At 38.6% G+C, this 144,179-nt stretch overlaps 3 protein-coding genes across 3 annotated transcripts in view; all 3 read right to left on the reverse strand.

The window, feature by feature from the left end:
* Positions 1 to 25,706: 25,706 nt before the first annotated feature.
* On the reverse strand, positions 25,707 to 33,196 carry LOC149004913 (uncharacterized). The gene has a single exon (XM_089169144.1). The coding sequence runs from the start codon at positions 33,078 to 33,080 to the stop codon at positions 31,242 to 31,244; it is 1,839 nt and encodes a 612-aa protein (XP_089025270.1). The 5' UTR covers positions 33,081 to 33,196; the 3' UTR covers positions 25,707 to 31,241.
* Positions 33,197 to 42,398: 9,202 nt separating this feature from the next.
* LOC149004914 (uncharacterized) lies at positions 42,399 to 107,221 on the reverse strand. The gene is made up of 22 exons (XM_089169134.1): positions 106,259 to 107,221; positions 104,813 to 104,927; positions 103,890 to 103,990; positions 96,848 to 96,939; positions 95,243 to 95,378; positions 95,050 to 95,118; positions 94,783 to 94,884; positions 93,659 to 93,757; positions 79,608 to 79,718; positions 78,930 to 79,136; positions 78,538 to 78,648; positions 78,033 to 78,128; positions 74,362 to 74,418; positions 73,134 to 73,280; positions 72,975 to 73,034; positions 72,738 to 72,842; positions 72,392 to 72,553; positions 72,207 to 72,280; positions 67,865 to 67,988; positions 58,398 to 58,489; positions 43,487 to 43,607; positions 42,399 to 43,381 (listed from the first exon to the last, which is right to left on the reverse strand). Exons 1-22 carry the CDS (start codon positions 106,955 to 106,957, stop codon positions 43,229 to 43,231), a joined length of 3,033 nt encoding a protein of 1,010 aa, XP_089025260.1. The 5' UTR covers positions 106,958 to 107,221; the 3' UTR covers positions 42,399 to 43,228.
* Positions 107,222 to 143,092: 35,871 nt separating this feature from the next.
* The window catches only part of LOC149004915 (putative transcription factor GLK1), a 3,278-nt gene continuing 2,191 nt past the window's right edge, over positions 143,093 to 144,179 (reverse strand). Inside the window, exon 6 of the mRNA XM_089169451.1 lies at positions 143,093 to 143,632. Within this exon, the coding sequence (XP_089025577.1) occupies positions 143,483 to 143,632 (150 nt within the window). The 3' untranslated portion in view covers positions 143,093 to 143,482. The remainder of the gene's footprint in view (positions 143,633 to 144,179) is intronic.

Below are 144,179 nucleotides of genomic sequence, written 5' to 3' on the forward strand. Positions count from 1 at the left end.
AAATAACATTTCTTATGGCCTCCAGTTCAATAGTAGTAGCCAACTAACCCTTTCCAAACTTTGACTTTATAGCAATGAAGGTGCTTCCAGGGTCCCAAATCAAGCAACCTTGACCACCTGAGAAAGAAGTAGGATGCCAAGTAGCATTTGTAAACAATCTATAATGAGAAGAAATTACTTGTATGGTAGTAGCCTGAGATGACTGAGGTATCTCTGATTGGACTGAAGTTGCACTACCATGCTGAAATTGAATGTCATCCAAAAGTTTTGAAAGCTGCTGTATAGACTTATAAAAAGAAGGGGTGGTACCCTTGAAAAGTGTTGAGATTATATCTTTCCAGATAATCCAACATAATGAATTCCAAATGGATTGAACCAACTCTAGATTACCTAAGCTGTTGTAAGGTAATGTAAAATCCATCCATTGTAGGATATAATTACATGTGAAAAGATTTACATCTACTCTTAATGGGGAAGCCTAGGTTCTCTCATCTAAGGCAAAACTCTTTTACTTTATAGTCTTACTCATATTATTGTATAATTGGTTGTTTGTTATTTTTTACTTTACTCCAATGATGAATGAATCTTATTATCCTCTAGAATATCAGGGTCATTCTCAGTGGCGGACCCAGGATGAAATAGTGGGGGGGGCCGAAGAATGAAAGCCAGTAACCTTCCTATTGGGGTCCCACCGCTAATTTATTTTATTAAATTAAAGAATAGACCCACATATATTTTGTGGGGCCCACACATATTTGAAAAAAATGATAAATTATTGATAATGATATATATTTTTTCAACAAAATATAGGTAAAATTAAAGCAACAATATAAAAAAAATATACACATGACTTCAACCTTAAAAAGTTAAATGCAAACCAAAATTTTCATTGATAGGAGATGTAAACAAAAAAAAAAAAAAATTTAAGTAAGAGATGCAAATCAATGGTAGTTAGTTACCTACTAACTATAGACATTTTATTCACAATACAAAATCAAATAACAAAAATTGCAGAAGAAATAAAGAAACATAGAATATAAAATCAAATTAAAAAGAATAACAAAAGAAAAGAGAAAAAAGAAACAATGAATAAATTGAGAAAGAGAAAGAGACTTAATTGTGGAGTAGATTTTTTCCGAATTTTCTTAAGCCACGCTTATAGAAGGGGAAGAGAATAAATAGGAAAAAAAGAGGATAGAGGAGAGGAGATAAGAGAATAAATAGGGATTGAAGAGTTAGTTTTTAATTAGAAATAACATTTTGATTTTTGAATACCTAATAAGATTTTTTTCAAAAATTTCCTTTAACCACGTTTATAGAAGACGGGGGGAAGGGGGGGGGGGGGGGGGGGTGAGGGGGATAAATAGGGAAAAAGAGGGGGGGGGGGGGGGATAAATAGGGATTGATGGATTAGGAATGACATTTATACCCATCATTTTACCTTTAAAAATTGTTCACAATATTGGGGGGGGGGCAAATAGTGACATTTCACATTTGGGAAGAGAAAAAACCGGAAAAATTAAAGGAATTAGGGGAATATGGATAAAATTTTAAAAAATCCGGGGGGAGGGGCCATGGCCCCCTCCGGCCCCTTCATAAGTCCGCCCCTGGTCATTCTAGGGATTGGAAAACAATTAAAAAAAATTCTGGAGGTAGAAAGACAATAAATTAAATCAATAACTTTTGAATTCTCAATTTAATATAGACATAAGATTGATAAGCTAGACTTCCTATTGAAATTCAAAGTGAATGGGATTTAATGTTCACTAAGTTGACATTTGGAGCCCTCATGATCCTCTATTTTGAGATGTAAATATGTCAAAAGAAAAACTATTTGGAAAGCCCTAAAAATTCTAAAGGAATGGCTTCTCTTTTGAAACAATCAAAGTTGGTAATGGTTTTGTTATTACAGCTAATGGCACCTACATTATGGACACCAAGCTTGTAATCTCATGGCTGCTTCAGTCCAAGGCCCATGGAAATAATGTCGAACTAAGAGTGGAACTGTGATATAATAATCTCATGTCTACAAGGTAGTTTGCAAGAGTCATGATTGAAAGAGGAGGGGAACAATCGTTTGCACGTAGGAAGGAAGAGTGAAGAAAAGGAAAATATACGATTAAGCAAAACCCTAAAAGAAACTACTTACGGACGGTACATGATGCGTCTGGAGAGAAGTTGCAACGAGAATTTGAGGTAACAGGTAGAGCTACTAACAACGAGAGCCAATCTTCACATCTATAAGGTCAACCCAAACAAGAACAAAAGAAAAGGCTACATTATTAACATTGTAAAACTATTTTTGGAGGGATCAAATAAGAGAATTTGTAGACATGAAAGAAACTTACAGTTTAGCAATTTCATCTCAATATTCAAACCTTGCTTAGATCAAATAAGATGAAAATTCAAATTCAGTATGACTGCTAAAACTTGTATTAAGGCAACAAAAAGCTTAAAACGCAGGAATAAAATGAGATCTATCGATATTAACACTATAGAACTACTTTTTGGAGATATTAAATAAGAGGATTTGTTGACATGAAAGAAAATTACAGTCTTGCAATTCTATCTCAATATTCAAACATGAAGAATTAGATTTCTAACCTGTCTCCAGAAGGTGGCTACTTGGATCTACAGTCCAATGACTCTTCATTTTGTCTTATTTTGATCCACTGTTGTATGTTACAAGCTTTTTGATCAACACGGAACTAATAATGGGAATATTGAAAATGGAATGAAACAGTTGTGAAGGATTAACCTCGTTATCATCCAACATGAAAGTGCATGAGAGTAAAGCTTGCGTGGTGGTCTATGGGTTGAGAATGAAAGAGATGGGGTGCTGATGGTTGAGGAAAAGTCAGCGGTAAAGTTGTGGTTTGGCAGTTGGGGGAATTGTTTAAAGATTTTGGTGAAAAATTTACTAGAAATGAGTGGACAATTTTGCCTAAAAGAATACTTAGAATTTGTAGTTTCAAATAATTATATGAGAAGTCTTTGTAAAAAAGAGATAGGACAACTTTGTGCAATGAAAGATTTACCACCCATGAAAGTATGTACTTTTATATAATAGTATGATTATTGTGAATGGGAAAAAGCACAATATGGACTAATGGAAGAATTTATCAAAAAGTGAATGGAAAATTTTAACCTAAAAAGACAAATAAGATATATAGTTTTAAATAATTATATATAAAGTCTTTATTAGAAAAAAATAGGATAATTTTGTCCGATAAAAGATTTGTCATGAATGAAAGTACGTACTTTTATATAATAGTATGATTATATATATATACATACACAAGAGCATCATATCCAGTTGATCTCTGGTGCCTTCCTATTTAAATTGGCTTTAGAGACACCAACATGATTGGCAATGCATATGGTACATTCTTTTTCTTCCTTCCCCCTTTTTGTATATTGGCATGTATGTTTTCAATACAAGAAGAGCTCATGCAATTCTAGCGCTGATTTTGGATAATTTTACTTAGAATAACTCTAAGGACACGTTTCATATGTTATAGGCTTTTTATGCCATGGTTCAAGGTGTCATGGGACTCTTTAAAGGGCCCAAAGTAGGGGTAAATAGGTGTTACACAAAGTCAAGTTAGGCTTAATTAGTTAGTTTTATTTCATATTTTAAAGTTTGAACTAATTCAATGTTGGTTCAAATTGTGTAAAGATTTATTGGGTCAACGTAAATTAGGGTTCAATTTGACCCAAAAAAAAAAACAAAAAATTATGGTTCGATTTAGATTGTGAGGTCCTTGACACTCTTTTAATATCCACTAGGAAAATAGTGGGGTGATATTCTCACTCTAATTCCTCTCATTTTACCTACCTTCTCCTCTTGCTTAATGAGAGCACTAAGCCCTTAGGTGCATAAAATAAAGAGAGCTAGAAAGAGGGGACCTCCTGTCAAAATTCTCAAGTGGGACGAGTGAAAATTCTTTACTTACCTCTTAGTGATGAGGTTATAGGTTTAATTCTTCTTGATTGTATATATATGTAATACTTCCCACATCTGAAAATAAAGCTATCCGTTCCCCCCAAAAAAATATTGTTACTCACTTCTCCCCTTGCTCGATTAAAAAAATAATCTTTATTTACAACCAACCCCAAGGGGTTCCCAAAAAAAAAAAAAAGGAAAAATGCCAAGAAACTGGCTTAGTTGACGAACGCCAACACCTCATAATTGAGAGATCAAGAGTTCAAATCTCATTAGGGCTTCGCCCCTATGTATGAATTATCCCTTATGTATTTTTTGGTAAGAAAAGAAAACTTCTATTAAGGATTAATAACAAATACAAAGATCTGCTAACGGAAACCACTTTTGGGTCCGGGACGTATAGTGCTACATACTTTGTAGGCTAGATTCATAGGCCAAATAAATATATAGTCATTAGTAAAGAGACTTACAGTAATTTTTTTGGCATTTGCTATAATAAGGCTATCAAAAAAATGCATTAAAGGTAGAGGCCAAGGCTTGCTCTGAGGGCAAGGAAGAAGATCAAGAACTTCTTGCACATTGCACAAGATTTCCACAACCCGGCCATGAGAAGGTAGGACCTAAACTAATCCCTTACGGATGCACGAAAGAAAGTTCTCCAAAAAATGTTCAAAACCTGTGGTCATGATTTGGAAAGTTTCCCCACAAAAAAGAGTGAAAATTTATCCAGTCTGATTCAACAATGAATTAATTATGAATCTTGTACACACTAGGATAGAGGAAGAAATCATTATAAGATCACTAGAAGAGCAACAAACACATTGTTTCATGTCAGCGTAAGTATGACATGGTCTCCCTTCCCCTATATATAGAAGCTTCTCCCCCGCCGCCCCCCCCCCCACCCAAAAAAAAAAAAAAAAACCTAAAGGTTTTGGTTTTGTCACATGGTTAGCAGCACACAAGAGGTTGCAAACGAAAAATCAAATGTTGAAGTGTGGCATCATCATTGATCTAGTGTGTAGCTTTTGTGGAGTGTAGGCAATTCCAGTGATCATCTATTTTTTTCATGTACTTTTGCAGTAGAAGTGTGATGGGAAATTGCTTGGGTCATGCGCATTAAATGCACATGACCGTCAAGCCGAGATTTCGGCCTTCAGATCCGAAATCTCGGAATCTCGACCATTGAATTTTGACAATCGAGATTGAAATTTTGATCCGACGGTCCGAAATGTGTGGCTTGATGGTCCTGCACATTTAATGCACAGGACCCTAGCAAGACCCAGTGCGATGTTCCCTTACGTGTGTCAATGGCTATAGAAGGGGCCCTTTGAAAACATGGGAGCTATCATGGGTTGTGAACATTTTGTTGGCAAGACCATTATAAACCAAGACTAGATGTTTTAGTTTTGTAGAGGTGGTGTACAACTTTTGGCAGAAGAATAATTGTTAGGATTTTTTATTAAAATCTATATTAAGTTTCAAAATTAGTTTTTATATTTTTATATTTTAATTATTTTGTTAGTGTGTGGGATCCATGAGGTAAGGGTGGTAATGACTAATGAGACACCCATGGGTAAAGGAGGTATTTCATGACCTTGGTTATGAGGCTCTTTATAACATTGATATGAGAATTTTAAAGGTCTTGATCATGGCAATGAGATGGGCATACTTGTAGGGTGCATCAATTGCTTTAAAGACAACACTCAAGGTATGACTCAACTTTGTTCATTGGTGGTTCATTCGATAGCAACATCAAGCTCTCAAGATTGGATAAGGATCTTTATTTTTCACCTGTATTGCAATTCCATTTTTATGTTTTTTTAGAATTTGTAATACAATTACCCAACAATAATTCTCAATATTCATAGCAAAGAGTACAAAAGCTTTAGCTGTGGTGATGCGGGTAATTAGTGACACGAGATCCCAGTTCAAGGAGAACCTGGAAACTATACCAAATAATTCTCGCAACCAACTATTTTTCGTGTGGTGGTAGATATTAGTAAGGTTTACTCAAGTAGAGGTGAAGATGTTTCCATGGCCTAAACCGCCTAATAGGTGAACAACCATTAATTGCGATGGGAGGCATAGCAGCAAACCGGTGGTCGTCGATGCTCGTAAAAGGTAGTGACAATATATTGCGTGTGGAGCTGCGGGCAATTGATGCTAAATTGAGGAAAGCGAGGGTGTTACACTTTACACAGGTACAACTACACTCGGATTCAAAACCTAATTTTGCTTGGGTCATGTGCATTCAAGCCGAGATTTTGGACCATCAGATCCAAAATCTTGGTCGAAGATCCAAAATCTCGGCCGAAATTGAATCTCAACCGTTGAATTTCAAGGGTGAGATCTAAATTTCGACCTAAATTTTGATTTGACGGCCAACTTGAAGGTCTTGCACATTAACCCAAGCAAAGTCCTTCAAAACCTGCTATCTGAATGATTAAGTGGGGGGGGGGGGAGGGGGTAAATCAAGTACTACATTGGTACATGATAGATTTGGTGTAAAAAATTAGAGTGTCGGCTACAAGTTCATTGGTTCTTGAAAGATTACCAATACCAGTTGGGCGAAAGATGAATAGTGTTCAACATATTTGAATAGCTGGCCAAGATTTGACGCTAGTAGCGAAAAGAGCTCCCATTCTAAAGAGTCAGACACCACTAATACTTGCTGGTTGAATTTGAATAGCTAGAGCATTTTTTTTTTTTTTTTTTGATAGTAGAAAAACCTTTTATAAAGGCTAAGCAAAACAGTTACAACATACATGCACGTGGCAGTTTGTATCTACTACATTAGCTATCAAAGAAAATGTTTTCTAGAGGGTTAGGGATTTAAACATAATAAGATGGGTCTAATACAATTTTTGAGATCGATGAACAGAGGTATAAGGTTTAAGGGCCAGTTAAAATTCTTCATTCCAGGGTATAGATTGTTCAGTATCTCTTCATTGCACCAAATTTCCTGTGGTGTAATTTGTTGTGATCTGCAAATCTGATGCCTTCTAGGATTCCATGGATTATAGCCCGTTCCCTTGTCCCCTTGTTGATGAAACTTTTATTTAGGTATTTTATTTTCCCATTCCATATGACCCCAACACTCCAAGATGCTCTATCTAGCCCTGGTTTATGAAGCCCTGAACACATTAATATAGGTAAGTGGATCTCCTTTAAGTTTTCACATATACAAATGTTGATATTTTCACAAAACAAATCTGGAATCGTTTAGTGTCATCCAGGCTAAAGAGGCACTGATGATTTAAGTTGAAGTTCCCCCACCCATCTAGCAATGGCATTGAGTGCCATTTCTAGGTTTGGCCTCTTTTCCAAGAAGAAGGGCCTCATTTCTTTCCTTCCATACAAAATAACAAGTCATGCTAAATATTAACATTGTCCATTTTTTTGTTGCATTATCCATCCCCCAATCAAGAATCATGGTTTCACATAGATCGAGAATGGAGTCTGAATGAGTTGTGAAATTTTTCCGTTCGAGGCCCAAAAGTCTTGCTGCCCATATTCATTTGGTCCATTCACAAGAGATAAACAAATGCCAGTGTGTTTCATTGGCTTGGTGATAGAATCTGCAGAGTGGTAGGAGTTCTTTTATGGCGATAAGGTTGTGGCAAGGGGCAATCCTTTATTCAGTAATCTCCAAAAAAAAAAATTGAACTTGGGTTGTATAAGAAGTTTCCATAAGAATTTCCACCACCTTGTATTCCCCAAAAAAATTGAGATTGGATTCATTTTCCGAACCGCTTCTCCCACCCTTTTTGTCGTGAAGATTCCATTAAGTGAAACCAACGAAATCCACGAATTCTGTTCAGATGTCAGCAGTGTGTTAGGACGTAAAGCAAAATTGTGATAATACTCACTGTTTCTGTATGGCAAAGAATTGACTACATCTTCTATTGTCTAGTAAATCGGCTATGGTCCAACGACGGGTCTCCTACCAAATGATTTGTGGATCTTGTTGTCCATGCTCGAACCAGAATGAGGTGTTTTTCCCAATTCGCACTTGTCTCATAACCAACTGCTGGAGAGTTGACAGAATTGCACAAATGCTATTCCACATCCATGACCCCCCCCTTTTTTTTTTTCATTTTTGGATCAAAGAGAGATACCTTTGGAAAATATTTCGCCTTCACGACCTGGGCCCAAATGGAATCTTCTTCCTCCAATATCCTCCACCCTTGTTTAAGTAGAAGTGCTTTATTGATGTTGGCTATCCTTTTGAATCCAAGCCCTCCTTTTTCCTTTGGTCTGCAACATATGTCCTATGAAATCAACATCAGATTTTTTTCTTCTTGTAGGATTTCCTAACCAAAACCGTTGGCACAGAGAGTCAATTTGAGAACATAGGCTGTATGGGAATTTGAAACATTGCATGTGGTAGGTGGATTGTGGTTGAAGAACATATTTGATTAGAACTTCCCTTCCTGCGAAAGAGAGATTAGATGCTTTCGACAAGGAAAGCATTCTATCAAGAATGAACTGGAGGTTCTTTACTTTGGATCTTCCATGGAATAAGTTTGTACCAAGGTACACTGCATCTTTTTTCATTTTCCCATTCCAATGATTGTGAGGAGCACTCTTTTCTTTTCCACCAGTACATTTCTACTTAAATATGCTCCGCTCCTTTGTAAGTTGATTTCTTGTCCTGTAATATCAGAAAATAGTTCCATAGTAGCCTTGAGTGCAAGTAGATCTTCCTTTTTCGTCCTGCAGAAAAGGAAAATATCATCTACAAAAAAAAAGGTGAGAAATTTCTAGAGCTCTTCTAACCACCTTAATTCCTTGGAACAGATTCAATCTTCTGTACTCTATTAGTAATCTTGAGAAAATTTACATAATGATTAAGAACAGATAAGGGGTGAGGGGGCATCCTTGACGTAACCCTCTAGATGCTAAAAAGTAGTGATATGGGGTTCTGTTGAGCTTGATTGAAAAGGAGGTTGAGCTAATAAGGGATTGGATCATTATATCCAACATGAGTCAAATCCTTAGAAAGACAATAGCTTTGTTATCACTCCCCATTCCGTTTTTGTCATAAGCCTTGGACATATCCAGTTTGAGTGCCACGAAACCATTTTTTGCTTTTATTTTCTCCATGAAATGGAAAATTTCTTGTGCTACCATGATATTGTCCATAATTTGGGGACTCGGAACAAAAGCAGCTTGGCACTGGGATATGACATTGGACAGGAATGATCTTAGCCTTCGTGCCAATAGTTTTGGAATAATTTTGTAAGATACATTACAAAGGTTGATCGGGCGGAAATCAGAAACGACCGAGGGTTGGTCTTTCTTGGGTATAAAGTAGAAAAGGGTATGGTTTATGCCAGGAGATAGTACGGGATTATCAAAGAAATCCGTAACAAAATTAATTACCTCTTCCTTAATCAAGTCCCAATGCTGCTGGAAGAAGTAGGCATTGAAACCATCCATACCTGGAGCTTTATGAGGTCTTAGTGAGAAAACAATTTGTTTGATTTCATCGGGCTGTGGGGTAGAAGACATTCCAGCAAGGTTGTTTGAATCAGAAATAGGTGGGAACAGGCTTTCAACAAAGTCGGGATCAAGCAGATTTGATGAGGAAAACAAGTCTTGCATGAAAGTAGTGAACCCTTTCGCAATTTCATGTGGCTGGGTGACAGATACTCCATCAATGTCATGAAAATCAACTTTGTTCTTGTGTATGTTGATTTTAGAAGAAAGATGGTAAAATCTGGTATTTCTATCTTCATTAGAAATATAGAGGCTTCTGGATTTCTGGAACCATAAATGTTCTTCAGCATTCAAAGCCCACATGATATTTTTTGTTTTTTCTTGGATCTTCTCAACATCAGGATTAGCCGGAGAGTGGTGAGCCTCAATTTCGGTAGCATAATTATGTAATATGTTATCAATGTTTCCGAACACTTCCCGATCCCGACTTTGTAGAATTCTTGAAAGATTTGCCAATTTAGTTTCCAGATTGGCTTGTCCTGCTCCAGCCTAGGCATGGCTAACTGTTTTACGGAATTTTGGGTGGAAATTCCAAGCATTTTGAAAGTGAAACAGTTTCCGCCCTCGAAAAGATTTTTATTTTTTATTTTATTTTTATCTTGATTATGATTGGATTATGATCTGATCCAATACTTGGTAGTTTACAAAGTTGGGCATGGGGGCACCATTCATTCCATATCGGACACGCGAAATACAAATTCAATATTTCTTTTACTAGGCTAGGAGGTTTCTGTTTGTTTGTCCAAGTGAAGTATTCCCCGAGGACAATCATTTCTTTGAGAGAGAAGGACGAGATAATATCCTTCAGAAAAGGTAAAGCAGGAGAAGGTTTGAACAAATTCCCAATTTGTAAGCTTGGTTGATGACTTCATTGAAATCATCAAAGACAATGATTGGTTTATCCAAAACCCCGATCTGAGAGTGAACCATCTGCCAAAATTGGACTCGTTCGGCACAGGTCGAAGGGGCATAAAGACAAACAGCATACCAGGATAAAGATTGGGTGAAACATTATAGAATAAAACACCCCTTATCGGCAAAAATTAGGGAGGCTGATAGCGGGTTGGAAATGAGAACACATGTCCCCCCCTTGAGCCCCTTCACCCCTTCACTATTGTTAGAACACAGGAAGTCATATCCTTTGAATATTTTTTTATGGGTCTCCAAGAAAGTAATGTGATTAGAACATTTGGTTTCACACAGGAAGACAATATTGGGGTTGTATTTCTTAAGGTTTTTATAAATACATTGTTGAGTGAATTTTCCATCCATTCCCCTAACATTCCAAGACATTATATTCACTGTGACAACAAATAGCCCCTTCCCTAACCATTAACACCAATAAGGAAATAAATCTAAAAGAGATTAACCCCAACAAGAAACAATTCCCACAAGAAACAGGTTGAGCATATATAAGAGTAATGAAACAAAGAGAAAAAGATTCCAATCACACGAATCAAAATAGATAAAATCACAGATAGTTCACTGCCTATAATTTAGACAACCGAATTAGGCAGAAAAACGATTCCGAGGCAAAAAAACCGAATTTTCCTACTCCAACTATGAAGAATAGCAAGTAATGATATACAGAAAACCAAACAGTAATCAAAGAAAAAAGCATATTGATGGTAGGGAAAAACCGAGGGGTCTTGGAGATCTGGAGCTGCCATTCCATCGTGAGCATTGTGGCCTTGAGTCATTGATTGAGTTATCTCTTGAGCAATAATGTTGCCATATTTAAAATGGAGACCACTCACAAACCTGTTTAGGATAGTGATAGGTTCAGAACAATTCATGAGGATTGCTTCCAAATTGCACAGGAGGATATCAATAGGATCCAAGACAGGGAAGGGCTTCAAGCGAATAGGTGTCGGCTCCGAGACTCTTCTACGCTTGACATGGGAAGACTTGTCCTGCTCATTATCCCCACTTTTCATATCAACCGCTAGATCTGCCGCTCCCTTTCTAGCCCCTCGAATCACCTTATCTTTATGCTTACAGTAAGTGATAGATTTAAAGATCACAGTATTTGCCCTAATAGATTGAATCACTTATTTCCCACCCAACTCCATCTTCTTCACGATTTTTTGCACTTTAGGTTGATTAAGCAGATCCACTTGAGAAGATTCATCAAAATTTTCCCTGGTTCCATCAAATAGACGGCTAAGATTAGGAATTAATTCAGCATTTTTTTCCTTAAAGTTAGCTGCAGCAGTGAGCTCACATGGTTGGACATCAATAGGATTTACTTCCATTTGTTTCGAAATTTCTCTTTCACCTTGAAGATTGGTTTCATAGATTGCTTGCTTTCCCTTGACCAGTTCAATGTGTTTGCGATGGATAGAGAAGATGTTGAATCCATGGTTTGGACCAGATTGTTGCACATTTGAGACTACCCCTGCTCATTACCACCCACAGGAATATTGTACAGCTCCCCTAAGCTTCGTGTAGAATGAAGCCTTGCAACACCAGCAAGGAGAGGTTTGGTCCTCAACCCAGGATATGGCCTAGCCTCAACCGAAGGAGGATTGGCTTCATCAGTACCTCTTCCACTTCCATCTTCCAGTAGATACTCACTGGACTTGCAGTACCTAGTTTAATGAGTTATATTACCACACTTAGAACACAACACTCTCACTTCATAAAACACTTGTAATTCCAGAAGATCATCTTGAGCATTTCTTATTGAGATTGTTGGAATAACCCTTTCGTTGATGTTGAACACCACCTTGACTCTAGCAGCATCAACAGATAGCCTAGCAACATACGGTTGCATTTGAATGTCAATGACCTTACCAATGGCAGCAGCAGCTTTCCTGATCCTTTCATAGTTGTAGCAGTCAAAGCTAATATCCTTCAGTTGAATCCACAGGGCAATGGGGGGGGGGGAGGTGAGTGTTTCTTCTTCCTTTAGGCATAGGCTCCAAGGTAAGGTGGAGAAGGTAATGCTCCAGCCAACAAGGAGAGAGGGATAAAACCCCATTCCTCATGTCTTCAGACAAAAACAATGCCTGAAATGTGTCTCTTCCCCCGCTTGAAACCTCAAAAGCTCCAAGAGGAGTCTATGCCTTTGCAAGCTTTTGGCAAGTGATGGTTATAGGCTCGCATGGGTAACCAATGGCATACCCGAAAAGAGAGTGATTCAAAGGTCTACTTGTGAAATCCCCTGAATCTCTAACCCTTTAACCCATGGTTGTGAAGACCGCAAACCCGAAACTCAAGTCGACGATAATTGTGGGCCATTTGAGTTGAGTCCGAAGGTTCAAAAGTGGACCCCAATGCTTGTGGATGACCCTTGAGATGACTCAACAACTCTCCTAGAGTTTAAGAGAAGAGGGAAAATTAATCACGATGGTATAAAAAGGGTGATTTTGGAACGTCCATAGATTGGCGATGGAGAATCTGATTGACGTGAATAAGGTATCAAATCGAAGATTGTGACCTTTCCAACAAGCCAAAAATCACCGGAATCGGACCTTGGTTGGCCCCTCAACTAGGACTGGTTGAACGGCCGGTAGACCGCCCCCCGTCCAGTTCGGCGCAGAATCGGGTTTTTCATGTTTAATCGGGTTTTTCATGTTTAAAACCCTATTTTGAGTTATTATTCTCTCATACTCGCATTTTAGAAGGCTAGTACGAGGCTGAGGCTAAAGGAGGAGGAGAAACCAAGGGAGATGAAGGTTTCTAACCATTCGAAAGCTTGCCGACACCCGAATCATTGCAGAATCATTAGAAAATGTAAGAATCCTCAAACCCTCTTCTTTGAGCTTGGTTTTATGAGGTGTTCTCCGCAATAAATGATGTATTTGAGTAGTTGTTGCATGTTAGGCCTAATGAATTCTTGCAAATAATTTTATTATGTTTCTCTTTAATTTGTGAGTGGTTTGTGCGAATCGTTGCAAACGATTTTACTTTTGATTCTCAGAGGCTCCCGCGGGCACTTGCGAGAGCCAAATTTGGGCTTTTTATCCATAACGAATATGATCAAATTGAAGGTACCCTTAGGACCCTATTTTTTCCAATTAGACATTCCCAAAGTTTCGTTTCGATTCGACTTCGAATCGATGGCAAAATATTGATTTTCGCCGAAACTAGATTGAGAACGATGGGTTCGAACCTAGTTGGAAAATTAGGCTTTTGTTGGGAGATTTTGGGAACTCTTTTAAAATTCAATTGATTTCTAATTTATGTCTATTGATCTTCTTACATGATTAGGTTTATTTTGATTATAATCACCAATTCGTAAATGTGACTTTGTGGAACTTTGGAAAGCTTATGCTAACTAGAAAGGTGAGGAATATACTTAACCTTATCTTGCATGTTTAATTATGTTAATTAAATTTTATTATTGATATCTTGCCTTACTTTTGTATTTATTTTCTTGTGATTATGTGTGGGACTTTGCACGAATGAAAGGTAAGAAAGTATGTTTGCTTCCATTTTTAATATTCTTTGAATGATAATATGAGAATGTGTGTGGGATTGGTTTTGAGACTTATATTCTCTTATATCTATTTACCAACTAGGGTTGTGGGTTCACCCATTGCCCTAGTGACTTTATGTGATTGCCTAGATTTTGATTGAGGAATGGGGAATGCCCTTTTGGCGTTTCTGTCATTGGACACTAGTGAATGTGGTATGAGACGTATTCCTATGGTGCCCTTAGCGCTTTCTCTGATTTCTAATTGACATACCTAGGGCATGTCTAGAAATGTTTGGCTAGGTGACCTCATGAGTACTACTACCCTTCTGACAGGGGTATTGAAGCCGGTTAACCCGTAATGTTAGTGGCTGGGTCCTGAGTGTCAAGCAGGTCCACTATCATTATAGAGAGGTATAGTTGCATATAATAGATAAGGGTTCTTAGGCACTCAAGACTGGTAACCAACCCGTGAGAGGACATGGAGAGCATCATGTCCATTATATGTGGATGACCGCTGGGTTAAGGATTAGGGGTCCAATAGATGCCTCCCATTGAGGATTCCATTCATAGGTGGGAAGGTATCGAACCAAAAGGCACTAGGCATGAGAGGAGATATCCGGACCATATGTAGTAAGAGACTGTATGACTTTGCACTGGGCTAGGATTATCCTTGACAAGCGCCAAATTTCATACCAAACGATGATGTGAGAGAGTGATGACTTATAACCCAATCATGGCTTGACAGGACTTTACCCAACAACTGCGGAGAACCCAATAGATGTCTCTTGTTGAGGGAGAGTGACTGAGACCGCCTAAAGGAGATTGGTGTACAAACTTAATGCGTGTCTACCATAAAATCTCATGATAGAGTTAGAAGCATATTATCATAATCATTCATATATCATATCATTATCATTAATTACATTATCGATACTCAAGCTATATGTGTGATGTGGAATCTTGTGTACGAATGCATGATATCATGTGGAATCTTGTAAACAAATGCATGATATGATATTGAGTTGACCTCACTGAGTTTTTTTGAACTCGTTCCGTTTTATATGTCTGTTTCTATTAGAATATATTGCAGGTTATGAGGACTCCTTCCAACTGGAGGATTCGTCGCCAACAGACTTTCTTGAAGGAGTGACTGAAGAAGATGTAGATTCGCATAGAGCTTCATGCCCGTGCAATGACTGTTCTTATGGGGTTCGATTGCATTAGGGCCTGTTTGGTTAAATGAGTCTGGAGATTTAAAAAATCTATAGATTTCAAATCTATGGAGTCATAATTCTTAAAATTAACTGTTTGGTTAACCTGAATCTGTGGAATGAAATCTATGGATTCATCCTAAAAAACTGTTTGGTTACCTGAATCTGTGGAATGAAATCTGTGGATTCATCTTGAAAAACTGTTTGGTTATCCTGAATCTGTAATTGAAATTTGTAGATTCATTCCAAAAAACTATTTGGTTATCTGAATCCATAGATTCCAAAACATTGACTATAAAAATTGATTTTTTTTCTTATCCTAAAAAATTTCTTTTTAAGTTCATTTTTGATCATCATCAATTTGTTGGGTGCCTATTGTTATTGTTATGTTTCTTTTTGGGAATGCCTCGTATGTATTATTATTGACTTATCATCATTACCTTGTCACAGGTCAGAGCAAGACCATGCCAGTGTGAATTTCCTCAGTAATGTGATTCTCAGAAGTCAGAGGAGTGAGATTTTGTGGAACTAGTTCTCATCAAGCCACAGATATATGTTGGACTGAACTCCATATATGATGACCCTTCAACTTGACATCCTTGTCACCTGTCTGTTTCATCATGGAACATGTTGCCTGTAGCTCGTCACTAATCTGGCATGGATCGATCAATAGACGGTAAGAAATGGGACAAGTGAAGGATGATTGAAGTTCTTGCTAGAGAAAATGAGGAAACTTATTTGCATGATGTTGTTGCTTCAAAACATGTGCCTACACCTCCTAGTGTCAAAACTTAATTTTTTGGTATGAAATGGGTACTTCTATTCTCGTTCTACTGCTCTGGTGGAAAGTGAGGCGATAGATTCAATTATAACTCAAGGTAGAATTAATTTTTTTGGATTGGAAAACAAAACTTACGCCAGGAACTTCTTGCCAAATTTTGTTGGCCTTCTTATGGTATTGGAGCAGATCCATAAAACTTGCTTCCTTAGGCTTCAGAACAAAAAAGTTTTCACTGAATCCCTCGTTGCAATTGCAAGCCATGGAGCAAGAGAGAGAGAAAAAGGCAGAGTAAGAGGAAGAAGAGATTGGTTCAGGCTTCAAAGTCTAAAACTCTACACACCCTATGAAGCAAAATGTATTGTACCTACAAAGCAAAATGTATTGTACCTATATGACTTAACAAACTATGAGCATATCCATAAACAGATCAACAAAGCAAAATGGGGGTAAATATAACAAATTCTGGTTAAGTTCAAGAATGTCAGCCCCTTCCCACTTCTAATGAAATTACTTTCAAGAAGTTGATATATAACATTACCTACCTTGAATCAAGAGCCGACAAAACAAAAATATAAACATCAAAAGTAAACTTGTCAAGTAGAAAATAACAAAAGACAGAACTGTGTTGTTCAACTAAACAGATTTTGAGGTAAGCTAGATCCATTGCCACCAAGAACACGGTCTTCAAGCATTATGAGCTTCTCTTCATCGTTGTAATCCAAAAACTCCTGTGCATCGGTCTTGTTGTTCAGTAAATACCTTTTTGCAGCCATTCTCTGACGGACATCAAGGCCAGGGAGCACCTCAAGTGCTAGTGTGAGCATTTTCGAGATGTCTGAGAGATATTCTATGTCAACAAACTTGTCAAACGCATTAGCAAGCTGCTTCAAAGGACTTGCTACCTTGTCAGCCGGAGTCTTGTCCTTCTTCTTCTTCTTGCTTGAAGACTCTAAGAGAGCATCTGATGCTGCTAGTACAACTTGCAGACCTTTGATCAGAAGGGGTTGGTTGAGAAGTTAAATCATCATCAGCCCCTAATGTCATATCCACCAAGTTTATATCCTCCATGTGTGCATCAGCTGGGTGTGTTGCATCATGACCCCCCCACCCCCCCCCCCCCCCCCCCCCGGGGGGCCCCCCCCCCCCCCCCCCCCCCCCCCTTTTCCCCCAAATAATAAAACCCCCCCCCCCCCCCCCCCCCCCCCCCCCCCCCCCCCCCCCCCCCCCCCCCCCCCCCCCCCCCCCCCCCCCCCCCCCCCCCCCCCCCCCCCCCCCCCGGCGCCCCCCCCGGTTTCCCAACACCCCCCCCCCCCCCCCCCCCCCCCCCCCCCACGGGCCCCCCCCCCCCCTCCTCCCCCCCCCCCATTCTTCATCCCCTTTAAATCCCCCCCCCCCCCCCCCCCCCCCCCCCCCCCCCCTCCCCCCCCCCCCCCCCCCCCCCCCTCCCCCCCCCCCCCCCCCCCCCCCCCCCCCCCCCCCCCCCCCGGGGCCCCCCCCGCCGGTTTTGTCTTCCAATATTTAAGACAAATACAGATAATCATGAGCAAGAATATTCAATAACCGAATTAAATGAATTACAGAAGCCCAAAATGCTCCAATAACAAAGGAAAGAAAATAAAGAATAATGAATAAATCAAAAATGAGGGTAGCGGAATAAAAGTATTTAAATCAGTTTCTTTCCAGTTTGTTTCTCTAAGTCAATGAACTTAGATTCCAGTTTAATAAGGTGAGGGGTTCTCCAATTCTTCTCCGATCTCAGTCTGCGAACCGCCCGACCACCTTTCGCCTCTGACCATCAACCGGTGCGATAAGGCACTCCATGCACCCGCAGGAACTCCCGCACATGCTATTTCCATCTCCCACTGGCGGTGCCACATCTTCTTCAAACGGAATGGTTCCTTCATAGGGAACCACCCCATCTTCAGATACAAATCCTTCTTCTGTATAGGCTAAAAACATACAAAGAATAAAGGAATGAGTTCTAAAGAACTCAAGAAGAAACAATCATATATCTCATCCATCATCCAAAAATGCCATGATACAACAATAATATGAATGAATGCAAAACATGAATGATGCTATGATTTCTAACTATGCAAGTCTCTAATAGCCGACATGCTTTAAGATAAACACCAGCCCTCCTCTCGGGTAAGTCTCATCACTCGATCCGGCAAGGACTGGTTACCTCTGTAGGGATCCAGGGAAAAAGGGAAAAGTCCACACTTGGCTCACAAACCATGGTTAGGGGTTAAGTCCACACTCTCTCACCACGACCATTGGTAATGAGTACTGGCGCATGTCTGGGTTTCTAATCCAATGCAAGGTCATAATGGTTACATGTCTACATGAAGTCCAGATACATCCCCTATGGCACCGACCAACTCGGTTCAGTATCCTTCGCAACCTAGGAGTAAGAATCCTCACGGACTGGCTACCTCTGTTGGACTCTACTCCTTAACCCTATGGTCATCCACATATCATTGGGGCGTATGCTCTCATGATTCCTCCCGACACCCGGTCCGGTCCTTGGACATCCATGAGCCCAACCCTAACATATGCAACCCTACCATTTCATGACCAACAGTGGACCACCAAGTCACATCACTGTCATCACGGGTCACTCGGTTTCAATTCCCCTACCGAAAGGGTAGTAGCATGTGGGGTATCTAGCCATGCAATCTAGACTCATCCTAACAATGTCATCAATTAATCATTATAGTGCTGAAGGCATCAGCAGGCATGTGTCCCATTCCACAGCCTCCTGATAACATCAGCCAAGATATCCCAAAAGGAACACCCCAACTATCATAATCATATACCAACTACCACCATCTCATAACAATCACAAACCATAAAGTAAATATGAAATCAAGTAAACAGCAGTAGTATAACATAATTATATATGAAACTACAGCAAGTTATATTGGTACAAATTAAGAATAACAATTAATAAATCAACATGCTGAAGTATACATAAATAGATAAGATAGACTGTCCTTACTTGCATATAACTGAAACGTCTATAAAATGGAATCCAGTAACTATTAGTAGACTTTTCTTTTAAACAGTAATCACCTAAACACAGGGTTATTAGAATATATAAGTCACATAAACCAATTTGAATCAGAACCGAAATCTATTTGGTCACTGTTTACCAGCCGGTCGCTTAGGTTAAGCGACCGCCACTAGTGACCGCCCCAAAAACAGTGAGTTTCAATCCGAAACTCAGGCTTCTGATTACTCGATTTCAATCCGGTTTTTGAGTAATCTCATCCTAAGTCTCGAATTAAACACTCCCTAAGCCAAAAGGGTAAGAGAAAACAATCCACTATCATCAGTAGATTACCCCTAACCCTCTCCTTGATTGGATTTACCATCTCACGGAAGTAGGGTTCCGTTTACGGTTATTCCATCTCAAGTAGATTAAAAAAGAGGTAAAGAATATCCAAGGGGTAATCACAGTGACGAGGGAAAAAGGGTAAAACCAAACTAACGGAGAAAAGAGAGTAGAGAACGAAGGGTTAGTTCAATACCTCACACCAGAAAGCCAGAGAAGAAGAGAACTGATCTTCCAAGCCACTGTCAGTACTCCAGAGACTCTTTCGGATCTTCCCCGCAGCCGTCTAAACTCCCAAATAAGAAATAACGAATAAAGTAATCGTTAATGAGACGGAGGTTGCCTTTTATAGAAGTCTGGGGGCAAAATAGGGCAAAATCCCCGAAAACAGACCGGGCGGTCGCTTGGGCCGGTCGCTTAGGTTAAGCGACCGCCACTAGTAACCGCCCCCATGTAATTTGCCATACAAGGGTGCTTTTACTAGGGGGTTGATACCCAAGGCCAACCTAGCCCTAAATAAGAGATGGGGGAGATCTTACCTTCATTCCGGACATCTCTGAACGACACCTGACTTCCAGAATTTCCCACTCCAGCCAAGGCAGGCTTTTCAGATAAAGGATTAATATCCATGGGTCCTGGGTATGGATCATGGGCTTCAATCCGGATACTCCACAAGTTCACCCGACTAGACCTTCGGGTTCTCGGACCTGGAATACGGATCTCAGGTTAGAAATACGGGGGGTATTACATGATTAGGTCCATCAGAGCTTTAATTCTCAACCTCCACACCCAGTAGTGGTTTTTTATTTGGTGAGCATTGTTTATCATGTTTGCAATTTCAGCAAAGTGGGCTGACCTAAGGCCGTTATCCCCACCTTTGCCGCACCTATGATGGGTCTCGAGAGTCTCCAAAAAATAGTTGGACTGAAGCCTTGACCACCTGGCATTATCCTTCTTTCTAGCTTGTGACTCTTGAACTTGTGATTCTGCCATCTAATTCCAAGAATAGATAATAAACCAAAGGATTACATTCTATAAACTAAATTGTTTGAGATCAATCATCAATGCAACTCATTACAAATTATCAAGGAAAAACTCATCAAGATTTTGAGGGGAGATAATGCTTATCTCAAATTGATAAAATAAATAAATAATGTGGGGAGGGCACATGGCTTAGGTTTATCCAGACTTTGGGCTTAGGCTTAGCCAATAAGACCATACCATGTGGGCTGATACTAGCCCTGCATGACAACCACCAGCTCAATAATGAATCTACAACAGTGTATCTCTTTAATAAGCTCTTCTGGAATCTCTTTGGATGGCACGGACAGTAGCACTTAGATAGGATGGGTTATTGATTCTGGTAAGGGGTAATGTTGTTGCCCCTGCATGAGTCTCCTAAGGCATACACTCAAGCAGCGAGATGCTGGAATGCAGCCATGTTTTTTTTGTAGCACCTCCATCAGGTCTCTTATAGTTGGTCTGCCATCACTAACTGTATTAAAGATCAGTCCACAACATGCACAACCATGTATCTTTTATGGCTAACTGTATTAAAGATCAGTCCACAACATGCACAACCATGTATCTAGGTGCAATATATTTATACCCTCAACAGCTAACAAAATATCAGAGTACATTAAAATACCAAAAGCTTTGATCCTATTTAAACAACTACTTTGAGAAAACATTCCCATCATAATTCCAATGTTCAGGTCTCCCTATAATCATCTCAGCATGGGTTATACAAACAACAACTTCATAGAAAGGGCCAATTGTGACATGAAAGCACTTATACCATTAGTCCCCCTTTGAAAGCCACAGATTGAGTCCTTTCTAAACCTACCCCAGAAGATTCTACTTCTAAATTGTAATTAAAAAAGAATTAACTACACATACAATCCTTTGATAACTGGGATGCAAGGGAATGGTTCATATCAGCAAAGTCAAGTGCTAGTATCAACAATAATAGTCATGACAGCAACAGCAACACAAAATTTAAGAGAATTTAAGAGAAGACCATAAAACCCATTTCATATACAATAAAAGAAAAAACAAATTCTATGTTGCAACACCACATTGATGGAATTGATTTCAAAATTGATGTATAAGACATGAATTCACTCCTAAAAAGTGCATTAACAAATATACGTCCATTTCATGTAGAGTTTGAAGAAACATTAAATAACTACAGTTGAAGAGCATCAAAAGAAACATCAATAAGGGAACTAAGCCATGCATGATTTGGCTTTTACATTCTTCAATAAGATACATCATTTAAGAAAGTTCGTTCAAATTAACTCCTCCATCCCAGGCATCCCACATTGTTTGTGCGAGGTCATCACGAAAATGTTCTGCATTAAAGGCAACATCATCATGAACTTGATGATTTTCTTCATCAGATTCTTCATCACTCTCTAGATCCTCACTTGAGCTTGAATCTTCATCATCATCATCATCATCAGATACACCATTTCCAACCCATTGAATTTCTTCTTCGAAAGTGTTTTCAGTAAGAATAAAATTATGCAGAAGAGCACAAGCTAAGGCAATCCTCACTTGTGTTTTGAAGGGGTATTCTGCTTGGACTCTCAAAATCTTGAAACGCCTCTTCAACATACCGAAAGTACGCTCAATGACATTTCGTATAGAAGAATGTCTCAAGTTAAACAGTTCTTTTGGATTTTTGGGTGATTCATGACAATTCCTCCACTCTTTCAAATGGTATCGAGTACATCGATACGGTCTTAAGAAGCCCCTTCTATTAGGGAAACCAGCATCAACTAGAAAGAATTTCTCTTCAGGTACCATTAATTGACTTTCTCCATTCCTATGTATGGCATCATCAAAAACTCTTGAGTCCGAGGCTGAACCTTCCCAACCAGCCAAGATATAAGTATACTTGTGATCATGATCGCACGCAGCCAAGATATTTTGAGTAATGTTTCCCTTCCTATCCCAAAACCTTTTTTGTTCGTCCACCCCTACCATTGCAGGCACAAGGGATCCATCTATGGCACCAATGCAATTCTTGAAGAACGGATAATGTTTAGCTTGGTACTCCCTCGTGCATGGAGGCTTTAACAGTATTGGATACAATTTTATTATTGCATTCAAAGCAAAATTAAAGTGTCGACTCACAGTCTCACTGGAATGACTAAATTGATGACCAACGTCACGATTCGCATGGTTTAGCCCAAGTACTCTCAAAAACATCACCATTTGTTCCTCCAAACTCACATTCTTACTATCAAACATAAGACCCCTATCCCTCACTAATTTGCACAACCCGAAGAATGCCTTTCTACTCAACCTAATTTGCTCTCGGCAAATGCGATTAGATACCCCCCCCAACAAATCCTCTTTTTTCTGGTGGCCCAAAACGCCCCCCCCCCCCAAAGGGCGCACTATAGGGAACACAAACTTTTAAATTTTTCCATTGCTAGGGCAACACCAATAATCACAAATATCACGGCTTTTCTCCGCCTCTGTCTCCTTAACTCCTCTCTCTGTCTCCTAAGCTGTTCATCATCGTTCTCGCAATCCATTTCAATAGTGGTCTACAATTAATTTCAATCAATTAGAATTATGTAGTATTTATATCATAATCCCACAAAGTTGTAATCATATAGTAAAAATGATAAGGCGAGACATTTATTACAAATAAGACAAGATAATATATGGCATATACTGATTTGGTGGAAATTTTTTTGCAAACCAAACATCTTGAATTGGACAACGTTTTCTAGAAGATTGCAAACCAAACAAAAAAGGAAACAGTAGATTCTTTTGCATATTTTCTGTTAGATTTGGGTTTATTTGGCTTTCCTTTTTGGGACAGCTTTAGACGTTAGCAGATTGGTTATTACTTTTTGGAATGTATTTAAAATTAGTGGGAGAGATTCCATTACTTATGAGAATAGGCTTGTACTCATCAATGAACAAAGCATTCATGAGGTGTGAGACGCTGCTGCAGAAGATGCAATACAAGTCTTACTACAAGTCTACGGTCTGGTTCAGCAAAGCCTCTCCTATCGTTCTCTTTTTCTTGAATTCACAGATTCTGGTCTTCTAGGATTTGTTACAAAAATAAAGGAGATATATCAATAATTTTAAGTCAAAATAAAATCTGTAAAAAAGAATATTGGGAGATTTTGTAGGAGAATGAAGCTGAGTAGAATCATAAGGGCAGTGATTGGAAGTGGAGTATCATGGTCACTACATATCAAGATTGAAAAGTATGTGATCATGCAATGGTCGCTACAGGTCATGAACGACTAGGGACAAATAGAGTGTTGCCAAATTCTTGGGTGCAACCCTTTCAACCAAGGGTAAAATTGGACAGTGTTACAGTTCATACTTGGCCTGCTGGGGGACTTTTTTTTTTTTTTTTTGGGGGGGGGGGGGGTGGGGGATGCTTTTTAGGAGATATTGTGGGCCCATCAAGTAGAGAAACATTCCACCCGTAGTGCTGCCATAGTTTAGTTTCTAGCTTTAAGTTTAGAGGGTATTTTTATTTTATTGCAAGAGAATCTTAGGTAGTTTTTAATTTCAGTTGATATAAATTGAGATATGAAGAAACAGACACTAGTTCATACTTGACACTAGTTCATGATTCATGCAAACAGTGTCACAGGCTCACAGCACACATTGACCTTGTGGATTGGGATGCTTTTTAGAAGGCTTTGTGGACCCATTGAGTGGCGAGAGAATCTATCTAATGCTGTGGTACTTAGTTTCTACCTTCAGTTTTGGACGGTATATTAACATCTATTTTGTTTTCTAAAGTAAGCTGGTTGGTAGCAAGGAATTTCTATTTTTATTGTTTCTATTTTGGGCTCAACCCTTGAGTCTATATTCTATGCCCCTAGAGGCCTCCACACAATTTAATGAATGAAGTTAAGTTGCTTTTTGCAATGCATGCATTGTCCTGAGAGAGATTGAGAAGGGTGAGATGCCAAGGCAGGGATAGCCAAGTGTCATTTCAACAGAGATAGCTGTGGGTGAGAGACCAAGGCTGAGATAGCCAAACCCTCCTTTGTCTATCTTTTATTTTCTTTTATTTTCCAATCATTATGCATGTGCTTCGTTTACTGCAAGTCTGAATACATTCAATCAATCCTACTGCAGAGTGGTTCTTACTTGAACTGACTTCTACATTACTTATTCAATAGTACAGTAATCTAGAACCTTTTTCTATTTTAATCATATTTCATATTTGGTTGGATGTGCATGTTTCCAGAGAAGTTCAGCAAGAATTTACCAAAAAAACACAAAGGAGACAAACCAGCAAATGAAATTCACAGGGAAAAGGATAAGAAGTAGAAGTAGTAGCAGTAAGAGCATCTGCTAGAGAAAAAGTGGATTGCAGCAACCTCTGCTGCACTGCTGTAGAAGAAGAAGAGGAAGGGGTCATGCCTGCTCTAGTGTTGTTCAATGTCGATGACTTCATCTCTCCTCTGCAATTGCTGATTTCATATGAATCCATCTCTCCTTAAAGGTTAAATCATGTCTTTTTTGTTGTCTTAACTCTCTTAGTTTTATATGGGAGTGTTTGAATGACACCTTGAGAAAGGAAATAAAAAGTACAGCAAAAATAAAAAGGAAAACCAACTGATCTCAAAAGGGAATCTAGATTCAGCAGATTACTTGTTCAAAACCTCCATAAAGAACTCATCTACGATGCATTCATGTCAAAAAAATAAATAAATAAAAGAACTCAAATCACCAGAGAAAAAATAATAAGAGTAATAACAACAACCATTGAGCATAAAACACAACACAAAGCTCATTGAAATCTAGTGAGAAACAAAAATCATTGAAGAAAAGCGGAAACAATCTGCAGCAATCAAAACGAGAAACAAAAAGGGTTGAAATCTAGTGAGAAGAAGATGCAAGTAATGACCTAGTATTCCTCAATCAAAACCGAAGCAGAACTGATAGGAGAAGAAGATGAAGAAGAACGATCTAGCAGAAGAAGTAGAAGAAGATTACCTTTTTCACCGCAGAGTGGCCGTAGATGGGAACCGAAGCAGAACTGCAGAAGTGAAAACCAGCAGAACTGATAGTAGAAGAAGATGAAGAACGACTAGCAGAAGAAGATCTACCTTTTTTTTTACTGTAGATGGGAACCGAACCAGAACAGCAGAACTGAAAACCTTTGGGATTCCTCAGTCGAAATGAACCTCCCACGTCGTTCCGTCGAAGTCGGAGATTTCCGTCAAGTAAATTTGGTGAATGCACAAATTCCTCTTTCTTTTATAGTCAAGGTGAAAAAGGGTGAAATCTACAGATTTCACCCCACACCCAAAAATCTACAGACTCACGATTATAGGCTAAAAACGTGAATCTCAAGATTTCGTGAATCTGCCCATTTCAAGTAACCAAACGGTTATTAATCTTCCATTTACGAATCTAGAGATTTGAGAAACCAAACAGGCCCTTAGGGAATCATTTTAGTTTAAATTATGTAGCAACAAACTATTCTTCTTTTAAACTCTGATGTCCATTTTGATTAACTTTAGATAATGGATGCTTGTAACATTTTGATAATCCAAATTTGATAACTTATTATTTGAACTTGATTTATTCTTGTCCTTTTACTTATGCTATATCATGTGTTGTATGGAATTGTCACTGAACCCTGGTCTTGCGGTGTATCACCCCCACGGATATTCGAGTATGACCGGATCCAGTTGGGTGAGGTGTGACATTGCTTCTTTGAGATGATTTAGCAATGGCAGCAAAGTGAATACTTGAAGGATGCAATGCCTTCCAAGTATTCGATTTTGAAGTTCTTTCCGTAAGTTTAGAGGATGATCTATTCTGCTCCTGTTGAGACGAGGGAGCTTGGTAGTGCAACTTGCTGGTATAATGTGGGGAGAGGCAGTCCATGTGTCTTCCCATACTCCATGCAGCAAACTCCAGAACAAGCAAAGAGCTTGGCAGACAGAAATGTAAGATTAGAGCTACAAAAGGAAAAAACCAGAAAAATCCAGAACAGATTCGACAAAGGGGCAGGTAATTTAAACAAGGGGAATGTAGAGTAAAGAGCCATTAAACTGTCAGGGGAAGTTGTTGGCATCAGATCTCCATCGTACTGGCCATAATGCCCATTTTAAAAGCTTCAAGTTCTGTTCGAGTAGGCTGTAAAGAGGCAAAGGAGATCAGGGATTTTCGGCTCCATCAAAAATTAAATGAACTACGCTCAGAAGATATGCTGGGTAGGCCTCACTCAAGATGACAGCTCCAAATCGTTGCCCCTAAGGTAAAGGATTTACTCATGGCTGCCGGCAAGCACACGAGCAGCAGGGGAGAAGAGGAAAGGGGAAGAAGGGAAGAAGAGGATAACTGCGTGAACTCTGTTTTCATTCTCTCAGTTTTTCATTCACTGGCCATTCATTAGCTAGAGCATGTTGGACCCCAAAATAAAGCGCAAGAGCTAATAAGTGCAGCTGATCACGCACAGTAGAGACCCCCATGCGCTCGTTACTACCTTAGCTTTACGTATCAAGTGGACAAGCTTCAAGGGCTCAATTTCCTGGCCTTCAAACTTAAAAAGTTCTTTCTTGCCTGCCAAATGAAATAATAGGTCATTGTGATCACTAGAAAAATCCAAATAAATCATGCTTCTTCCAATGGTGCAAATTGCAGATCGGAATACATAGATCAACAGAACTGAACTGAAGCCATTGGAAGTGTACCCTAAAAAAGAGATGCCACAATAGATTCGTTAGATTCAGTACATAATACAATTCGGATTTACATCAGACCATTACTTTATAATCACCTACTGAAATACCATTATTAAGAAGTCTCCAAAAAAAAGAAACTACTACCTGGGAATCCCTTTCATATGCCAATAGAAAGACCACAATTTTTTATCTAGGCTACAATCGCATGAGGGGAACTAGGCATTTAGCCATTATTGTAGTAGAGAATTTACCTTGTTTTGATGGTGAAAAACACCATGAATCAGAGCCTTGATATAAAGGTACCTCCGCAATTTCCTGAGCATAATGAATTGGCACACACCAACCATCTATTATCAGTCAGAAAATCAGCAAACTTTGTATGAGTTAGCATCAGGGAAAGATGTAATAAGACATGGTAAAAAGGTTCCCCTAACCCAAGGGTCAGTCCAAAAGAAACTCTGCTGACTAGAGCCAATTTTACCTTTGCAGCACAGGTAAAAGAGGAGCCACTAAGGAGATAACCATTCCAAATTCTGGAGCACCTTTTCTTCTACACTTAGGGTCAAAGAAAGATGAATTTGGAAAGCATTTCCCCTTAATGATTCTAGCCCAAAGCTATTAGGTTAAAAAATTAGTCTCTAAGCTTGCCTACCCAAGAATGAATCATTAATGAGTACTTGATTTCCTAAAACCAAAGCCTCTATGAGCACAGGTAGACAAACGTTATCCCAACTGATTAAAGAAGGGTTAGAGGACTTACTCGAGTTTGCATTCCAGAACTTATTAATGATGGCATCAAGTTTAGAACTCACCTGTTTCTACAGTATAGCTGCTAGTGCAGACTTCCCCAATAGTTTCCTTCCTGTAAAACTAAGAGTGTTGATATTCAAATGGTGTACTTTAAAAAGCCACCCAGCCAATCAAAAATTGGAAACCTCAAACTCTGGAAGAGGAAGATAAAAGATTAGTACTCAGATACTTATTGGATAGAGCCATTATGGGAATAGCAAATTTATTAGAAATAGAAGTTTTAGCTTCATCTGAAACATTGTTGCTAAACCACAGACCACGTTTTTGTTAATTGATCGCGTCCTGAAAAGTCTGAGAATAGGCAAGGGAAACTCTAATAGAGACTACATCCTCTTCCAATACTTGGCAGAAGATGAAAACATCACTTGCAAAAAACAGATGAGTAACTTCCAGAGCTCTACAGGCAACAAAAATACCTTTAAAGGCTTTAAGCTCATGGTAGGCACCTAGCAGTGTTGATAAAACTTTCATTGCACAGAAAAAGAGGCAAGGACTTCGAGGGTAGCCTTGCTTGAGGCCCCTGGAGGGGGAGAAATACCCAAAAGAAGACCCTTTTAGCTTGACTGGAAAAGAAGAGGATGACATAAGGATCAGAATAAGACTAGTCCAGGAATCATTGACCCCCAAGAGATGGAAGGTTGACAAGCAAAATTTTCATTCTAGCCTATTATAGGCTTTGAAGAGATCAATCTATAGCCAGAAACCCAAGTGGAAAATCTCATGGGCAATTGAAATGTTATCCACTATTTGTCTTCCAGGGATAAAGGCTCTCAAAAATCTTTACTCACCCATACCTTGTGATGATTCAGATCTGACCCTACATATATTCATGTGGGGAAATCCTTGCTCATTTTGCACATCCAAAAAAAAAATTCCTTACTCGTTTCTCTTGTCTTGATCAAATAGTTTAAACCACACCTCAAAGAGCTGGCTCGCTTATAAATATCAATGTCTCATAGTATGGGATAAAGAAGGTTAAGAGAAAAACTATTAATTTCAAGCAAAAGTCAAAGACCACCAAATAAACTTCTGAACCTCTCTTGGGCTGTGGCAAATGATGAGTGCCTCGAAGATGAAGGTTTTGAGTTATCTTCTGTTTCTGATTTGTTAACAGATGATAGTTAAACAAATCTGAATGAAGCAAATTACCTGCCAGAGTAGCTTCAATAAAGGATGAAGAAAAAAAGACTAACAAGTGGAGACTGAGGCTTACAAGGAAAGTGGTCTCCTCTATGCATGAGTGATACATAAATAGCCTGTCATTTACCTCAGCTGGAGGGGGGATGAAAGCTATATGAAATTCCTAAACCAAACAAGTGTATCAGAACATTAGCATGCAATAGAAAATGATCTAACAGAAACTCAAGCCGGGACTGGCTTAAGAGCAAGATAGCAAGCTCAAAAATAACAAGAAGTACCAACATACACAAAGCCAGGCAAAACCTGAACACCAAAAAGATAAATTTACTGTTTGGAAATACTGATGCTTCCCACAACTTCTACTCCAACAAAGTCCCATTCTAACAGCAATAGAGAAGAGTTACTAACAGCTACTCAAGTAACTCTTTCTAACTCAACCACTGGAGAAACTAAAACAACCTAAGTGAAGATTGCACACCAAAACCAAAGTACAAACACATACAAGAGAAATATTCCACCTTGGCACCAAATAGAGGACCCAACCTATTGGTCCTCTTTTCTACCATCTAAACTTAAGATCTGAGGCAAATACTTGCAAATGGAAACAGAGTCTGAAATACAGTATGGATGCAACTCTGCAAGTCAATATGTAATTAAATGCTTTACACTTCATATTTTGAAATCAAATATCCTGTAAGTTTTAAGCTTAAGCATCTTCTTTGGTCCCTATGCCAACTCTACTAGAAATACAGTATGGATGCAACTCTGCAAGTCAATATGTAATTAAATGCTTTACACTTCATATTTTGAAATCAAATATCCAGTAAGTTTTAAGCTTAAGCATCTTCTTTGGTCCCTATGCCAACTCTACTAGAAAATCAACCATCCATAATTTCTCACTGCTCTGGTCCAAAAAGAAAACGTGTTAGGTGCGCCTGAGCTCCTTTGTTGAATGATAGGTCCAATTTAAATGCAAACTGTTTTCAACTTATAAGTTTTTATTGTCATAGAGGTTCTCCATTAACTGCACCACAATTAACTTCAACAGTTCCGAAAAATTAAGGCAAGGCTGTGAAATATAGCAAAAACTCAACTAAAATAACAATGCAAAAAATAAGAACAGCAGACAGCTATGATGATAGCAGCTTACAAGGTGCTAAAACTGATGCCTAAATAAATACAAACACCAACATGGCTCATGCATGACTGCTACTACTAAAAGAAAAGTCTAGAAGGGTTACAGTTGCCCCAGAGATGCTAGGAACTAACAACAAACATTCACTGGATATGCATTTCCATTAAAGTTTAGGATAGACAACTACCAGAACATTCCAATAATTTTGTAATTCATGTAGGTCATAGATGATTCCTTCAGTAGACCTCGAGTGTTAATAACTTTGCATTTCTACTCATAACAAAGTGCTGGCAAACAAATCATGGCAGATTAATCATTTTGACTTGCACATTAAGTGAGATGATAAAACAACCATTAAGAGGCAGATGACTTGATAAGCCAAAATATACACATAGTTCGTTGCATCTAACTAATGGAAACGAGAAATTTTATGATTACAAAATGTAAAGGAAACCAGACAAGAGGCAGCAACAAGAGTTAACCCAGAGTCCACCAAAACCTCAACTACACTCTAGACTCTGCTATTAGGACCTTAGCAGCTAGGCTACGAATCCCTTATGCTTGTCACATACAAGGAATACAAATTTACTTAAGAGGAGTTGGAAATCACAGTAATAAACATACCTTTCTGTCCATATGATCAGCTTACTAAGTTTTCTATCCAAGGTAAACCTGAAAAACCGAGAAATTAAAAAACATAAAGACCCCGTGTGGGAGTGTGTTAGACCACTCAAATTTCTGCACCCGCCTTATCCAGAGCTCCATTCCATATAGACTGCTTGCATGGAAAAGAAAGATAAACAGATTCAAAAGTACTTTCTCGTGAGAATAGGCACCCCAAGTACCATAAGTGTATAGGGGACCTTTAGAAGTCCTTTGGTCTGAATTTGAAGGGCGTTTACAAAATATCAAACAAGACAGGGCACCAACTTGTCAAAGTATATATTCATCTCATATGAGCAATTTAATGGAATAACTGAAAGAAGAAAAAGATTGAAAGGTTGAAAACTCATCCAATCAGCAGATATTTTAGTTGGCTGCTCTTCTATGTGAGACCCATGTCATGGTGCATTAATGTCCCCCTGTGTCATCAAATTACCCCATAAAACTACCTTAGGGAAGAAAAATAATAAAACAGAAGCATATCTCTTGATCTCAAAGAAATTCAAATTGGAAAGTTACACATAAAGACCCTCTCCATAAGTTCAAAGAATGATATGAAAAACTGATCGTGAATCTGCAACAAACAACCCAGAAATGATCTATGCAGCAGCAACAACTTCACTTGCTTGCAGTTCCTCCTCTACTAAATCCTTTGTCGCTTTTATGAGACCCCTAGTGATACCACTAAGAAACAAGCCATTATGTTTCATTTCTTCTAAGAGCTTCTCTGATGTCCTCCAGTCCAAGGATTTGAGGCAAAGAGACTGGATCAACTTATTATACTCATCAACATTCGGCTGGACACCAAATTCATTCATTTCACTCAGCAGTTTCAGAGCCTTATCGAATTCCTCAAGTTTGCAATACCCACGAATTAGTATATGGTACGTAACAGGGGTCAACTTGGAATGCTTCTTTTTCGCTTCTGATAGAATTCTACACGCTTCCTCCATTTGACCACCCTGTGCATAACCTCTCATAATCACGTTGTAAGTGTACACATCAGGTCTTAGCCCCCTACTCTTCATCACTTCCAACAGTTTCATGGCCTCCTCCATTTCCCCGGCTTTAGAAAGAACAGTAAGGACCAAATTGAACGCTGGATTACCAGGAGGTGGGCCTTCTTCGATCATCTTAAATAGCAAGTCCTTTGCAGCTTTCACATCTTTCCTCCTACATAGACCACGAACAACAGAGGAAAAAGGCTTGATTGCATACATCTGCCTTTCTTTTGAAAAATCATTAAGCATTTCAGCTGCTAACTGGACAGTTTCATCCTCTCTACATAGGGAATTAATTAGAAAAGTAACAGAAGATTGAGGTGGGTACTTGTTCTTCTCCTTTGCCATCAAATAAACCAAATGTGCATCTTTAGCCCTACTTCCTTTGCAGAACCAACATATGAACTTACCAAGCTTTTCAGAATCAGGCAGTTTTCCAGTGTTGAGCATCTCCTCACAGACAGACCACGCCCAATCGTAGAATGACCGGCAACAGAGTGCGTCAATTGTAAAATAGTAAGAATCTGCATCAGGATCACAACCAAATTCTGCGAACTTGTTAAAAACTTCCAGCGCAGCCTTTGCCTTGCCCAACTTCCGGAATAGATGGATCAACTCATTAAGAATATCAGTGCTCAATATAGCTTTCTCCTTCTCTCCAATTTCCTTGACCAAATCCCATAAAGCATACGCATCTCTCTTCCTTACACTAGCACTGACCACCCGAACAAGGGTATCAACAACCATAGTACTGGTAGAAAATTCAGATCTTCTCCAGGCCCATTCGAAAAAACCAATTAAATTCTCACCTCCTATTTGTGGCGTCTGGAGTACCCTCATAAAAAACTCGTCTGTCACCGTTAAATCCATCTTCTCCAAGCTTGACTCCAAAGGCTCCTCCAGAGTACTTTGAAGAATAGAAACAACATTCTCGACTTGTTCCAGATTAATCTCTGGTATTCCATCCCCGTTTTCTTCTAAAGATTCCTCTGAGACAAAACCACTCATTTGATCATCGCCGGCTGGACTTTCACTTCGAACAAACTCTTTATCAGTAACATCTTCGAAGACTTCCGAAGAAGCATCTGATTTACGAGAAACAAAACTAGCCTTGTCCGCAAATAGGACTGAAGAAGACTTTGAGTCTTGCGAAACAAAACCAGCTTGTCCATCAAGAACACCGTCTCTGTAAGTCGATGAAGACTCATTTAATGGATCATGACTTTGCTCATGAGAATCAGGACTACCAGATGATGGATCAAGAGAGAAAAATCTGGGGCTTTGACAAAGGGGTTTGGGTTTGGAGATCCAATGTGAGAAATGTGGAGATGGATATCGAATTCCAGTTGGGTTTTTCAATGGTACCACGTTGTGAAGCGAAGGAACTAAACGGCTTGAATAGCTGATGAGAAGAGAACGAGTTTTGAATCTCCACATCCCTCTCGGTCTCAATGGTTCTGATGGAAAGTCTGAACGTTCGGATGCGAGGGTTTTGGAGCCAAGACGAAGAAATGAACGTGAGAATGCAGAAAGAGTCCGGGTCAGGAAAATGCCGAGTGAACCCAAAGAACCTGACAGACCCACCATACGGCTCAGAATCCGAGCCGACTCAAGATAGGCGTTTTGAGTCTTCTAACCATGGTTTGAAGTGTCGTTGATATATCGCCATGTCGGATCCGACACGAGGTCAACAATTAGTCAACAATATATTCATGGTCCAGTTCCCATCCCTTCTCGACCAGACGAAGGAGAGATGAATACTATATGGTAGCGGTGGGTAAGGGCTTGACTTGACCGTGTGTTCTCTCCTGGTTGGGTCAGAGGCGAAGACTAGCAAAGTTCATCATTCAGTGCAATGGTGGGGTGTTCATAGAAAAGAAGGCGTCACCAACGAGTGGCAGATTTGGATGGAATCTCGCTTGGATGCGGGGGAGATCCATAGATCTGGATAGAGTCTCGCGCATAGAGGAAGAGTATGCGCACGCCGATATGTCACCAATGTCACCAATTTGTCGCCAATGTTCCCAATATGTCACTTCTCTCTCCTATTTCTTGCATTTTCACCCTATTTTTCTATGATCTTCGACATTTACAAGTACATCTTGCTTCATTATTGCCAACTATTACATTGTTTGTGTCAATCATTCATGTAAATCTGTGAGTTTTCCAGACTTCCAGTTTCACCCGCATATAGTTGGACATGTATAGATGAAGAACACTAGTTTAGTTGATGTTTTGGATCAAAATAGCATTCCTAGTATATTTATTGGCCTCAAGTTAGGTTATACAACAAGATTCAGACTAAAATGACCCCAAATATCCCTCGAAACTAGGGGTCGATTTTCATCGACACCCCTCCAAATGTCGCCCAACATATCGTGATATGTCAGTTGCTAGCCACTGACACGGCGACACCAAGTGATTTTTCGAATCTTGCTTGTAACACATCAGAAACTGTTAGCATCAAGAGGCATCAAGTTCCTCAACCTCAGGTGATTTTAAGAGATGTTTTAACACTACATAACGACTATTTTATTTTATTATTTTTATTTTTTTTATTTTTTTTGTGTCTGAGGTTTATTCGGGCTAGCTTGCGTGCACCTCAATTACATCTTCAAAGGGAGCTTTATCATCTGCAAGGGTCGAATTCATGACCTCTCTATTGAAAAGTATGGATCCCACTACTCTACCAACCCTGCATTGACCATAATGACTTTTTATCATATTGGGCAATACATTTTGGTATAAAAAATCCATTATGTGCCTATAAAAGAAAAGAAAGACTTATCAATATATATTGTATCGATTTGATGGTATCTAATATAGATGATATCATATCATACCATATCATCTTTGGATGCTTTGAACCATACCAGTCCACACCTAATTAAGGTGCAAACAAATCAAACTTGAATAATTTTTACTCTTGAATATCCCCTTCTATCACCATTTTAGGAGGGAGGTGTCCTTCTCCCCTTATCATATGCCCCAGGTTGGGATTAACATGTTCATTGGTGTGAGCCTGTGAGGGTGTGAGGGGAGGCTTGGATGGAGTCATAGACTCATAGTCAATGGCAAGCATATTGATCTGTTGAGTTGAAACTTGGGACTGGACATTCACTCCTACAAGTGATTCGCATCGATGATGAGGGAAATCTAGGAGAGATATGTCATGTCCAGAAATCCCTAAATCTATTGTTTTCTTTTCCTAGGGCCAATAAAGATATCTTAGAATCAGTCTCAAGGTTTGCAGGAAGGTCGAAATTTTCAACGGGAATTGAAAGCCATATCATATGCACCATGAAAAATCTCATCCTTAAAGAGATTGGAATTCAAGGGTCTCTTCCTTGGAAGTTTTACCTTATAGGGAAATTTGGTTTTAGATTTTCGAACCCATCTGAGCTGCCACATGATAATTACAATAAAGTATGCTAATGGCTGAACTGTTAATCATGCCAGCCACTAGCAAGGCTACTCCTGTCATGAATTCTAAACAAGTTACATAGCTTATCGCTTGTTAAACATATAAAACCTATATGTAGTGGGATGTAGGAATAAGAAAGAAAAGAAATGATTTGTTGGAAAAATTTTAAATGTGAATTCCAATTTTATTGTATCTCACATTTTTTCATAAAATTCCACATATTTAATAAAATTTAAAAAAAAAAAAAAAAGTGAAAAAATAACATGCCATTATCAGTAGATAAATTTTTTTAATCTTCCATAAATTAAAAGTACTTGTCTACCCACTTTTCAGCCTCCATTGAACCAAACAAGTCATTCTTTGAGATTTCATGAAAAATTTAGTTTTTTTCAAACTCTTTCGCACTCGTTATTCCCAATCCCACTTCATATTCAACAAACAAAACAATGCTTTCGTGAAACCCCATGATATCTGTTAATATTAGTGGGTGAGTCCCACTACAATTTGTGCCATAGGTGGCGGCAAGGTGGTTATATAGTCTAAGATGACTACTTCTCTATTTAATTGAGTCTAAAGAAAACTCTAATATTCCCTCCCTAAGATGAGTCTAAGGAAAACCCTAATTAAGGAATTAAGATTAAGGGAAAACATTATAAATAGAACAATGGAAAACCAAACAAAAACACATGATTTAAAATACTCTCACATTCACTACAAATTCTCCAAGCTAATCCTGAACCTCCATCATTGTGGTTCGCCGATTTGGAAGCGTGGAAATAACCTATAGAGTTCACGAGCTCAAAGAAGGGAAAGGGAACACAAAGAGGCACCTGCAGTGTCTAGATCCATTGCAGAAAATCACTAAGGTTATGGATTTAAAACTTTTCTTTTCATTGATCTAGTTTAACATTGGTATCCGAGCCAGGTTGGGGTTAGGGTCGCTAACAACGGCTAGTTTTATGGGTATTGGTTGATAGGATCAATTGACATTAATGAGTGTCAGATTCAATCCTTAACCAATTGCTTGACCTCTACCCAATCTATGGTATAAAATTGGATGAGTAGTTTTATTTTATTTTCTTTATGTAGTGTTTTTTTTTTTTTTTTAAGATTAAAAAAAAAAAAGACGCCTCCCTATGTTCGGCGTTGGATTATAAAAAATAAAAAAATAACAAAATAAGTTCTTGGACCTTCACGTGAACATGAAAAAAAAAAAAGGAAGACAAAACAGGAGACACGTTCCTCTTTGATTAGTTTTAAAGACTCTCTGGAGTGAGGTTTGAGCCATCATCTTGTGTTTATTAACCACAAACTCAAATCAGTGGAGTTCTACTAATACTATATTTTGTTTTTTAATTAAAAAGTTATTAGCTTGGAGTTATTTATGATTGCATATTTCTATGTTTTGCATAAAATTTTGTTTTTGTGTAATTTTTGTAATCATTAGCTTTACTGACATGTTAGTTATATTGTTTTAACTTTCTTTGCTATGATGATTATGCAAAAATATATTAGCAATGAAACATTCCCATGGTAGTTTAAACCTTTGATTCGCTCCATTTGGTGGATGCAGAATCAATCTCTTCCACAATAGACCATAATTTTTTTTTAATTTATTTATGGAAGAAATCCTGTTTGGTGTTACCATAATGATACATTTTATGTATGTACGCTAGAGTTAGTATTTGAGAGTGATGCAATGTGTGGTATACCCTAGTAATGTTGTAGTAGGATTTTTTGAGATGTAATTTTAATTATTTTTTGGAAGCCATGTAATAGGGTTGCCACCATACTGCACATCACAATCTTTTACTGATTTGATGTGTCATTAGAAGTACCAAACTTTGGGTTCCTCTGGTGGGACCTATGCGTACCCGTATGTATGGCACAATTATATGATAGGAGATGCCCATTCCTCCAATGTATACTTATTGGAATAATTTAAATTATTTATTCTCAATACATTTTTTGTGGGGTTTAACATCGAACAATGTTAGATGATTGACACCACAGTATGGATTAAGGATAATTAATTTGGAAAAGTTCCAATAAGTGGTGAAAAAAATATACTATGCCTTTTTTTCGCATTCTGGATGTAGTCTAGATGACCTTTAAAAATGTGATTGCTGACCTTCTCATGGGTGAGAAACTTCTCGGTCATGAGAACTTAGAGAAGTGGCAACGGAAAGTCCAGTACTATCTTAATGACAAAGATAGCATTAAGCATCTTACCATGGAAATGACTGTACCGACCAATCCTCCCTTGGGAAAAGAAACTACCCAATCTCATAGAGATAAAGATTTGTATGATGCTTGGGTTAAGAAAGACCGAAGTGCGCGGTTTTTCATTTTAAGTGCCATGCAAGATGACCTACAAGGGGAATATGAGGTTTTCCCTACAGCTAAGTCCATGTGGGACGAGCTGAAGCGTGCTTTTGGTGGTACATCCACAACTAGACTACGAGGTATGATCATTAAGTTTGAGATGTACTGAATGGACCCCAATCATAAAATGATTGAGCACATTAGAATTGTCAAGGAAATGGTTCGCAAATTAAAAGATGCTGGACATGACCTTTCTAATGAGCAACAGATCCATGCCTTGATTAGGACCTTACCTGATTCTTGGGCACCAATGAAACAAGTACTTTCTCATCTTGAAAGCATCAAGACATATGCTGATTTAGCTCAACACCTTGAGATGGAAGTAGAGCGCCTAGAGGTGACTTGCACAACTGCTCTTATTGCTCAAGCAAGTACACGTAAGGGCAAATGGCCCAAACGTAAAGGACTTAAAAGAGGTAATTAGGAGGGTACCAGGAACTTGGCACCTAGGGAGGGAATGGTTAAACAGAAACGTGGAAAGCGTGGGGGTAAGAAAGACATGTCCAAAATAATGTGCTACAACTGCCAAAAGAAGGGACACTTTGCTCGTGATTGCACTGAGTCAAAGAAGGTATCATCTTTATCTTTTCCTTGTACCTTTGTGAGTACACATGTTTTGGTTGCCTTAACACAATCAGATTGGATTGTTAATATAGGAGCAACCAGGAAAGTCACACGGGAAAGAGGCCATTTTATAAATTATCTCAAAGTGTCATCGGGAGTGCATAGAATTTACATGGGAAATGGCGCCAACATTGATGTTCAAGGCTTTGGATCAGTCCAACTTAGCTTACGAACGGGCCGCACGTTGATCCTCCATGATGTACTCTATGCACTAGACATAATGCATAATTTAGTTTCGCTCTCAGCACTTTTAAGTTTCGGATATTCTTTCAATTTTTCCAATAGTGCTTTGGATTTATTATTTGAAGGGGCCATGTGGGGCCACTACATTCTTGACAATGGATTTTTTAAAAAAATTAGATTTGATTCCGATTATCTCTAATTCTTCTTCTTTAATTGTTGATAGAAATATAGAATCTGTAAAATGACATTCTAAATTAGGTCACATTGAGAAGGACAGGATGTCACGGTTAGCTAGAGTCGGCCTTTTAGGCTCACTCGCTAAAGTAGATCTGCCCATATGTGAACCTTGTCTGGCTGGAAAGGCTCATCAGAAGCCTTTTGGAAATGCACCCAGATCAACTCAACCATTAGAGTTAGTACACTCTGACATCTGTAGACCCATGAATGTTAAGGCAAGACATGGAGCCTCCAATTCTCTCACTTTCATAGATGATCATTTGCGATATGGTTACGTTTATTTGATCGCTCATCGTCATGAAGTATTAGATTGTTTCAAATGCTTTGTGACAGAGGTTGAGAATCAATTAGGTAGAAATTTAAAAATTCTGCGAACTGATCGTGGACATGAATATTTATCTGAACAATTTAAAGAATTGTGTGAAGAAAAAGGAATTGTGAGACAATTAACTATTCCTAACACTCCGCAACAAAATGGTGTAGTAGAAAGAAGGAATAGAACTCTTATTGGACATGGTTAGGTCCATGATGGCGCAAGCAAACCTCCCAATTAGTTTTTGGGGAGATGCACTTCAAACTGCAGCCTATATCCTGAATATAGTACCATCTCAGTCAATACCATCTACACCCTATGAGCTATGAAAAGGTACAAAGCCTGCTCTAGGACATTTAGGACCATAGGGTTGTGCTAGGTATGTTCACACCTCTTCCCATAAGTACGAGAAGTTAGGCCCTAGAGCTAAGAAATGCATTTTTGTGAGGTATCCTAATAGATCAGGGATACGTCATGTACGGTGAACACCCTAGTGGAGATATGACTGAGATTGAGTCACGAGATGTCGAGTTTCTAGAAGCTGATTACCCTAGTTTATTTGATGCGCATAGAGATCTTGACCTCTATGAGATAGAGGATGATCACAACATACCAAATCCTTTTGGCGAGGGTGGGGAAAGAACACATCCTTTAGTCGCTAGAGAAGATATTGGTCATAGTGCACCAAGTGGGAGCACGAATGCAGATTGCGAACATAGTGGAAGTGTACCTAGTGGGGACACAACACCCATAAAGGATTGTGATCTCAATGCACATAGAAGCACAAGAGGACATATTCCCCGTCATCGATTTGAGATTGAAGGGGACGCCCTTTTTTGTGCCTTAGCTGATGAGGAGGAGCCTGTATCCCTAAAGGAAGCGCTATCATCACATGCTAAGGACAAATGGTTGGTTGCTATAGAAGATGAGTTGAGTTCTATGGAAAAGAACCAACTCTGGGAGTTAGTTGATCCTCCACCTAATTACAAAAATATTGGGAACAAATGGGTTCTAAAGGTTAAGCGTAAGGCTGATGGATCAATTGACAAATATAAGGCACAACTTGTGGCGAAAGGCTACACCCAAAGAGAGGGTGTGTACTATAATGAGACATTCTCCCCTGTGTTGAGGATAGCATCCATTTGTCTTATTTTGTCTATTGTGGCAAGACTAGATCTTGAGCTCTTTCAAATGAACGTTAAAACGACATTTCTCAACGAAGAACTGAACGAAAAGATCTATATGGATCAACCAGTGGGTTTTGAGTTCAAGGGACATAAGTGCAAAGTTTCCCGCCTTAAACATTCCATATATGGCCTCAAACAAGCGTCCAGACAATGGTATTTTAGATTTCATCATGCCGTAACTTCTAATGGCTTTGATTTGATTGAAGAAGATCATTGTGTGTATATAAAATGGTCCAAGAAAAGATTCTTAGTTCTCTCTTTATATGTCGATGATATCCTTTTAGCAGGGAATGACATTGACATGATAGTCGCCACTAAAGAGTGGTTGTCATTCACATTTGAGATGAAGGACATGGGCGAAGCCAACTTTGTGTTAGGCATCAAGATAATGAACAATCACTCAAAGAACTTTCTAGGTTTGTCTCAACAAACTTACTTAGAGAAAGTCCTTGAACGATTCCACATGCAAAATTCTAAGCCCATTGACACACCAATGGACAAAACGTGCAGACTAAGCCCAGATAAATGCCCTAAGAATGAAGAAGAGAAAAATCAAATGTCAAGAGTACCCTATGCTTTTGTGGTTGATAGTCTGATGTATGCGATGATATGCATGCGCCCAGATATCTGCTATGCTGTTGGGATGGTCAGTCGTTACCAAAGTAACCCAGGACTTACTCATTGGCAGGCAATAAAAAGGATTTTTCGTTACCTTCGTGGGACGACAAATCTGGTGCTCACATATAGTGGTTCAGATTTGAGGTTGAGAGGTTACCTAGATGCTGACTGGGGTAGTGATCAGGACGAGTGAAAGTCTACCTCAGGTTATGTTTTTGTCCTTGGAGGTGGAGCTGTTACTTGGAGCAGCAAGAAGCAAACTTGCATTGCTTTGTCCATGATGTAGGCTGAGTATGTTGCATGCTCAGCTACTATTCAAGAGGCAGTTTGGCTTAGAAGACTTTTGAGAAGTCGCAGCCTATTCTCACATGGCAGATGATGTGACGCAGTGAGTTAGTATATTTTATGAAGATGTCATCAGGCATGGAATTGACCCACTCACACGGATAATTCACCTTGGCGCTTGTAGATAACGAACACGATAAGCCTAAGGGTTTGTAAGGATTTAGAGGGCTTTCAAACCAATGTCAGGCGCCTTAGTTGGAACTAAGATGAGACCTTCGTGGTCGAACATAGAATCATCACATTTCTGTGTTGCCTGGATTGTAGCTGAATGTGAATCTTTTATAATTGGTCAATGTGATTAATTGTAGAAGAATCAGGTTAGGCGCTTTAGGTAGTGGCTGAACCAAGATTCGTATGGCGTATTTTTTTCTTTTGTGACATGCCCATATCAGTGGGAGTTACGCCATAGCATGCATGTTTGTTACATGTGCTGAAGTCGACCGATGATGAGAGTGATTGAATGGATCCCTGCTTCATCACTGTGTGAGCCATCAGAATCACACAATGTTGATCCTACTTGTACCCTTTACTTTAGACTATGCCACGAAGAGGACACCCAATGATGCTACTTTAGCTTGTTCCTTAAGATCATAGATGATGCGGTTTGCAGGGCAAGACTGGGAAAGCAGTTGGGGATAATCCAAATGGCATGAGAGCTATGAGAAAACTTTTCATTCTATACCCATCAGTGATGTGACTCATTGCCCGGGCGACTTGTCATTTGACAAAGTCATGAGTGCATCATATGAGGATAGTTCACATTGCTCACTATGAGGGATCGAGAATGTGGAATTGGGTATAATTGAATTGTTTAGGGTATAATGAGATAATTTTGATGTGCTATGTTGGTTAGATGGAGATTTGATATAGCACTCCTACCCTAGATAAATCTCTTAGATCGCACGTTCCATTTCTGCATTGAAAGTATTAGAGTTGATGAGAGCATTTGGATAACTCCGCCAACTTGTGGCGAGTGGGAGATGTTAATATTAGTGGGTGGGTTCCACTATAATTTGCGCCATAGGTGGCCTATGGCGCAAGATGGTTATACAGCCTAAAATGACTACTCCTCTATTTAATTGGTTATACAGCCTAAAATGAATCTAAGGAAAACCCTAATTAAAGAATTAGGGTTGAGGACAATACATTATAAATAGATTGATGAAAAACCAAACAAAAGCACATGATTTAGAATACTCTCCCATGCTCTACGAATTCTCCAAGCTAATCCTGAACCTCCATCATTGTGGTTCGCCGATTTGAAAGCGTGGAAATAATCTATAGAGTTCACAAGCTCAAAGAAGGAAAATGGAACGCAAAGAGGCACTTCCAGTGTCTAGATGTATTGCAGAAATCACTAAGGTAAATGATCTAAAACTCTTCATTTCATTGATTTAGTTTAACATTACCTTTGCACAATGGTGCCACTTAATAATACGGTGCTGCAACAGATGTTCTAACCTTGTTGTGTCATATCTAGGAAGGCCCACTACGGATTACCTATGCCTTCAAATTTAACTCACTTCTCCACTAGATGACCCAAACGTTTCAACCATTGTGAATGAAATTTGGGTGTAACATTGATCGATGAACACAACTGATATTGGTACAAGAATAAATTAATGCCAAAAAGCCTAAGACTGGACAATTGAAGCATGCAAAATGAGTAAATGGTGCACGGCCACCTCGTGGCAATGTATAAGGCAACCCCTAATGAAGTGAAACGTCTCACGTTACAGCAGAAATTTTGCACTATTGGATTTTTCTTCCTGCCCTGAGGTGTTTGGTCCAGTTTGTGGAAATCCGCCGCCATTCAGAAACCTCCCTACTGAGTGTGAAATGTTCTTGGCTTTGGTTACAAATTTGAAATGAACATATGACGAAGATAAGTTATCCTTGCAAGGGAATAAATCAACCTTGATGACTGTCGAATCAACACTGAATTACAACTGGTTTCCATACCTGCTCAAGAATGGGTAGCATGACTAATATGTGCTGCTACAAGAAGTCCAACGTCACGAACGCTAACACCTATTCTTGTTCTTGTTTTTGTTTTTGGTTTTCTGTTTTTCCCAGACTGGTAGCAGTAGCTGTGAAATTTTATTGCAAAACAAATTACCAGAGTTAATGCAGCATTAAGGTACAAATGACGGGCCAAAGCCACCTACAAAGGAGATAAGTGATAGGACGTGGCCTGACTATATTGATTCTTGATGAGAAGGTAAGCTTTATTTCCACTATAACTGTTCCTACAAATATGTACATTGGATCAGAAGGGACAGATGCATGGTTCAATTCCCCAAGTTTTCTCTGCGTACTCAGCAATTGTTCGATCACTACTGAATTTCCCAGAGCCTGCAGTGGCAAGAATGCTCATCTGAGTCCATTTCTTTTCATCAACAAATGCCTTGTCCGCAGCAGCCTAAAGTTGACCACCGTTAGAATTCAAATCCTAACTAATTCAGAGTAAAAGAATAAATCACAGGTTTTTTTTTTTGGGAAACTTTCTAAAAGGAGAGAAGAATACCTGTGCCTCAAGATAGCTCTCAAAATCATCTCCCAGAAGATAAAAATCACCGCCACTCTCCACAGTGTCACATAGTGATCTGAAGTAATCCTTGAAGCCAAAATACCCTTCACGAACCATCCTGTAAGTATTTTCACTAATGTAAGTTGAGCATAACACTGAAGAATGAAGCAGTATTCAATGGCTATTGCATGAAGAGCATCAAAAAGGAACCAGGTCCACAGGTCACAGGACGTGCAGCACTATAGGAAGGGGTTTTACACTTGAAAGGCACAAAATGCAAAAAATAAACCAAATTTCAAGAATTTGATGTACAGAGGACCAGAAGTGACGCAACTGTTACCTATCACGTGATATCTTTATAGTTGTCTTGAGAAGCATGGCAGAGGTGAGAAAAGGACTGAGATCCACTATTCAGGGATCATGTAGGCATAAAATAAGTTTGTTAGGTCAAAGTCAACCATATCTGTAATTTGTTCATTTTCAATTGCTATGCTAATATTTATCGAGCTGCCAAATAACTAAAGATTTTTGAAGTTTTGGCATGCCACATGTAGAGTGGTACCTACTCCCAAGGAAAATTGACAGTAGATAAAACTTAACTGAAGCTTACATGGAGAAATTTACAGCAAATGATATGGTTGACAAACTGGAGAAAGCACAAAATAAACTTACAGACATGGTGGGAGATCTCGCGAGATATCTCGTTTTTTTAGCTTGGCGAGACGAGATGGAGGGCGAGAGCAGCGAGTTGGGATATCTTGCTCGAGATCTCGCCATATCTTGCTATATCTCGCCATATCTCGCCTTGGATCTCGCACTCTCAATTTTTACCTTTTTTTTTGTGGATTTTGGCTGAATTTTCACTTGCAACTACTCTTAGCACATCTACAACAAGGAAGATCAATCATTCTCTACTTATCTTATGAATTTATGATTTAATGACTTATATAGAACTTTTAATAGTTGTATAATTATTTTATTCTTGAAAATTGAGATTGAACATTTAAGTTAGTTGATGCATTTGATTTACTTGCTTTTCATTTATATGCCTTAAAGGTTCTATATTACATGTTGTATAACATTGCATTCCCTAATCTTACTACATTTCGGTTTCACACTATGGGTAGACTTAGAAATCATACATAGGGTTGTTTCTAACAAATCCAAGGCCACCAACGTGTTCAAAAGGCCTTAAATAAGCTAAATACCAAGTTTCAACCAAATTGGGACCCTAAAACCCACCGAGATGGGCCACCGAGTTGATGCCAAAAAGATGTATATCTCGACCGAGATCTCACCGAGATGGTCGAGATCTCTCTTTTTCAAGGTGGCGAGATCTCTCTCGAGAGCGAGATCTTCTACCATGCTTACAGAAAGTCTTGTGATTATTGGGAGGGAAGGAGCCTCTATCGTCTATATACTACATGAAAAAAAGAATCAAAATTTGAGGATATGGAAGATGAAACAGCTAAAGACAACAGATGGGAAAACCAGAGTTACCAATCAAACTGACTTTAGAGTAGGGGTCTCATTATGCTTGGAAAACAATCAGAGCGAAAACAGGCCATCATCCGGTATTCAATTATTGCATTTAATTAGCTACCCCACATTCAAAAAACTGTTTTCATACTTGCAGCTCAAGCTTTTACCCTCAGACCAAGTAACAGCCTCTAGAATGATAATCAAGCCACTGTTGAGTCGGACTCACCTCCTTCCAATCATATTTTCCTTTTAGTATGGGAAAGGGAAAAAAATAAAGGCAAAAAGGGCCGATAACTTAACTAGTAACTTGGGACTTGCCAAATAACTGTGGTCAGAATTCAGGAATGAGGGAAGAAAGGATTAGATCCCATTAGATTCAAGAGGGACCATTCACAAGAGGAGGTTAGGGACAATGTGTTTAAACTAGAACTGCCATTAGCTTCTCTTCTATATGGACCAGCTGGGATGGAAAAAGGCCTTCATCTTGGTTGAGTGGAGATCAACAACCTCATCTAATCGATAGCCAGTGTTAACCAAAACCCATCATACCAAAGAGAGTCTGAAGATGAAAGACAATGCTCTCTCTAAAGAGTGGGATAGAAAATGTTTTTGTCAAAGAAGCCTAGTGAAAGTGTGAGGGAGGGAGGGAAGAACAGGTTCATCAAGAGCAGAGTATTACTGTTGTCCCATACAGTTGCAGTACATTAACCTTGATATCCTGTTGGTTGACCAATGTTTTATTAACAAGGTCATTTTTGTGATTTAAACTTGATCAGCATGCAAATTTAATATCAAAATTTTTACCAATAAAAGTTTAATATCAACATCAAACGAGGATCCACCAAAAGTTGGCTTTCTTGGAGACTGAGTCAACAGATTTGTTGAGAATGCGCAGAATCCAAGGCTGTTTCTCTCTCCATTCGGCTTTGCAGAAATTTTGCACTTAGCAGAAAATTTTCTCTCCATTCAGCTGCTGTTTGTAGAATTTTGCTGCTTCTAGTTCTGGGACATTGGTTTGAACCTCTACTCTATTGATTGATCTACCAACTTCAAGACAATCACCACAGGGTCTAGAAGCTTCACAACAACTTTTAGATATGCCCAGAATGTATCACTGGATATGGTAGCCCATGCTGCTCTCCCTACTAGTGAATCTGACTGGCCCAACCGAACCACTCTTCTATGCAAACATCGCACGTAGTTGGGTTTTTTTCTTCTCAAAACTTTTCAAGGTAATCCAATTTGCAGCAAATTTTGTGACCCCAGGCCTCACCAAGTCACCACCACATATCCTCCTCAACATATCCAATGCATATCTATGGTTATATACAAATGTGGTCACATGTCGAGCCTGTTGAACAACTTTCTTCACAAATTTGATTTGCCCCATGTCTTTTAGCATCAAATCAATACAATGTGCCGCACAAGGAGTCCAGAAGATCCTATAGGTGGAATTCTCCATCAACTTCATCCCAACCTACTTGAAATTGGAGCCATTATCAGTCATAATCTACACCACGTGCTCGACTCCAACCTCTTTCACCACACTCTTCAGCAATCCATATATGTATTTTGCATCCTTCTTGTAACTGGATGCATCAACAGACTTGAGGAACACCGTCCTCCCATCACAATTCAGCATAAAATTTATGATAGACTATCTAATGAGACCAGTCCAATCATCACACATCACTATCATCCCATAGTGCGTCCACATCAGCTTAAGACCATCAATGTAGGTCTTCAAGTCTTCCTTATGCCGTGGGAGATATACATTATATATCTCATACGAGGTTGGCCTAACCACCCCATGTCTAGCACCATTGATCTCATGCAACATCGCCTTATAATAAGGCCCTTGTGCAACATTTGCAAGAACACTGTGATGTATTGCGCCACTTAAAAAGGGCATCCCCACCTTCTCCTTCACATTACCCCACATATGCTTTAATTTCTTTTTTTTTTGTCTCTGCGGCCTCGCAAACAAGTCAGGATCAATGCATAGTATCTGCACATCGGGATTTATGGCAATAGGTCTAAAAGCAGCAGATGTAGCACTACGTCGAGGTTGTGTGACCCATGGTAAAGGAGCTGACTCTCTGACATCTAGCTCCTCCTCATACTGGAGCTGCCTCTGCTTGCCCTCTCAAAATCCAGATCTCTAGATGACCCTGCACCCATGTCCCTTTGTGTTCTCCTGATCTCATCTAGTCTATGAGACTCCCCACTCATCTTGAGTACTCTCTCCATCTCTGCCTCTGGGAATGATGCATCATTTGGATCCACATTTTGCTTTCTCACCTCCTCTAAGCATATTGTCTGGAACTCATCCCTCTTTGCCTTCTTAAGTGCCCTCTTCTCTTGCCCTCTTGTCACATATTTTGCCATTGCTACTTTAACGTCATAAGGGACATTGGGGCATCCAACCACACTACAGTCCCCTCCCGCTAGATGGATCTTTAGTCGAGTGGCCCCACCTGATCCAATCTTTTTCAAACAATATTTACCCTTTGACTTCTTCCTGTCATCCGTCAGAGGCCTACCATGCTACCAAGCTATGTTTGACATCTTGTTTTTGACTCTCTGACTCAAAAGTTTGTGCCTAATACATACATAACAATCATCGTTAAGATACAAACCCAACACTTTAATTTTAGCTTAAAGACACTAAACACACATTACTTGTAAACTAAGGTATTCATATACATTTAAAAATTTTTCCTAATTAAAAATAATTTTTTTATAATTAAAATATTTTTAAAATAATTATTAAATACAAGAAAAATTGGAAAACATAGTAAAACACTTCAAAAATCAGATTAATCAATTACACATGTAAATCTACCTATTAGAGACAACACATAATAATTTCAAGTCAATCCAATATGCTTCGAGCATGACACAAATAAAAAAAAAATCTAATTTTTTAGGTATTTTTTAAAATCAGACAAATAAAAAATAGTAGAACACTGCAAAGATCAAATCCTACAACAACCACTTGTAAATTTACCTACTAGAGACCATGGAAATTTTTTTCAAAACATTCCAACACCATTTGACCATAAGAGAAAGGAAAAAATAAAAAAATAGGGGAAAATTAGGTTACCTTACAACAAAGCTTGAAAACAGTGAAATAATCTACCAAGAAGGGCCGAAATCAACAAAGGAGTGCTTAAACGTGCTCGAAATGATCCAAAACCATGAAAAAAATGTCAAAATCAGTGGAAAAAATGAGGTCGAAACCTCTTGGTTTGCATGGGTTTCCAAGAAGATGATTTTTTATAAAACTGAACCATATGGTTCAGCCGGTTTGATTAAGTTTCGAGTCGGTTTCGACTAACTGTTGAAATTTCTACAGTTTAGACCCATGGTCCAACCGATTCGAATCTAATTTCGACCCAATGTCGAAATTTCGGTGGTTTTGATCGAAACTTGGGATTTTTTTCGCAGGTTTTTCGTTTCAACCTTCCCAAAATGCAAAATTTCGACTGAAATTTTACAGGTTCCGACCGAATTTTGTTCTTTAGGGTATACTATATGTGCCATATAAAGTTGTATTAAAAAAATGTGCTCCAATCGTTTTGGTCGCCGAATTGCAGCCTAGGTGCTTAAGTGATGTTCAAACTGCTTTGGTTGCCTTGATCACCATGCTTGGAATCCTGGATCTTTCATCAAATAAAAACCAATGCTGATAAAAGTGAAATGAATAAAACTACTCAGCTTATCCCAACTAAATGATGCGGGTGCATGGATCCTTGCCCATGCATTAGCTTTGTTCGAGATCACCTGATACAAGGTATAAACCGTGTATGACTTTTCTCACCCCTTCTCCTAAGGTCACTTAGGGGTTGTATGGTAATGATTCTGGCATAGTTATTTTATGCCATTTGCCCATTTTGGCACAGAAATGACAAAAAACTTGTATCGGTAAACCGGTCTGAAATTTATGTGCCGGTTTAGTGAAAGTGTGCCAAACCGAGCATTTGGCACACAAATTCGTTGTTGTCGAGAAGCAATTCTGTGTGAAATTGCGGGGCACAAGTGAGGCTCGTGACGGTGCTTAGGGTTATCGATGTAATTTTGTCGATAACCCTAAGCTATGCTCACCTCTCTCGCCTCTTTGCTCAACTAACTTGATGTCGTCTCTGGCCGCTCGGCTCGTCTCTCTCTGGTCTCTCGTCGATTCTCTCTGGTCTCGCTCAACTGTCTCCACTCTGCTAAAGATCTTTGCAAACGACTCTCTGCTAAAGTCTCATTTTTTGGTTTCGGAAAGACAAATCTTCAGTACAACCGAAGGAAGAAAAGCTCCAGTGTGATTGCACTCTTGTTCGCCACTTCAGTCGGACTCTACTCTCCGTCGACATTCCACAAATCCCACTGGCCACCGGTACCTTCTTCTTCTTCTTTTGTGGTATCCCACTCAGGTTCTTTTCATCTTCGTAATTTGAGTTTATTATTTACACAATGTAGTCCTAAGTGTTTTTTCCCTAACAATTTTTGAGCAATTGGAAACTAGGGTTTTAATGATTCTGGCTGGTGGTATTTTTCCCTAACAATTTTTTAGCAATTGGAACCTCTTCTTTTGCTTCTTTGTTCTTCTGGCTCGATTGTGGATTGCATGTTTGTCCCTTTTTTTTTTTTTTTTTTTTTTTTTTTTTTAAAATTCTTTGTTCTTCTTCTCTACCAGCACACGGTGTCTATGGAGTCCTACAAAAACTTGGCAGAAATGGTTTCGCAGTTTTCTTTTGTCTCTAGTTTTACAACCTAAATGGTCATAAAATCCCTAAATTTTGGGTGAGAAACGTGATGACATGAAATTGAACGAAAAACAACATGCAACAAAATTGAATATAGCAACCATTAGTTTTCACACTTGTAGTCTTGTATCCAGAATCATTTAACCGTAGGTAGCAAACCATTTGTAATTTCTGCTTCCATCTTTAAATATCTAGTGTTTCCAAATGAACAAATGGAAATGTGTAAAGGAATTGTTCTATACTTTCCCAATTTGTGTCTATTTTTTATGAGTTTTGGAAATCAAGACACAAAATCGCGTCTTCTGTTGATGGAAAATGGAATTTGTGTCCGTTCTTTTTATGAGTTTTCACACTTGTAGTCTTGTATTTTCTTGCTTCCATCTTTGTTGGATTCTGCTACTGCTGGCTTGTTGGATTCTAGGACATAATTCCTCACTTTAATTGTGTTTATGGTTAAATGCTAGTGGTTGGTTCCTGGTTTCTTGTGATGGTTGATTGTTAATGGCTTTTATTGATGGATGATGGTGAGCTGATAATATTAAAAAAAAAAAAAAAAAAACAGAATGACATGGTCTTGTGAAAGGTTATCATTTATTGGAAAGTAATGAATCATAGTATTGCTGCTCTGCATAATAATTGACCTCTGCCATCCCATGAAGTCCCTTCGTTCTTTCTCTAGGAGTTTAGTTTGTTTAGGTGAATGTAGTTGTATAAACATCTTGCACAACCCATGGGTAATCCTATTAAACCTCATCTGATTTCTGTTCAGGTACATAAATATGGTTTCAAAGACCTAGATTCTATTATGAGAATGCACATCAAACCTAAGTCTTCCATCTGTGATCTTAAACTCCTGAAACCACTATTTATATATAGTATATCTGTCATCATCTTCTCCATCTCAACTCTTTAGCTTCCAAAATACAAAATAAAGCTAGAAGTAACCTCAACAAGTAACTACATACTGCTGGAGTGAAACCAAATTTGGACCCTGTTCATCTGAGTGCAAATGGCCCACAACATAAGTTCATCAGATTAGATGATTATGATCAACAAATAATGTTAATTGCTGTGGTTGATACAGTAACAGGTTTTACGTTTCTTCAGATTTAGGAAAAAGGGTGAAAATCAACTTAAGAGCGGAGGAGATCGGGATGAATAGGATGAGACTAGTGGTTTTATTTAGGATACAAGCGATCTCTTCATGAACATGCCTGAGGTGTCAAATCCTTTGCTGAAACCATGGCAACTTCCATGCCAATCACAGCCAATAATGGCTTCTGCTGATCATATTTTAGTTACATAGTCAGTTTTTGTTTCCTTTTTCATGCTTTGTCAAGGGGTGGATCTTGTTGGTTGGCAGGTTTCCAGTATTGCCTATGTGATTTTTGTGAGTTTTATAGATATTGTAGCTAGCAGCCCCACTCTCCCCCTCCCCTGGGCAACGATTTTGAACTACTAAATATGGTATGGACATTCCTCCTTTTTGTCATATATTCTTTTTGCCTGCAATCAGATTTCAAGTAAGCATCTTGTGCAGCATTTTTCTACTGTTGGTTATCTGATTCAATTTCATGCTATGACTGAAATTTGTTGCTGTTCTGGGTAATAGTTTGACCTAAGTTAGTGACTGTTATTGCATATTTGGCTGATCATATGACTTATCATATATAAAACTTATAATCTTATATGGACTGATGTTGAATTTCAATATGCTTAGGATTTTTGATAAATTTATTGCACTTGAACTTATAGAGACACGTGTACATGTGTGATCATGTGAAATGTATTCTCAAACACAATATTCAAAAGTTTAAATATTTCTAATGTCATTCAAATTGTCTTTGCCCATTGGATCATTATGCCCATTTGTATCAGGATGTCAACATCAAATGTCAATGATGTCAGAAGTTTTTATTTGAAGTTCAACAATACAAATTGCAATTGTGGGAACCTAGCTGCAGTCAAAATTTCAACATCAATCCGACATCCTAATAGGTTATATCAAGCATGTGCATCATTTCTGAGGGGATGTAGTTTTTTTCAATGGTGTGAACCAATAGGAGAAGTGCCGACACCCACTCCTTAGATGACCCACTAGTTAGGGAACTGTTGAAGTCCCAAAAAAGGGGAATGAAATGCATAGAGAGCATAGAGAAGGATGTAATGTTAATTAAACATTTAGTGATAGGAGTAGTTGTATTATGTGGTGTATTTTTTTTTCTTATTTGGTTCACTTGCAGTGTAGTATTTTGTTATGTTGTTATGGACTATTAACTAATATTACGATTGCTCTTATGTAATTTTTTAAAATGTTAGAATCATTGTCAGCACCTTTACTAGTTGTAATATGATTAGTATTACATATATTGTTAACTAGTATGACAAATCATCATTATTTGTATGAATTTGTAGTTTCAAAAATGTTAACGTCAAACACTCAAACTGCCAATTGGAGCCAACAAAATACCCAACTTTCTATTGAAATAATGGTTGAGGAGACTAAGGCAGGTAATAGAACAACATCCACGTTCAACAAGGTAGGGTGGAAAAATATTCTTGAGAAATTTAGAAGTAGGTCAAACATCAATTATGAAATGAAGCAACTGACAAACAAGTTCAATAAGTTAAGGCAACAGTATGCTAGTTTCAAGAAATTGCTGGAAACTACAGGATTTGGGTGGAATGCTAACACCAAAACTACCACTGGTGATGATGAGTCATTATGGGAAATGCACATCAAGATAATTTCGGCTATGTTTATATTATATTTATTAAAATTTAGACATTTTATGGTATTAATTTTTTTTAATAATAAAATATGAACCATATGCTTATGTACAATGACTTGCAATGTTTATGACAGGACAATCCAGGTTGGGCTAAGTTTAAGAAGCATGGCCTTCCTTAGTGGGAAGACTTGTGTAAAATCTTTGGAGGTACTTATGCTACCAGTGAGGAAACGATTACTCCTGACACTGCACTGCAGCCTTCAGTGGACTTGAGCATGGATAATGATGAGTTTGTGGGTGATGCTAGCTCAGATGAAGATAACCTGAATATGTTTTCTAATGTCATTCCTGAGATGTCACCTACCCATCAACTTCGTTCACCCAGTAGACCGGTCCCTCTTACTGAAAGACATGACAAGACTCCAAATGCAAAGAGAATGAAGAGGAAGAGAAAGAGCACATGCCCAGGATTCTCCAATTCTAGTGCAAATCAGTCATTCTCATAAATGTGTTTGGCAAAGCGGGACAAGTACCTAGCTCAGAGTACACAAGCAACGTCCACTGATAGTAATGACTTCAACATTGCTAAGACCTTTAGTGTTCTGATGTCAATGAATTTGGATCCCGACACATTAGGCAATGCAATCTTACATGTTAAGTTGGATCCAGGTTTCAGAGAAACGATAATATGTGCCCCCCCTGAAATTAGACATCTTACACTAAAGCGGTTGCTTCAGCCTACCCAACCACCCCAGTGATCTTACTCAAAGTTGAACCATTTGTGTTTGCATGATGTTTTCTATATTTGTTTTTTGAGGATAATATTATATGCAATTGGTCTGTATTATGTTTGGATATATATTACTAGTTCTGTTTTTTTTTTTTTTCTTTTTTGATATGGATTGTATGGATGATAAGTATTTTGAAATATGGTATGGACCTTCCTACTTTAAATTTGCAATGTATGCACGTGTTTGCTTTTAAATAGGGTACCGAGTATAAACCTTTGGATTTGCATATTATGCATTATGTGTGCTTTTTAATAGATTATGCATTATGAAGATTTAGTTGTGCTTTCTATTTGAACATGGTTTGTATGATTATTTTTAGTGACTATAATCATAATATTGATACATTTAGTGATTCAGATGAAGAGAGTCTTATCGAGTTTTTAGGTTTGGAAATGCTGCTGAAGGATTAAACACAAGTGACCCGTGTCCCTGAGCCAATAAGAGATAATAAACTCATGGGACCGGAACGTGCTAGAGAAATATTAGAAGGACACGTAAATCGTGTCTTTGAGAGATTAAAGATGGAATCACATGTGTTTTATAACTTAGAGATTAAAATACAGCATCGAGGATGGTTAGATGATACTAGGTATATTCGTGTTGATGAGCAACTTGGTATATTTATGTGTTTACTTGGTCGAGACTTAAAATATAGAGATGTGGCCGGAGATTTCCAATGTTCGCCTGAGACAATCATAAGAGTATTCAAGAAAGTGTTAAATGCTTTTGTGATGTTAAGCAAAGAAAACATAAGGCCTCCTAACCTTGATGCAATTCCGGCGGAGATACTCACAAATCCAAAACACTTTCCTTACTTTAAGGTATGATACAAGCTTTCATTATTGGAATACAATCTCCCACATGTATATTTTATGCTCCTCACCGACTTCTATTAATGGGTTTGATAATGTTCATTGTACTAGGATTGTATTGGTGCAATCGATGGCACCCATGTGCATGCAATGGTATCGGCTGAAAAACAAGTACCATATCGTGGAAGGAAAGGAATCACCACACAAAATGTCATGTGTGCATGTTCCTTTGACATGAAATTCATGTTTGTCTATTCTAGCTGGGAAGGTTCTTCAAATGATTGTAGAGCTTTTAGACAAGCGATTACAGACCCTGTTATAAATCTTCCTCATCCTCCTCCAGATAAATTTAATACAACTACTTCATCGATATTTTTTTAACCCTTCATCAGATCTAAACTTATGGGACTAACTTTTATTATCTTAAATGTTGTAAGTAAGTATTATGTGGTTGACACCAAATACCCGACTATAACTGGATTCATGACACCATTTAAGGGTAATCGGTATCATTTGCGAGATTTCAGGGGGAGAGGTCGAGGGCCTAGGACTACTATTGAACTTTTCAACCACAAGCACTCTTCGGTAAGGAATGTTATAGAAATGTCTTTTGGATGCTTAAAGAGCAGGTTCCCAATTTTGAGTAAAATGCGTCACGGGTTCACATTACATACTCAAGCCAAAATTGTCATTGCTTGTTGTGCTATTCATAACTTCATCAGCGATAAGCAAATTGCCGACAAAAAGTTTGAACTTTTCAAAGACCCGCATTGGATACCTGAAGAAGTAATATCGGACCCTTATATTCCCCCTGAAAACACCCAAGCAGAAGCAAGACAAATGGAAGAGCAAAGGAAGACAATTGCAAATGAATTGGCAGCAAGAGCGAGACTCCCACTAATCACTTGAAAACATATAGTCTCACTTGATTTTATGTGAGCACCAGTGTATGAATTGAACCGGCATATTTACATATTTTTAATTATTTTATATTTATCTTTTTAAACATTTTATTAAAAAAATGTGCCCATTTTGGCACAGAAGTTGTACATACCATACAAGATTCTGTGCCAAGATGGGCCAGAGAAATGTGTCCATTTGTGTCCAACCATACAAGATTTCAGTACAGATTTTGTGCCAAATTTGCCCACTTCAGCACAGAAGCATAAAAAGTGAATTCTATACTAAATTGGGAATTTTGGCACAAAATCATTGCCATACAACCCCTTAGAGTGTGTTTTGTAATGGGCTAGAGAACTGTTTTTGGCATTCTATTGTTCTCACAGAGCACATGCGCTTGGTAAATCCGGTTGTTCTATCATTCTTAAGAAACAAACCGATTCAACTTCCATGCTTGAGAAGGCTTTTTATACAACAATTTTAACATGTTTCGTTGTTCCCAAAATCAAAAAGCAACTCCCATTGGAAATGAAAACGGGTTATACCTAATTTAAATTTCCTTCACACGTGATTCAACTCCTCACTTTCACCATTAAAAAACAAAAAAAAAATTAAAGGTGTTAAAGAAGGGATAATTACTTATGCCCCACCCCCCCCCCCCAAAGAAAAAATTTTAAATAAATAAATAAATAAAGAGTTTACTAGCAGAAAATTCGTGATTGCCCACTTAAGTGGGGCTAAATTGCACAACGCCCACCTTCATCAACTAGGTAAATTGAAAGTTACCCACCTTAACCGTCAAAGCTTTGACTGTTGAGGTTGGTAACATCAAATGACTCTCATATACCCCTATCATACGAAATGAACAAATTGCCCCTCAGTCACGTAAGTGACCCATCCCTAATGGGTAACTTCAAATGACTCATATACCCTTGTTATATGAAATGACCAAATTGCCCTTCGGTCACTTAAGTGACCCATCCCTAGGTGGGTCTCCCTTCACCCATCTTCTTCCCGTACCCCACCAGCAACCACCACCCCTCCCCTGCCGGCGACAAGCACCCCACCTTCCTTTGTCGGCAATGAGCCCATTCTCTCTCTTCCAAAAATTTAAGGAAAAACATATTAACGTCGGTTTGCTTACCTGCAGAAAATGCGAAGACAAAGAGAAATAAGAAGAAGCCATTAGTGGTAAGAACCCACATGCTCTGATTCTGGAAGCAGAAGGAACAGAGCATGAGAAAGATGAAGAAGTAAAACTGGTGTTTATTTCTCTTGGAAACTGGAACAGAGGGAAAATGAGGAGAAAGTTGTGGAAGAGTTCTTAGGGTTTCTCTGGAATTAGTTCCGTCTCATCGTTGATTGAACATAGCATTAAAAATGCCAAATCTTGGTTGGATTTCAGTTGAATTGGAGGCAAACTTCACAATGAATTGGGACGTGAAGTCTCTGAGAAAGAAACGAGGGGGGGGGGGGCTGCAATTGGGACCTGACTTCCCAGCATAAGACCAAACATGATTTTGCAGCACCCATATCTCTAAGCAGAACCTGCAATCAGGGCTGAAAATTCAAAAAATGTTGAACAAATGAAACCAAATTGAAACCCTAAGTGGTCCTGACTCACAAGTTTTGCATTGATATTGTTATTTCTGATGGTTGCCATTAGAATTACTGAACAGAGGAGAACAGAGGATCTAATTGTAGTTGCAAATGCAGAGCAAATTTGAAGCATTTACTGGTATGCAAGAAAATGGAAATTCAGCTGCTCCATGAATTTGCTTTCCAACAGTCCTTCGCATTCTCTTGCTAGCAAGATACTGGTAAGTTCCTTTCTTCTTCTATTTACAGTTAGGGTTCCATCAAATGAAACTCTCCATTTCTGTTCAACTATATTGGTTTCAGCCTTTTTTTTTTTTGCTTGGGTTTCTTTTACTCTTCCGTTCCAGAGAGGAATATAGAGAGACTAAACTAGAACTGCCAGATTAAAGTTTCCTCTCCTCTCTCTGTCTCTCTGTGCATCAACCAATGTGCCTTAGATGGGTTCAGATCCTCAAATCTCAGGGTATTGAAAGAGTAAAGCTTTACGACACTGATCCAGCCGTGCTTAAAGCCCTTTCTTGGGGGGGGGGGGGGGGGGAGTGAGTGAGAGAGAGAGAGAGAAGATGGGCTGATCGCCGGTGGGGGAAGGTGGGGTGTTTGTCACTGTCAGGTGTGATGGTGGTTGATTGCAATGTGGGGTTTCCGGTAGGGTATGGGAAAAAGATGGGTGAAGGGAGGGTCACTTAAGTGACTGAGGGGCAATTTGGTCATTTCATTTAACAGGGGTATTTGAGTCATTTGAGGTTACCCACCTTAATGGGGTAACTTGCAATTTACCAAGTTGATGAAGGTGGGCGCCGTGCAATTTAGCCCACTTAAGTGGAACAAAAAAAAAAAAAAAAAAACTAAAACTATAGCTTATTTACTAACTCTTCCCTTGTAGTTTTTGAAATTACTAATCTACCTTAGAGTTTGTTTGAAATTATTGATGCCCCCTACGATTAAGCTCCATTAGTTAATTGATGACACGGGCTTCTTGGCATTTTTCAAAAACCCCCAAAATAACCCTAAGGTTTATTACTATTTATTTATTTCATTGGAATCCAACTCTTTGAAATCAAAATTACAAGAATATATGGGCAAAATTTTGGTATTTCATGCGGTTTTCCCAAATGAGGCTAATTTTGTCTTATTGCTTCTTAATTCTAATAAAGGCCAAACTGGACTTTACACATCCAACCTTCACAACCTTTTAACACCACTAGAAGTGAGGGGGAAATAGTAATTTCATAAAAAACAGGGATCTATTAATAATTAAGCTGCAGTACAAGGGGTCTTTAGTAATTATCTTCTTTTTTTTGGGATTTCATATTTTAAATATTAAAGTATGATTTAGTGTATTAGATTTCAAACTTTTTTGCATTTATTTCATATATGTATCAATGGCATATTTAGTAACTAAATTAGTCTTCCATCATTTTTACACTTTTTACCACACCACCATACATATCTTTAATAATGTCCAAATATTACTTGAAGATTTTCCTTCTCTTGTACTTGACACATTATCTCCCTTGGAGGGAGAACTCTTGTTACAGGCTCTCTCTATGTCAAGAAAAAACATAGGGAGATCCTTCTTGCAATCTCTAAACCTTCTCATAACTCTTCTAAAAAGGCAAATACCTTACGTTGTGCATCTTTCTAGCTTAAAACCAATTGGTTGTTCAAAATATCTGTTTCCTATCTCAAGTGGGTGGTTTTCAAAAACCCTTTCCCACAATTTCATAGTAGGGCTCATTAGGTTTACAACTCTAAAAGTGAGCATGGTGAACCTTATAATCTATGTATACAGATGTACATACTGAAAGCCTTAAGAATCAAATTCAGTTATGTACCTGACAACACGTGCAAACTGAAGAGACGGTTTACGAGAAGATCCATTGTCACGTAAAGCTGACACTTCATGTACTTTACCACCAAATATAAACTACAGATAATATCAAAAAAAAAAATATTAATCATTAGGATGCTGCAGAAAACATTGTTGGCATTCCACTTAGCAATTCACTACTTTGAATCCAGATTAAATATACACTTTGCAAACAATAAAGGGGTTGAACTGTAGATAATCATTACCTGTGTAAATATAAATCAAGATAATAATATAAAATGAGAATGCCAATCTAGCTGGGAAAAGTAGTAATAGCATGGAACAAATTCATGTGACAAAGCAAGAAGCCAAGGTTCCAGCTGAAAATGGCCTACCTATAGGAAGAGTGTGTTTTTAATGTAGGTTCAACTAAGTTCAGTTTGGGGATGCAGGTCATCAGTTGGAACATTCTGGTAAGGTGAAGTCTCAGCGAATTCCCACTACTATCCGATTCAAGCAACTCTGCTCCATGAGAAGAATGCCGAGAATCAAGAACTCCCGATGATGATGGCCTCCCTTGAACCCTCTGACCCCCCCTGATCCCTCCAAGGATCCGCTGTCCCCCTCCTTCATCCCTGATCCATCCCCTTCCACCTCTCCCACTAAGCCCTGGACTTCCCTCTTCACCTCCTCAACCTCTAGATAGCCCTATTGCTCATTGCCCTGCCTTTGCTACTAAGGAGGGCATCCTTCTTTGACAATCTGCCATTGTTGGGCAATTTCTTGGCCCTCCTGCCCTTGCTGGTATCGTTAAAACCTCTCTATCCAAACAATGGAAAGCTTTTGAATCTCTAGACTCCTTTGTTCTCGACATTGGCTTCTTTCTCTTCAATTTCCATTCCTCTGAATGCAAAGCCCGTGCTCTTGAGGGTTCCCCTTGGTTCGTCAGAAAATCCCCTATTTTCCTCCGGCCATGGTACCCTTCAATGCCCCTCCACAAGGTAGACTTCAGCATAATTCCCCTGTGGATAAATCTCCCCGGTCTCCCTCTCGAATTCTAGAACATTGACTGCCTCAGTCGCATTGGGTCCGCCATCAGAATACCTCTACGCACTGACCAAAAAACTTTGAACTTCAAAAGATTATCCTATGCGTGCATCTATGTCGAAGTGTTTGCTGCTCACCCTCTCTCATCCTCCATCTCCATAGTTGATGATAATGGTCTCAACTATAGCCAACCCATTGTCTATGACTGGGTTCCTTCCAAATGCATCTCTTGTCGAAGATTTGGCCACAAGACTAACTCCTGCTCTTCCGCTACCCTGAATCCTCCATCGACATCATTTGTCAAAGAATTTATGCCGATTCCTGATAGCCTCATCATCAACAACTTAGAAAAATGCTCTATTAAAGATTCTCGCATTGTTGTTGCCGCTGACCCTGAAGAGGCTCTCGCCACCAAAGCTACTCAAACCGAAGTTGACATTGCTTCTGCTGTCCTTTTAGAGGCTGCCACCACCGCCACTGCAATCGTCGTTGTTCATGGCCAAGCAAGCACCGCTGCTGTTCAAGACCTGGATGAAGCCATTTTCGCTGCTACTAAACCCTCCTCCCCCTTTTGGTTGTAGCGAAATCAACTCTGCTCCAACTACAAAAATATTTCACGTTAAGCCCTCTAAAATTCCAGCCCCTTCATCCTCATCTTTAGCTCCCCAAATTACCACCATCATCGCTCAATCTGCTCCTTCTTCATCAACAGTAGGGCCGTCTGACTCTCACTCACCACCGGCAGCCAACACCTACTGGAGATGCAAAACTAGGTTAAAGCCTGCTCAACTAGTGACAACTCCTTGCACAACTCCCCTGGTCGAAGCCTTTGCTTCTTCCACATATGTCGATGGTCCTCCTTCCATATCCGATCCCTTCTGGAGTCATCTCTTCTCTCCCTTGCTCCTCGAGTTGCGCCTTTTCTCTCCCATGAAACCTTAATTGCTGCAACCTCGGTCACTCCATCTTTGCCTCTTCACCCTTCCATTTCGGTATATGATCCATCAAAGACTGTTTCCCCTGAGACCTTTAATACCCCTTCTCTCTCCTCCCACGAACCTAACTTGCCCATTCTGCCCTCCCCTAAGTGCTCCATATCGGGCCCCATGGCCCATGGGCCTAATACTTTTAAACCTTGCTCCGCTCATAACTTGCCCACCTCCCCTATTCGAACCTGTTGGCCCACTCCTCTAACTATGGTCGCACTGCCTATTCTCAGGCTTGTGACTTAAACCCTACTGAGCTCGATTCAGATCCTCCTTCCTTCCCCCCCCCCTTCGCATGTCCTCGATCGTGCTGAGTGTAGGAGTAATCGTCCTTCTAAAGGGCACAACCCATTCGGAGACGACTTCTTGGTTGATCTCAAGTCCTCCAAGAAAAAGAAGAACAAGAAAAAAAATCCACAAAATAGTCTCATTGGCCCTGTTCGGCCCATCTTTCTTGGGGCCCTTGCCCATATTGCATTATCGGTGCTCTTTAAGCTTTGCTTTATTTCTCTTGTGTTGTTAGTGGGTCTTTGTTTTTTAATACAATTATTTATTCATCCAAAAAAAAGTTTAGTTTGGGCATGTCTTGTTTTTTGCAGGTTCACATGATTATAAGTTTGTAACTGGCTAACTGGTCAATATTTTTGGTTGGGACAGGTTTCAAGTCAATTACATTTACAAGGGAAATTGTGTTGGGTTAAGGTTTTGGGTTCCCTACGTGTCCTTAGGTGAAAAAGATTTGTTACAAACAAAGGGGAACACTTTTAAGGTAGAGAGTGGTGTATCGAGGTTTTCTTAGAATGCATTTGGTAATGTTTCCGTTTTGAGAGACCAATTCTTATGCAAAACCATTTTTTAATGTTTTTGTGCTAAAAGACCGTTTTTTGCTTGGAAATGAGCGTTTGATAAATCTATTCTGAAAATATTTTTAGAACACTATTAGAATAAGTTGGTGTTTGATAAAATAGTTCTAAGGTTTCAATCTGAACCAATTTTATCACTTCCGTTTATGTTCTTTAGTAAAAACATCTTTTTGATGTTCGTAAAAAGGCGTTCTTTAGAACACTTTTTTGACCGGTCCATTCTTAAAGAACATAAGAACAAATCGTTTTAACAAACGCCTCTAACTCGTTCTTCCGTTCCCAAAGAACAGAAGAACGCCAAAAATGTTTTTTAAGAACGTTACCAAATGCGCCCTTAGGGAACAACAACAAAATTCTAGGTCCCTCCAGTGGATATAGGCAACCTTACTGAACCAAATTAAAATCCTCACACTGTGTGCTATTGTTTGCTTGGGTTCTTCCTCATGGTCGTGCTTTCACACCCAACATAAAGCACCTTCCATACTACCATCTCTACACCCCCCTTTTCTCTCCTTTTTGTCACTTCGTGTGTGTGGTGGGTGGGTCCGTAACTTTTTTGCCACACAACAAACCACAACGTCCCCCTTTTCTTTGTTGTGTCATTGTGTGAGTGGGTGGGCAGGTGTTGTTCCCACTAAACATAGTCTTGGTGCCTTTTTATACTATCCTGCCGGGGGGGGGGTCTGAATCAATTCCTAACTTTTGTGACACACCAAATTATAGACTTAGTTGCAATCTCACTAGAAATCACACGAATGTGGCTGGGTCTACCAAGATTGCAAACCCACTCTTCAAGACAAGGATTAATCTTCCACAAGTTAATCAACGAGCATGATATCGTTGTTCACCTCCTTGTGGGTTGCTCCACGGAGCAACATCACTCGGGTCGTTATGCTCTACTCTTCTCATCTTGTGTGTCCCGCATCTCTTATACTATCATTTTAATGCGGTTGGTTGTTCCAGTCCCCTGATTATTTATATTGTATATTTGACCCTTATCCATACCAGTCGATCGCATTCCATCCGTCGCTCTTATTGCGGATTGATTGAACCGATGACGGAATCGGTGATTTCTTGAACTGGAGGTATTAATAATTGGGTCCCCGAATGGGCCTCGTGTAGGAAATCGGAATGGGCCCATAAGGCGAGCCTATTTAATTAAGGATATATATATATATATATATATATATATATATTGAGAGAGAGAGAGATATTTAATATTATATATATTATGTAAGTAATAAAAAACACAAGAGGAGGTGGCATTTTCCTAATGTGGAAGTGAGAATTGTGATAAGTATCTTTCATTTAAAGTTATATAAGGGGTGATGTGTCACTTATTAATCAAGTCAATATATAAGAACAAAGGAGAGAAAAGGGTTGATGGGGTGTTGGCAAAACAGCCCCTGGCTTCAAAGAGAAAAGAAAGAGAAAGAGAGAGAAAAGATGAGGTATCTTGGTATTGTTAATTGATCATCTATGAAATGATAATTTACAATAAAATAATATTTTTTCCAAATATAAATAAGGGGGGTGAGACACTTTGTGAAGAGGAAAGCCCATAGGCAAAGAGAGAGAAAATAGAGAGAGAGAGAGAGAGAGAGAGAGAGAGAGAGAGAGGAAGCCTTGTTTGATTTCCTTGCATATTCTAGAATAACCAAAAATCACTCGGTTTCAAAGAAAGGATTCTGTCAAGGGAAGACAATTGAGTATTATAATCCAACTCAAGCTATAATCTCGAGAATTTATGTGCATTTTTCAGTCACACAATATTATTTGATTGTGCGCCTAATTGATTTGCACACTATGCCTCTGACTGATTCACATATTATGCTCCTAATTGATTCACACACTATGCTTCTGATTGATCCGCATATTGCGCAACTGATTTATTTGCTCATTATGCTTCTAATTGATTTGCATACTATGTGCCTAAATTATTAGCACACTATAATGCTGATTGATTTGCACACTATGCACCTGATTTATTAGCACAATATGCCTATAATTGATTCGTATATTTTGCGCCTAATTGATTTGCACATTGTGCCTCTTATTGATCTCCGTACTGTGTTATGCCTCTAATTGATTTGCATACTATGCACCTAATTGATTCGCATATTGTGCCCACGATTTATTTGCATACTATGTGTCTGATCTAGTTCGCATACTATGTGCCTAATTGATTCACATACTACACACCCGATTGATTCTTCACATACCTTGTGCATGTTGATTTGCATATCTGCTTGTGTTCTAGGATTTGGCTATGATTTGACAATCCTATGGATTTAATTATGCAATCATTAGTATTCTTACATTTAAAAAATTAAATATAAAGCTTAATAATGCAAGACTGAATTGGAATAAAAGACACCATGCTGATGAGCACAACCCTTGTGGCTAGAGTAAAGTGAAAAGATTAAGTTTATGCCAATGATGGCTAGCTACGAGGTGTACATGGCATTGTGCCTAGAGAATGAAGCCACTTCGGTGGTGAGGATAAAAGCCACTTTGGTGGTGAAGAGACAAAAAACCCTTCAGTGGTCAAGAGAAATTTGCATCCTTTGGCTTTGCCTAGGCTTAAGATTATAATGCTAGAAAACAAAGGTGAAAATATGTGAAAGGATTTTAAAAAGAGATATGATACTTCTCCATAATATATATTTTCTACAAAAACTTATGTTGCAAATATCTTTCATAAAATGTATTCTAAGAAAAGGAAATGTTTTGCTTTACACATGTACATGATAACTTTCATTCTTATATTATTTCATGTTTGTAACATGGTTGTGTTATAATATTCATTAGGCTAGTTCAACTCATTTTCCCCTATACTATAAACATATAGGCAGACTCAAGACAAGGGTAAGGATATTATAGTCCAGGGAAATGATTAAGAGCTCAAGTTCCTGTTAGAGTCCGGTAGTTTAACTCATCTCAGTTCGAGGTTGCATTTTGAGGTTTTGTATAAGATAGTACAGATGTTCTGTTTAGATGATACTATAAAATTGAAGACTATAGTTTGTATTATTAAACTGTAATAGTTGCCATCAAATAATATGAAGTTGTACTTGCCCTTACTTTTAATACAAAAGTTTTTGTTGTTGCATAGCAAAAATGGTCTCCATTATTGTCCAAGATGAGGAAAAGAGAAATAACTACCATATCTCCCAATAGGGTTTAAGTGTCATGGGCCCCACAAGGCTCTAGTAAATGGGGGTGTGACAATATGTCACCCTTATGCCCAAGATATCCCTTACCCTATTTCAACCTACACCCCAATAAGGCTATGACTTCAACCCACAACTACAACAAGCCTTGGCCTTCCCAACAATAAAAATAAAATTGAAAACTACCCAACCAATCAACTCCAAAGTTAATTTGAATATGATCAAGAACAAAAATGATGACCTATAATAGAAAGGATTTATAAACGTGCTTACCTCCTCAGAAATAACTCCTCGCATCTGGTGAAGTGCAATCAAATACATGAACACATCACCACTAATGTGCCACTGTTAACTCTCATCGCTAATAAGCTTTGACAATGCACTGAAATGGTCCCCTCTTCTCATACGTACTCTATTGGTATATTCGGGTTCTCTAAAAAACTTCTCCGAAAAAGGAAAACTCACACAATACTATTGCAATATCATGATACTACAATGACTTACAACAACAAGAAGAAGCCTTATCCCAACTAAATGGGGTTGGACACATGGATCCTTGCCTTCCAATCACCTCTATTTGAGGACATATAAGATATAGGCCCCAGCCATGGATATTCCCACCACTTCTCCTAAGGTTATTTTAGGTCAGCCACTACCTTCTTTTAGTTCCTTCAATTTGGACTAAACTACATTGGGCAAATTACATATAGAACCCCTGGATTTGCAATCAATTACATCTACTACCCCTAAAAGAAAATCAATTACAAATACCCACTTAGTGTTAAATATTAAAGTTAAATAATGATATTCACTAAACAGATATTTGAAATACCAAGTTTACCCTTTATTATATAAATATTTTTTACAATACCATATTTGCCCTCATCCATCTATTCTATTTTCTCTCTCTTCTCTTGACCTCTCCTTCCTCAACTTAACAGCCCTTGCCCCTCCCTTTCTCCTTGAGTCTTCCTCACTCTCCCCCTTCCTTGTCCCATCCTCCTTCGCTCCCCCAATCCACCTCTGCTCCTGGAATCTTTAGACGTTAGTGAGTCACGGTCACCTCTGAGGTGGAGTTATGGGACAAGATGAAATCAACGTCGGAGACGAATTCAATAACCAATGTAAACAACTTCGACATTAGGCGAGAATCCAGTTTTGACCTACAACACAAGTGCGATTTGGTCCCATTCAAAGGACCATCTTATGCTCTCTGAATTACGCTGAAGTTCCGATGGGAGCAGATTTGCACAATAATCCCCTTTCCTGCAAATAGAGGAGACTTCATCTAAATCTCCACAATCACTGCAATCCTCATCATCATAATTGCCATCAAAATCAAAGATTATCCCAATTCATTCTTCTAACGTTATTAGGGAAAATCCACCGAGAAGAGACCCAAATTAACAATGCAAGAAACAAACGGAGATTGATTCGGGGTTGAGGTGATCGCAATTGGAGGAAAGAATTTGATAGAGCTCCTCCGGGAGATGCTTTATTGTGATCTGCATGAGGTTCTGAGCGTGGCCGAGCTTAGTAGAGGAGTTATGAGAGGCATAGAAATGTATAGCTTGCGATCTGCTTGAGGTTCTGAACCCTAACCAACATGTCTGAACCTCATTGATTAATCTCTTAAGCAGAGGTGGTCTGGGGGAGTGAAGGAGGATGGGATAGGGATGGCAGAGAATGGGGAAGACTTAGAGAGCAAGGGAGGGGTTGGGGCTGTTGTAGTCGAGGAAGGAGAGGTCCAGAGAAGAGAGAGAATAGAATAGATGGATGACGGTAAATATGGTCTTGTAAAAACTATTTGTATAATAAAGGGTAAACTTGGTATTTCAGATATATTTTTAGTAGTAATATCATTATTAAAATTTAATATTTAACACTAAGGGGTATTTGTAATTAATTTTCTTTTAGAGGTAGTAGATGTAATTGATTATAGATCCAGGGGGTCTATATGTAATTTGCCCAACCATACCTTTATATGGGGGCATTTAAAGCTCTCCATTGAATGAATGCCACCTCAAATGAGACTCTCCTAGCTTATCATTTACTAGAGCTACTGTGATGTACAAGATTGGTGCCCATAGGGCAAGGCAGAAATTGGGCCCAAATCAGGCCCCATAGGGTGGGTGAACCCTATAAGGGGAAAAAGGTCATTTTGCCACTCCCTTCAGAGCTTCAAATGGCTCAGGAAGATCCAAAATAGTTTAGGAGCCACATCTACCTTTTTTATTTATTTATTTGAGTAAGTGGTTGAGTCCTGGTCTGATTAGGAATCTTATTTTCAGGTTAGATTCCTACTTAAAGTAAGTAGCTTTAATTGAGTAATTTTATTTATTAATGAAATCTCTAAACAAGGACCTTTTCCAGTTAAGTCCAACTGTAATAGGGAATCTTATCCTAAATAGAATTCCCTGTTAAGTCAAAGTGGATTTCTCATTTGAGTCCAAGTATGATTCCCTTTGTTGTAAGACAATAAATAGAGGTACCCCCTTGTTAGAATGAATAAAGGATGGATTTGAAGGAAAGCTCGAGTGGAGCCGTAGGTTCCCAAGGAGGGTAGCCACGGCTGATATTGTTTACTGTTTTCTGCAATTTCAAGTTATTCAGCCCTAGTCTCATCTACAGGCAATCGCTAAGAAGCATTCAAAAGCCTGCTGCACCTTTAACCAGCAATCTTTTTCAACATTCTCTTCAACAGGCATCAAGTAAGAGAACCCCCCATCCCCACCCCCATCTCCTATCCCTCCTCCATCTCTCCCAACATCCCTTTCAGCCTTGTGGCACCATAGGAGACCTATCCTCACGCAAAATTCACCAGCACCCTATTTCCCCCTTGAAATCCCATTCCCTCTTGGATACAGCTCCATCCCACCCCAACTGACCTTCGATAGAATTTGCAAACTATATTCTATGTAGTAAAAATTCTATTACACGTATCATTTCTAAATAAAAATCCAATTCTCAAAATTCTGAGTGTAACGGCAGACACTTCATAAAACCAAGCACCAATTGTAATCTACAGCTATTGGTACAAGGATCTTGGATGGAATTCTCAATGGTATGATGTCATGTCAGTCCTGATGACTGCTAGAATGACAGGATTTCCAATCAGAGTAGTTATCAATATACAGGCTGATACTAGACCCATTCTCTTAGACCCTTCATGTCTCTTTCAGGATTACCGTATCCAGTCACATTTGCCAGTTGAATTCTACTTGAAGTTTTCAGTTCCAGAATAATGGCAAACATCAATGGCAGATATAATCAAGTTTCAACTCCTACGCAATAGCTTTGTACTCCCAAGGCATGCGGAAAGGGAACACACATTATAATAAAAAAACAATTCATTCAGAGAATGAACAAACAATATTCCAACCAGAGCTTTATCCTTAGAAAACCCATTAAGATGGAACTCACCATGTTCTCTTTTCCTATTTCATCAATGATTTCAACAGTTGATCCATCAGCAGTAGCTAAAAGCAAACATCCATTCATTAAAAATTTCATGCTACCAGTCCCTGATGCCTCGTGACCAGCAGTGCTGCATCAGAATTATGAATGTTTAGAATCAACAAGAGGCCAAATGGAAAGTTAACAGAAGACATACTATGATATTCTTTTCTGAACTGTATGGTGTCTCACTTCAGCTAAAAACATATAAAAGACAATCATAGAATCAAAGTAACAAACATATTTAATCCAATTATTGAATATAGTCATACTTGGATATAGTGTTAGTTCTGTCGAAGTATACGCAAAAACAATGAGCTGTTTAACTGTTCACGTGAAAAGTAATATGAACAGCATTATGCTAGGGGTGCTTGTCTCCTATGTTTAGATATGCTACTGTAGTTTCTATTCTAGTGTGGGAGTCTTGCTACACAAAGTTTTGAGAGTTTCTACAGAGCTTCTAGAAAGCATAGTGTCTATTATGTTAGTTACTAATTTCAGAACTTTCTTTATTCAGTACTTCCTATATTGCACAGATTTTAGGAGTTAAAAGACTAGAAGTTTCTATCCATAAGTTGTACTCTTTATTTCCTTTTTTAAAGGGCAAGATGGCTTGATTCTAAAGTTGTAATCTAGACTATTGAAATCTATAAATAAGAGGCTGCGATTCTAGGAGTTTCAAGTTAGAATCGCAAGCTTATGTGATTCTTATCAATTCTTTTTCTTTCTTCTTCTCTTCTCTTCTCTTCTTCTTTTTTTCTTCTTCTCAGCTCTTCTTGTTATTGCACTGTTTTGGTTGATTAAAGTTTATTTTCTAACATGGTATCTAAGCAGGTTTAATCAGCATTTGTTTCTCATTGTGATTGCCGGTTTGAGAGTCGTTTAGGTTTCCAGTTTGAAGAACTGAATACTAGTTCGATGAAGATGACAAACTATTCATTAAATTGGGGTTCCCATGGAGATTTAACATTCAAATAATAATAATAATAATAATAATAATAATAAAAATAAATAAAAAAATCAGTAGTTCATTTTTCTATTTTCTGACCTTCCATTGGAGATTTTGCTTGGATTGGAAGTACCGGTTCTCTACGCTTTATCTGCGTACTGAGTTTTCTGCAATTTGTTGTCTTTCATTCCGTGAGGAAGAAGATGAAGTTTTGGTTAGTTTTTGGTCCAATTTTTGGACAGTTTTAGTTCAAATCTGGGTTCACTTCTTGGTTCAGTTTTGGGATCACTTTTGGTCCAATTCCTGGTTAGTTTTTATTCTGTTTCCTGATTTCACTTCCCTGTTATGTTTTTTATTCTTAATTCTGGTTTCTAGTTTTGTTCCATAATTCCCAGACTTGCTTTATTTTGTGTTTCCATATTTAATTAGGATTAGTTCCCACTTTGTTTCCTAAATTTAGGCTTCCAACTCTGTTCTCCATTTATAATCCAGTTCCTTTCATGCCCATCGCTTCTTTATTTACATCTAGCGTCTTGAAAAATCTGATTTATTACAGAATTGCCATTGGACTTATATTTATGAGGTCCCTTGGTGTATGCTTTTTGCAGATGATATTGTGTTGATTGATGAGACCCAAGTGGGATTAATACCAAATTAGAATCATGGATTGGAATCAAAGCTTTAAACTTAGGTTTATTTCAATTTTACCTATTATTTTAATCTACCTAGGTTAATCATAAGTAGGGTGATAGATGGTTTCCCAAAGAATTAAATAGGGTTGTTTCCGGTCTTTGTGATCTTCCATTAAAGCTTAAGAAATTTTATGGACTAAGGGCCTATTTGGTTACATGAAACTCGGGCAGATGTATCTAAGATGGATGGGCAACTGGATTAGACGTCATATTGAGAGATTTATATAGCCCATTTGGACCTTGTGTGAATCCATATTGAAGGAACTAGAAGAGCTAGGGGTAGCCTAAGATAACCTGGAGAAGTGGTGAGAAAGGATCTGTAGAGCTTCGCCCTTGTTACCCAGGGCCCCGAGCGGGGGACCGATTGGAGGGCAAGAATCCATGTAGCCGCCCCATTTAGTTGGGAAAAGGCTTATTGTTGTTGTTGTTGTTGTTGTTGTTGTATTAGTAACCCCTAACCCCTTGAAAAATTCAGGTTTATTACAATTTTACCATTATTTTAATCTACCATGGGGAGAGTTTGAAAGTTGTTTCTTGGATTCGCTGAGATTTGTAGATTTATGGGTATGAGGTGAAATCCTGGCCGTTAGGGAGACCTAGAACCGATAGATCTAAATCGTGGTTTGTAGTGTTGTGGGTATGAGGTGAAATCCAGAGACTTCATCCCTACTATAAAAGCATTAAAAATTTGAACCGACTCCATAAATGTTTTTTTAGGATGAATCTACAGATTTCATTCCAAAGATTCACGCTAACCAAACAATTAATTTTATGAACCCATGACCCCATAGATTTGAAATCTCTAGATTTTTGAAATCTTCAGACTCAACTAGTGACCAAACAGGCCCTAAAAGAATGAAGATTATATCTACCATAAAGGTCCCATTGGAAATTTTTGCTTGAAATCTTTTTTATACTGGATATTGGTTGTCATTAGTTGTTCACGTGGAATGCTACACATGAGGGGGAGAATGGTGCCTTATTCTATATCTACTCAATGTGTGCTAAAGAATATTATTTATGAAGATCTTCAAGATGGTATTCTACAACAATACCACTACCTACCTACCATTACTTACCTTTGCCTACCTACTATTACCTACCTAATTGTGGTCCGTAGTAACCTATATTACCTTTTACCTATTTGGTCCGTAGTAACCCACACTACCTTACCTCCTTGGTCCATAGTAACTCATAATTACTTTACATATTTGATCTGCAATAACCTATATTGTCTTTTACTTACCTACTTGGTCCGTAGTAACCCATTCTACCTTACATATTTGGTCTATAGTAACCTAGTCTTTTACCTACCTACTTGGTCCACAGTAATCAATATGCCTTTTACCTACCCACACTTTACCTACTACATGCTTTTACCTATACTTTACCAACTATTTGCCTTCTTAGAGCTACAATTTTGAAGATTTACCTACCCATACTTTACCAACTATTTGCCTTCTTGGAGCTTTAATTTTGAAGATTTAGTGTGGAATCCTATGATGCTGCTTACTTACGGATTTTATTTGTCTTCAATGTTGTCGATCGTTCTCATTATTGGTGGTTGTTCGACATGAAGAGTAAAAGTTTTTTTTTCATGATGTTGATGATCTCCCAATTGAAGTTCTCTCAGTGTTTATCGACATCTGCTATTGTTACACGATTCAAGATTAGTGCTACTTTTCAAGTTTATTCTTATTGTGCAAGCCGAAGTTTTCTTTGAGTACACTCTAGCTTAAAGGGGAGTGTTGAAGAACACGCAGGAACAATGACTTGTTTTATTGTTCATGTGAAATAGTAACATGAACAGTATTATGCTAGTGGTGCTAGTTTTCTATGTTTGGATATGCTACTATACTTTCTATTCTAGTGTAAAAGTCTTGCTACACAAGTATTGAGAGTTTCTAGAAATCATAGTTTCTATTTTTTGTTAGTCACTAATTTCAGAACTTTCCTTTTTCAATAGTTTCTATATTGCACAAATTTTAGGAATTAGAAGACTAGAAAATTCTTTCCATAAGTTTTACTCTTTATTTCCTGTTTTAGAGGGCAAGATGGCTTGATTCTCAAGTTGTAATCTAGACTATTGATATCTATAAATAAGATGCTGCGATTCTAGGAGTTTCAAGCTAGAATCGCAAGCTTACGTGATTCCTATCAATTCTTCTTCTTTCTTCCTCTCTTCTCTTCTTTTTATCTTCTTCTCAGTTCTTCTTGTTATTGCACTGTTTTGGTTGATTAAAGTTTATTTTCTAACAAGTTCAACGAGACAACCTAAGACATTGATTCATTGAATATATGAATGAGACAAATGAGAAGCTAAAACTACACATGTAGGACCTTGACTTAAACCAAAACATGAATGTCCAAGGTCCCTCTGCCATCCACTAAGGCTTTTAAATTGATTCACTTCATTATCTTGATAAACCACCATTGAAGACGGGTGCAGAGGAAACTAAGTGTGTACTGATTCTAACATATGGCACACCAACAGTTATGTTTGTCTCCAATCTTGGTGGACATATTTATTGATGCACATGTCTGAGGGGAATATCTTAGCTTACAGCATATATAACAGAATGAATCAAGGAAAAGGAAGAACTTTGAGAGTGAAGCAAAATTCACAACACCTATATAATTTCAGTTTGGATAATATTGTTTTACACACCTTATGTGCTGAGACAGGTCACTCCCAGGTATTACCAGTTCAGCCACAGAAACATTGTAATCAGGAATAAAAACCTGAAAACAAGGAAAAAGGGGGGGGGGGGGGAGGAGGAAAGTATATACCATCAGATTGTCCATAAGATATGAAACTAATTCACAGCACCTTCACAGCACCACTCATCTCACCAGTTTCAGGAGATCTCCAACATCTTGATCATTATTAATTTTTTCTGCAACAGCATGACACAGTTTGATTATCTTCTTCGCTATTTCATACCCAGGAGCAGCTTTTCCTCCAATAATGCAGACACGTGGTACAACCTTCCACCTATCACTCTTCTGCATGTTCTGCAAGAGTAAGACGGAAGTCAAGGCACAGGAGAAAAAAAAAACATATCACTTTCTAGGGAGCTGCAATCTATGAAGATAATAAAAATGTGGAAAAAGAGAAGACAATCCTGAATGTTTGATTATATATTTATTCAGTTCAACACAGTAAGGTGCTTGATAAATAGAAATTGACACTGCTAACCTTTATACAGTCATACCGATGGATAATGCCAAGTAAATTAAGCAGTTGTCTTTTGTACTCATGTATTCGCTTGATTTGTACGTCAAACATCGCATCAACACTAACCTGGAAACAAAGGTGAAACAATGGCAATCAGACCAATGTGGAACATCCAATATTTTCTACACCAATTTATTTGATAAAAAAAATGACCGGTAAGGCACTAATACTCAAAACCCAGAGAATTTTAATGTGAACCTTTACACCACTCATAATTTCAAGGAACTCAGCAAGTCTCATTTTGTTTATCCGTCTGATCTGAAACATGCATTTTCATTAGATTCAAACTAATCAACAGAAGAAGTGGATATATTCTATGATTCCAGAACTGCATGTGCATTAAAGCAGAAGGATTACCAGTTTCCATTCCTGTTGAAGATCAGCGTTAGATGCATGTTCTCGTAGTCCCATTAAGAGATCTACATTACGAATCCAAGATTCTGTTCCAAGCCATTTTGAGATAAGGCCGCATAAACTAGGATTGCTCACCGCAATCCAGCGACGCTGATCAATAAAATATTTGATAAGTTATAGGCGTTTAGCAAGTAAACCTAATCAAAGCTTACATATGGCCAAAATTAGATAACAAAACACCAACACTAATGTCAAAAGAAATGCTAACCAATCTCAGCACAACACTGAAACCAAGTCCACAGAGGACGATTTTAGATTGCAATCTTCTTATGTATTATCCTAGACCAGGTCCATGCAAAGCACACCCACATTCTAAACAAGCCAATCAAATTGCTACCTATTCTAACAGAGCTGACAGTGTAACTCATAATAATTGCACCATATTTCGGTGCATCAAGGCTACACCAAAGCTTCTCATGATGGACAAATCTATTACCAACTTTCATCGCTTTTCATTATGTGTTGCCTTCGAGGAAAGCATCAGGATCAACCTCCAACTCTCCAACACCAATACAGACACAACCCAAAATTGTAGCTGGATGAGCTCCAAAGGTAAACCAAGCTTTCAAAAATATGCAGTACTAAATCCTTCATCACTCTACACCCCAAAAAAAAAAAAGAAAAAAAATCCTTAACATCATGTAAAGCCACTGGCAGTAGATGACCAATGACATTGCCATTATTTTCGTGTTGGAAAATAATAATTAAAAGGCTTGCAAGTAATACAAGAATACACTTTGTTCATCTGTACTTACATATGAATAAATAAAACCAGCCAATAGGCACTTGACACCAAGGTGTCCTATTTCCACCCTAGACAACAACCTTGGGAGCAAGGCAGGAAAACTGAATCAGTTTTCCCAATTTCTATGATTTAGGTTATTAATAGTACTCAAGCCTAGAGTGAATGACATACTCAGCATTTGGTATGCAACTACAAATGACATTAAAAGGTCAGTTAAGAATTAGCAGCCATCAACTCGTAGCATGCTTTCAAACGAGTACTGGCAGGACCAGATAAATTTTCTATATGGTAAGAGGAATATGAAGTATCTCCAATTATAATTGACTTGCACCCAGTTGAGCAGTCACTGTAGCAGTAGCAACCATCAAAAAGGAAAAAAGACTTTATATGCTAAGAGCAGCATTCAGCTTGAGAAGTGATAACTACCTGCGTAACTCCATTTGTCTTGTATTGAAACTTCTGGGGCCACAACTCATAAAAATCCTGTAAAAATGTTTTGCAGAGGTCAAACAACTCCAATGAAATTTGCATATATAAAAGATAAACCCCATCTCCTACCATGTGAAAAACCAAAAAAATAAAAAAATTAGACATAGCCGTAAGAATCATCAGCTGTTTGGTATACTCAAGAATATGAGTATACTGTATAACAAACAAGAAATTTATCAGATAAATAGCAGGAGTGCCTCTAGACACTAATGGGTGCCAGAAGATGATGTTTCTCAATTCATATGGAAGTCTATGGTCTGGACAAGATGTCAGTTACCAGATAAATAGCAGGAGTGCTTCTAGCCAATAATGGGTTTCAGAAGACAATGTGTCTCAATTCATATGGAAGTCTATGGTCTGGGGCCTCTGGGCAAGATGTTAGTTATTGTAGATGCGTTTAAACTATGAATGTGATTGACAAATAACACTAGAGATAATCTAATCTAGATATTTCGCTGAAGAAACTGGACCAGCTTTATTCCAACTAAGTGGGGGAGAACATATCTGCAAATAAAATACATTGCTGAAGAGACACGTTGAGAAGGGGGAAATTTATGAATTATATCCAAACAAGTAAAGAGTGAAAGTAGGCATACACTTCATGTATGGCAATGAAATAAATCCTAGGAAGAGAATGGTGAACTCAACAAAGGCACAAATTGCATCCAATAGTCTCAAGCAGGGGCAGGAAACATTAACATGGTACATTAAGGAAATAAGACTTGTCCTCTTTGGATATACCTTAACCCCAAAATCAAGAATATAGGCTATTAATTTCTTCTTCTTCTTCTCCTTCCTTATTTTTTAAGGATATATAGTTTCTAAATGGTAGAAAGTATCTTTGGGCAATGTACTTGGGAGTTGTGATAACAATTCTCCCCTCTTTCTGTCCAAAACATGGTGCGGAACCCACATTCTCTAAAATTAATAGTTTTTCTTGCATGGATCGGCATGGTATGTGCCAGCCCCCCCGCAGCTGCCCTGCCAAAAGGCTGCCCAAAAACCACTCTTCCATGCCCTTCCTCAAAATTCACCCCTATGTAACCCCCCCCCCCCCCCCCCCCCCCCCCCCCCCCCCCCCCCCCCCCCCCCCCCCCCCCCTTCCATGTGGCATGATGCCAGGGTCCTAAAACTACCGGCCCTCAAAATTCACCTTGTCCTCAAGGTGGAGGAAAATAAGAAATTTGGTCTTCACATGTTTATTGCACAGTCAAGCTGGTTCAGTGTCATTCAGTGCAGTCCACCTGCAGGCCCAATTCCAAAGACGCAACTGATATCCAAATTTTTATGCCTTTATACCATGATGACTATGGATCTCACTGAAATGAGAAGATGCTGCCTGATTGAATGTGATAACCATCTGGCTGCTTGACTGCTTCGGTTTCACTCAAGAAACTCAGACCATGTAATAGCAAATGTACACCTGAGCATGCCCACCAAGTTATCAAGGCACCATACAGCTGAGACGGGACCTGGGGAGCCACCACAGTCTGCAAATACTTCGCTATTTTACCACTAGAGTCAGCAATAGAAGGCACATCAACCAAGCAGCGAACCTCCCAGCTGCAAATGGGATGAAACAAAATGGGAGAAAGATTTAACTCATGCGCGATCTGCCCATCTACATAAGCTCGAAAAGGGATTTTACCATCAGCCTCACAAGGTCCTAGAGAATCAGGAAGGCCAAAGTTTGCAGCCATTGAGTCATCATTCAATCAATCAACCCTTTGCAAAATCGCTACGAGAAAAAATGTATCAGGGAATCCCCTATGGCTCCTTCTCGCCGATCTACAAGTCCCTTCCCACACAACTCACTTCCAATAAGTACACGGACATGGCACCCAGGAAAGAAAAGAATTTCATAAGATACTTCAGCCCAAGTCCTAGTATCGAGGGGTACCACAATAGCTTTCTGGGAAACAAAATACCTAGAGAAATCGCCCATCGCCGTCACCATGGTGGGAGGTCTCGCGAGATCTTGCCGAGATCTTACGACTCATTTTTTCACCTTGGCAAGATGAGATGGAGGTCGAGATCTACGAGTTGGGATATCTCGCTCCATATCTCGCCATATCTCGCCATATCTCGCCCTGGATCTCGCTAGAACTCTCAATTTTTGCCTTTTTTTTGTGGATTTTGGCTGAATTCTCACTTGCAACTACTCTTTGCACATCTACAACAAGGAAGATCAATCATTCTCTACTTGTCTTATGAATTTATGATTTAATGACTTATATAGAACTTCTAATGGTTGTATAATTATTTTATTCTTGAAAATTGAGATTGGGATACTCATATGGATGGAATTTTGATAACATTTAAGTTAGTTGATGCATTTGATATACTTGCTTTTCATTTATATGCTTTAAAGGTTCTATATTACATGTTGTATAACATTGCATTCCCTAATCCTACTACATTTCGGTTTCACACTATGGGTAGACTTAGAAATCATACATAGGGTTGTTTCTAACAAATCCAAGGCCACCAACGTGTTCAAAAGGCCTTAAATAAGCTAAATACCAAGTTTCAACCCAATTAAGACCCTAAAACCCACCGAGTTGACGCCAACAAATTGTATATCTCGATCGAGATCTCACCAAGATGGTCAAGATCTCTCTTTTTCAAGGTGGCGAGATCTCTCGAGAGAGCAAGATCTTCTACCATGGCCGTCACTAATCCCTCCTCCAGGGTTTTCTTCAACCGTGAGTTGGGTCTCCGTTGCCGTCCTACTTGTGGTGACCACCCTCGCCTCCGCCATCAGTTTCTGGAACCTCCATTTCATGGATCCAGTAACCCTCCCCGTTGCAGTTGGGTTTCCTGCATGAGGGCTCGAGGTAGGAGACGACGGTCCGATCAGTTTTGGGTTTGGATGGACCGTGATCTTTGGGTTGGTTCTTGGTCCATTTGAACTAGGTGGGCCTTGGTGAATAAAAAGGATGGGCTAGGCCCATCGTATTTTAAAATCCCTAACGCCTCTCCTTCCAAATGTTGGAGCACTACCCCAACCTACGGTCATCGTCGATCTGGTTTTCTCACCAGAGCAGCAAAACTACAGGAAGCAATTTCTGCACATCGCCTTCACCAGAAAACATGAATAATTCGATCTCCATCTCAATGACAAAGATTTAGTTACTAATATGAAAGAACAAACTCAATAACAAATAAACCGGGTTACAATGGTGCCAGTCACCCCCACAGCATGCAATGCTGCCCCTCAGCCAAAAGGCTGCCCAAAAACCACTCATAAACAATTCCATACCCTTTCCTCACACCTTTCCCCTATTTATAACCCCCCAACCAATATTGGCCCTCCCTCTCCCCTCCATGTGGCATGTTCCTAGGGCCCTAACAGCAGTGAGTTGTAAACTTGTAATTCTACTCATCATTCCTTCTATTTTCATTCATTGATCAGCTCAAAGCACATTCCTTCAAGAATCTCAACTGAATTTGAAAGGGTAAAATCGGCAAAGGATAATGTTTTGAAGATTAAGCTTCTTCAAGAAGAATCTAGAGCGAAAAACCTTGATCCAACAGATAAGGAAGGAGAAGGGGAAAAAAGAAAAAGAAGGAAAACCAGAATTAGAACCATGAGCTTAGAATATTACCTTGAAAACCCTTGTTTTCAATAGTTCCAGGTGAATCCGTGATACACCATTAACAGTATGAGAACAAACAATTGAGAGGTTTGCCATCCGAATATTCTGTAAATTATCATACGAAGTACAAGTTAGTTAAAATAAGCCCTAACAGAGGACAAAAGACATATCTCCTTAATAATGAGTCTAAAGATAGAGGCTTTTAACATTGACACAGGAAATGGGAAGGGGAAACTCAACAAGGAAGTGGGGAAAATACAGAATGATAAAAAAAAAATGAAGGTGATAATATACCTGCAACCACTTACTGCGAACATGAGAGATGATTACAACAAAACATATAACTAAATGTTCTGATAACAAAGCAGTTTTGATACTGTATGATATTATCAGCACTTTTACAACCCCAAAAAGAGTTTCAGCTACACATATTTCTTGAAAGTTTAGTTCTATATCAGAGAACATCAGAGTATGGTACAATTTAAGATAAAAAGAAGGATGTTTTGTTGAGTACCTTCACAGCACCTTCCTCCTCAACAATAGACATTCGAGAGAGTCTAACGTAATCAAGACCGATCTTCTTTTTCAACTCCTCCATGAAATTAAAGTTTATCTGATATATGATCTGAAAGGACAAAGTTTTAAGAGATTACTAAAACGCAACATGGAAATGAAAGCATTTTACCAAACTAAGTACATCAGGGACAAATCCATTTTAGCCAAAAGCTTCTAACAGGCAAAAACAACAGAATAAAAATCATGACATTTGAACCTTTGTACTACTCTAAAAGTTATAAAAATAAAGAACTAAAAAGGAACAGCTGCAACAACTCATTGAGTCTCGCTCATCTCAGACTGCTAGGGGTTGTGTGCAAATAAAGTCGCAATGCCATTCTAAAATGCAACCTGCAAATGTCGAGGAAGAAGACTGCCCAGTAGGTCCACAGGAATCTTCTCTAGTGCTTCAGGTTGTATGGTATGAGTTGTGAAAGAAAATATTTTGCATGTAATGTCCCAAGCTCTGTCCCAGCTCACATGTTCTTCATCAACAAGCACCCTCATGACCTCAGCAATTGCAAGTGATGGATGAGTATCACTTAGCTGCAGAGCTACCTGAGAAGAGATGACATGGAACAGTATCGATCAAGGGGAAAAAATAGAGTAACAAATTTGTTCTGTGGACCAGAAATGTTTTCCCATCTAACGGTCCAATAACATATCATGGACCATAATACATAATGGGACCCTACCATTAGTTGTCCAACCGTGAAGCAGAAAACAATGGATTAAAGCATAGGAATCTTCTGTCATCACAGTAAAATGAAGCATTAACCCCAAAAAGGTTTACATGACTATTTTATGCTTAATGTACTCATCTTTCAGCTTACATAACCGCTACAAGAACAGGCAACGTTATTAACTTCTTTTAATTTGGGATACAAGGCATTGCACACACTGCAGACACCAATACTAAGCAGCACAGAAGCTAAAAAAGAAATGTAAAAATGGTGGGATAGGATGGGTAACTGCTAGGCATCCTGAGCATCCCAGCCATTTCTTTCAAACATTAGGAATAGGAATAACCTTATCAGGAAGTGTCTCAAAATCACTGTGCAATTCTTTAAATCGCCGTATGATGTCCTGCAATGATGCTGAGACAAAGAAATAGTGTTGTTTCAACCGCAGTTCCTTCCCCTAAAAGACAGCAGCTCAAAATCAGGGTTTAAAAAGAAAAATCTATACCAATAACAGATATCTACAAAGGGAAAAAAATATGTACGACAACCACCCAATACCCACCCAAAAAGGAGAAAAAAGGGGGAACACACACACAAACACACAAAAAGAGAGAGAGAGAGAAGAAATAGTAGAAATAAACTCCTCTACACAGTGCAGAAAACTAATAGAAAGAGAAATGACACAATGCAAGGATTCACTTGGTTTGGCAAGGTGCGTATGTCCACAAAAAAAAAATATGAGATGAGAGAACGTTTCACTAACAATAAAGAAAGCACACACACTCTCTCCTCTTACTTCTTTGTGGTCACAAAGAAATCCCAGTAACCATTATAACCACAACACTACCAATTTATAAGGAAATGGAGAGATGAAATTTCTCAAATAACCTCCATGTAAACCCTAAAAATTTTACCCAGGGCTACTCCCAGTATGGCCAGTAGGCATATCACAATGACAATGGCCAAGCTAAATTCAATAAATTTCATTCCAATTATTTTGATGAATTACATCTTTATCGATACTTAAAGACTTTGTATCTGAAATCAAACCTAATAAAACTCAGCTGATGAAGTAGGGTATAGATATTTGAAACAATGACTATTTGGCCACAGCCTCTTTATATATAATAACGAGAGTACCATTCAGGAAAAGGTACAAGAACAGAAATACCCTCAGCAAAAAAAATTACCTTTGAACCCACATTACAATACTCCCCAGAATTTTGTGAACAGATCACAAACATGCCTGACCTCCCACCATAGAACTAAAACTCTAACCAGTAATTCGTCTAGTAGGAATATCAACTAATTGATCACCATGAGTAAATAAAAGGGACATAGATGACACCTTGATCTAACTTCTCCTGATGAATTGGTGGTCAGTCTCAACATGATTGGTTTGATCATGTTGAACCCAGTAATTCATGGTTTACGGACTCGTGAGATCTCGCTTGAAAAACTGAGATGGTATTACATGCGAGACCTGTAACTGCTGATGAAAAGCAGTCAAAGTGTCTATATTGTGAAGAAGCGCTAAATTCTAGGGTACAATGAGGTTGAAGCAATACTTGGCTAGGGGAGACTAACAAGCAAGCTGCTATTGTTGCAAGTAGACAGTCTTAGCACTTTGAAAATGTAAGGCAATAAAAACCAGCAAGAGAAGCAAGTAGATCTGATTCAGCTGCACCTACATTTGAGCAAGGAGATGAGAGAAGGATAAAGACTAGACATGGGGTTGGTCTAACATATGAGAGTACCATCCCCAGATCCAACACTTTCAACAAGTCCCACCCACCTTCAGGGAACAAGATTACTTGTTGACACTATCGATTATGGTAGAATGGCTTGAATAGATCAGTGTAATCTCCAGCCCTCTATTTATAATAAAGTGGAAAGAACACCATTGCATAAATACCCTTACTTGGGTAACAAGAAATAGAAGATTATATTAACAAAAACTCTAATGAAATTTAACTCCTAGTAGAACTCAACCAACACTACTACTAACCAACGATCCCTCAAATTTTTGGTAGTAAAGAAGATCAAGCAAGGGATGCCATCAGCAAATTCATGTTTTGTGATAACATCCCCGAATGTAGCCCAGAGGACATATTAAATATCATCAGGTTATGCTTGATGCAGCTACTACAAGGAATAGTCCAAGAAGCAAGGATCCACAACATAGGAGTTGATGAATCGTTTCTCGCCCAAGCAGGAGTTGGAGAAGTACCTTGACACACTAAAGCCATGGCAGGAGACATATGGAGTGACCGTTTGGATGATGGGTGGATAGGATCCTACTAGACAGCCCAGTAAAAACTTCACAGTATACTACAATGGTAAGAGAGTTTTCTCAAAGTCATTAGGTGCATCCAAGGAGGTAAAGGATGCAGATTTTCTGTATAAGAAGTTGAGATAGGTGGTGCTGGAGGCAAGGTTCGAAAACATATTTTGTTTCAGTGATTCAACCAAGTAGAGGCATCAAAATTTAAAAATTTCGACCTAAATTTCGGGGAAACCAGGAACAAGATTGTACTAGGTCTCAGTCGATGGTTTTGGTGGGTTTTAAAGCTGATTTTGACCTGGTTTTTGTGGACAGCCTATTTTAAGGCCAATAAGCACATTCAAAGGTTATTTTTAAACTAAAACATAACACAATTTGATGTTCTTGATTTGCACATGCTCAGTTGTTTGCAGACAAAACTAAATGTTGTATCTTCATAGATCTAAATATTGTTGAAGTATACATTGTGTTGTGACTAAACTATCCCAGTCCCGGTTCAAGCCGGTTCTCTCCGGTCCAATGACAAATGCGATTGGGTTCAATTGTTTAAACAAAGTAATCGATGGGTCCGCTCAAGATTCATGAAGAAAGGCTAATCATGGCCATTCAAACATAAGCTACAATCCGACGGTCACAATTGAAAACACTACAGGCGGGAAAAACCTATATAAAAAGGAAACAAAGGACTCTTCAAGGGTAAGTCTCTCAGATCAATTCGAACATTGGATTCTTTCTTGATTTTACTCCATTAGAACACCTCAGAAGCTCCTTCGAGCTCTGAAGAACTGTCTTCATAAATCTAACTAAACCGTCGGAGACGTGATGCCGATCAAGACGATCGGCTCCGTTTCTAACCGATTTTTCATTTTCCAATGAACGAGAGACTAGCAAAGGAATCAAACGAAGATCGATCCAGATCTGAAGAGCTTGGTGTGAAGATTGCGGTTCAAAGCTATTGGCAAATTTAGCATCAACATTTTGGCGCCGTCTATGGGAAAATCAGCTTGAACAAGTTCAGAACAAAGGTCATGGCTCAATCACCTGAGCGAGAGGAGATATTACCAGTTGAAATGGCAGAAGCAAGCCAAAGGGAGCCGAGGAGAGTAAATCCGAAACGAAGAACAAGAGAAACGGTTCCAACAATGCGTTCCAACAATGCAGACTCGGCAAAAAAAAAAGAATGATGGAAGATCGCTCACCTCATCCTGCTGAGATTTTTGAAAGACAGGAGAAACAACTCTCAGATACGCTGGTTGCTTCTCATTTGGAACTGGATCCAAATCAAATCACTGAACGATTTGAAAGTATGCAACATCAAATACTTGAAACGCAAAATCTGATGAGGTCGTTCATCAAGCAAGTCGAATTCAACCAGAAGGAAGAGTTCTGATCTCACCAGCTAGAAGATCTCGAACTCTTTCTCGAGCTGAGGCGATTTCTGTACCGAATCCTCAAACCCAGAGGTCAAGAGAAAGCCAATGGAGATCAATTCTCAGGGAGGGATCATGAGAATGTGCAGATCCAAATTACATTCCTCTGAATCCAGAAGATCAAGGATCATCTAAGGATGATCGATTAAGCCACATTCAAAGTAAAAAGAGTAAAACTCTTGGAAGTTGGAGAGATAAGAGAGAAGCAAGGAGATCGGAAGTTAGCAGATCTGAAGTTCATGGATCTGAAATCAGTAAAAGATTTCGCATCCTGGACGATCAAATTCAACGATTGACAAACAAAGACGGTGGAGAAAAAGTTATTACAAATAATAGTTCAAATTACAAAAGGCTGGGGAGATGTTGATGAGTAAGAAGAATAGCAGGATCCATCTCTTCTAGATGCCTACTGCTGCACATTCTATTGACTTAATCTGGAAGGACATCGGGGAGAGGAAGGCCGTGGCTAGTAAGTCCAAAGACCAAGGCAAGTGATCACATTTGTATACAACCATGGGTATGCCTTTCAACTTTTGAGGACAAAGTGTGGTGGTAATCTAGCAAGGTATGGTCTCATTAGATTTTCCAGAAATTATGATCAATTGAAGAGCCTTATCCAAAGTAGTGGGTCTGAGGTTGATGTTTTGATGTAAACCAATATTCTTAGGTTAACTCCAAGATCATCTCTCAGGGAACCAGCTGTCTTGTAGGAGATTCCTTGGAGGAATTAGGGTTTCAAGCAGCTAAACAATACCCTAGAAGGATTTGGCCAGGCTTAGAAACAATACTTTGTAGGCTTTGAAGCTTGTAAGTTGTAACCTTGCTGTAATATCAGTTTCAAGTATGGAATAAGTCTTGGCTTAGGTCTTAAGGGTTTCAAGGCTGAATAGGAGGATCTTGAAGTTTTGGCTGCTGTTGGACCTTAATTCCAGAAGACCAGAACTGAATATAGGATTTACGGCTAAGGGCATGTTGCTGTACAGTTTCAGTTGGGCTTGGAAATGGGGCTGTTATGGCTACTTATAATTTCAGGGTTACGTCTGAAAGGGTTAGGTCAGTCCTAGTTGGTTTAGGATAAATTTGAAGAGTCCTAAAAGGTTTGGGGTTCTTGGATTGGACTGGGGTTTGGATCATGGAGAAGGGGCAGGGAAGCTAATCCTAAAAGGGGAAGGCAATTGGAGATTTGGAGTTCAGGCTGGAGAGATATAGGAATTCTAATTCAATAAGGGTTAAGGTTTCAAAGGTTGAAGAAGATGAAATGCAGAAAATTCTAAAACTTAATGGAGGATGGCTTATTGGAGATTCTAGGAGTAGGACTAGGGTCTAGGGAAGGGTGTGGTCCAACTAAGAGTGAAAGGAGGGGCTAATGATTAGGTTGATGGACTTTCAAGGGGAGGGGGTGGACTGCTGTTCCTGGAATGGAGGGGGAGGCCTGCATATGGACTAAGGAAGAAGGGGAAGGGTTGGGAAGGGGCTGTGGTGGGTGTTTACTACTTGGGGATTGAAAGGTGCTGCTGGAACTGAAGAACACTTGCTGCAATTGAAGAAGGCAATCTAATTCCACCATGGCATTCCAGTCAGTATTGTATTAGATAGAGACTCCAGACCTACCTCTGAATTCTTGCAAAAGTTTTCAAACGACCATGGGAACAAAGCTCAATTTAAGTACAACCTTTCATTCACAGACAGATGAACAAACAGAAAGGACAATCCAACTACTGCGTGACATGCTCAATGCTTGTGCCATTAATATGAAAGGTAACTGGGATGAGCATATATCACTAGTTGAGTTCACATACAATAACAATTACCAAAGTACCATTGGTATAGCACCATTTGAAGCACTATTTGGGAAAAAGTGTAAAATGCCATTTTATTGGGATGAAGTAGGTGAGAAAAGAACACTTGGGCCAGAGCTTATACGCAAAACTTGTGAAAAGGTAGATTTGATCAGAGAGAGAATTAAGGCAGCTCAATCTAGACAAAAAAGTTATGCGAACAATCGGAGAAAAGAATTGGAATTTGAAAAAGGAGATAAAGTATTCCTTAGGATTTCGCCTATCAAAGGAATAATGAGATTCGGGAAGAAAGGTAAACTAAGCTCGAGATATATTGGATTGTAAGAGATGCTTGCTAGAATAGGACCAATATCTTACAAGCTAACGTTATCTCCGTCCTTGGCATCAACCAATGATGTTTTCCATGTGTCAATGCTTCAAAAGTACATTTCTGATCCAACACATGTTTTAACACAAAAGTACTTCAACTAGCCACTGACTTAACCTGTTCTGAGACCAACTCGGACATTAGCTTGAAAGATCCATAACTCTAGAATCCTACGATTTCTTACATAAAGGTGCAATGGAGTAAACATTCCAACAAGGAAGCATCTTGGGAAGATGAAGCAAAAATAAGAGAAAAATATCCAAGTCTCTCCGAGTTGTCAAGTACGTCAAATTTTGAGCATGAAATACCTTTTCTTTTTCTTTTTTTTTCTTTTTTTTTGGGCGGGGGGAGGGGGGGGCACACCAAAATCCCAGTCTAATTTGAACATTTGACTTTTAGCTAACAAACCAATAAATCTCGAGTCAACATCACTAAATCGGTGAATGAAACCTTGGATAACCTGAATGGGAAAGTCATTCCAAAGACGTAAAATTTAATTATTTAAAACTCAGATATTGATTTTCTTATATAAATTAAAATAATAGAATAATGATTCCGAGCCCGATACCGACAATGATACCCCATCGGAATCATAGAAGGATGTCGACCCCTTAAACTACCCCAAAACATAATTGATTATCCAATATGTAATAAAGATAACCTCGAACTTCGTATGTTTGGCCGAACCCCAGTAACACCTGCAAATCCCATACCAAGTGGGATCACGCTAAACCAAAAACAAGGAAAGGACCAGCACAATGTTTGCACCCAAAAGTACCAATAGCTGGACCCTTGGGAGGGACCCATGTAACAAATTAAGAGGACCAGTGTGTATATATATATATATATATATATTGTATGACAATTACATAATGTAATAGATAAATCTATAGTAGTGGGATGTAATGATGATGGTAAGGAGAGGGTGGGATGAAAGTGAGACACCTTACCCCCCCCCCCAAAAAAAAAAAAACACCTTCCATCTCACCATAAGGCCCCACGTAAGAGAAAATGTGTAAGGTAAAGAAGAAGGATGGGGGTGAGTAAACTAATTTAAACATAATCCATCCATCATACATTCATTTCATACCCATCATCATCAAGATGGTGATGAATGTCGGAATGTCAAGTGCACTTTCCATAGTCACAATATTCATCATACACTACCACTAAAGTGGATCATCACACATCCATAGCATCCCTCACTCAATCTCCATAGGTATGTCTTAATATTATCATTATACACATGCTCACAAATCCGTAATATATCCATAATATCATTTCAGTCACACATATAAATGCAATTAATTCAAATTAATACACCATGCTACGCATGCCCTACTCGTATCAATTTTACTCACAATATATGCATGCACACATGACCAAAGGAAATAATGCACAGGATGATGCAAGAGATTCCTACATTCCCACTCACCGATTATTCGTTGTTTCATAATTCTTGCACGAATCCCCTCTGCCTGAGAGTGATTCTGGATCAAATCAGTACCTAGTTTGTGCAGTTTTCACACGTAGCGGAATCTTACACTCAGGTTAATCCTTCAGTCGTTAGGATTTTCCTCAACTTTGTGTTTCGGCAAGGTCTGGTCCTGTTTTATGCCTTTCTACTTAAGTTCTACATACAAAGCTACATCAAAATAGTATTGGCAGAGGTATTTGGTAGAGTATGTTAAGAGGCCTACAAGTGTAGGGTCCGTGTGTATGGTCGATTCAGCAGAATCTCACTCTTAGAGTCTACACTCCTTACTGCTTAAGGCTTTTGACCTGAAGCTTCTGAGGCTCTCTTCTGCAGATTACTGCTATATGATTTAGCTCGTGTAGCCTCTCTTCTACCATAATTTCAGCACTCTCTTTAGGATGAGTTCCATAAGTTATTCTACTTTTCTTTCTTTATACTAGCATATATAATTCCTATATAGATGTTAATTTATCAGCATAATCTCACATGCTTGTGGTTTGGTATCTGAATCATAAACAAGAAAATGGATTAGAATCCTTACCTGGTTTTTGAAATCTCCTTTAGACATTCTCTCTCTTCTCTTCTTTCTCTTCTCAACAAATTCAATTTCGTTCCAAAACTCTCTCTCTCTCTCTCTCTATTTATAGTGCTAGTTGTTTACCATTGTTTATTGAATTTTTGCTAATATTACGTTTATAATTAAATCTCACATAATATTACTTATTTTAGATTTCATCATTAGTGTATGTATATCAAAAATTAGATTACTCACCATCGTCCTTCTTTACCTTAAACATCGGCCTTATGGTGCGATGGTAGGTGGTAGGGGGTGAGGTGTCTTACCTCCATCCCGCCCCCGCCTTCTTACCATAATTACATCCCACTATATATATACTGCATTAGTAGTAATTACTTATATGTACATATTTTATACAAATATATATATAATTGTCACTCATCTTATTCACAATACATAACCATTGTGAACTTCCCAATGGTCCAACTACTGGAAACTTTGGATTCAGAAAATTGTACTAGTCATTTCCCCATTTAGGTTTAGCCTATCCCACCGAGTATCGGATCTGCAAGTGTTACTGGGGTTCGGCCAATCATATGAATTTGGAAGTTACCTTTATTTGGTCCAATTTTAATAAGTCATTGTTGCCTTAAAAATGAGATCCTAAAAGGACTCAAAATTGAAAAACCAATTAAAACTCTAATTGGCTAACCAATTCTAACTCAACTACTAATTAACTAGGACTTTTAACTCCTACAAGGAACCTTCATAACTTACTCCAGAGGACTTCAATTAAAATTCTAAGAATATATGTTTGTTCCTAGCAAGGATGAGGACAACTCTACTAGACTCCATCACAAACTTGGAATCCAACATAAACAAGGACTCTTTAATAACTTGCAAATATGGACTCGAATTAAAAAATATATCCAAAATTACCAAAATACCCCTGGTTCAAATTAATGGTCCTAGGGTTTGAGGAAGCAACCCTAGGCCCTGTGGAACCTCTGGAAACAATTTAAAACATGTTTGTTACAAAGACTGGGTTGGGTGGCTAGGATCGTACATAATTGAAGGGAAAGCAGCCCAACAAATCATTGTAAGTTGTAAACAATCCAAGATCTATAACCAACAATGGTAGAGAGAAGAAGAAATGGAGATTGAAGAGAGAATAATTGGAGAGCAAGACTAGTCAATAGAATGTTTTCTATCGTACGAGCAAACAAATATTTGTAATAAACTGATAAAATAGAATTACAAAAGGAATTATGGCAAAAATATAACTCTTAACTCTTACCTAGCTAAGCCTAAAGATTAATAGGAAATTCACTTAGATTAGGACCCTAATAATTAGAGACCTAAACCAATACAGAAGCAATGATAGGGGGACTCCCCCTATCATGTTACATCATGTTATCTCTCATTGTCTCCAGCACTCCCCCTTAAGCTTGAGTATACAAGAAGAAAGCTCCCTCTTGGACAAATAAGATCAATCTTGAATGGTAGCACCAATCTTGAACCATGTAGAAATCAGACACTAACAAGCTCAAAGCAACAGTCCAATCAGCTGTCATAAATCCATGTCTTCCCAAGAAAGGCATCAAGAACCAGCAAAAACATCAAACACCCTTCCTAATGAAGGTCACAAAATGTAACATCCAACGGCAACAGAAAAGTTGATGTGACCACAATTCTTATTTCTGACTGAAACCCTAAGTGGGGCCCACTTGATAGCCAAGAAAACCTCCCTAGGCTGGCCAAACCCCCTAGGAGGGGTATTTTGGGCATTTACATCCCTATTTTATTGTTAGAATTAATTCCAAATTTAGTCCTAGAGTCCAATTTGGTTAATGCTTCTTAACTTGAATTAGTTGTTCAATTAGTAGTTTGTAGTTGTCTTAAGGAGTGTTTTTCAAGTGAATTTCCTTAGAAAGAGTTTTTAAGTAATTTAATCTTTTAATTTCAGCATGTGTCTTTAGGTATTTAGATTCTATTTCAAAGGCCAAGAAAATGTGGTGGGATCATAATCTATAAAGGAATCCCACTTAGAATCTAGTTCTTTTAGTAGCCTATTCTTTCTTTGTAATTCTTCAAGTCTGATTCTTGAATACAATTCTGAGTCTAAGTTAAGGATCATGGTTCCTCATTGACGGGGCCATGGTTGAGTAACAGGTTGTTCAACACCTCTATCATCAATCTGTTTCTTCATCCACACTCCAGCACTTACAAGCATTCAAGCGATCTTCTTCAAGAGTTCCAGCAGTAAACAATAAGTCCAGCAGCCCCCATCCTCTCTCACTTGCAGCCTTCCCCCACCCCTTCCTTAACAACCCTAGGAGACCCCCCACCCCACCCCATTGCAACCTCTCCCAGCCTCTTCCCCCCCCCTCCCCCCCCCGGACAGCAGCCTAAACACCCTCCCTACCCCTGCAATATCACCCAGCCCCTCCCCCACTTCTCCCCTAGCACCTGCAAGCTCCCCAAACCCTTCCACTTCCCTGCAGCATCACCAAACCTCACCCCCTGCAACTCTCTATTCCCCAGCCCCTAAACCTTCTTCTTCCCCCTATAGGATCTCACAAACCCTAGGCCTCGGTCCTACTGTTAGTTTCTTAAATAAACCCTATTTCCCTAGGTCTGAAAAGTTCCTGCACTTCATTTTCTTCATCAAAATTTTCTGCATTTCATCTTCAACCTCTAGATCAATAGCCTAGTTCATCCTAGACTCTCTCTAAACTCTAAAACCATTACAACAAGGTCTGAAAATACAAAACAGCAAGTACAGTCCCTCTGATAAGCCCCTCATATCTCATGTGTATCTCGCAAGCACAAGAAGAAAGCTGGATTTGGCGAACATCATCTAGGGAAGGCAATCAGATATGGTCCTGAGAAGGAGGTTGCTAAATAGAGAAAGCAATCAGATCTGGTCCTAAGAAGGAGGTTGCTGAATAGAGAATGATTTGCAGAATATTGCAGAACATTTACTACTGAATAAGAGGGATTTGGGGACAGACAGAATATTGTGAATAATTTGCAGAATATTAAAGAATATTTACTACTAAATAAGAGAGATTGGGGACAGGCTGAATATTGCAGAATATTTACTACTGAATTTTGGGGAGATTAGGGTTGATTAGGGGTTATAAATAGGGGTAAGATGTGAGTAGTAGTTAAGGATTAATTTATGTGAGTGTTTGGGCAGCCGTAGGCTGAAGGGGCAGCAATGTGCTGTGGGGGTGACTGGCACCATTGTAACCAGTTTATCATTGTTCTTCGTTATTTTATCAATTAAATAATATTAGTTTTGTATTCGATTCGTGGGTTCTTATCAAATTGGTATCGGAACAATGACGATTCCAGCGGGAATAGATGGACACCGGATTGTCCATGTTTTCCGGCAAAGGCAATGTGCAAGAATGGCTTATGGCTTCTTGAAGTGTTGTTATTCTATTGGGAACACCAAATTGAGGAGGAGAGAAGGTTGAGTGTGGTTCTCCAACATTTGGAAGGAGATGTGCTAGATTGGTTGTATGATAGATCTTGGTCGGAATTTATTTTGTTGAGTTTCCAAGAAGCCATTAAAATAGATTTTGGTTATAGCAGAGAATCAAAATGAATTTTGAGTTCGCACAATCCTGAAATAGCGATCAACGTTAGTGAAGACAACCATGCCATGCAATCATAGGGAAGAGGAAGCGGATCGACGAAGGCGAAAATTGTAGATGAAGCCGTGATTAATTTCAAACCTGTTCAGGCTTGCACCGATAATCGAAACAATGGCATGGAAGTTTTATTTGAGTTTTCCACTAAAGAGAGAGAAGAGAAGAAACATAGGAGGGGGCCACAAAGGCTTTTCCGGATAGAAAGTAAGGTGGATTGGGAAGCAAGAATTCCGGCAAAACCACCATGGCTGATAGTGGTAGCGATGGAAGGGGACTCGTCAACACCGTCGAGATGACACAACTTGAATTCTGGCAAAATTCTGGTGCGACGTGGGTGCGATTGCCGAATAAATTCTTTCTTGATTTTCACCTTAAGGACAAGGTGAGATTGTTGGAGGGGAGTATTGATAAGCCCCTCATATCTCGTGTGTATCTCGTAAGCAAAAGAAGAAAGCTGGATTTGGCAAACAGCATCTAGGGAAGGCAATCAGATATGGTCCTGAGAAGGAGGTTGCTGAATAAAGAATGATTTGCAGAATATTTACTATTAAATAAGAGGGATTTGGGGACAGGCAGAATATTGTGAATGATTTGCAAAATATTACAAAATATTTACTACTTAATAAGAGAGATTGGGGAAATGTTGAATATTGCAGAATATTTACTACTGAATTTTGGGGAGATTAGGGTTGATTAGGGGTTATAAATAGGGGTAAGATGTGAGTAGTAGTTAAGGATTAATTTACGTGAGTGTTTGGGCAGCCATAGGCCATAGTTGTCACGGCAACGAGGCGATACGAGGCAGTTTAGGCTAGTTGAGGCGATTAGTCGACGAGGTGCCGTCCGAGGCGCTTTTAAGGTGGTTGAGGCATTCTAAGTGAAGTTTTTAGTGTACATCTCATTCACTCTAATCCATTATAAATCTATCATATCTTATATAATAAAAAGATTAATATTACCCTACCTCAAATCATCCAACATACTACAAACCACACATAGTAGGTCCTAAATAAAAAGTCACAGGAAGAAGTCGCCTGTCACTGGCCACTGCTTGCCGGAGTGTCATCGCGGGAATCGAAGAGAAGAAGAGAGGAAAAGAGAAAGAGATTAGGATTAGAGTGAGAGTGTGAGACTCGAGTCAAGAACTTATTTTCTTTCGATTTTGTTTGTTTTTATTTTTTTATTTTGATCCCATGTAGCATCATTATAAATATGCATATAGGTTCAAACAATAGATACTTCACAATCGGAATCTAATAAGTAATTCAATATATGCCTTCAATTTGACATCTTTCATGTGATTTACAAAAGAAGAAAGAAAAAAAGCTATATGCCTAAAATAAGGCGACGTCGATTTGAGGCGCTCCGAAGGCACCTGGACGCCGAGGCGACGATTAGGCAATGCCTTAACAACTATCTTGGTAGGTGAGGGGCAGCAATGTGCTATGGGGGTGACTGGCACCATTGTAACCAGTTTATCATTGTTCTTCGTTATTTTATCAATTAAATAATATCAGTTTTACATTCGATTCGTGGGTTCTTATCACCCTCTCCCACCTAACCAAAACACCCAAACCCTAGTTTAAAACTAAAACTTTTTTTGTTAAATTTCAGATCTGGAATTAGCATTACAGCAGGGCCTCAATTGCTTCAACCCACCCCACATATCCATTAAAATTAGTTTTCTTTGCTGGAAGATTCTGAGCAGCCTTTAGTCTTACAGAAAATTCACCAAAACCCTAACCCTAAAACTGGGTCTACATCAAAAGTCCTCCAAATGTAGCACCTAAAGGGTACAAAGAAGTCCAGCAAAATTCAACACCTAACAACTACATAAAAGTCCATAAAGTTGCAGCTCCAACGCCTGCACAAAAAAATCTCATTAAAGTGCAATCCCTATGGCTACACAAAAAATTTCATAAAAGTATAGCCCTAGTGACTATACAAAAGCCTATCCCAAGGAAAGCATTCCGAGTCCATAAAAGCCAAAGGTTCTTGTAGTAGAACACTTTCGATCTCCTCCTCAGGTGTATCATACACATGATCAAAAGCAACCAACAATCACCTCAGACAATGAACATCCCAACAAATTTCGTAACAAAAGAGCCCATAAATTAAAGGTTGATATATCTTGAATCATCTTCACGGACAAATAAAATCCCTAACTCATGTAGTCTATGGTCCACCAAAATAAGATAATGATAAATTAGTAATTAATCTACCAATTGCCAACTCAATCCTCCAAGCAAACATACCAAATAATATAAATCATGGCTTACAAACCCACTTTGATAATTGTTGGACTTAGAAACTTGGCAAATTGGCTAAACTTAAAGAAATAATGGTGATATTATAATAAACCAGTTTTTTTTTTCAAAGAGTTGTTGATAATAAAGGAAAATAATGGCAAATCTATAGGTATCACAAAACTGAAATGGGAACAGCAAGAACATAATTAGGAGAAGACCCAAAAAAGAAACAAAACGACAACCAAAGGGTAAATTTGGAAGGAAAAACTCTTAAAGGCAAACATGTAAATAACGTGAGTGGTATGGATAATTAAAGATGGGGTCCCACACATTAAATACCAAATAAGTAAATGCTGAAAAAGAGGAAGAATGAGTCAAATCAGGTAAAGTGGCTATCAAAAGACCAAAAATGGAGAACATCAAGGAAAATAACAATTATTTTGGTAAACAAAACAAGGAGAAAATCAAGGAAAGTAACACGAGAGTCTTTTATTTCCTTGAGAGTCACGCAAAGGAAAGTCAAACACCACCAACCTAAAAATGAATTAAAGTGGGGGAATAAAAGAAAGTGCAGGGTTATTTGAAAGGAAAATAAGCCAAAAATAATAGTACCTGATAAGAACGATCATCAGGATATAAAACACAACTAATTGTCTCAGCCTTCTGTCTGTTGACAACAGCATTGATATAATCTCCAGTATTATAAGATTCCTGCCAAAGGAACTAATTAGCGGCATACTTTTCGAAGTAAGGTATGATGTTAAATTAGTCAGAATGCATTTAATGTTACATTCAGTGGTCACATTAGTTCTATTAAACCTCACCGGAAATGAAATGCAATATTTTTTGGGTGAGAAAGGCCATTTATAATCAAGTCTTAAAATGTTACCTTGATTTATTTATTTTAAAAAAAAAAAATTCATGTATGGCATAATGCTGAACCCAACAGTTAACATTATTGGTTCAAAATGAACAGAATAGTTGAAAATCAAGTTCAGTAGCATGCAGTCCATTTAGTGCAGCCATCCTCATCATGGTTCTAACCACGCACAGGCATGAAAAAAAAATACATACTGGAAGATGGAATCCAGGTTCTGACAAATTCATTTCTCTGAGTAAGACCAGGTTAGATTTGAGTTTGGCATTTCAGACGTGACATGGTCTCCCTGATTAGAGATATCATATAACACCATAAGTTATAATCTTTACAGTTCGCTTCAAAACTTGATTAGAAAAATTATTTGGAAGTTGGAACTTAATTATAATAATAAGTGGAGAATTTAATGTGTATTGAGTATGCAGGTTTAAAATCAATCCCCACTAGCAAGGTTTAAAGTATCAGTATCATCATATCAGTCGGGTGATTTTAAAGATGTATTGTCTCATATCAAGTAGTGTATCATACTGGCCAATACATTTTAGGTGCAATCCAGTACGAACTCTTTAAGAGAGGGGGCAGACATATCGATGTATATCGCATCGCTATGCATCCAATATGGATACGCATCTGCTAGTATCGTGTTGCCTCCTGGGGTACTTCAAACCTTGCCCGCCAGCACTGACTACTGGTATGCACATCCCAGATTAAACTGGTTTAAGTACAAATAAAGTTATTGACCAAGACCTAGGCAGGCTAGCATTGTAACTTCTGTATGCCTTCCAATGATTCACAGTGAATTACATTTGAGGAATGAAGAACGGTTGAAGACAAGAAATGAAATTAGTTCTAAACTTACCATATCGTACAGCCCACTTGGTTTAGCAGCCCATAGGCGAAGATTAATTGTATTCCTCGTTCCATAACCAGGTATTGGGTTGTCATAAGCAACGGCCTCAACCTAAAATTGGAGACCAAGCATACCCCAAAATGAGATCACATTAATTTGCAGGCCACAGTTTTACACAGTTAGTATCTGTAACTGTAAAGGGTACTCAAGATTTACTTGGGATACAACTGCTAGTGGAAAAAGAACAAGTGACAAAATTTCTTTGGCTTGACTTACCGTTTCACCAGGGACCCAAACTATAGATTTATGTCCATTCATACTCTCCTCCTCAACAGTTCCATAGAACTAATCCAAAAAGGAAAATAGTTTTAAGCTCTTTAGAAGATTAGAAAACTACCATATAACCAAACAACACATAAAACACCTAAACAAGTTCAAACAAATAGAAGGATTACACATAAGTACAAACCTTCACTGGGTATGAAACATGAAGACGCTCTATTTCCCAAGGATTCCCGAAGTTCAACCAGTAATCAGGTTGTTCATGTTGAAAGCCATCCAATATAACCTGACGGAACAACCCATACTGATATCGAAGTCCATAGCTGAGAAATGAAAAATTAGTGCTACTAAGTTTGAGAAGTATCTAAAGCTGAAAACATACACATTCATTGACACTGAAATGACAAATCTCATTAAAAGATTGTGAAACTCTTAAATTGTCAGTATCCATCATATGAATCCTGAAAGCAGTCTAATAGAATAATCAGCTGCTCCTCAGTTGTAATGCAGAATTTATTATTTTCACACATGCTTTTTGCGTAACTCTCTCCAAGGTTTAAAGTGTCGGCCAAGACGAGACAAGATGGGCTGATACATCTTGGTATAGCAAGCAATTGAGACAATACATAACGATACATCTCTACAATTTTATATTCCATATTGTATCTTTTGTATCTCATTGTATCAACTGACACAGTGCAATATGGTATGATCATACACTGATACAGGCATTTTCTTTAATAATAAATTTTATTTAAAATTTCAAACAATATCATGTTGCATGCATGTATCGATCAAAATACATATGTCAGTGCAATATGGTATGATCATACACTGATACAGGCATTTTCTTTAATAATAAATTTTATTTAGAAATTCAAACAATATCATGTTGCATGCATGTATCGATCAAAATACATGTCGATATGTATCAAACAATTTCAAAATGAAAAATTGAAAAAATTCCAGAATATGACAATACATATCAATTATGATCACACGTATAGGCATGTATCAGCATGTATTTGACATGTACAACATGTATTGGCATACATCGACCATAATTTAAAATTTCAGTTGTTTCGTTATGTTTCCAATAGAACTCCACAGAGAGGTATAGCTAGAGGCACTACTTGACAGAGTTAATATCATTAGTACGGTAACTTCTGAATCTAATGTTGAAGCCCCCAGAAGAGAGCCCTAGCAAGACCTTTATGTCAAACCCAGCCCTGCAACCAGAACCTGGCAGTAGAATTTTTTTTGCCAATGTTGGAGCTGCTACACCCATACCAGGTAAGCTTTTATCTAGACATCTGAAACCCTGGCAAAGTACCCTAGGGCAACCTGTAAATATTAGTTTCATGCCAATAAAGTCTCTCACTTGATGAGAGAGAACTATACAACTTCTGCAGTGAACTGTACTTTATACTCAAAGACAGTTGTGGTGCATTTAGGTGATTCCAAACTGCCTCAGCAGCTCTATACTGATATGATAACCCCTGCTTACTTTGAACATATAGGAACCCCTTAGTCAGGCCCCAATATAGAGCTGCAAAAACTTTACTTATCAGAATAAGAACTCTGCTCTGATTTGTAAACTACTGTGGTTAGAGCAAGAAAAGAGAGTGAGTTTAGAAGTCATTGCCTATCACTCCTCATACACTACTAACTTATATGAGAAACATCAGTTATTCAAACACTAACATCACTTAATCTAAGCCTTAGAGGCAATCAGAAAATTAACATTGGTCATAACATGATTAATGTATTTCTATAACAAACGAAGGCATACCCCCAAGCAGGAAAGTCCAGAGTTGCCAAAGAGTCCATCTGACATGCAGAAAGGCGAGCAAGGCCACCATTACCAAGGGCAGCATCTCCTTCCTGGAAGCATCAAGAGAAAAAGAACCTCACCTGGTGTTAAGCAATATTAGACAAAATAAATAAATAACTTCTTTGAGAAGTTATCCGGAGGGGAGACACAAAGAAAAGAATAATATGGTAATTTTTCTCATTTAATATTCCAGAAAGAAAAACTAATAATATGAACGAAGTGTTGTCCTAAGCTTAACCAGCAGGAAGGAAGGTCAAATCAATAGCTAAAAGAAATTTCTTCTCAAAAAGTGCCACTGACAAACACCAAACTCAACCACTCATTTACAGGCTGCCAAGAGCTAAAAAAAATAGATCAATCTGAGCATCATTGGATGGGAAACCTCATTGGCCAGATATGGTAACATACCCAGTCTGGAGTCTGGACACATTCCAACACTTCAAACAGAAAAAGCAACTAACCATGACATACAAAAGTACATGGTTAGTAATAAACCTATATCCACAATGCAATACGCATGTTGGGTTTTGTATTTGCACAATAAACACCAATTGGCGGTAGGGGTATTTGATTCTTTAAGGGGGTGGGAATTAGATGAGGGTTTCGGGAGATCTAGGGTTTAGGTTTTGAGAAGAAGGTGAGGGAAACTCAGGTTTACAAACCTGGGAATACCCTGCTACTGCAAGAGAGACGAGAGGAAAAAGAAGAAAAACACAAAAGAGGGAGGCTGTAATAAGGGAAAATGGATGGGCAATGGGAGGGGATTTAGGGAATAGGAATTGGGAGGTAGGATGGAGCTGCCACTGGGTTTGGGAAGGGGAAGGGATGGGGCTGTGATGAGGTGAATTAGGGTTTTAGGATTTGTGTTTTTTTTTTTTTGGGGGGGTGGGGGGGGGGGGTGGGGGGTGGGGGGAGTGTTGAGGCAAGGGGAGCGGAAAGAAGGGCCGCTAGAGAGAAGAACAAAGGAGAATGTAGGGGCTGGGGTTGGGGTTGGGGTTTAATTGTACTTACTGGCAGAAGAGAATAGGAGTTGAAGAACTTGACAACTCACAGAAATTTTTGACACAGCAGCAGCCACAGGTTTCTCTCAGGAAAAGCCACGACTCCCTCTTGTCACCTTCAATTCTCAAATTTTCATTAATCAAGTTTGTCCTCCTTATAGGCTGGGGGCTATATTTATGGCCTTACAATAACAGACTCAACATTAGAACATGACTCAAACTAGGACTTTACTTGAACCCAAATTGGAAAGCAAACAAACTGAGACAATTAGCTAAATAAAAGTGCAAATACACAAGGACTTCTAAAAGAAGGAATCCCTTTTAAGATAGGACTCCAACTTAGAAACTCAAACAAAGAGGGACTTCTACTTTACTTGGGACTCCCCCTATACTAAGGACTTTCACATATCTCATACTACGATAGTTCAAATTACAAAACAAGAGTAGAACTAGACTCTTGCAGAAATTGAAACACATCTAAAGGAATCCCTCTCTGATTGGGACTCCCAACTTGACTGGAACTCTTCCATAACTAATCAAAGACTAACTCCAACATCAAAATAAGAGTAGGACTAGAATTCTAATAGAATACTAGTTCTACTTAAGCCAAGACTTTTTTTTTTTTTTTTTTTTTTTGGGGGGGGGGGGGGGGGGTTGCTGCAGGGGGAGTGGAGCTGTGAGAGTCATATGATTCCACATGTTATGGTATTTACAAGACTTCCTCTTTTTCAGCTCCCAGGGGTATGCGATGTCCGGGCAGGAGTCGCATTCCTCCTTTGATAGTTACTTGTAGAAGAGAGAAAGGGGTTGATGTTGAAAACTTGTAGAAATTTTAGACACAACAGCAGCTGCAGGTTTCCCTCCTTAGGAGAACCTGCGACTCCCTCTTGTCACCTCCAATTCTCCAACATTTATTAATCAAGTTTGTCCTCTTTACAAGCTAGGGGTTGTATATATAGCCCTACATGAATGGACTCATAACAGGACTCAACATTAGAAGGTGACTCAAACTAGGAGTTCTACTTGGACTCAAGCAAACAAACTACGAATCTTAGCTAAATAAAAGTGCAAAAACATAAGGACTTCTAAAAGGAATCCCTCTTAAGAAAGGACTCCAAATTAGAAACCCAAACAAAGAGGGCCTTCTAATTTACTTCAGATTCCCACTCTTCTAAGGACTCTCACATATCTCAAATTACAAAACAAGGGTAGGACTAGACTCTTTTTTGAAATTGCAATACAACTAAGGGGACACCACACTAATTGGGACTCTTTCATAATTACTTAAAGACTAACTCATATATCAAAATAAGAGTAGGACTAGAATCCTAATAGAATTCTGGTCCTACTTAAATCAAGTTGGGTTGGACCAAGTGCACCCAAAATGAACAAAATGCCGCTATGCTGGTCAAATTTCCCGGAGTTGCTGGCACAGCTGCAGGGTACTGGTGACCTCCCTGGGCCTTCTTTAGGTGGTCCCAAACCCAATTCACATCAGCCAATTAGATGTGAGTGGTTAGGGTTGTAGCCCTTAAAAGGACCTAAGCACAATTGTAGGAGCAGTTATTGAACTAAGCAATTCCCAAAGAAATGTTGTATCACATTGCTATAACCCAGTTGAGCCACCCCCTTAGCCAAGGGCTGGTTCCGTCACATGCCCTACATCTGAGCGATTTATTCCAAAGACGGAACCCTTTCAGAGCTTCAAATCGAAAAGTGCAGCTATCTGATCTCCAGAACAGTACAAGTACACTCAAGAGAAGCCAATAGAGTGTTACCTAAGCTAAATGAATGACTTGCTCCATGCCATGTCCAAGATGGCTTTTGGGTCTCCATGGGAAATGGGTTCAATTTGGCTTGGTCCTCTTCTGCCTTCCCTGCTACAAAGTTTATTGCTCCTCTACCGCTACATGACCCGGTCAAGGCGAATCCAATGATCTTGTTTCCACTTGAAAACATCTTTCCATATCATTAGAAGGGCACACATAGGATACATGACTGATTGTTGATTTGTTCATACCCGGAAGAAGTTTGAGCTGGTCCAAGGGACAACTTTTTGCTGCTGGATGAAGGTCTTACATTGGCTGAGAAGAAAGAAAAGTCCAATCTGTTTTCTAGGACTGGAGGTCGGGAGATAAGAGTTCGCCCTCCCACCGAACTACATAAGTATTGCTTATCGGAACTTGAAAGAGTGTAAGTTTTGCAAGATGGGTCTATCTTACTCTAGGTACATATACAACAACAACAACAATAAGCCTTGTCCCAACTAAATGGGGTCGGCTACATGGATTCTTGCCCTCCAATCAGTTCTGTTCGAGGCCATGCTAGATACAAGCCTAAGCTATACATATCCTTTCTCACCACTTCTCCTAAGGTTATCTTAGGTTACCCCTAGCCCTTCTGTTCCTTCAATATGGATTATTCCTTCTCCGTCGAGCATTTTAGGTCTCCGTTGCGTTGCCCCTCACCTTTCTCTGCTTATCCTTTGGGAGCAACTCCCCCCAACTCTATTGATTGTTTCTTATCTTATCCATCCTAGTTTTGCCACTCATCCATCTTAGCATCCTCATTTCTGCTCGGTTTATCTATATGATTCTTTTTACCCCCTCGCCGTACTCATGCTGGTCGACACGGTCCTATTTTTCCTTGCTTTAATGGAATACGCCGATCACATAAGACCCCGGCGCACCTCTCCACTTCATCCATCCTATTTTAATTCTTTGGGAAACCTCATCTTTCAAATCACCTCTTTTACTTATGATTGAACCTAGGTACCTAAAACAATCACTCGAGAAATCTCTTTATCGTCAAGTATCACCACCTCATCATCTCGGCGATCATGACTAAAGTTACAAACTAAATATTCTGTCTTCGATCTACTAAGTTTAAAGCCTTTTGATTCCAAAGCTAATCTCCATGATTCTAATTTGGTATTAATCCCCACTTGGGTCTCATCAATCAACACAATATCATCCGCGCATACATCGGGGACCTCATCTTGAATGTCTTTGGTTAATTCATCCATTACCGTGCAAATAGATATGGGCTTAAGTTGACCCTTGATGTAGCCCACTGTTATCGGATTCATTACTTTGTCCCCCCACTGTTCTAACACTAGTCACCGAACCATCATACATATCCTTAACTATATCTATATATTTACTTGCAACACTTCTTTTCTCTAGTACTTGCCAAATTAACGCTCTGGGACTCTATCATGCTTTTTCTAGGTCAATATACCATATGAAGATCTTTCCTACATTCTCTATACCTTTCCATAAGTCTCCTAATTGTAAATAGCCTCCGTTGTAGATCTTCCCGGCATAACCCTTGGTTCTCCGTTCGTAGTTAAGTGTCTCACGGGTTTCAATTATTCTCTCTCATATTTCATCGTATGGCTCATCAATTTATGCCCCTATAGTTATTACAACTTTGAATATCTCCTTTATTTTTGTAAATTCGAACCACAACACTTCTCCTCCAATCATCTGGAATTTTCCCCGTGCTCATAATCTTATTAAACAACTTAGTCAACCAAACTAGTCCATGGGTTCCTAAGTTCTTCCATACTTCAATTGGGATTTCATCAGGACCTTGTGTCTTGCCGAGTTTCATCCTCCTTAAAGCTTCTTTTACTCGGACATCGAAATTCTACGTATATAAGTTCGGACCTTGGTGACTAGGTGAAAAGTGTAATCGTCCGAAACATAAGTGCTTGAAGAATGCTCATTTAGTAAACTAGAGAAATAGGCTTCCCATCTTTTCTTAATATCCTCTTCACAAACTAATACTTTACCATCTCCATTTTTAATACATCTAACATGGTCAAGATCTCTACTCTTCCTATCCCTCATCTTAGCTATCTTATAAATAGATTTTTCCCCTTCCTTTGTGCCCAATTTATTATACAACTCTTCATATTTTCTTTCCCTTGCTTTTCCTGCAATTTTCTTAGCTTCATTTCTATCCAACCTATACCTATGAAGATCCTCAACATCTTTAGTTCTTTGCCATGCCTTAAAACTAGCTTTTTTTATTCCTAATGGCAACTTGAACCTCACTATCCCACCACCACGTCTCTCATAAGAATGAGTCTTTCCTTTTGATTCACCTAGAACATCTTTAGCCACCTTCTTAATACACATAGCCATCTCATTCCACATTGCATTGGTATCCCCTTTAAAATCCCATTTTCCTTGTTTGACTACTTCATTAATGAAGGATTTAGAGTACTCTCCTTTCAAATTCCACCATCTCATTCTGGGATTGTTTACCTTGGACCTTTTATGTGTTCTTGGGACTAAGCACATATCCAAGACCACAAGTTTATGTTGTGCGGTTAGCTTTCCCCGGTATCACCTTGCAATCCTTGCACAACAATCTATCAGTCCTTCTAGTTAGGAAGAAATCTATTTGGCTTCTATGCTGTCCACTTTTGAAAATAATTAAATGTTCATCTCTCTTTTTGAAGTAAGTATTTAATATAGATAGATCAAAAGCAGTAGCAAAATCCAAAATTGAAATCCCCTCCTCATTCCTTTCTCCAAAACCATATCCTCCATGAACACTCTCATATCCTCTTTGATCTTTTCCAATATGTCCATTTAAATCACCTCCTATGATAATCTTTTCTCCTTGACGAATTCCTTGCATTAATCCATCCATACTTTCCCAAAATTCTAGCTTTAGACTTTCATCTAATCCTACTTGAGGTGCATATGCACAAATTATATTTATGCATTCTTTCTCCATTACTAGCTTGATAGCAATAATCCTATCACCCACTCTTTTAACATCCACCACATCATTTTTTAAATCTTTATCCACTATTATACCCACTCTAGGTATATATATATATATATATATATATATATATATATATATATATATATATATATATATATATATATATAAAATATGACCATTATAGTTTTTCCTCTAATTTGTTCAGCATGTTTGTTAACTATAAATGTTGCACTAGAATGTTGATAATTTGATTTTCTTATCAACTTATATTTTATAAGTTCTTCCATATGCATTTTAAATTCATCACTATCTTTAAAAGTATATTTAGCTTATGCTATGTCTACTCTATATTCTGGGTTTATTATTTCTAATTTACACAAGGATTTATCTATTTTCCAATGTTTTAATAGATTTTCATTACTTGGTATGTCTATTTTTTCTAAATTGCTTATAACTTGTTGAATATCTTTATTATTTTCTATGTTATAATATAAAGTTTCTCTTCAACCATGTAAAGCCACATAATTGTCCTTAACCATTGATCCAAGGTACAACAAGATCCATACTAATACCAAGCATATGAAATATTGGGTAAACTAGGCTAGGCTAGTATAAAACCAGGCTAACATATAACACAAGTTATAAAATATAGTGTCGCTTTAACTTGAACATGCTAATGGTAATAAGCATGTCAAGCAAAAACCCTACCTATAAAATATGGGTTAATTTTTTTAACCAAACCAATGTGAAAAACAGTAGTTTCATACCACGTGGAATGCCACATGGCGGTTCTAGAAGAAATTCCAAATCTACGGTCATCAACAGATCACACGCTTTCCACAACTCCATGCATAGAAGATGCCACAAGGAAAAAATCTTTGCAAATAGTTGATGTGGCATCTCAAGGACAACTTTGTAAATATTAGTAAAGGACTAAAGGCAATATTGTAATATAAACTCTTTTCAAATGAGATAAGAGTCCAACTAACTAATATAACAACTTTTTTTTTTGGGGGGGGGGGGTGTGCTTGGATATGTGTGTGTGTTTATGCGAGAGAGAGAGAGAGAGAGAGAGAAACAAAGACAGAGAAAACATAGGGAGAGGGGGTTGGTGGGTGGATCCAATTAGCTAGTAGAATGTGTTGTGCAGGTGCCACCCCTTAGACTTACTTCATTATGTCTATCATATAATGCAGTTAAAACTCAACATCCAAAAGAATATTTTCCTTCCAAGGTCAAAAGTTTTTCCAAACCTGTTCAGCCAAGACTTCAAAATCAAAACCAAGTTGCTTTAGAGCATCTGCACACTGGTCCTTGATCCCTAGATTTATTATGCTATTTGATAAAGAACGACCTAAAAGAACAAGAGTAATAAACTTCAGCAAATTGTATGTCCAAAACTAAAGGATACCAACAAAGATTGCATATTTAATCTAAATTATTACAGAACTAAACTAAAGTCAAAGAATAGTACCAACACTGACTCTTATATACCAGGATAGAGTCTGTTTTTCTGTTTTTTTAAAATTGCTATTAATATTTCTTTTCTTTTCTTTCCTTGTTCCAACCAAATAACAATAATTGATTTATTTTTCCTTTTCTTTTAGACATCCAAACACAGCCTAGATATAATAATAAGGGAAAGGGTTTTCCATGCTGCCAATGTGGGCGAAGTACAACACCACACCAATCATAGTGAGAGAAATGCTTTCATCAATAACAGGGTCCAAATGGTCAGGCAGGAAAGAGAGGGTCATACAGCTCCCACATGGTCAGGATGTGCCAAGACATGAGAAAGGATACTCAAACTGTCAGTTTGGGGATCTTTTTCCAAATAATAAATAAAGTGAAACAGGGGAAAACTACTAAATTCCCAACTTAGCTGACAAATAAATGTTGTTTTCTACCTTTAACTTAAATTTTGGTTTATTGAAGTGGCTGATTACAACAAAAACCAGTTTAAAATGGCAAAACACATCTGTAACCCAACCCAAGGTTTATATCCACTAAGTAGGCCTACTTCAGTGATTTATCTGCATCAGGTTATAGGGAATGAAAATGTTCAGCAACCTGTAAGAAGTAAATAACCTTAGAAGCTATCAATAAAAACAGTCACCTGCTACCAAGTATCAAAAGATAAAAAGTTGAAAATTCACAATTAACGTTATAACAATACCCATGAGAAACTCAAGAGAAAGAAAGTACAGGCGCTTTGGGTCTTTCCTTTTGAAGTAAGATTGAGTATCATGCCAACGCTGAATCAGCCGGTCTCTCACAGTGTGTGATAATGCCTACAAACACCACCATATCAAGGCCAACTTTAAGGCAAGGAGAAAACAGCAATAAAAACCAAAGAAATAAAGTGGGTATGGATATTTTTGGCATTACCGTCCTGATAGATCATGTCCACAGCTTGCATAAAAGAAATGATAAATATTCAGTCATTGGCCAGGGTAACAATAATAGTTTGGTTAGGTCACCTATAAAACTGTTGAAATATTCAATACATATGACCACAATTCCAGTACATAATATATTTGTAGCATTTTGATATACCCCTTTCTCAAGAACTAGACTATTTATTGTTTGATTCACCCAGAATTTTTAATTCACCCCAAAAAAAATATATTTATTGTTTGCATGTAAAGTTAACAATTTCAGCTTACCAAGAAGAAGCTTTACCTTTTTATACCACAAAATTACTCTTTTTTAGAAGAACAATTTTGTCCCCCCAACACTTTTCAGTGTTGGTTTGACAAAAAATTTAAATGGTACCAACAACATGTCACCATAGGGTGAGCATACTGCCTGGCGCTGGGGTGTGGAAGAACATAATGACTTCATTTCACTTCATTTATCTGATCCCTTTCAGAATGGGTAATTTTTAAAAGCTCAGGATTTGGGAGGATGGTTGGACTGTGATGAGCCTCATGCAGTCACCTTCTAAACAATTTCTGGTGCTGGATTTGAAAAAGAAATGCCCTGGTTCAGTAGTAGATAGAGATCAATGACAGAGTAATCAATTGATAATGTTATTTCCACCCAAAGATTTCCCCAGGACAAAGTTTTCCAACTTGGCTACTTTATTTGAATAAACTTGTTACCCGATACCTGATCTTAGAAGTTTTGTAGTAGAGAGATTGGGATCAGCATATCCACCCCTTTCTACATTGTGATTTTATTTTTCCTTATCAATCTGGAAATATGAAGTCGTTATATCTGAACAGAATCGTCTTCCCCAACCCCACTCCCTCTTCCCTCTCTCTTCCCCCCCCCCCCTCAAAAGAAAATAATAAAATAAAAAACCAAAAAAAAAAAGGCTGAAAAACGCTTGACAAAACGACATGCAGTGGAACACCCAAAGCTTTGACGCCGTGAAGATCATAGACTTTCTTGGGGGTACATAGAAAGAGACGAACATATGCACTTTGCATAATGAAATCAAGAAATAACCGTACATGATTGCAACTATTAAAATATCTTCAAGCATATTAAGATGTTTCACAGGGGTTCTCGGCATTTTGATCAAAGATACATTGTTAGCTCGAATTAATAACATCAAGAAGCCGATTCTAAGTTTTAAATAAGATACTAGGAATAGATTCACTAGTCACTGCATTACCTGGTAAGCCTCGAAATCGTCAAAACTAAACCGGGACCTCGCCACAGTATACTCAACATGATCTAGAATATCCTTCTGAAGGCTATATGAATCATTCTTCAAGTATCCATCCATCAACCCAAACAGCTTTTCTGCCTTGGCCTTCCTCTCCCCAAGTTCAGGTACATATCCCGCTTTTCGCACGACAATCCCTCTAGAAGAAGGCATCGACGAACCCGGCAACACCACTCCATCACTACTTTCAACAGCTTCCAACAAAGCCTTCTCAATACGGTCTAAGCTCTCAGGGTCCTCGATCTTCTTCCCATGGGAATCAGTCAAGAAGAACTTCTTGACAAAGAACTCACTCTCGAATTCAACAGTGGCTTTCTCAATCCGTAAACCAAGGACCTTGAGAACCCTAGTGATAACTTGAAGAAGACCGATTCTATTGCGAGCTCTGATCTCGAAGAGTGTTGAGTCAGAGGAGGAGTCGTTGTCGATGCTTATGATTGAAGTTGAAGTCTCCGAGATTGTTCCCTCCGTGGCTCGAAGAGGCTTGGTTTGAAGAGAGGAATAACGGAGCACCCATAAAGAAGAAGATAGTGGCTTGGATAGACTTGAAACTGTAGAAACCAAAGAAAGGGGACAAAGAGCAGAAGAGGAGATTTTCAAGTGAAATGAACTGAAAATGTGAAGAGAAGACGAGATCGCAGCCATCAAAGACAAAGCTGAGTTGCAGAGAAGATTGTGAATTTTTTTCTGGATGATTCGAAATAGGAAATGGAAGCTGAGTTTTCACGGCTTGGAGCTCAAGACCGTAAGAGTGACTTTGCGACTACTGATCACCACTGCTATTGAAACAGGAAGGGCCGACGGTCCAACTGCTCGAATAACGAAAAGGATATTTGTTTGAAATGACTGAATTGTTGAAAAATATTCCAGAAGCACACTTGATTCATTTCAGCAATTGAAGGAGAATTTGGTATTTTCCGTCTCTACCCTGTCACGATCTTCGGATCTTGCAGGGAAGACACACTAGTCGGGCACAAGCGAATCAACCAAGACGGATCAGGTACCCAGCTTACCCGCCGCACAGACTACGTAAGCCGACAAGAACGAGATTTTGGTTCCCCGTCACGTACGTGGAGATAGGTAAACAAGGGAGAACGACATCTCGTCTTTGCAACCAAAAACAAAAAGATAAAGACACATCTATCTTTCTGATTTGATCCCCGAATATTCTCAACTCAAGATCATTGTGTTTTGTCTGTTTAACCTGTTTCTATCGCAGGGACTTTTCTGTTGCAGCTTTTGTGGGAAATAGAATTATTTTCAATCAAGACTTGTTGCAGAACCATGCTGCCATTTTTATTAGATTAATCAATCTTAATTTTTAAAATCACTTGGGTTCCTTAATCTCTAGGGATGACGAATCGAAAAAGCTTAGATCCTGTGCATTAAATGCACACTAAAGTTGCTATAAAACATTTGCACTCCAAATTCCCAAATGTTAATCGCAGGGTTTTTTTCTTTACCGTGGAGGTTTTTTTTCGGTATCCCAATCCATTCTAGATTTAGCTGTTTTTTTTGCATGTCTTGAATGCAAGGTTTCAATAAAGGTTATTTTATCTCACTAGACTCCGATCAACCCATCTTGTGTGTTTTGTGGAAACTGTATCAAATCAATCTGGTATGTTTCCTTGTCATGTGATTGGATTAAACATATATGGGGATGAGCCTTTGGGATTGAGAATTATGTTTCTCTCCCATAGTTCCCTTATCCATCTGTGTCAGTCTCTTCTATCCTGTAAGTCATTTGATAAGCCCTCTCTTCAATGATGGTCTAAGTCGTTAACTTGTAAACTTGCTACTTTATTTGGATTATGCATAACAATGTGAAATTTTATTACCAAAAAAAAATGTGAAGTTTAGCAGGAAGAATCCTGCCTCAATATGGGTCATACAATGTGTGAACAAATGGCTCCTTGATCCGAATATCCCCCTAGCACTAGAGTGGACCTTGATACCCTGCATGGTTCATTTTATATGATGTCTAAACAATGTATTTGCTTTGTTTTTTTTCTTATTTAGTTTATATTCATTCTACTATTTTGATGTGTGCATGATTTCACAACTGGACATTGAAAAAGATTTGGTTGGATCTATATGATTTTTTGGATGAGGATCTTCCTATCATTAGCTATGGGTAAATAGGTTTTGAATATTTTTTGGAGGTCGAGATTCTGCATCTGGTACGTACTAGATCATGCACAACTTCTCTCTTGCCATTTTAATTAATATTTTACCAAAATAGAAAAGCGTTCAACAGATATGATGCAACAGGCAAGGTGTTCTTGATCTTCTCCCCACCTTGACCGAATTTTAGTGCCCCTCAATCTAATCACTAACATTTTGGACATTTTAGATGAATTTGGGAATGAGCAAGTATCCCAAGACTGATGAAAAAAGAATGTAGAAAATCCATTCGGGCTAGAGTTGACAAAGCTTTGCTGCTAAACATAGCTTCTTGAATTTCTATAGGAGTTATAGGCAGGAATTAAATATTCAAAATCTGATGCCGGGAGTCTTCCTGATATCACTTGAAGGTAATTCCGTAAGGCAAGGCATAGAAGATGCTGAATAGATAGATTTAAAATGGTCCACAAAAGCATTATGTAGCTGAGTTTGATCTGAAATGAAGAGCCCTTCATCATTAATACATGTTAGCCATATTGTAGATATAATCAGGGAGATAAAGAATTAAGAGAAGAATTGGAAAGACATGTAAACAAAACCTGAACCGAAAGGAGAGGAATAAAGGAAAAACCATCGAGGCACGTCAAACGCTTTCCTAAAACAAATTAATCCTTTCCGGAGTGTGTTTGAGGATTCAACGCACTTGTCTCTCGGATACATGACGACACGGTCCTAGCCATACCCGACTTGTATGTGCCTTCCTTCTTCCCGTAACTTCAATCATAAACTTCTCAAACATTGATACTCCAAATTTAGAAACTTTAGCACTCTTTGCCATTCTTAATCAAGAATAAAAACCAAAGCCTTCTCTTCATCCGGGGTCCTTTTGTGGTTTTGTGCTTTGTCTTTTCCTGGTTTCCTTGGGTGCCCCTCCCTCCTTTTGCTCTTGTCGCCCCGTTTGTCCCTCCCTCTTTCTGCTGCTTGGGTCGTTTTGCTACCATCTTGGGTTTGGCCCTTTGTCCTTTTTTCTGCCTTTTTTCCAACTCCTTTGTGATTTTCATTCACTCTGCCGAGCATATTCCTCTCCCCCCTGTTTGACCTTGGACCCGATTGGTGTTTTCGTTTGCCTTTTGGTGTGTTTTGCCTTTCCTTCTCTTGTCAGTATATTTACTTTTCGGTTGATCGGCGCGTGTCCTTGACTATTCTACCATTTGTGTATGTATATACTCCCGCATTCCGTCCATTCGGTTCTCTGGTTTGTCCATTTTGGTTTGGCTTGTCTTATTTCGTGAGAGTTCCTGAGATTGAGGCCTCACAATTCTCCTTTGAAGCGGCTCCTCTTCTCTCTCACATAGGTGATTTCTTACTTAAGAGTAACATGCATTACTCCATTTGGATCCAACACTTGTTCAATGCATAAGAATCATTAAAAGCATTAGCTTAACCTATGCCTTACGGGTATCATTGTTTTCATTTTAAGAATGGGTAGAGGATGAACCCCTACAGTAATCTCATTTCATCTTTACAATTTAGTTGTCCTATTGAACCTATATCTTGGGATCTCCAGTCAACTAGGGTAAGTTTCCATTGTAATCAACCTATTCATTTATGGGCTTGAGTCCCATTCCTCTTGATGTTTGTTTAACTTGATCTCAATTCAACATTTGGTCAACAGATCTGTAATCCTTTCCTTTTGACCTTACATAGTCACGTGTCACAACTTCATTCGTGATCAATTAGCTACCAGTATTATGTCAATGACATATGAGTTGACTTGCCGTTGTACATCACATTCTACGTCAATAGATGCTTAGCTATACATATAGCAGGCACAAGTGATGCTAGCAACCAAAAACAAAATTTTCTTTGCCCGTGTGACTTTGAGATATTTAAATCTCTAGTGTGAAGATGACTAGCCATAAAGTCCATTCCTAAACGAGATGCTAGCCACCTAACTTGCCTTGACAATTACTAAAATATTCTAAACTATTTAGGGAACACAAATTACAGAACTACTATAAAAAAAGAAGAAGATTTGTTTTGCAAAAACCCAAGAAGAAAATAAATAAGTTTTTACTAATAGATAAAACAATTTTGCAAAACCACTTTATCGATAAAACTTTTATAAAGCAGTCTATAGGTATGCACATATACTTTCATAATTGTCAAGTTACTAGCAATGGAGCATCAACATATTTTGTACATGGATGGACTCAACGGATTTGAAGTGCACTAACCATTAAGAGACTAGTCCTCACATCTCTCATAGTCTGAGCAATCTTTAACTTGCACATCTCAAACCCATCATAGTCTAATAATGTATTTTTTTAAGCAACTAACACATTAGGATGGGTGTGGTTAAGGTGAGAACAACGTAGTGGTTTAAACCGGATGATTGTCCACAAAATCAGTCCATAACAATCTGATGGACCAAATATTCACATCAACCACTAGATATAATAAATGCCATAAATAACCTCATATGTATACAATGCAAATGTGCAAGTTACATAATAACCCATCCTGGAATATCTTCTTAGAAGTTCCATAGTCATTCGGCCTCTTTGCCACTTTTATCTAAGTCTACAAACTCAAATTCTATCATGAATTTGGTTACTACCTTTTGGTTTGAAGGATTTCCATGAGATCCACTACTTGCAGTCATAAACTAATAAAGAAATCATCTATCACATGACTGCCATGATCTTAAGGCTTTTCATTTTTATATGAAAATTTACATCAACCCCCATAATTTGAGTTTATTATATATAAAGCTTTATGACCTTATAATTTTTGGTATGTCCTTTATATGTATGTGTTGTAATGTGAAGAATTGTTCCTCTAAAGTATATTATTCACAAGACCCCAATAGGGTATTTATAGTTATAACCTAGTTAAGTCCATACTAAGTAGGAAAAAGAAATATAAAACAAATAAAAATAAAACTCTAGACTTATTAGGAAACATAATCATATTCTAATTAAAAAACCTCAGTCCATGTTTTCAACACTCCCCCTCAAGTTTGAGCATAGATATTTATCATGCCTAACTTGCTTATGCTGTAATTGAATATCTTCATGCTCAAGTTCTTTGTGAGCACATCAGCCCGTTGCTTGTTTGAAGTAACAAAGGTGATATGGATAAGCCTAGCCTCAACCTTCTCTTTGATGAAATGTTTGTCAATCTCCACATGCTTAGTCCTATCATGCTGTATTGGGTTATGAGCAATGCTGATTGATGACTTACTATCTAAGTATAACTGTATAGGAACCTCCAAATCTGTCCCAACCTCTTGAAGCAGCCTTTTAGCCATGTCCTCAAAATGCCTTGAGCAATCGCCCTAAACTTGACTTCAGCACTAGACTGCGCAACCACAAGTTGTTTCTTGCTTCTCCAAGTCACAAGGCTACCTCCCACATATACACAATACCCAGAGGTAAACCTCCTATCATCTGGACATCCTGCCCAGTCTGCATCTATAAATGCCTTAATCTTCAAATGTCCATGAGTTGAAATTGAAATTCATTTTCTTGGAGTAGTCTTCAAGTATCTCAAGATCCGATATACTGCATCCAAATGTGAGGAATAGGGATCATGCATATCGGCTAACAAGACTAACTGCATGTGATGTCGGTCTAGTGTGAGATAGATAGATCAACTTTCCCACTAATTTTTGATACCTTATCTTGTCAACCGATTCTCCTTCCTTTGCCTTCAAGTGTGGTTAGGCTCTGGAGTCTCAACATGCTTACATCCTAGTATTCCGGTTTCCTCAAGAAGATCCAATGTTCTTCCTCCGGGATAGAAATACCTGCTAGTAGAATTGCCACTCTACCTGGAAATTCTTGGTTTTCCCATATTTTTATCTCAAATTCAGTTCCCAAAAAAGTCTTCAATGCTAAAATCTCATCCTCACTACTGCCTGTGATTACAATATCATTCGCAGATACTAAAAGTATAGTAGTGTGGCAACCATCTCTTTTAATAAACAAAGTGTGGTCTGCATTGCTCTGCTTATAGCCATTAGATATCATTGCCTTGTGGAACCTTCCAAACCACGCTCTTGGAGATTGCTTCAACCCATATAAAGCCCTCTTTAACTTGCACACTTTCCTATAAGTCTATATAGTAGAATACCCAGGTTGTATATCCATATATACCTCTTGTTGGAGTTCTCCATGCAAAAAGGCATTCTTCACATCTAATTGTTGTAAACTCCACCTTTTATTAATTGCACATGAAATAATGGTACGAACTGTGTTCATCTTGGCAACAGGGGCAAATATCTCCTGGTAGTCAACGCCATAAGTCTGAGTGAAAACTTTTGGCCACCAATCTTGCCTTGTACCTTTCAACAGTCCCATCTACCTTGTACTTGATCACAAACACCCATTTGCACCCAACAGTCTGTTTTCCTATGGGCAAAGTCACCAAGTCCCACATTTTGTTTTTCGTTTTCCAGAGCTTGCATTTCCTCATCCATAGCTTCTTTCCATTTTGAGTGAGATAATGCCTCCTGCCAAGTGCTAGGAATAGAAGTAGAGGACAAAGAGGAAATAAAACTTTGAAATTCTGAAGATAGAGACTGATATGAAACATAATTGGAAATAGGATTTTTGGTGCAAGTTCAAGGCTGCTTTCTTAATGCAATTGGTAAGTCCAAAGTAGGATTAGAAGAAGGGTCAAAGACAAACTCACCTGGAGGAACGAATTGTTTAGGGCCAGGAACTAAAGCTTTTGACTGGCTTAGTTCAGAAGGGGTTACTTGTTGCTTTTTTTTTTTTTATAGGTCTTTAGAGGTCTAGTCTCCCCCTGTATATCATCCACCAGCTGTTCATGTCCGATCATTCCATCTTCCAAAGGAGGATCATCTGCAGGAATCTCAGGAGAAATATTTAAAGGAGGAGTCAACACTGGAACCTCTTCACTAAAACTCTCCCCCTGAAGAAGTGTAGGGGAAACATAAGGAATTTGTTCCTAGAACACAACATCCATAGAGACTAAAAAATGATGAGAACTAGGATGATAACATTTATACCCCTTCTGTGTAGGCGGATAACCCAAGAAAATGCACTTTAACCCACGAGGATCTAATTTTCCATGAACATGGTGGTTCCGGACAAAGGCAACACATCCAAAAACCTTAGGTGAGACTATAAAGATTGTTGTTGTAACAACCCCCGTATTTCTAACCCGGGATCCGTATTGCAGGTCCAAGAACCCGAAGGCCTAGTCGGGTAAATTTGTGGAGTGTCCGGATAGAAGTCCATGATCCATACCCTGATCCCATGGATCTGGATTCTCTTGTTGAAGAGCCTACCTTGCTTGGTAGTTGGACTTTTGGAAGGCAAATGATGTTTGGAGATGTCCGGATTGAAGGTAAGACCTCCCCCATGTGTTCATTAGGGTTAGGTTGTACTTGGACTTCAACCCCCTGAGCAAAGCACCCATGTATAACAATATACTAAGGGGCGGTTGCTAGTGGCGGTTGATTGGACCAAGCGACCGCCAGGTCTTGGTTGCGGGGTTTTGCTCTATTTTGCCCCAGACTTCTATAAATAGCAACCCTCGTCTATTTTACGAATATTATATTCGGGATTGTTGTTTTTGGTGGTTAGGCGGCTGTGGAGACGTGCTGGAAGGTGATCTGAAGTGTTGTTAGTGTTCTAGAAGCTTCTACGTTTTTTATAGCTGATCTAGTTGAGGTAAGTGATTCCCTATTCACTCATATTCTACCATTAGCTATGATTAAAGTAGATTAGTTTTCCTCTTTGGTTGTTCATGATCTTTCTATTACAATACCTACCTTTTTAATGATCTTGATGAGATTAGGTCCGAAAACAAAATCCTGCTTTCGTGAAAAGGACTGATCTAATCAAGGGGAGGATTATGGATAACCAAATTAATGTCAATTGTTAGGTTTCGTATTTCCCTTGGTTGTGGGAGTGTTAGATTTGAAATTCGGACTATGATCATCCAAAAATTGGATTGAAAATGGATGATCGAAGCATCGAGTTTCAGATTGAAACTCATAGTTTTTGGGGCGGTCACTAGTGGCAGTCACTCGGCCTAAGCAATCGGCTGGTTCCCAGTGAGCTTGTAACTTTTGGATTTTGTTCGATTTGATTCATTTGACTTACATATTATTGTAACCCTATTTATAGGTGTCCTCTGTTTCCAATAAAAGTCTTATAATTGTTTCTGGTTTGCAATCCAGAGGAATTCTACTTATTTACAGGTAAGGACAAACAATCTTATCTTTATGTAATGACTTGAACATGCTAGTCCAATGTCTTTCATTGTTCTCTCATTTATTATACTATTGTAACCATGAATAGCTTGCTGTTTGCACTGTCTTTACATATACTTTGTCAATTATGAATGTAGTATGATGATGGTTGATGTATTGTGGTTCTGATGGAAATGGTATTCCATTGGGATATCTTGGCTTGAGATATCAGAAGGTTGTGGTATGGGACACATGCCTGCTGATCTCTCCAGCACTATCATAACTACTGGATGACATACCTAGGTAGAGTCTAGAGTTGCATGGCTAGGTACCCTATATATAATATCCAGCCCTATTCTAACCTTGACCCTGACCCGGATCCCTATTGTATTCGGTCCGGGCCCGCGTGGATTTTGGACCATTCGTTGATGATCATGATTCGGGCCGGCCCTGGACATTGCTGTCCCTTGCTTATGCATTGTCGGTGTTTGGAGTCTCCTCGGAGGTTTTGGTTGATGTACCAATGCCTCCGTGCGATCCGTATTCCCACTAGACTTCTTGATTGATTGTGGGAACCTCACTCAATTTGACCTTGTATGCCTTTCAAATCCCTACTTGAGTTGCTGTTCTAAACCTGAGTTTTCTCTGAGAACATTTTGGTCGATACCATCGACCAGGACCATCGCCAATGTCTCGGTCTGCCGTTTGATTCCATGGAATATTCCTTTTCTATTTATATGACCTGGCCTTGAGCCTTTTGCAATCATTTTTCTCACCGGGACGTGGGGAGAGCTTCCCGCGCTCCTTGGTTGTGTGGGGTATCTCATCAAGACACTTAGTTTATCATTGATTCTTGTCTTCATCTTCCCGTGGGTTGACTCTTCATTCCACTCTCTACCCTACCATTTTCTACTATTTTCTATTGTCATCTTGCTGTGGGACATTTGGATGGTGCTGCACCTTGCAACCACCACTCCAAGTGCCTACTCATGCTCAATCCATGATTCCCTTAGCCATTCATTGATGCTAATGCTTATATCTCATGCCTAGCATTGTATTCCATGATTTACCTATTAACATCATACCATTTGATATCAAACTGAGCTATGGTGTATTCGTTCATGTTTAACATTACCATATGATTCCAATCGAATTTCTATTAGTTCCTTTGCTTTGCATGCTATTCCTCATCAATGCAATCAATTTCAACTCATGCCATGATGTTTATCACTTGAACTTGATAGCTCAAATTGGGGCTTTTTAATTAGACCATTGGATTGGGTTAATTCCTTGATTTATAGTGTCCTACTACTGTTGTTAGTATGCCTCCAAGTTTCGGATTGATCCGAACACCGGAAGACTCATTTCGGACCAAAATCCCCAAAATCCACTATTCCGCGGGACTATTTTGGTCGATCATTTTGGTCGATACCATCGACCAGGCCATCGCCGTTGTTGCTTGACAAACCTTGGTCGTTTTAACTCAAATGACATCCGATCTTCTGACTTCTTTTCTAACTTATTATTGTGTTTGTTAAGGCCTTAACAATTCTATTGGACTATTCTTGGTATTCTCAATTCATCATCAACTCATCCAAGGTAGGATGGTTATATCCATAAACATATAAGTCATCAAATATTGACTGTGCTTTATTCAAAGATGAAATCCTAAATTTCTTTCAATCATTATTATCTGTTACATATGTGTTAGCGTCTTTAAATCTTTATACATTGGTTGTGTTACTTTATCATTTTGATTTGCTTATGTTTTAATGATTCGTTTCAATATCTGATTTGATTTCTATTATGAATATGCATTGGATGCTGAGATGTGGATTTGATGTGTGATTGCTTCGTTGCTTGGGATTGGAGGGTGTCCCTGCCTTCGTCCTTGGGCATTGGGGGTAGTTGGGATGTTCTCCGATGGTGCCTATCGACACTCTCCCGGTTTTGGATGACATACTGGATTGTCTAGTTGTGTGGCTAGGTTCATCCTTGTCGTGTCGCCCGAATCGGAGGGCATTGAGCCGACAACCTGTGGTGTGTTGGTTGGATGGGCGCTCTAGGCCGGTGCCAATCCGGTAGGGGACATGAACCATGCTACGGATACTTGAAGGGGCCATTTTTGGTGAGTTGCATATGGATAGACTTGGGCTCCGGCGCTCAAGCCGGTACCAATCCGTGGAGGCGTGAGGCTTCCGTTTACTATTGTGGATGACCAATAGGGTTGATGAGTCCGTTCGGGATTTCGCGACTCTAGTGTGGGATATCGGAGGATCGCCGGGGCGGGATGGCGTATCTGAATCGACTTGCCGCCGGTGTGCTTGCATTGGGCTGGCTTTCGTGACATGTGCCGCTTGACCAAATGGTGTGTGGAGGCGGTGACCTCTCCTTACCATGGTTTTTTGATGACTTTCCGATCTTCCCGGGCATTCCCAGTATGGATGGGAGAGTGCGCGCCCGGGGTCGGTGCTTGACTTAAGCATGTCTACCTTAGAGCCAGCATTCATGGGTTAGGCTCATTCTCGCATCATATGTTCCATATCACATTGCATTATTATATGTTCGTGTGTATGATTTCTAATTATGGAATACTTCCTTGCGAGTTCTTTGAACTCATTCCTTTGTGAAATGTTTTAGATTACATTCCGTGCTGAAGTTCGTGGCACCTCCTATGAGGCGAACTATGATTCCACATACTACTCTCCGGGTGTGGTGTCGGTGAGGTTCGTATTTGGAGCCGAGGAGGTTATTATCCGCACTGGGTTAGCCCCGTTGTGCGGGGCGGCGCCTGGGTTTACTTCATCCGTCTTGTTGGGAGACTACCATTAGTATAGAAGAAACCCTAGCATGTGCCCCATTCCCCGGTGTTTTGTGGAACCTTGGATTTTGTAATTAACTTGTCTTTGAATTATTCCGGTGACACTTGGATATGTAACTAACTTGATTTAATACTTTCCGCTGCTCTGAGAGGGTGGCTACCACACCTTCTCACCCTTTATGATTTTGATCATACCTTATTATTATCTATGTTCCGCACTCTGATTTAGTTAATCTTGTCTTATTCATGATACTTGGTATTAGCTGTTTTTACCATTGATTATTACTGTTCATGATTGTGTTACCGTGTATGTGGGAGGCATGGACCTCAGATCATTGATCCTTGGACTGTGGATCACATCCTGGGTATTCCAAATGGGTTACCGGCCGGGTGGATGTGACACTACATACTACTACCCTTTCGGTAGGGGAATTGAAGCCGAATGACCTGTGACAACAGTGATGTGACTCTGTTTCATCCTACAGCGGTAACCAGTCCATGCGAAGACTCAGTGGTCCTCTGTTGGTCATATAATGGTAGGGTTGCATATGTTAGGGTTGGGTTCATGGACGTCCAAGGAACGGACCGGGTGTCGTGAGGAGTCATGAGAACACTCCGGCCCAACAATATGTGGATGACCATAGGGTTATGGAATGGAGTTCAATAGCGGTAACCAGTTCGTGAGGATTCTCATTCCTAGGTTGCGAAGGATACTGAACCGAGTTGGTTGGTGCCATAGGGATGTATCTTGACTTCATGTAGTATGTTACCATTATGACTTGCATTGGATTAGAAACCCCGACATGCGCCAGTACTCATGCCAATGGTCATGGTGAGAGAGTGTTGACTTAACCCTAGCCATGGTTTGAGAGCTAGGTGCGGACTTTCCATTTTACCCAGGATCCTTACAGAGGTAACCAGTCCTTGCTAGATCAGAGTGACTAGACCTACCCAGAGGAGGGCTGGTGTATATCTTAAAGCATGTCAACTATTAGAGACTTGCATTGTTAGATCTTAATGGTATTCATACTTTGCACTCATACATATCATATATGCATTTCCGATGGTTTGACATATCGATGGGAATTATTGTTGTTCTTACTGAGTTCGCCAAAACTCATTCCTTTATTTGTCTATGTTATATTAGCTTGTACAGATGGAGGATATACGCCGGAAGATGGATTGGTTTCCAATGAAGGAGCCTTCTCGTATAAAGAAGATGTGGCACCGGCAGTGGGAAATGGAGATAGCCTATGCAGGAGATCCTATGAGTGCATGGAATGCGCTTATAACACCCATTTATGGGCAGAGGAGACAGGTTGCTAGGCAGTTTGCCTATCGTATGGAGAAGAACTGGAGGACCCCTTTTCTTGAAAAACATAAGAAACATTATCTAGCTTTAGAGAAAGAAACTGGAAAGAAAATCATTTAATTCTTTTTGTTGCTTCCGCTGAACTCATATTCTTTTTGATCATTTATTTCTTTCCTTGATTATTTTATTTGAGTATTTGGACTCCTGTAATCCTTTTATTTAATTATTGAACTTATTTTTGCTCGTGATTGTCTTTACTTGCATTTATTATTATTGATGGACAAAAATCGTGGATCCTGTGACGCAGATCACTCCCACGGGTTGTCTGGCGGGTAACCGAGACCGACGGGTGGGGTGTGACAGTTGTCCCTAAAAGAACCTTAAGGGGACAGCGTTGGTCTAAGACTCGGGAAGGGATTTGGTTAATTAGATATGCCGTAGTAAGAACGGCTTCACCCCAAAATCGAAGAGGCACGTGCATAGAAAACAGGAGGGAACATACTACCTCAAGTAGATGTCTATTCTTGCGTTCGGCAACCCCATTTTGAGGTGGAGTGTCGACGCAACTAGTTTGGTGTATGATGCCATGGTTTGCTAAGTAGGAAGGGAATGCACCACCCAAGTACTCAGTTTTGTTATCCGTACAAAGGATTTTGACTGTCGCCCCAAATTGAGTCCTAATCATATTATGAAAATTTTGAAAGCACGAGAAAACGTCACTTTTTTTGTGAAGTAAACCCAAGTGGTCTTAGTACAATAGTCAATAAAGGTAACAAACCATCTATGACCAGATAAAGACATGGTCCGAGAAGGACCCCACACATCAGAGTGAATGATAGAAAAGGGAATTTTACTACGATTATCTAAAATAGGGTAAACATGCCTGGTCAGTTTGGCAAAAATACATGCCTGGTCAGTTTGGCAAAAATACATGCCTCACAATAAAAATTATTCAAATTACACCTTTTAATTAGATCAGAAAATAATTTAGACAAAATAGGTAAAGGAACGTGGCCAAGACGACTATGCCACTGTAATAAGGTAAAAAGTGCAGGAGAGGTGGAACTAGAGACCGTAGAAAGAGCTGATGGGGACCCATCCATTAAGTAAAGCCCCCCTTTCTGTCTACCACTGCCAATCGTAAGCCCCGTTTCCAGGTCCTGAAACACACAATGAGAAGGAAAGAAAATTATTTTGCAATTCATATCACGAGTAAGGCTATTAATAAATAAAAGATTAGCCGAAAACTTAGGAACATGCATGACATTAGATAAGGTAAGAGAAGGCGAACAGATAATATATTCTTTCCCAGAGATAGGGGAGAGAGACCCATCAGCCGTTCGAACATCTTGAGCAATAGAGACAGATGAATAAGTAAACAAAGTAGATGAGCCTGTCATATGGTCGGTTGCCCCAGAGTTGATTACCCAGGAGGGATAAGTCAAATTGACATTGTGACAACCAAAAATACTTGTGGGAAATTGTGGATCAATAGAGGGAACAATGACAAAGGATATACTCGTACTGGAAGTCAATACTAGAGAAGATGAGTCAAGTCTGGACATCAACTGGCAAAGGTGTTAGAGCTCCTCTGAGGAGAGAGGTGTTGGAGTACTCAGGGTGTCAGAACTGGCTTGATTTACAAATGTTTGATTGCTACCCTTGATTCCATTTCTACCACCTCCACGAGAATTTGTTGGACGTCCATGCAACTTCCAACACTTGTCCTTTGTATGACGCTCTTTTCCACAATACTCGTATTTTACTGGAGGGCGAAAATTACCAGAACTAGATTTATTATTGCCATAACCAGCCACCAATGCAGATCTATAAGATGTTTGAGTGTGTACTATAGCTGTCCTTCGACTGTCCTCGGTATCTACCATGGCATAGGCTTGAGCCTGAGAAGGGAAAGGCTCTCTAGAAAGGATATTGTGCGCGAATTTGATCAAATTCTATATTCAATCTTGCCAAAAAATCATAAACTCTTTGTTTATTTTCCCATTGTTTATAGGCAATAGCATCTTTTCAGCATTCTTGGGTGTAAACTTCCCATAGAAATCTAAAGTTTGGTAATATCCCCGAAGAGTTTTATAGTATTGAGAAAGAGGAAGGTCCTTTTGCTGTAACTTATTGATTTTCCGTCTAATTTGAAAGCACTGTGCATCATTGCCAACTCTGGAGTATGTATCTTTAGTAACTTTCCAAATAGTTGCCGCATCAGTAAGGATGAGATAACTCTCTGCTATGCTAAATTCAATGGAGTTGATGAGAAAACCCATGACTAAGCATTCATCTGTATACCACTTGGAAAGTTGCAGACAAGGTGTGGAAGGTTTTGTAGAAGTCCCATCAAGATGGCCAGTAAGACCACGAGCACCAACAGTGAGGGAAACTAAATGAGACCATCTAAGATAATTTGTCCCATTAAGTTTCACAGTGGTTATTTGAAGCGGAGAAAACTCACGATCCTTATGAATGGAAAACATGGGAAACTCTTTAAATGTACCAGATAAAGGAGATATGGGATCAGCCATCATCGCAAGGAGAAATTATTCAAATTTACAAATAGCCCCCGAACTTTTTCAAAATTACGAAAAAGTCCTTGAAATTGTTAAAAATTACAGAAAACTCCCTGAAATTGTTGAAAATTGCAAAAAGTCCCTGAACTTTTTTAGAACTACGAAAAAGTCCTTAAAACATTTTCAAAATTACGAAACAGTACCTGGAACTGTTCAAATTTGCAAAAGCTACCCTTGCTTCTATCACGAAGACTACAAAATAACTCCCATTAATTCACGTGAAAAGTATCTCCTCAGGTTACCTCCAATTGGTATATTGTTGAATCAAAGTACACTAGGAAAGTTTTCAAGAAAGACTGGAGGGACACAACCTGTCCGTTTAAATACCAGACTCTTTAGATGAAATTTTCCTAGACATTCACTTAATCACCCAATATACATTTCCAGATACCTGAAAAGAAAACAAATACGTGAATAACGACTTCAAAAAAATTTTCTACAGCACCTTCGTAGGATGAAAACAAAACCTTGCTCTGATACCATGTTGTAATATAACGACTTCAAAAAAATTTTCTACAGCACCTTCGTAGGATGAAAACAAAACCTTGCTCTGATACCATGTTGTAATGTGAGGAATTGCTCCTCTAAAGTATATTATTCACAAGACCCCATTATAGTTACAACCTAGTTAAGTCATATACTAAGTAGGAAAAAAAAATACAAAACAAATAGAAATAAAACTCTATACTTGTTAGGAAACATAATCCTATTTTAATTAGAAAACCTCAGTCTATGTTTTCAACAGTATATCATAACCATCATGCACAAAACACTAGCGAATTAGATTGCATGAATTATGCTAAATCACTCATCTCTTATGACCCTTTATCATGGCTAACTATGGATTTAACATAATCCACATAGTCTAGATACATTTGATAAATTTCCAACATGTAGCCTTATATGAATACAACAAGGTGTGATCAACAAGAAAAATATTCCAACACAACCCAAGTTTGTCATATATGCATGGTGCTACATACAAGTGAATACACTTGCACTATATAACACATTTTTCAATAGATAATATAGTCATCTTTCTATTTTTGTGCTTCCAATTGTTCTTGAAGTCTTTCCACGTAAATGGTAGCTTCTCAATTATTGCAGCTATTTGGAAAGATTCAGTCAGGTCATTTCCTCAGGAATTCTAGAACTTGATTCGTCACTATTTCTGAGTCCACCATTTTGGAATTCAAGAGTTGACCCATCAAGAACTTTTCATCATCAGTCTCCTTAGATCTTTACTTAAGGTCCAAGGACTCCTACAATTATTATTGCAGAACCGTTAAGCTATACTTACCATAATTGCGTCAATCAAGCCGTTTAGAACATAGTTTAAACATTGGAAATCAGGTTGTTCCTCAAGTCAATAGTCCGCTAATTGCATTTGACTCATCCTCTCCAATAGCATGAAGATCCTCGTTTAAGAATGTCACATCCACCCAGCCGGTACCCTACCTGGCATACCCGAGTGTGTGATCCACAACCCCAAAGACCAAGTATCGAGTAATCAACCTCCCACATAGACAATAACATAATCATGAACAATAATAATCAATGTGCAAAAGATAAACCAAAGATCCAAATAAGGAAAGAATACACCATGTATATAATCAGAGTACGAAAGATAATCAGAGTGTCTAAATCAATAAGTACAGTGAGGCAGAATCCCACTCTACAACCAGCGGAATAGTAGTTCTAAAAGAAAAGAAATAGAATGAAATCTAATCCCAATAGCAGGTACAATAGGTAACTAAATTGTTTTCAATCTTATAGACAACATCTCTATAAGTATAAATCTCAAAAATGGCACAAGGGCGCTTCCACTCTATGGTCGGACTAAGCATCGTACGCAGCATAACCACCCGTGGAATCTTCAGTGTAATTGTTCTAACCGCAATCACCTTCCTGGAGATATGCCTCTTCTCTTTGTGCTTCTTCATACGAGCAGTCATGATACTCAGAACCTATAGAGTAATCTAACAAAACATTGTACAAAAGGAATGAGTTTCAATGAAACTCAGTAATGCAGTTAATCCATATCAACATATATAGCAGGATTTCAAAGCAAAGTAAAATGCTATATGATATGAAACACATGATGCAATATGATTCTAACTCTATGTATGCTGGTCTCTATTGGCAGACATGCTTTAAGTCATAGCACCGTACTTCTTTAGGAAGGTCTCATCACACAACGCCTTTTGGTAATGGGTCTGGCATCCCTCGGGACATTCCATGGCTGGGGGTATAGGTCACCACTCTCTCACATCATCATTGGTCTAAGTACCGGCACATGTTAGGGTCAAAGCCTAGCCAAATGCAAGTCTCCTACTCAGTTACATCAAGTCAGATCCAGATATGTTCATTCCTCGCCCCTGGCGATCCTTTCCGGTATCCTTCACACTAGAGTCCTCATAGTCCATGACTACGGACTCATCAACCCTATAGGTCATCCACATATGGTAAACGGGAAGCTCTCACGTCCTCTCACGGGTTGGTTACCGGTCTTAAGCGTCTGTGAGCCCAAGTCTAACCATATGCAACCCTACCGATAAATGGTCCCCACAATGTGATTCATGTCCTCTCACGGATTGGTTACCGGTCTTGAGCGCCCATGAATCCCCATTGCTACCACGGGTCATTCGGTCTCAAAACCCCTTCGATTAGGGTCTGACATAACGGAACATCCTAGCCAAACACTACTAGACAACCCTAAATATGTCATCCAACAGTTTAGGAAGGTGTCCAAAGGGCATCTCCGGAAACATCCCATAATATTCCCGTAGTTGTCCAAGGACAGAAGTGTCAAAAGGACACCTCCCCTTTCCAAACCATACTTAAGCATACACAAGCATCAATCCATAACATCACATCTATGGTAACTTCATACATGGAAAGAAATCAATAACAACATTCAACTTGTATAAAACTGGTAAGTAAATCATAGATGAGTCAATTTAATATAAACAAGTAATGCTAATGATATCAAGACAATACAACAGTAGTATAATATTGTAAGAATCTAATTAAAGAAATAAACTAACAAGATTCAAATATAGAAACTAAGATATACAATTTATGTTGTTAAGGAAGTAACCATCCTTACCTTATATAACTCGCAAAGGAATCTTAAGAATTCAAGTAAGATCTTGACAAACTTGAGAAGAAGGTCCTAAACAAGTGTATACAACATATTAGGAAAGATCCCTAAAAGGAAAGATATCAAAACATCCAAAACAGACCAAATCTGGAGTTGCTGTACTCATTGGTCGATTGGATTGGTCTACTGTCTCAGTCGACCAACAGAGACAGTGGCCTTCAAAATCAGAGTTTTGAGAATAAAGAACCGAATTTGGTGGTTCAAAAGGGTACCAAACAAGGGGTAAACTACAATGGTAGCATCCTAGTATATAGAGGACTTCAAAACACTAATCGAATCAATTCTTCAAGTTACAAATTAGGAAACAAAAGTTACCATAATTAGATCAATCATAGTTCTTGAAGAATTCAAAGTACAAATCATAGACTAGAACAATAGGATGATGGATCATTGATTTTGATAAAGAAATCATGAAAGGCATGCATAGATCTTCAAGAAAATAGATCTAAGATTGAAGAACATGGATCTAAATAAGGAAACAAAACTTACCATAAATGTATCAGTCATGATTCTTGAAGAAAGCATGGTATGATAAAGGAGAAACAACTAGAGATTGATAGATCATGGATCATGTAAAGAAAGCACAGTGATTGACTACTAATATGATCAATAAAATAGATCTGAGAAGATCAGAATTTAAATCAAAGATGAACGAAGACAAGATCATGATTTAGATCATGATTTCTTCAAAAGCTTGTAATGACCATGATTAAGATCATTGCTTTAGCCATTAATCCTTAGGAAGATCATGAGAGATAAGTACAGAGATGTTTGCAATAGAGAATGCAGCATCTTCTCTACTGTCTCAACCCAAAAAGGAAAGAAAACAAAGATGATGATGAAGAAGAAGAGAGTGTAGACATACTTTTTTGTGTAAGAACACGAGTTTTGACGAAGATCCATCAAGATAAACACCAAGAACGCAAGGGAGATGACTTGCAGAGGTCTTTGGTTCGTTCCAAAGAGTTTGGAAGTAGAAAATACGAAGTAGACTCTAGATTGGACTTAAATAGAGCAAGCAAGACCTAATTAGCAAAGACAGAACCCATTGGTCGATTGGATTGGTCGACTGGTCCAGTCGACCAATCAGTCGACCAATCAGAATAGCAAGTCCAAAACAGGGAATTGAGGGCTCAGATCAAATCCAAACATAAAGGGGTTTTGCACACACACCAAGTGACTTACCTAATAGGTAGAAATGCCTTCGAACCATGATAGAGAGCACTCCAAGTCCATCAACTAATCCGATCTTCATCAGGATTCAGTTTCCATAAATAGAACACTGCCATTAACACTCATGGATTCAAAGCCAGTCACCAAGTCTTCCACTGGGATGGCCCATATTACTTCGGGTTGTCGGACCTACAAACAACAGGGTTTTCCGGGTCAAGGTTAGGGCTGGGTTTCACAAAGAATCATTTAAGATATAGTGTTGCTAAGTAAAGCAACATCTTTTATTTCCAAGTTTGAGGTTCAAACGTTCAAACTATCCAAGTTTTTCATGGTGATTGAGTTGGCTACACACATGTCATTAGCCACATTTTAACCTGATAATTTATGATATGCCAAATATATATGGCATTGGGATGCATTATAAATCCAACCACCCATATAAACTTGTCATCTATTTGCACTCAAAAGAAAGAGTACATAAACTAGATACCAATAGATAACAATTCTAATTATGGTCAATATCCAATTTCAAGAACATATTCTTTTTGCCATTTTATGCCAAGACACTCTATGAGCATTGGAGATTGCAATATCCATATGACTTAATAATTTCACCAAAGTAAAAAACTAAAATTGGAGTTACTCATATTGATCATGCTAGATTATTGTCTAGTCCATAGGTCTATGCAATTCATCCATCCCATAACGCAATTATGGAGCCATTATCTCCAAAACATGCTCTTTGGAAATAACAAGGTACTTAGATATAACAAACATGTGAACCAAGTAAAGACACTTAGTCATGAAAATTGTAACCCAATGAACTGTTGTAGTTTCAAAAGAACCATGCATTTAACTTTGTTATGAAACAATAAACTCAAGGCTAACAACTTTGATCATATGAAGTTTTCGCATCCAACCCAACAAAAGCAAATGACATGATCATATTAAATAAAACATGACAATGTTGGGTAAGCACCTTGTACAAAGTATCTCTCAAAAGAATAATATGCACAAGATGAACTTTAAAATTTTCTTATGTGCCCAAACTTCGTAACGAATTTTGACCATCACAAATCATAGCGTACTAGATGGATTAATTGAAGAAATAAATTCAAAACACCTAGTATATGAAACTGATAAGAACCAACGTAATGGTCCCTTGAGCTTGAGTAAGCAGTTCTTTGAAACCTTTAATTTACCCACTATGAGCATAAGAAGATGAAAAACTATACAAGCAGTACACAACATCATCTTCTCTTCCTTTTAACTTTCTTTCTCCTTATGTTAAATATATTGAGAAAGTAAAGTAAATAAAACTATAACCTATTATGATAGGTTAACATTCCAAACAATCAAATAGAAAGGTGAAAAGCTCATGGTAGTCATCCTTGTATACCCATTCTCAGAATTTAAGGAAGGTGTTCATGCTAAAGCAACGAACCACTATGTAATATCTCAATGTGGATTTCCATTTGAATTAAAATTACGTATAACAAGCAATTATATAACAATATTGTACTAATGTTTCAAACATCATAAGATTGGTGGAAATATCATATGGTCCCTCTTCACTAGATCTTTAGAATAGGAGCATCAAACAATTTTGATAGTAGTTGTTTCTTAACAACTGAAGTGTCCAAGAAACTCTCAACCCTCACCGTGATGTCTTTTTTTTTTCTTTCTTTCCCCACTAATTATAATAATTCTTATAAATTAACTATTTTACTTACATATATGCCGCCGAGTGGGTGCGAACCCCTCACCATGATGTCTAATGGATCAATTGATGAGGATAACCTCTAAGCAATAAAATTAAGATGACTTTCATTTTGTTTGCACCAAACAATAAATAATTCAACCAATGCTAATGTCCACTCATTTACACCACGAAAGGTTCGAGATTGTTGAGATTAGCACCATCTGCAATAAGTAATTTATCTTTCTAGAAATTTAAAAAAGTATCAAGAACTGGCCCTCAAAGCTTTCCATCTTCTCAGCCAAAAGGTTGGATCTCTTCTATTCTTTTACGCTTGGAACAAGAACCCATGTCTTATACCAAAGAATCTGCTTAAGATTGTTTGTCACACCCCACCCGCCGGTCTCGGTTACCCGCTCGACAACCCGTGGTAGTGATTCATCACAGGATCCACAATCTTACCCATCAATAATAATAAATGCAAGTAAAGATAATCATGAGCAAGAATAAGTTCAATTACTAAATAAAAGGATTACAGGAGTCCAAATACTCCAATAAAATAGTCAAGGAAAGAAATAAATGATCAAAAAGAATATAAGTTTAGCGGAAGCAATAAAAAAGAATTAAATGATCTTCTTTCCAGTTTCTTTCTCTAAAGCTAGAAAATGTTTCTCATGTTTTTCAAGAAAAGGGGTTCCCCAATTCTTCTCCATACGATGGGCAACCTGTCTCCTCCGCCCATCAATGGGAGCTATAAGCGCATTCCATGCACTCGCAGGAGCTCCCGCACAGGCTTTCTCCATTTTCCACTGCTGGTTCCACATCCTCTTCATACGAGAAGGCTCCTTCATGGGAAACCAATCCATCTTCCGGCGTATATCCTCCATCTGTGCAGGCTAATATAACATAGAAAAATAAAGGAATGAGTTCTAACGAACTCAGTAAGAACAATAATAGTTCTCATCCGTATATCAAACCATCAGAAATGCATATATGATATGTATGAAGTGCAAGTATGAATACCGCTAAGATCTAACTATGCAAATCTCTAACAGTTGACATGCTTTAAGATATACACTAGCCCTCCTCTGGGTAGGTCTAGTCACTTTGATCCGGCAAGGACTGGCTACCTCTGTAGGGATCTTGGGTAAAATGGTTAGTCCACACTTGGCTCTCAAACCATGGCTGGGGTTAAGTCAACACTCTCTCACCACGACCATTGGCATGAGTACTGGCGCATGTCGGGGTTTTTAATCCAATGCAAGTCATAATGGTAACATACTACATGAAGTCCAGATACATCCCCTATGGCACCAACCAACTCGGTTCAGTATCCTTCGCAACCTAGGAATGAGAACCCTCATGGACTGGCTACCGCTATTGGACCCCATTCCATAACCCTATGGTCATCCACATATTGTTGGGGCGGAATGTTCTCATGACTCCTCACAACACCCGGTCCGTTCCATGGACGTCCATGAGCCCAACCCTAACATATGCAACCCTACCATTGTATGACCAATAGTGGACCACTGAGTCTCCGCATAGACTGGTTACCGCTATAGGATGAAACAAAGTCACATCACCATCGTCACGGGTCATCCGGCTTCAATTCCCCTACCGAAAGGGTAGTAGTATGTGGGGTACCTAGCCATGCAACTCTAGACTCTACCTAGGTATGTCATCCAATAGTTATGATAGTGCTGGAGACATCAGCGAGCATGTGTCCCATACCACATCCCTCTGATATCTCAAGCCAAGATATCCCAATGGAATACCCTTTCCATCAGAACCATAAACCATCATCATCATCATACCACATTCATAATTGATAAAGCATATGTAAAGACGATACAAACAACAAGCATATAATAAGATCAACAAGCTATTCATGGTCACAACAGTATATAAAATGAAAGAATAGTATTGAAAGACAATGGACTAGCATGTTCAAGTCATTTCATAAAGATGAGGTTGTATGTCCTTACCTATAAATAAGTAGAAATCCTCTAGATTGCAAATCGAAACAATTATAAAACTTTTATTGGAAACAGAGGACACCTATAAACAGGGTTACAATAATATGTAAGTCGAATGAATCAAATCGGACAAAATCCAAAAGTTACTTGCTCACTAGAAACCAGCTGGTCGCTTGGGCCGGTAGGTTGAGCGACCGCCACTAGTGACCACCCAAAAAATAGAGAGTTTCAATCCAAAACTCAGGCTTTTGATCATCCGATTTCGATCCAATTTTTGGATGATCACAGTCCAAATTTCAGACCTAACACTCCCACAACCAAAGGGTGATACGAAACCTAACAATTGACACCAATTTGGTTACCCGGAATCCTCCCCTTGATTAGATCAATCCTTTTCACGAAAGCAGGGTTTCGTTTTCGGACCTGATCTCATCAAGAGCATTAAAAAGGTAGGTACTATAATAAGAATATCATGAACAACCAAAGAGGAAAACAAATCTACTTTAATCATAGTCGAGGATAGAGTATGAGTGAACAGGGAGTCACTTACCTCAACCAGATCAGCTAGAAAAGACAAGAGAGCTTCCAGGTCACTAACAACACTTCAAATCCCCTTCTAGCACGTCTCCACTGCCGCCTAACCACCAAAAACAGCAATCCCGAATATAACATTCGTAAAATAGGCGAGGGTTGCTATTTATAGAAGTCTGGGGGCAAAATAGGGCAAAACCCCGCAACCAGGACCAGGCGGTCGCTTGGTCCAATCAACCGCCATTAGCAACCGCCCCCTAGTATATTTCTATACAAGGGTGCTTTGCTCAGGGGGTTGAAGTCCAAGTACAACTTGTCACATCCCCCCAGCCGGTACCCTAATTGGCATACCCGGGTGTGTGATCCACAGCCCCGAAGATCAAGTATCGAGGAAATCATCCTCCCACATATGCAATAACATAATCATGAACAGAAAATAATCAATGTTTTAATATTATAAACAGAAGATCTAAATTAGGAAATGAATATCAATATAATTAGAGTGCGGAAAATGATACTAGATGTAAGCACATCAAAAAGAAGTAGAGTGAGGCGGAAACTCACTCCATAGTTACAGTGGAATGTAGCACGTAAGTCTAAAAAGAATTATAACTATTTCTAAAGGAGAGTAAGGAAAGAAAGTCAAACTGAACTACGAGTTTTCTATTCTATAGATAACATCTTCAAAATAGTGGACTTCATCAATCCAACACTGATGTTCCAATTCTACGTTATGTCTAATCGTAGTATGCAACTTGATCGCTCGCGGGATCATCAGTGTGATCTTCATTGTTGCTAGCACCTTGCGTGTAGTACGCTTCATCGGCTTGTGCTTCATCGTATTGTCCTTCATTGTAGTCAATACCTGTAGAATAATCTAACAAAAAGATTGCACAAAAAGGAGTGAGTTCGAATGAACTCAGCAAGGCAAGTTAACTCATAACAACATAAATAACATACAGCAGAACATAACAAAAAGGAGTGAGTTCGAATGAAACAGATAATTTATGTATGCATCTAAACTCTATGTATGCTGGTCTCTATTGGCAGACATGCTTTAAGTCATAGCACCATACTTCTTTGGGAAGGTCTCAAATCACTCATCATCGGTTGGTAATGGGTTCGGCATCCCTCGGGACATTCCAAGGTTGGGGGTTAGGTCACCGCTCTCTCATATCACCATTGGTCTAAGTATTGGCACATGTCAGGGTTAAGCCTAGCCAAATGCAAGTCATCTACTCAGTCACATCAACTCAGTTCCAGATACGTCCATTCCTCGCCCCTGGCGATCCTTTCCGATATCTTTCACACTAGAGTCCTCATAGTCCCTGACTACGGACTCATCAACCCTATTGGTTATCCACATATGATAAACGGGAAGCTCTCATGTCCCCTCACGAGTTGGTTACCGGTCTTGTGCGCCCATGAGCCCAAGTCTATCCATATGCAACCCTCCCAATAAATGGCCCTCACAATGTGATTCTTGTCCTCTCACAGGTTGGTTACCGGTCTTGATCGCCCATGAATCCCCATTGCTACCATGGGTCGTTCGGTCTCAATACCCTTCTGACTAGGGTCTGATATAACGGGGACATCCTAGCCAAACACTGCTTGACAACCCTAGGTATGACAACCAGTGGTTCAGGAAGGTGTCAATGGGCAACCCCGAAACATCCCATACTATTTCCATTGATGTCCAAGGACAAAAGTGTCAAAAGGACACCTCTCAATCCCAAACCATACTTAATCAAACACAATCTCAGATCAGTCATGACATACAAAATCAACACCTCATCATACAAAAGAGAATGTAAAAGCATAATCCAATCATTAAACAATATGTAGTAATAAGCATTTCATATAAGCTTGAATAATGAAAAAGAAAACATAAGTGAAGTGCTACTGTATTTACAGTAGTACATCGTAGGTATAAAATACAATAACAATAGTTAAACTCAGAGTTTCTTAAATTAGAAACCAAAGTATACGTGATCTATGTTATTATGAAATAACTGTCCTTACCTTAATATCGTCGAAGATAATCCAAAGATCAAAGAGAGAGGTTCCAAACTTAGCAATTAAACCCCTAACAATCATAGATACAACATTAGGAAAGAAGCCTAAAAGATTGGAGAGCAAACGAATCAAACAGAGCGAAAAACGGAGCTTCTAACTTCAATGGTCGATTGATTGGTCTACTGACCCAGTCGACTAATCAGTCGACCAACAGAGTCAGTACGAAGCAAATACGGGAAATTTGATCCGAAACTCAATCTACAGAGTTTTGAACTTCACAAAACTTGGAGGAAAACTTTAGGATAGTATTCTAACACTAAGGGAGCAAAGATTGGGCACTAATAATGATTAAAAACACTACCTTCTAATTTAAAATCATGGTTTCCCCAATTTGGTGAAAACCCTAAAATTCGATGAAAAATATACTAGGAAAATCACAGAAAAGACTAAGGATGATTTAGATCTCATCCAAGAAAAAGGTAATCAGAATCAAATACAAGTATATCATGAAAATTAGATTCAGTAGGCTAATAAATTAGATCCATAAGAAGAACTAGGGTTTCAAAAGGATCTTACAAGGATTAGGGTTGAGATCTCTATGCTGATCATAAACCCTAAAGAAAATAATGAGATTATGAAAGAGATGGTTGCAAGGGTGCAACATCTTCTTCTAAATCTCGACCAAGAACAAGATCGAAAGATAAATCATGACACCGAAAAGATTACTAACCTTGAATTGGCAGATCGGAGATGAGAGACTTCAGATCTAGTGGAGAATTCTTTGAAATCACCGAAGAGAATTTTAAACGAGTCTTCCCACGTTCTCAGAGTGTTTTGGAGGCAGAGGACACTAAGAAACACGAAGTGTGTTTAAATAGAGAGTAAAAAACCCTAAAATTGGTTTTTCTCAGATTTAACACACAGTTAGTCGACTGGCCCAGTCAGTCACATCCTCCCAGCCGGTACCCTATCTGGCATACCCGAGAGTGTGATCCACAGCCCGAAGATCAGGTATCGAGTAATCAACCTCCCACATAAACAATAACATAATCATAAACAATAATAAACGAAGTGCGAAAGATAAACCATAGATCCAAATAAGGAAAGAATGAATCATATATAAATCAGAGTACTAAATATAATCAGAGTGTCTAAATCAGATAAGTAAAGTGAGGCGAAATCCCACTTTACAACCAGCGGAAAAGTAGTTCTAAAAGAGAATAAACAGGATAGAATCTAATCCCAATAGCAGGTACAATAGGTAACTAAATTGTTCTCAATCTTATAGACAATATCCCTATAAGTATAGATCTCATAAACGGCACAAGGGCGCTTCCACTCTATGGTCGGACTAAGCATCGTACGAAGCATAACCACTCGCGGGATCTTCAGTGTAATTGTCGTAACCGCAATCACCTTCCTAGAGATATGCCTCTTCTCCTTGCGCTTCTTCATACGAGCCGTCATGATATTCAGAACCTGGAGAATAGTCTAACAAACATTGTACAATAAAGGAATGAGTTTCAAAGAAACTCAGTAAGGCAGTTAAATCCATAATAACATAAATGACATGATTTCAAAACAAACATAAATGCAATATGGTATGAGACAAACAATGAATGTATGAATCTAACTTTATATATGCTGGTCTCTATTGGCAGACATGCTTTAAGTCATAGCACCGTACTTCTTTAGGAAAGTCTCAATCACTCATCATCAGTTGCTAATGGGTCCGGCATCCCTCGGGACATTCCATGGCTGGGGGTATAGGTCACCACTCTCTCACATAACCATTGGTCTAAGTACCGGCGCATGTCAGGGTAAAGCCTAGCCAAATGCAAGTCTTCTACTTAGTTACATCAAGTTAGATCCAGATACGTCCATTCCTCATCCCTGACGATCATTTCCGGTATCCTTCACACTAGAGTCCTCATAGTCCCTGCCTACGGACTCATCAACCCTATTGGTTATCCACATATGGTAAACGAGAAGCTCTCACGTCCTCTCACGGGTTGGTTACCGGTCTTGAGCGCCCGTGAGCCCAAGTCTATCCATATGCAACCCTACCAATAAATGGCCCCCACAATGTGATTGCTGTCCTCTCACGGGTTGGTTACCGGTCTTGAGCGCCCATGAATCCCCATTGCTACCACGGGTCGTTCGGTCTCAATACCCCTCCGATTAGGGTCGACATAACGGGACATCCTAGCCAAACACTACTAGACGGCCCTAAATATGTCATCCAACGGTTTAGGAAGGTGTCCGGAGGGCATCTCCGGAAACATCCCATAATATTCCCGTAGTAGTCCAAGGATGAAGTGTCAAAGGACACCTCTCCTTTCCAAACCATACTTAAGCATACACAAGCATCAATTCATAACATCACATATATGGTAACTTCATATATGGAAAGAAATCAATAATTACAATCAACTTGTATATAACTGGTAAGTAAATCATACATGAGTCAATTCAATATAAATAAGTAATGCTACTGATATCAAGACAGTACCACGTGTTTAACATTATAAGAATCTAATTAAAGAAATAAATTAACAAGATTCAAATATAGAAACTAAGATATGCAATTTATGTTGTTAAAGAGTAACCATCCTTACCTTTTATAACTTGCAAGGAATCCTAAGAAATCAAGTAAGATCTTGACAAACTTGAGAAGGAGGTCCTAAACAAGTGTATACAACATATTAGGAAAGATCCCTAACAGAAAAGATACCAAAACATCCAAAACGACCAATTGGGTTGCTTTGTACTCATTGGTCGATTGGATTGGTCTTCGCCCTATCGACCAATCAATCGACCAATGAAGCAGAGGCCTACAAAATCGAGTTTTAAGATATAAAATCCGAATTTGGTGGTTCAAAGGGTACTAATCAAGGGGTAAACTACATTAGTAGTATCCTAACATATGGGGACCTCAAAACACTAATCGAATCAAGTCATCAAGATACAAATTAGGAAACAAAAAGTTACCATAATTAGATCAATCATGGTTCTTGAAGAATTCAAGATAGAAATCATAGACAAGAACAATAGGAGAATGAATCATTGATTCAGATAAAGATGTCATGGAAGGCATACTTAGATCTTCAAGAAAATAGACCTAAGAGCATAAATCTAAATAAGGAAACAAAACCTACCATATATGTAACTATCATGATTCATGAAGAAAGCATGGTATGGTAGAAGAGAAACAACTAGAGATTGATAGATCATGGATCATGAAAAGAAAACACAGCAATTGACTACTAACATGATCAATATAGTAGATCTAAGAAGATCGGAATTCAAATCAAAAGATGAACAAAGACAAGATCATGATTTGATCATGATTCCTTCAAAGCTTGCAATGATCATGGTTAAGATCATTGCATTAGCCATTAATCCTTAGGAAGATCATGAGAGACAAGTCCAGAGATGTTTGCAACAGAGATGCAGCATCTCCTCTCTGTCTCAACTCAAGAAGGAAGAAAATAGAGATGGAGGAGAAGAAGAGAGTGTAGACATACCTTTGATGCAAAAGGAAGAGTTTTGACGAAGATCTGTCAAGAAAAACACCAAGGATGCAAGGGAGATGACTTGCAGAGGTCTTTGGTTCGTTCCAAAGAGTTTGGAGGCAGAAAATATGAAGTAGACTCGAGATTGGACTTAAATAGAGCAAGCAAGACCTAATTGCCAAAGACAAAACCCATTGGTCGAGTGGATTGGTCGCTGGTCCATCGACCAATCGGTTCAAAAACTCCTAAACAGGGGAATTGAAGACCCGGATCAAATCCAATCCTAAAGGGGTTTTGCACACATATCAAGTGACTTACCTAATAGGTAGAAATGCCTTCAAACCATGATAGAGAGCACTCCAAGTCCATCAACTAATCCGATCTTCATCAAGATTCAGTTTCCATAAATAGAACCTCATCATCAACTCTCATGGATTCAAAGCCAGACACCAAGTCCTCCACTGGGATGGCCCAAAGCTGACTTCTTACTTTACTTCGGGTCACTGGACCTACAAATAACAAGGTTTCCGAGTCAAGGTTAGGGCTGGGTTTTACACAGTCGACCAATCAATTGACCAATCAGGTCAGCAAAGTCCAAACAGGGAATTGGAGGATCAAATGAACACCAAACCTAAAGGGCTTTTACACACACATCAAGTGACATACCTAGGGTGTAGAAATGCCTTCAAACCAAGTCAGATAATACTCCAAGACTTTCAACTAATCTCATCTTCAGTTCGGGGCAGTTTCCTTTCTAGTTCAGAGCAAGTTTCCATAATTGGAACACCAGCATCAACATCCATGGGTTCAGGGTCAAACTTCATATCTTCCACTGAGATGGCCCACAGTTGACTTTTTCCTTTACTCTGAGTCATCGGACTTACAAACAACAGGGTTTCCAGGTCAAGGTTAGGGCTGGGTTTCACATTCTCACCCCCTTAAAAGAAATTTTGTCCTCGAAATTGAAAGCGTACCTGAACTTCCAAAAAGGTGAGGAAACTTCTCCTTCATATCTTCTTCCTTCTCCCAAGAAGCTTCTTTGGGGGTATGGTTCTTCCACCGAATCTTCACCAAAGGGATGGTGCGATTCCGTAGTTGCTTGTCCTTCTTATCTAAGACTTCAGCTGGCTCTTCATCATAGGTAAGATCAACACTAAGTCCTTCGGGTGCTTGTTGTAGTATGTGTTCCGGATTCTCTATGTATTTTCGAAGCATCGAAACATGAAACACATTATGCACTGCAGCAAGAGATGGAGGCAAAGCCAAACGATATGCGACAAGTCCAACCTTTTCCAGAATCTCGAAGGGTCCAATGTAACGAGGGCTAAGCTTTCCTTTAACATTGAATCTCATTACACCCTTCATAGGTGAAACCTTCAAGAAAACTTTCTCCCCAATTTGGAATTCCAAATCGGTCATTCTCTTATCAGCCATGGTTTGTGACTCTATTTCATCCTACAGCGGTAACCAATCTGTGCGGAGACTCAGTGGTCCACTGTTGTTCATACAATGGTAGGGTTGGGCTCATGGACATCCAAGGAGCGGACTGGGTGTCGTGAGGAATCATGAGAGCATTCTGCCCCAACAATATGTGGATGACCATAGGGTTATGGAATGGAGTCCAATAGCGGTAACCAGTTCATGAGGGTTCTCATTCCTAGGTTGTGAAGGATACTGAACCGAGTTGGTTGGTGCCATAGGGGATGTATCTGGACTTCATGTAGTATGTTACCATTAAGACATGCATTGTATTAGAAACCCCGACATGCGCCAGTACTCATGCCAATGGTCATGGTGAGAGAGTGTTGACTTAACCCCAGCCATGGTTTGAGAGCTAGGTGTGGACTTACCATTCTACCCAGGATCCCTACAGAGGTAACCAGTCCTTGCCGGATCAGAGTGACTAGACCTACCCAGAGGAGGGCTGGTGTATATCTTAAAGCATGTCAACTGTTAGAGACTTGCACAGTTAGATCTTAGTGGTATTCATACTTTGCACTTCATACATATCATATATTCATTTCTGTTGATGTTGACATATGGATGAGAATTATTGTTGTTCTTACTGAGTTCACTAGAACTTATTCCTATATTTTTCTATGTTATATTAGCCTGTCAGATGGAGGATATACGTTGGAAGATGGATTGGTTTCCCATGAAGGAGCCTTCTCGTATGAAGAGGATGTGGCACCGGCAATGGGAAATGGAGATAGCCTGTGTGGGAGCTCCTACGAGTGTATGGAGTGCGCTTATAGCACCCATTGATGGGCGGAGGAGACAAGTTGCCAGGCAATTTGTCCATCGTATGGAGAAGAATTGGAGAACCCCTTTTCTTGATAAACATGAGAGACATTTTCTAGCTTTAGAGAAAGAAACTGGAAAGAAGATTATTTAATTCTTTTTGAATTGCTTCCACTGAACTCATATTCTTTTTGATCATTTATTATTTCCTTGATTATTTTATTGGAGTATTTGGACTCCTGTAATCATTTTATTTAATTATTGAACTTAATCTTGCTTATGATTATCTTTACTTGCATTTATTATTATTGATGGGTAAGACCGTGGATCCTGTGACGGATCACTCCCATGGGTTGTCGGGTGGGTAACCGAGACCTGCGGGTGGGGTGTGACAACTTTGATAACCATAGGCATAAAATGTCATAGAATGTCTATGTTCGTTGGTTGGAGGAGAGGATGTTACAGGCATAGTACTATTCGGCTCATAGGATGGATCCACCGAGGCACTCCTTTTGGCACTGAGTTGTACTTTCTTTTTATTGTTAGTTATTTTGTATTTGATGTATTGAAGTTAGAAATTATATATTGAATGTTATGTACTTAAGTAGATAAGTTTATAGTGTACTACTTGAACAACTCTACATTGATGTTATGTACATTAAATGACTTATCTACATTGATTTTTTTAGGAAAATACAACTAATGTGTTCTTTATACTCTAATTAGTTTAAATGCAGATTTCTACCCTAAAATACTCTCTAAAACCTATCAAAACTTCATGTCAAAACTTCATGTCAAAACTTGTACAAAAAAGTCCTAAGTTTCCTTGAAATTTCCCAGTTTCCCACATAGGTTTCCCATTTCACCTAGTCGAAACTTGAGTTTCCCTCAAATTTTTTTCTATGGTTTAAGGACAACTATTTTGGGTCGAAGCAATTTATTTTTGCAATTATAGTGAAGGAGAAAATGAAGAAAAATTGGGCATAACTGAAAAATAATTAGATTCCATAGGATTTTGATAATTTTAGAACTTTCACCACATGATATCACTCAGCTGGATCAAAACTTAGACAAGAGAGGAGACGATGGCAATGAATTTTTCAATGCAATGTAGGTATGGATCAAGTGTATTAACTTAATTGAAATGGATTAGTTTTTATTATTACACCTAAATTATTTGTACTGATTGAGGATTTCCACAGAGTTTGGAGAGGTAATTTTTCTTTGTGGGCTTATCTTAATAATTTTCAGGGTTTTTTTTTTCTTTCCCACATTGCATGCTTTAGTAGGGCTTAAACTCTAGGTTACATGCTTTAGTGCCCCACATTACAGATGTGAGTAAAATGACCATATTACCATCATTATAATATAATGACCATATTAGCCCCATCCTCCCATACCTAACACTGAGTATCTTCTACCAACACCTTGTTGAAAATGGCCCACCACCGTCGCCGGGAACCACCCCAACCCCTCCCATGCCGGCGACCATTGCCTGAAGACGACTGGAGCAATGGAAGAAGAAGCGCTTAGCAAGAAAGAGAGAGAGCTGATCCAAATTCCAAATTCTTCTCCTTTTCCCAAGCCCAAGATATTTCTTTGTTTTGATTTTTTTGTGGAAGACAATAGTTGTTGGATCAATAGATAGGTAGCTTGATTGGATTGATGGATCGGTGATGGATGAAGTGATCACCACAACCGATGCATCATTTAATTCCTAGTCGATGTCATTGCCTAATTTCCCCCCCTAACCTCCCTCTGTTCTTTGCGTTCTTGGCATTCGCTATCGCCCAATTTCTCAAGCTCTTCACCACTTGGTTAGAACCTCCTCCCAGAACTATTAACCCTATATTTATTTTCATTCCCGAACCCTTCAACAAGCTCACAAGCTTCAATGCCTTTTGGTATTCTCACTAGGAGAAGGGGGGGGGTGATTTTTGGTAGGGGTAGGTGCAGGTGGTGGTTGTTGATAGGGGGAAGTGTTGGGTGGTTTCTGGAGACGGCGGTGGGCTATTTTCGACAAGGTGTAGGTACAAGATAGGTGAATCCATTCGCCCACCTAAGGCACTACAAGAAAATGGGCCTACGGCGCGGCATTTTGGAAACCCCGCCATAAGTCTAAAAATGCCGTTGTAAACCTTTCCTAGTGCTTCAAAAATGCCGCAAAAAATGTCGGCAAAAGCACTGCCATATTGCAACAGTGGCACTAATAACAAATGCCGGTGATGGGGACTTACGATGGCACATTTATTGGAGTTTAAGAAACACCATTATAGTTTTCTAAAATGCCAGCATTTATACAAAATGCCACGATATATTATATTTATGGCGTTTACTGAACGTCATTGTTGGAAAGCAAAGTGCCATTTCATTGCTGGCGTTTCCAAGAAATGTTGTTTAGTGTTTTTCACGGTGTTTTTGAAATGCCACCATAGAGATAAGAGTTAAGTTTATTTACGGGTGTTTTTGATAAATGCTGTCATATGTGACTTATGCCGGCGTTTTTAAAACGCCGGATAAGTTTTTTTATTTAAAAAAAAATTGGTTCCCAAAAAGCCATATTTTAATGCTGGACCAAAAACCATACTTAGATTTGATTTTCTAATAAAAGAACAATGGATTATCTAATAAAAGAAAGCTCATTACAATCAATCCGTTCCCTCCATCCAATCAAAGACATACATGTGGTAGTTATAGGACTTATCAAAATGTGGGGATTGGGCTAAAGAAAAAAGTATCAAATAGAAACCCAAGAAACTCATGATATACAACCATAGAGTTTAGTATCTCAGCATCAATGGGTTCATCTCTCAAGTCAATAAACATCCATTTTTTCTATGATACATTGTAGGCCACCTTCAGTACATAGAGCAGCAAGATTAGCACCAACATACCCATGAGTGTCCTTACCTGCATAAATTGAACATAGGATTTGTTAGATTGACTAATTCAAAACAAAAATAGGTAGAGATGTTAATGGAAAATTTTGCTTTTATTTATTTCTAAACTTTCTAAATAACACTTTCAAGGTTAGTTCATGATAGATTTTCAATACTGAAAACAAATCCTTATCTATTTCAATATTCAAAGAAATTGATCTCATTTCCTCATAATTTTCTATATAACAAGAATTTGAAATTACATCAATAATTTGCTCAATAAGAAATGCAGGTATGTTGTCAAGTTCATAGACCATCATATCTGGCAAATCTATACAGTTTGCAGATGCCATTCATGAAGAGATGGGTAGATGCAGTATAAACTGGCTTTGTTTTCCAGTATAAATTTGTAAGGCTTGTGCGAGTACCTAAGGGAGGGGGAATGGTTATCAGTAATCATATCTGGTAAATTCATTTGCATTTTGAGTTAAACCATCATTCGTTTCATTTAAATAACTTCATTTGCTTTCAAAAAGAGTAATTTCCAAGTAATTAAGCAATTGTTTTCAGTTTCACTCAAACACCTTGTTGTGGTATCCTTGGAGAGATGTCCTGGACTTTCTCAACTATATTTCTTTCCCTGAAACAGGAAAGATGAGTCTCTGGGCACTCTTCTGTTTAATGTTCGAAGTTCAAGGAAATTAACCAATGCAGACAAACTTGTATAGTTTGATTGCTTCCAGCGCAACAGCACAGGAAATCGGATGCCCAGAATAAGTAAATCCGTGAGAAAAGTTTCCTGAAAGCAACAGAATTCAGGTAATACTCTAAAGAGAAAAATATAAGTATCTCCTATTGGGTTGAAGAACTAAAAGAATACCAAGTTTGTTGCTTTGCGAGTTTATAACTTCTGATATTTCAAGGCTCACAAGAACTGCACCAACAGGCACGTATGCAGATGAGAGGGCCTGACAAAATGCATTTTGAGATGGGGTGAAAATAAAAGAGTTGATTTTTTTTTTCATGGGCAACTGTTTGTTTTTCAGATCTTATTACCTTAGACATGGAGACAAGGTCTGGTTTAATATTGTATTTGTCACAACCAAACATTGTTCCAAGCCTTCCAAAGGCACATATCACGTACATAAGAGAGGAAGACATCAGGAGAAAAGACAGTCAAAAGAAAGAAACAAGTAAAGTCGGTCCACAAGTAATACAAACAGGACAAACAGATTTAAATACCTCATCTGCAACGAACAGAATGTCATATTTTTTCACAGCAGCTTGAATCTGCAATTAAGAAGAGTAGAATTAATGACTAGCATATAGGTATTCATGCACTTAACAGTTTATCATTTTTGTGTAAGAAATAAAATGTCTCTCTAGAAAACAATGAAGAAGGTGACGAAAACCTGTACCATACAACTAAGTATCCCTTAAAGATGGAGTACTCAAAGCAATATGAGTATTAATGACTAAAACATGAGCCCAAAGTTTACGTATTCTACTTGAGTTACAAATGGATTCAAAAGTATAAAGGTCACTACATATACGTGACACTTTATACAAATGCCGTTATATTATTAATATACTACGACACTTTATACAAACGTCTGTTATATTATTTAACATATATTAAACATACAACGGCGCTTTAAAAAATGTTCGCAGAAAACTTATATACAACTGCCGCAAAAAATTAATATACGGCAGCATTTTATACAAACGCCGTTTTATTATTAACATACATTGAACATATAATAATGCTTTAAAAAACACAGTAAAAAAATGATATATGACAACACTTTTTAAAAAACACCGCTATATTATTAACATTTAACGAGAAAAACGGCATATAACATTGAACATTCAACGGTGCTTTACAAAAAATGCTACTATATTATTAACATACAAAGACACTTCTAGAGAAACGCCACTATATGTTGACATACTCCGGCGTTTTTTATAAAAACATCGCTATATCCTTATCCAAAGTGCTACCGTTGAACCATTTTCTCGTAATGAGGGTTGGATATGGGAGGGTTTGGATGAGAGTAATATGGCCGTTATACTTTAATGAGGGTAATATGGTCATTTTACTGATGATTTAATAGAATATTGTTGGATGGAATGTTAGGAGTGTGCAACTTGTAATTTTGAGAGTGTGTAATCTGTAACTTAGGACACTAAAGTGTGTAACTCAGAGTTTAAGCCCCACTAAAGTGTGCAATCTGTAAAACTCTAATTATTTTTACTACAAGACAGTTTTGATAGAAAAAACTAAATCTGTTTTACAAATAAGCATGGGCACTGTTGTGATTCTAACCCTACCTATACACAATACGGATAGGAACCTTTATAACCCTGATTTGAATCTCAACGCCTGGGGGAGATGTGGACATGCAATTGTCTTAATCACAGCCAGATCTGCCATGGATTCCATGTCAGCATCATCCACCTTTAAAATGTTGGATTTTTCAATAGTTGTAGTTTCACATCTGGTGGTCCTTCCCATGCACAAACGAATCATGTCGCTATCCTTATCAGACTATAAATTATTTCATCCAAAATTGAAATTGAATTGCAAAATCGAGTGAAGAATGAGGAAATATTTGTCGCAACTGTAACATAAATTAACTCGTACAATGATTTAACAAAAACAAAACAAACGGTTTATTCATCTTCTAGAGCCTCAAATGATCACCTTATAAAGAAAAAACTGTTCTTGCTCTTACATTAAAGACCAAACAAGAGTACTGAAAAAACAAAAACAAAAACAAAAACAGAAAAGAAGAAGTTATTCTGATCAGATTGATACATTAATTACATGGGAGAAGAGAAGGCATGTCGTCGAATTTTGGTTTGAAGCTAAAATTTACCATCAAGGCCTTCTGAATGAGAAGGAATCAAGCACAAGTGAGTGGTATTTTGGGGATTCCCCGATTTTGGAGTTCCACAATCACGCTTTCAACTGATGGAGGCTTTAAACCGAGAGGAAGCGGCAACCATGGCTTTGATAAAACATCTCCAACAGCTGCATCTATGCTTTCCTTTGACTGTCAAATTCGAAATGTAAATATTATTGATATAACAAATGTATTTGGTTTTAATAGTATAAATAATATATTTAGCAAGTTTATCTTTTAAATATCCATATGATGATTTTACCAAAGTGAAGCACGCAATAAGATGAGGGCAGCTTTACTGAGAGTACAGGGTTGATGGTGGCTTCTTTAGGTACATAAGAACATAAGAGTACTTGTGGTAGATATAATAGAACACACACAAGAGAAAGGAGTTTAGCAACCACCACTAGACATCCATGAATTGTGGAAGAGGAGATAGCCAAGCCACTTCAAAGCTAAAGATGCTAGAAAAAGAGTACAAAGAGAGGTCCTAGAATGTCGCTAAACTCCTCTTTACATTGATAGCAATTTCAAGAAAGAGGAAAAAAAGAAATTGCTTGCCATGAGATAGCGGAGCAACTTGGCTCAATCAATGCTACAACATTACTTAAGAATATATGAATGCAGTTTATGAATATAATTATTGAATATTTTCTTCTATGTTAAAGCATTGAAGTTATAATTTTAAATAAATATT

Source organism: Hakea prostrata, chromosome 9 (assembly GCF_041222555.1).
Source record: "Hakea prostrata isolate BN-2017 chromosome 9, UWA_Hpros_2, whole genome shotgun sequence".
Lineage (NCBI taxonomy): Eukaryota > Viridiplantae > Streptophyta > Magnoliopsida > Proteales > Proteaceae > Hakea > Hakea prostrata.

Coding starts and splice junctions, on each gene's coding strand:
- LOC149004913 (XM_089169144.1), bottom strand. CDS start 33,080: ATGTGGAGATTCAAAACTCGTTCTCTTCTCATCAGCTATTCAAGCCGT.
- LOC149004914 (XM_089169134.1), bottom strand. CDS start 106,957: ATGGCTGCGATCTCGTCTTCTCTTCACATTTTCAGTTCATTTCACTTG. Junction 95,379..96,847: donor CTGGACTTTCCTGCTTGGGG/GTATGCCTTCGT, acceptor TTCATTTCTCAG/CTATGGACTTCGATATCAGT. Junction 79,719..93,658: donor CTGATGATCGTTCTTATCAG/GTACTATTATTT, acceptor GCTGTCTTTTAG/GGGAAGGAACTGCGGTTGAA.